The sequence below is a fragment of the Micromys minutus genome, assembly GCF_963924665.1.
Source record: "Micromys minutus genome assembly, chromosome: 10".
Taxonomy (NCBI): Eukaryota; Metazoa; Chordata; class Mammalia; order Rodentia; family Muridae; genus Micromys; species Micromys minutus.
This window is the reverse complement of record NC_137979.1, coordinates 19,404,642-19,527,813: the sequence shown is the minus strand read 5'-3', so window position 1 is coordinate 19,527,813 and position 123,172 is coordinate 19,404,642. Positions and strand designations below refer to the sequence as shown.

At 47.4% G+C, this 123,172-nt stretch overlaps 1 protein-coding gene across 2 annotated transcripts; it reads right to left on the bottom strand.

The window, feature by feature from the left end:
* Positions 1–4,146: 4,146 nt before the first annotated feature.
* On the bottom strand, positions 4,147–99,918 carry GAS7 (growth arrest specific 7). Of its 2 annotated transcripts, XM_080922297.1 has the most exons (14): positions 99,867–99,918; positions 83,260–83,380; positions 55,428–55,508; positions 42,017–42,102; positions 33,203–33,256; positions 24,754–24,843; positions 23,118–23,233; positions 20,001–20,075; positions 16,433–16,511; positions 12,590–12,718; positions 11,222–11,345; positions 7,333–7,412; positions 5,916–6,014; positions 4,147–5,359 (listed from the first exon to the last, which is right to left on the bottom strand). In XM_080922297.1, exons 1-14 carry the CDS (start codon positions 99,867–99,869, stop codon positions 5,246–5,248), a joined length of 1,251 nt encoding a protein of 416 aa, XP_080778423.1. In that variant the 5' UTR covers positions 99,870–99,918; the 3' UTR covers positions 4,147–5,245. The 2 variants fall into 2 exon arrangements, with proteins under 2 accessions (XP_080778423.1, XP_080778424.1); XM_080922298.1 differs by lacking the exon at positions 42,017–42,102.
* Positions 99,919–123,172: the final 23,254 nt, after the last annotated feature.

Genomic DNA, 123,172 nt, shown 5'->3' with positions numbered 1-123,172 from the left:
AAACAGACCAAACGAGCAAGTTTATTTTGTTAGAAAATTCCACTTTCATGGGGTTCGCTGATATGCTCAGGTTGCAAGGGGATGCTTCTGGACATCTCTTTCCCCAGGGAAGGGGAGACATACAGAGTGGGGCCCTCACCCAGGTTGGCTGGTGTCCCTTGGAAAGTTGGTGCCTGGGTCCAAGAACCTTTCTGCTGAAGAAGCTGCAGGAAGGGACAGATAAGCACATAGAAATCCTGACAGGGTGTGACCTTAGGATGCTGGACAGACCGGAAAGTAGGGCAGGGCCAGTTTCAGCTTGTCCTTTCTGCCCTTCACACTCTTCGAGCACTGTCCTATTTATTGGAAACTCCTTAAACACATAGGGCTCACATCCCTAACATCACCCATAAAGAGTCTAAAGGCCATTTGCACTTCCCAACCCAAACCTATATAGTTCAGTCCCCAAGAGCTACGGTCAACACTAGATGAGGGCAGGGGAGCCTCCATCTTGGGCACCTGGTGGAGCCTGCCCCTTGAGAAGCAGGTCCCTCACCTCAGAAATGATTAACCAGCAGTTGAGGGGTTAGAAAAGCCCCTTATACCTCAGGGTCATAGCAGCTTTGCCTCCTATTTTGAGACTAATGGGTTTCGACTCCCCAGATCTAGCTCTCCCCTGAACCTAGGAATAGTCCAGTCTACCTGGAGCTTCACAAGAGCCTTCTAGGCTCCACCTTTTACTCAGCGGTACCTGATCAAGACAGCTCAGAGGAATAGGTCCCAGAGGGTCCCACCCTCAGCCTGGCCTGGCTTCCACTGTCTAATAGGTGTAGGCCCAAGCTAGTCTCAGCATGACTGCTGACAAGCCAAACCACAATGAGCAAGAAGGACTTGACCAGCTGACCCTGTGTTGACAGCTGTCCTCACTCCCAGGACAGACCCAGAAGCTACTGGTACTGACTTACAGTTTCTTCAGGGGTTCTGAGAGGTACTAAGTAATTCTCTCAGCTTGTGACTTGATTTAATTCCATTTGGGTCTACCTAGAAAAGTTCTTATTGTGAGGACTTCTGGCCACAGCTGTGGAGATGACCCAGTTTATATATGACCAGGAGCATAGGGTGCAAATAGGCAGTGTGTAGGGGGGTGGAGGGGGGACAGGAGCTGAAAGCCTCAGAGGCCTTTTAGAACAAGTACCCTCAAATGGCAAATGATAAAACAGACTCAGGGAAGGGGTCAAGCTATACCCAAAGGTCAATGTTCAATAAATTACAAAGCCACCGAGGACTGAGGTGACAGCCCCCTGAGGGATAGGATCTTCTTGTACTGAGAGATATATTGCTGCAACAGTGGAGAGTGACATCCTGTTGCTGCCCCTTTCTGCTTTCTTTATTGACCCAAAACTAGAACTCAACTTGAGGGCACAGCTGGTATCTGGGGAAGGAGTCCCAGGAACATAGGAAGCAGGGGGTTGAAAGCAGTTATACAAACAAACTGGAGATCTGGGGCTATGACTTCCAGGGTATAAGAACCTCATTTTAAAACTGAGGAGACCCTGGGGCCGATTCATTTGATAGAACACTACTCAGCAGGGAAAGGGGACCCTCTACTGACACGCATGACAACATGGCTGATCCAGAAGGTTGTATCGGTGTGACTCCAGTTATATGGTGTTGTAGGAAAGGGCAAAATTATAGACAGAACATTGAACTGGTTGCTAGGTCGGGGGTGGGAAAGGGGGAGCTGACATGGTCATATGCCTATCTTGGTTGTGGTTGAGAAGATCAGTCATGGTAAGGTTCATAGAACTGCCGTCCTTGAAAGGGTGAGTTGTACTGTATTTTAGTCACACCTCAATCACCTTGAAAAGGGAGGTGGAGAGATGCTTTGTGGCATGGGAACAGCTTTAGCAACGAAGGAGTCTCCAGGCTAAACCATCAGGCAGCTGACCTGCTTCCTTGCCTTATATCTGTAAAACACTCTTCTTAGCTTCCTAAGAACAGCAGGTCTTCAGTCTCCTGTTTAAATTCTTCTTGTCAAGTCTACTCACAGATGGGAACAAACCCCCAAACAAGCCAAGGTCTTTTGACACCTTTTGAGTTTTATGGCTTGTAGTTCCACGAAGGGGCGTTGGCTTAGCCAAGATTCTCATGCACCCATCTACTAACCCGATAATTGTCTGGACTTCACAGAGGGAATACATACAAACCCCTGTCACAAAACTGGATACTTTGCTTCAGCGATTAATCAACCATTGCAGAGATCCCCCTGAGTCAGCAGGGTCTTGTGTGGAGGTAGGAAGGTGGTCCCTATAGCAGAGACAGCCCAGGGCTGCCATCCACACCCTTCAAATGGCCCGTGCACTGTGGGACTGTTCAAAAGTACCAGAAAATAATGAAGGGAAACAAGTATCTCTTCCTGGAGGTTGCCATGGTAACTAACCAATTTTTGAACATCATTCATTTTAGAGTTTTTTTTTTTTTTTTAATCAGGGTTTTGCAGACAAAGCTTAAGTGCATTGGCACTCCTTTGTAGAGGCAGGTAGAAAGGGCTGTTGCTGCTTTCAGCCTGGACAATGGATGCCCTCCCACTCTTAATAAACCCTGCCAGATCCTCTCAGAAGCCATGCACTGACGTGTTCATAAAAGCAAGATAACAGGGCTGGGTGTAGCTAAGTGGTAAAGCTCTGGCCCAGACAGTGGACTCTTGGTTGGGTTCCCAGCACTGCACAGAGACCAAGGACCACAACATCAGCTTGAACATTCAACTCAGTATGCACTTTCAGGTTCTCGCACGTCATCATCTTGATTTCATCCACTGGGTGCTGTGAGGGTAGTTGGACACTTGACTCTACCATGATAATAGTTCTGAATATCATATTCTGCCACCCACCTTCTCCATGTTCTTACCATCCCTATTTGTAGTATAAGGAAGCATACTGGAAACCAATTGAAGCCATTTCTGAAACTGAAGCTGGGTATGAACTGAGAGTTTGGTACTAAGGGGATGCGAATCTCACTGCTGTGCTGAGATCTCTTAGTGTAGTTAATCCATCAAGAATCCCAGTAGGTGGGGTGGAAAATGTATTGTTCCTTCTGTCCAGAAGGGTCAAAACAAGCCTGTCTACCTAGGGGTGGATCAAGCTGGAAAGCACCCTCCTAGACACAAGGCTAGTTCCAGCATGAAGCACCCAGTTCCAAGCATTTACTGAGAACATTTATGAGTGTGCAAGCCTGTTAACCAGCAGACAGCCAGGACCACTGAGAACTTAAATGCACATAAACTAGGTGCACATGAACCCACATATAGCCGGTACCACTGAGAACTCAAATGGGCACAGTATCCGAGAGGGAGAGCCAAGTCTATCTCAGGAAGAGATTGTGAATCCGCACAGAACATGCCTTCGGGCTTATTCTATGACAGAGCTGTAGTCTGTCTTCAGATGAGAGATTGCTTGTCTCCAACAAAACTCTTCATGAATGAACAATGGAAGGAAGGGGACAAAAGAAGGGAAAGGTATGCATGGGTAGATTAAAAAGGAAGTGAGATGACAAAGAAAAAAGGATGGCCTCACATCAGTCAACTTCTGTTATGCTGGAGGAAGTGACATATCAGGGGACTCTGAACCTTTTAATGGGGGGAGGAGAGGGAACAAAGTCATGAGCCACACTGTGATACCCAAAAGCCCTGTGTATGACAAGACTTGGAATTTGACCATTACTTACAAATTAGGTTGCTAAGCCACAAAGCGAATTACCACTAGCACCCATTTTTTTTAAAATAAGGAAATCAAGAAATAATGTCCTAATATCAGAGGCTGGTGTCACAGTCCATGCTGAGCACTGGTTGGTGAAATGATCTCATGGTGGCCTTTATGGTTGAGATGTCTCAGTAAGAAAAGTGACAGTGCTTAATTTGCTTTAGTGTATTAAGCATCTTGCTAACAACTATGAGAAATGGCTCTGTGGATGGGCTGCCAGAGGGTCCAAGATTAGTAAGCCATCTGCGATGAGCAAGCAAGATGGAAAGATGTGAGTGGTACTCAGAGGTTCTGCCATTTGAGAAGATAAACAGATCAAATACAAAGTCATCTGTGGGAATGATGAGGAAAAATGCCCCCCCCCCCGTTACAAGTTTCCAGTTAGAATTCACCCCGCCCCTGCTCACTGTGTGACTCCCCAGAGTTCCTTCACTTCCTGGGTGGCAACCACCTACAGCCATGAGGATCTGCACTACTGACCAATGGCAGTCAAGGGCACTGCATTTCCTAACCCGTTGTACACATCTGCAGCTGGAGCCATTCTGGAGAATAACCAAACCTGACTTACCACCGCTGTCTCACACAGCCTACAGTCTTCATGGGAGAGTGTACTGCTCAAGGTTGTCATAGTGTTGAGGGGTGTGGGGGAGCATGTGGCAAACAAGACTGTGAGGCTCCACCTCTAAAGCCTTTGAACACGCACACAGATGTCTGAGGACTTTGGAAAACATCCTCTACTAAGTCTGGAAATGGCTGTCAGGGTGAAGTGGGGAGTTTCCCCCCTGAGAAAGAGGTTGGAGGAAGAATAGATTGGTAGACGTTATAGCCAATGCCTGGTCTGAATTTGAGATTCAGATCTGGAATGTCAGATCTGGAATCTGGGACTGATGGGAGCCATGATCGGGTTGTGCCAACTGAGGTAGTTCCTTTCTGACCTCTCCAGATTTGGGTTGGGAAGAAGCCCCACCTCTCTTGTGGGGGATGAAAGAAAATAGATGTGTACTCCCAGAATGCAAAGGGCCGGGAAGAAGGCAGGCTGAAAAAGTTTGTGGGTATGGGATGTGAACTTCACTTTCCCTCCTGTCCTTGATTCTGATCCTGACATTGTTTGGAGACAGAGATGCTTCCCCTTTCCTCTTTCATAGTCCTAGAGATGACAAGTCAGCTAGAGGACTGGCCTTGGATACCTGGGACACAGGTGTGTGATGGTCACCCCTGTGGAACTCAGCAGGGACCCCAGGGTTCTAGCCTCAGTTGGTTCTCAGAGTGACAAGTACACCATGGGAGTTGGAGGGGTGGCTTCAGTCTTCCAGGTGAAGTCGGGGCTGTGGGTCCATCATTATGGCCTGGGAATATTGGGGAGCCCCTGGCTGGGCCCTCCTTCAGGAATCACTGGCTCTTTTCCTCCTCAGTGGATAGGTTAGCAGGTAAGAGGGCAGATATAGCCCTTCTCCATAGGATCCCCAGCCCCTCTCCTCAGCAGGACCCCCAGGACCATACAGTCACTTCTAGATCTCCATGTCCACTGGGCGAATGTTTCCTGTTTTGTGCTCTCTGACCCATAGCTCTCTGTCTTTGGCTGGGTCCACTTTTCGCAGCAGTTGGTCCACAGGCTCGACTGTCTGCAAGGGGACACAGAGGAAGGGTCACTGTCAGAGGTGGCAGCTGAACTGGGATATCTCCTGTGTCCCATGCTGCTGCAGTTGGAGAGCCACCTCAGGTCATCCTTTCTAGAAGGTCCCAGGGCTCCGTGGAGGTGTTATGAGAGTGTGTATGTGCAGGAGAGGCAGAGCTAGTCTGCAGAAAAGGGCAGGCTGTCCTAAAGATGACCCCTTCCTCCGCCCATCTTCCACTGGGCACCCATCATCACTTTAGAAGTTGTGTATTTGGTTTGTTTTCTAAAGCAGATTCACAGGGGAGACAAATGCACGTTTTTAGTCATCTTAACCATTGCAGGGCAGGATGACAACATAGAACTGTGATCCCAGTACTGGGGAAACTGAGGCAGGAAGATCACACGCTCAGGGCCTAGCCAGATCCAGTCTAAAAATGAACCAAGCCAATGCACCTTCTCCCCCACCCTCGTCCTTGGTTGTAGCCTCCAGGAGATCATATGGACCTCTGGGATAATCATGCCAAGTCTGTTCTGTTGGTCTCCGTGCGAAGGTAGGAACTCACGCTTTGGTTGAACATGTCCGTCTCATGCCGCAGCTGTGTGTACTGGCACAGATGTTGTCGGATCATCTCCACCCTCTCCACCTCCAGCCTCTCTAGCTCCTGCCGCGGAAGAAAAGACCAGAGACCCCTGAGCAGAATCCTAACTTGGGGACCTCCCCAAGCAGGTGTCAGGCTGCTGTGTATATCCTATACGCAAGGCCCTGGCTGTGGGTCTCTAGTTCATCTGACTCCCTGGGCTCTGATGAGGATGAAAATGAAGGTTATGGGTGTGGTCCTGCCAGCTCAGTGTGGATGGAACTCTTCACAAGCAGAGTATTTGATGTATCCCCTCTAGGACTCAGAGAGAGGTTCTACAATTGTCCCCATGGGCCTAAAGTGTCATGGAGCTGTAGGAAGAGCAGCATTTAAACTGGATCTGTGGTGGAGTAATGGGATGTGTGCTGGAGCTGTCCGCCTCTCAAGCACTCTGGCCTTTACACATGCCCAGTGCGGAGGAGCAATGAAGACAGGGCAGGGAGCACAGCAGACCGGGAATGTGGTAGCCACTGTCAAGGGGAGTAGTGGAGAGGGCTTGTCATTGGTTTATAGCTGGTTCCATGCGTGACTTTAGGGGATTAAGCTGTTATTCTGTGGGTAACTAGGTCACCGTCAGGTGATTAACCTGAAAGGGAGGTAAAGAAGGGGGCTTAATTAGAAGATTAACGGACAAGAGGAAAACCAGGGCACTGGCCCTGAAGGAGGCTGCTAATCTTCCTAGGTGGGCTAGCACCTGGAGAAAGTAGCTGGTTGGGGGACGGCAGGGTGGCCTTGGACATTGGGACGATAAGATAAACATTAAGCGTGATGTTGTCCCCTCCCCCCACCTTGTCCACGTACCTACTGTCCCATTCTGGCACATTCTGGCCAACAAGGAGAGATGACAGATCCTTAATAAGGAACATGCAGGAGAACATGCAGGGTCTGCCACCATGGTCTCCATTACAGCCTCTCTGCAGCTCCCTAGAAGTGTCTCATAAGGACCCCTTTATCAATGACCTGAGGTTGTGTGTGTGTGTGTGTGTGTGTGTGTGTGTGTGTGTGTGTGTGTGTTGGGCATAGTTTGCAGCTTTCCACTTTTCTGTTTATCCCAGTAGGGCCATGGTTCTGAGATGAGGAGATCCCTGGTGGACCCCGACCTCTCGGTGCTCAGACAAAGGGGAACAGAGTAAGACCTGTTCCCTTGTTGAGTTCATAGGGCAAGGCAAGCTAGAGCAGGGACCTGAATTTACGGCTGATATAGATCGAGGACTGAACCTCATTGCTGGAAAGCATCTAATGACCTTTACCCCACCCCATCTTTCCATGACCACTGTCCCCTGCCCAAGGCTGCTGCATGTTAGCCTCTTTACCACATGCACACACGTCTCTGATCACATACCAGTGTGGTCGTCACCATCTCTTCGAACCACTTAGACTGGGCCTGGTTGTAGAGGTCCACACAGCGCATGAGGTCATCTCCTGGGGAAAGCCAACAGCCACCGTCATGCCCTGTTACAGGCCACCCTGACTCCACAATGGCCGCCCTTTACTGACTGCACTCGGGGGTGTGGTTGTTCCTCTCACGGTGGTCGTTGCAAAGTCAGGGTGTGAAGGGGGAAGGAGAGAAGGGAGTAGATGAAAGAGGCAAGCCCCAGGAGACAAGCCTCAGTGTGCCTGAACGCCATCGGAAGCCCCCAGGAATGCAGCCAGGGGGTTTCTTATCAAGAGACTACACATGACTCTGGGTTCCATAGTGGGAGTCTGAGGTATTAGGACTGCAAGTTCAAGGCCAGCCTGGGTAACTTAGGGATGTAGCTAAGTGGTATATGCAAGACCCAGGTAGGCTATTCAGTATCTTCTGTCACACACACACACACACACACACACACACACACACACACATTTGCATACCCAAGTGTGACAGGGATAGAAATTAAACAGCATCCTGCATCCCAACACAACAGCCTGGTGGTGACTGCTCAGTGACTGTACAGTGCTGGTACAGAGGCAGAAACTGAATCAGGATGGGAAACTGAGTCAGGATGAAGCAGAGGGAAGTGTTCATGCAGCATTCTGTCTTACAACAGCAATCTGAACACACTGCCACTACAGCTCCACGGCCAGTATACCCTTTCTGTAGTGACATGAACATCTCAAACATTTTTGAAATTAGAACAAAAAAAAAAAAAAAAAAAAAAAAACTATAGGGAGACCAGAGATATTATTAGTAAGGATGCTGGCACCTAGAGCCTGGCCACATAAAACACAGTTGTCACATCGATGGCATCGAGTGACCCTGGGGACCGGTGGCAACTGCAGGATTTCAGGCTGTGCCCTGGAACTGCTGAACCAGAAGCCAGCCAACTGTCCCCAGACCTGTGGTGAGGAATGTCAGAGGAGCAGACATGTAACCCTGCTGCCCTGTGTGAGTGTGGCCCTGGTGAAAATGGGACATCATGGTCTCTGTTCATGTTAGGAGAAGCTTGTGTGTCAACCCCCAGAGTCAAGTGACTCAGCCTAAGACATCCACAGGATATTCTGGGGATTCTCAGAATTGAATTTAGCCATTTGAACAGAGTCATTCCTTAGACATAAGTCTTACTCATGTGCCTTATGGTGTCAAGTTGGGGGACAACAGGGAGACTTGTCTGTGTTACTCAAGACCACCTCAGAATCCTCATGCCCCACCCTCACAGCTCTACCATGACTCCTGAATCCTGGAGAACAGCTGTGTCTCATGTTTTCTTCATTTCATTCCTGTCCAAGGCCAATGACTACCACTCCTCCCTACCCCACCCCACCCCCAGGTCTAGGAGCATTGGCCAGAGAAAAGAGCTTAGGTGCATCTCCATCCCCGTATCTCCACTGTGACCTCATCTGCTCCAGGATGAAGCCAGAATTCTGCCCTGTGAACATACACTGAGTTGCTTGGTACCCTATATGCCCATCCTAAGTTTGAGAACTCATTTCGGGAGTGTCTGCTGCACCTGAAAGTGGTGTGGGGGAAGGGTGTTTCTTTTCCAGGACAGCCTGAGAAGTGGAGACTGGACCGTTTCACAAAGTGTCAGTGAAGAGAGTGGATTCTGGAGCCAGAATGCCAGGGCTGCCAGCCTATATCCACCCTACAAGCTGCATGACTTTAGGCATGGTAACTAATCTGTCCTTGCCTCAGTTTCTCCTTCTGACAGCTTTGAGAGCTGTAGCTTTAAGAGTCATCGTGAAGTCATGTGTGCGAAGTGCTTGGAAGACAGCGAGAGACTCCCCCCCATGGTGGGGCTGGTGACTTGAAGTCAGAGCCCTGGAGGATCCAGATACTCTTCCTCCCAGTAGCAATGTAAGAGATGATGGAGGAGTAGAAAAGGAACAGGGGGAAGAGCCATCAGCACTTCATTTCAGATGGAGGTTTCTCCAAGTCCGTCCTCCCCAAACCCTGATATAGCAGAGAGAACAAGGCTACTGTACTCTCTCTGAGAAACCTCAACAAAAACCAGGTGAGCTAAACACACACACACACACACACACACACACACACACACACTTCTTTTTCGTCACAGAACAAAAGTAAAAAACAAATAATAACCATAGAAAATACTTGCAATTCGGATGACCAGAGGTCAGTCTCCCTAATGCCTACCTGAGCTGTGAATAAGTCACTAAGAAGGAGACACAGCATTCAACAAGAAAATCAGGAAGAGTTCCTCAGCTCATGGGGGAGGTAAGGTAAAAAAAAATCCGTGAGCATATTTTCAGAATTCTCAGTCCTCTAATAGAGAAGTACAAAGTAATAGCAAAAACTACTGTTATTTTTTTTTTTTTTTACCAGCACAGCAGTGATTTCATGTTTGATAATAGGCAATGCTGATAAATTGCATTCAAGGAAGAGGTATTCATAGGTGTACGCCAAGGAGGCTTCTGTGGAAAGCAATTTGGAAATATCTGTCAAAGTGAATTAAACCTTCTGATCCAGCATCTTCCTTCTCTCCACATGAGGATCTGTTCTTACGCATGCAGAGGGTTACAATTCCAATAACAAACTCAGTATCTCTGGTCCCAGGCAAACAGTCACGAGGTCCTAAAAGTCTATCCAAGGAAGGATGAAAGAAGACTGCATACGATCATTGGGGCTGCGGCTACAGCGCAGCAGGAATGAGCTCGTCCCATAGCTGTAAGGTCCTGTGTTCTCTCACCAGCACCACCATAAAATATAGCAATAAAAATAAAAGTGTCTGATCTGCATGAATGGATGTCTAAAGCGGTTTGGAGGGAATGAGATGGGGGGCTATTTTCTAAGACATATTAATCGAAAAAGAAGCTTGAAGGTAAGGAATAATATGATCTAGCTTCTATGAATTCAGAAAATTGCTTGGGTATTATTTCTAGTGAGTAGCATCGCGTGCTCTTGGGCACAGATGAAACCAGTTCCACAGACTGTATAACTGTTTTGTAATTTAGTAAAGTAATTTGAATACACGTCTTCCCTATTAGGGTCCCCTTCCAATTTACAATGAACATGTCAGGAATTTATGAAAATGTTTCTGGGCCCAGGATGTGTTATTATGTATCTAATGTTTGTCAACTTATTTCTATTCCATTTTACAGGTTCTAAGGTGGCGACTTTGTTCTAGGATGATACAGATTGCAGCAGGTTCATCAGAAATTAAAAGGAAGGATATCTAAAGATCTTCCAGCCCTCACTGCACAACACAAGTCTTAGAAACCAGAGGCTGATGTGCTGCTTTTGTGTGATGGAGACCTGGTATCTTTTGAGTTTACATTTTCTGTCTCTAAGGGCCCTTCTCTTTCCCCTTGTGTATCAGTTACATGTGACCACTAGGTGGCAGCAGAAGCCTGATCACTGAAGCAATGTGGGTAAATTCTAAAATAAGGATGCTTTAAAAACCAACTCTGGCCTCTGTACTCCTGGGCAGGAGCTCAATTCCACAGTATAATTAACTCCCTGGGGGAGGTGGAGCATCTTGGATGGTTGGGCTTGGGGTTGTGCTCTTCAAACAGTATGGGTAGGACCCTGAGCTCCTGGTGCCTGGAGCAATCTGTCAATCTCTAGATCCAGAACCAGGGCTTAGGAAAACCGAAGGCCATGACAGCAAGATCTTGAAGTAGCTTGCCTGCTCTTAGGCTCCTGTCTCTTCCCTTGGGGTCCCAGGACATAAAGCAGGAAGAAGACACGAGGAACAAACACTTTAAGTGGGAAGATGGGTGTCACCAGACCATGTCACCAGAAAGTTTCCCGTCCCCCTGCGCTGGTGTAGTCAGGACAATGGGCTCACCGGCCTGAGTGGACTTCCTCCGCGCCTTCTTGATGTCCTCCTCAGTCTTGTTGCTTAACTTGATCTCCAGCTGCTGGGTCTTCATCTCCAGGTCTTTCTGCCGCTCTGTGAGGGCTTTGCGGGCCTGGAGTAGGGAAGAGCCCAGCCCAGAGAAGCCGTTCATAAAGCTGTGGCCAGGCTTCAGGGTCCAGCCTCCTACGTACCTGATCTCATCTTCCCTGCTTGTGTGGATGCTGGGAAGCCAATATGGATAATGGCACCCCACGTGGAGCCGCTAGAGGGCTGGCACCTACCTGAATTTCCCTTGTCTGCCTTCTTCCAGCCACATCTGCATGTGACCTGTCAGTCCCTGCGGCCATGTTGCCTCCAGAGCATGTGCCTACTCTGGGACCCTAACACTACTGTCTCTGAGGCTGGAGAGGTGGCTCAGTGGTTACAGACACTGCCTCTTACAGTTGACACAGGGTTCGATTCCCAGCACCAACGTGGTGGCTCCGAATCCAGTTTGAGAGGCTTCAGTGACCTCTTCTAATCTCAAAGGGCACCAGGAAAGCAGATGGTGCAGACATAGATTTAAGCAAAACACTCATACATGTAAAATAAATATAATAAATAGATCTAAAAAGCTAACCCCCCCCCAAAAAAAAAACTCAACACTGTCTTTTGGGATTGGAAGGGACCATAAGGTCAAATGAGTTTCCTCCTAGCAGGGGACAACGGACTGGGAGTACCAACTTACTTATCTCATAGCCTGAGCCCTTACTGGGCCCACATCACTGTCACCACCACCACCACCACCACCACCACCACCAACAACAACAACAACAACAACAACAACACCAACAGCAACAACAACATTCACTCTTCACCTTTGGTGGAGATGTAGCCATGTTTTGGGTACCTGTTTTGGTTTGCCTCTCCTGTTCTATAGGGCACCGAGTGAGGCCACTCTGTCCCTCCTCCAGGGCTGACTCCCTGCTGCCCTGCCTCTGGTTTGGGCACCCACAAGAAGGTAATTCTTTGGGCATCTGGGAAGGGAGATTAGTTCAGGGAGCACCTGAAAGTGAGGTCCCGGCACAGTAGCCACGTGAGCAGCTGTGGTACATCTGACTTGGTGTTCACAGAAACGGGGTGGGGCTTAGCCTGTTTGCTCATTACAGATCCCTGCGGAGTCTCCTGTTCCCACCTGTCCTTGGTCCCACCTGTCCTTGGGAGAGTCAACCACGTGTCCTGGGACACCAACTCCTGCCTGCCACAGGGATAGATGGGGGTTCTGTGGTCTCTCTCCACCACGCCAGCATACAAAGAGAATGATATCTATCCTGTCCTAGAAGTCCCCAACTGTCCACCAGCTGGCTGGCCCCTCACCTTCTCCACTGACGCATATCGGCTGGCCAGCTGCTTACGGAGGTCGGCGATGTGGTGGTCACACTTTTTCATGTCCTTCTTGAAGTTCTCTCGGAAGTTCATCAGGGGCTTTTCCACCTCACTGTGGAGCTATGAAGGAGGGAGGAGAGGGCGGAGTCAGTGCCAAGGCCCAAGCTAGCATAGGAGTGACCCCTCCCGCCTTCTGGTGAGCTAGACACTGAGGGCTTTATCCCCTGACCTATTTCTCCAGCCCATATATTAAGAACTTCTTAAAACCAATTATTCTTCCTTAAAAACATTGCTTTGGTGGGGTTTATTTGTTTATTTATTTTTAGATGTATTCTTAGCTCTGAAACTTTGGATTTATTTAAGATATCAGTGATCGTTCCTGCAAATGTTTCTGGGGATGAGTGGTCTGTCTGGCTTGTACCAGAAAGCCTGGGCTACAGGAGTTTCTCTTTACATCCTCCGAAGAGAAGAAGAAAAATTCCAAGTTGGAAGTGATTTCCATGACTGTCTGGTCTGGGCACTTCCAAGTGGTAAGAGCAACTTAGTGGGTCAGGACCAGGTCTTTTGAGATAATAGACCCAACTTGGGGAGGAAACTATGAGGGTGCGTTTTAGGCATGAAGCATCTGTTTTGGTGTCATGCATGCGCATCTCTCAGTGATGTGGCGTGAGCATGTACACGTGTTTGGCGACCGTGTACAAATGCCTCTTTCGGTCATGGCTGGACAAGGCTAAAGCCTGGTTGGAGCACTTCATTTCACACAGGAAGAAATGCGACTGTGGGGCTGCCAAGTCACCCAGCCACGCTCACTGCCTGTTAGTGATAGTGCTTGTACTGGCTGGTTTTGTGTCAACTTGACACAGGCTGGAGTTATCACAGAGAAAGGAGCCTCAGTCGAGGAAATGCCTCCATGAGATCCAGATGTAAGGCATTTTCTCAACTAGTGATCAAGCGGGGAGGGCCCAGCCCATTGTGGGCGGTGCCATCCCTGGCCCAGCCCATTGTGGGTGGTGCCATCCCTGGCCCAGCCCATTGTGGGTGGAGCCATCCCTGGGCTGGTAGACCTGGGTTCTATAAGAAAGCAGGCTGAGCAAGCCAGGGGAAGCAAGCCAGTAAGTAACATCCCTCCATGGTCTCTGCATCAGCTCCTGCTTCCTGACCTGCTTGAGTTCCAGTCCTGACTTCCTCTGGTGATGAACAGCAATGTGGAAGTGTAAGCTGAATAAACCCTTTCCTCCCCAACTTGCTTCTTAGTCATGATGTTTGTGCAGGAATAGAGACCCTGACTGAGACAGTGCTGGATGCACACTCGTCCTCTTGCACACAGATCTGCCTGTGCACATAGATCTGCCGTGCACACTTGCCTCTGCTGCCTGCTCAGGCTTCCTTTGGTCAGCAGAGATGGGTCTGTGCTCCTCTCTTTCCCTGGGTTGGGTTCTAACTGCCTTCCAAAAGATGGAGCACCTCTCTTGAGATTGCCGTTGCTATTAGCAGCTGTTCAGCCGGGAGACTGGGAAGGCTGGAGAACCTGCCCGTATGCAATCCTGTTTCTTTAAAGGCTTTCGCCCCTGACACTACTGAACATTCAGTTGGAGAAGAATTTCAATAAACCTTTTTTGGAGCTGACATAAAATAGGTTTTGTGCCTCGGGAATCATATTCTTCAAGGTTGACGAATCAATCCGCAGGGTCCCGTTCTTCTTAAGAAATCACCATGCCACCATTAGGAGGCTACTGGGGGTAGTCTGCAGTCACTAACATGCCCAGGCCAGAAGCTGAAGTGCTGGTGGTATAAAATCTGCCATATTTGTGCGCCCCTTCTCCATGAGTCATCCTTGGTGCTAGGCTCTGTGAGCCTGTGAACCTTGCTTAAAACAGCCCCAGTATTTGGGAAATGAGCCTGCACTCACCATTGGCATTCCCTGCGAGGGCAGAAGCTTCCTAGGCTAGGGTCTTTCCTTAGTGCTGGGGACGAACCCATTAGCCTCTTGCCTCTAGTTGGTGGCCCTGCCTCTACCGCAGGCAGGAAAAACATCCCTGCTGGGAGCTGAGACAGGAGGAGGGAGGCTTTGGAAGGAAGCTACTCATGAACCTTAGCTTAAAAATAACCCGCTGTTTCATCTGCAGCACTGAAAGAGGCAGTTCAGGGAGCTCCCTCCTCACAGGGGCTCCCGTGCCAACGTGCTGGGGAAGGGCTTGGTTGTATGAGGTTGAGCATACTCTTGTGAGTGGGAAATGTCACTCCCCAGGGGTATGGGGGACATGCCAGCTCTGTCCCAGGCACTCATGCCCTTCCAAAGCCAGGAGCAGCCCAGTTCCCTGCAAAGCTCACCCACGGCCTCAGCCTTGGAGTCACTCACTCTGCTGTGTACATCACACCGCCACAGAGCGAGGGCTAGGGAGAGAGTGACATATTCCTGTCCTTCAAGAGTGTGCATGCGAGGGACCCCAATGCGGCGGAATTAAAATGACACGTGGGTAAAGCATCAGGAAGAGAGGGCTAGCTGTCATGGAAGCTTCAGGAAGGAACAGCGTCTTGGAGGGATACTAGCATCAAATGACCAAGTTGGTAAACATGGGGGTAGACACAAGAACACGTAGTACTCTGGGCTGCTGTGGTGGACGGGCTGGTGGCAGGAGTCAGAGGAAAGAGAGGGTCAGGTCAAGATGCTGGGCAACATTCCCAAAGTCTCTCTTCCTTTAAGAGAGGGCATGTTGATGGGCAAACCTACCAGTCACACACGCATTGGTGTGAATTATCTCATTGAGACATTTAATTTGGTTTTCACTTAGAAGGAGGTAAAAGTCTAAAAGGAAATATGGCAATATAAGCTAAGAAGAGAAAAGGTGCATTTGGAAATTCTGAGGCAAAGCAGAGCCCAAAGACTAGGGGCTGGGAGGAGATGGTCACAGTGGGCTCTGTGTTAGTGATTGTCAACCTTCCTAATGCTGTGGTCCCTTCAATATAGATCCTCTTGTCTCGGAGACATCCCCCCAACCGTAACACTATTTTTGTTGCTACTTCATAATTGTAATATTGCTACTGTTATGAGTCAGGAGGTGAACATCTGTTTCCTGATGGTCTTCGGTAACATTGTGAAAAGGTTGTTCAGTCCCCAAAGGGGGTGGGACCCAGGGGTTGAGAACTGCTGCTGGATTTACTTGTTTCTTCTGAAGGATGCTATTAAGCATCCTATAAGGTGTTCAGTGTCCACTGTAGCAAAAAGGACAGAATTAGGCATGGACTCAAAATGGTCTGGCCCTAGTGTCTTTAGATGAAGGTGGGAGCATTCAGAAATTCTGTAGCAGCGAATAAGCTTTAAAACATCCTCCCCTGGCCACATTCCAGTGCTTCCAGACACAGAGCTGACTGCCCTGCTGATCCACAAAACTGACAAAGAAAGGCTGGGAATCACCTCAGTGAACCAGGGGGCGGCCACTCTTACCACACAGATCCCGGGCTGCCTCCCATGGCTCCTAAGAGCTCACCGTGAGTAAGCTGCTTGTTAAAACAGCCATGATTAGAAAGACATTGAACAAACTCACATAAGATTAAGTATAAATCATCAAGACCTAGACGTATATTTTAAAAAAGGCAATCATTTCTCAATACCTACACTGTGTTTTCATCCGACCTCTGGGTCACATGTCTAGTCATTTCTGACACTGGACAATGGAGACACTGTCTCATGGTGAGTGATATGTGGCTATCCCTTCTCAATTCTGCATTCAGGGACTTGGTACCACGGAAAATATCGAGCAATATAAACTAGAGAGAGCTAGTAACCACTTATCGCTGTGCCCTGGCCTACCGCTGTAGGGATGGGGGGGTTACCTTGGCAGAGAACTTGAGATGAACTTCAGCCTCATCTGCCAGGCTCTTCTTTACTTGGGCCCATGCCTCTCCCAGGGACCTGAAACAGGAAGGAGCCATTAGACTTGGGGAGTGAGGGTGGGGGCAGGGAAGAGAGCTCTGGCCCGAAGTTACAGCCCTCCTTAAGATGGGATGGTGGTTCTCAGCTCCTCACTGTCCCCAGAATCTTTCCACTGCACACCCTGGTTAGCTGCTGAGGTGACAGACATATGCTAGTAACCAAAGGAAGAAAAGATTCCTTTTCGAAGGCTCCTCTCTAGTGGCTAGCTCTCGGGTCTCAGCCATTTGGCCTCCAGGAGGGGCACAGATGGTCCACTTGGGTCCGGGGACATCCCAGGTGCAGCTCCACACTGAGAAGGCTCTTCTAGCCATCTGCAGAGGCACGGCTTCTCTCTGGTAGATTCTGGATCGTGTACCCCACTGTGGCTCACAGCATGCACTCCAAACGGTGCCATCTTTCTGCTCCTAAGAGATGCTCCAAACAGAAGGCATCCCCCAGAGTCCTGGAAACTTCCAAAGCCCCCAAACTACAGGATTTATTATCTGCACCCTTAAGCCCCATGACCATTCTAAACCAGACCCCTGGCTCCTTCTCCTGACCTCTCACCCAGACAGTTGACTTCATTTCGTGGGAAAGTTGCTAGGTCCTGGGAATTTATTAAACGTCAGCAGCAAAGGCTGCTTAGAAGACAGCCCGCTGGGGCAGAGTGGCTGAGTTGCCACTTTCATGTTCCAAGCCAGCAGTTAGCAGATCTGTCCCAGTGATCTACTTCTCTGTCTGACTGGTGGCAATGCTAACCTGGCCTCCGTGGTTGCTCATGAGAAAGTAGCAAGTGGGATGCATAGAGTCTGGAAGAAGAAGGAGTGTTGCTGGGGTCCTATTAAAGAAAGACTAGGTGGATCTGGGGTGACAGTGCTGTGGACCTGTCTTTGCCTGAAAGGCCTGGGATCTGGGAAGCCGTGAGGAGAACGCATTGTTCTGCAGACCTAGCATGAGCTAGGTTCCCCTGTCTCGCTCCACAGTGGAAGCTGCTATGGTAGTTTCATGAGCCATGTGATCTGAAGGTGTCCCCTCAAAGAGTGTGCAGCAGCAGACTTCATCCCTGACACAGCAAGGTGGGACTCTTGAGGCCATTACAATGCTTGAGGACTCTACAGTGGCCAAGTCTCTTTGCTGTTGACATGTGGTGGCTTCTGTCACATGCTAGGGCAGTGTGTAGGCATTGTCTAGATTCTGGCCTTTGATCTTGGGCCTCCTAGCCTTCAGAACCATCAGCGATTTCTTTTCTTCATAAATTATCCACTTATAGCAGCACATAAGGGCTTGGACACAGAAGCACACAGATAGGGCAGGCTGGTGGTGCCTATGTATTTCACTGGAGAACACGGCCTGGGGCCTCCCACAAATCAGGTTTGACCACTGAGCTCTGTCTCTAGTCCGTAGGCAGCTATTAGGAGACTGTGTGGAGACACCATCGCCTCATGCTATGCCCACAGGATCTCAAAGCAGATCCTAGCTTCAGAATGACAACCAATAAAGCCACCACACTTACAGGAGCAAGATGGCGCTGCCATGGAAGCTGAGTGGCATATAGGAGGTCCTAGACAGAAGTCTGAAAAGGCTCTATGCCTATGTCCCTCTTTCCTCAGCATTCTAAGGCACTTCAAATACATGGAGCTACATTACCTGGCCCAGTCAGCATGTCCAAATGGGTACGTGTTAATTAAAAGCAAACTTTAACTGTTTGGGGGAAATCCATTAGGAATTTTCATTTAGAGATGGCATTTAATGAGAAAGGGGTATTGGAAAGGGGTGGATGGGGGGGGTCAGTGGGGGACACCCTCATAGAAGTAGGGGAAGGAGGGATGGGATAGGGGGTTTCTGAAGGGGAGACCAGAAAAGGGGATACCATTTAAAATGTAAATAAATAAAAAAGACCTGTCAGGTGCACTCCTATCTCATTGTATAGTCTATGGCACGACAGATTAAAACAGGCTCCGGTCAAAGCCACTAGCCGAGAATTGCCAACATTCCATTGTCGTCCTGCACATGAGAGGGCAGAAGGCAGAACGGAAACCTTGAAGGTTGATGATCCGCTGGCATGCACATCTTGTGACATTTAATCTGGACAGGGCATCTAAATTGCCAGAGAGCTCAAGTGTACCCTGACAGTCTTTTGGTTTCGGAGCTCCTGCATCCTCACGAAGCCTTCACGGTGCACTGGGCCAAACGTCCAGAGCCATGTTGTAGGTGCAGGATCTCTTGATGTTCTGCTTTGTGCCCGCTGGTGAAGGATTGATGGTGTGTGTGTGCATGGAGTTGTGTGTGTGTGTGTGTGTGTGTGTGTGTGTGTGTGTGCATGGAGTGATGATGATGTGCGTGTGTGTGCATGGAGTGATGATGATGTGTGTGTGTGTGTACGTGTGTGCATGGAGTGATGATGTGTGTGTGTGCATGGAGTGATGATGATGATGATGATGTGTGTGTGTGTGTGTGTGTACGTGTGTCCATGGAGTGATGATGATATGTGTGTGTGCATGGAGTGATGATGTGTGTGTGTGCATGTGATGTACCTGAGCTTGTGTGGTTGAGTGTGTCCATGCGTTCGGGTCTGGCATGAGGAGCAGGCTGCTTATCTTAGGAGCATATGCTGTGTGCTGGCGGGACAAAATGTCCCTGGCAGGAGCCCAAGCCAAGGGGGTGGGAGCCGGAAGACTCCAGAGCCTTTCAGTGATGCCAGCGACCCACAGGAAGCTACATTTCCTGGTGGCAGGGCTACTTCCATGTACTTCCTGACTTGTCTCGGGCTCAGAAAGCAGTAGGAGAGGCCAGGAGCCACCTAACCATGTTCAGGCCTGAAGGCCCTGCCATCAGACACAGGCCCTGTTGGGTCACCCCGTGGCTGATGGGGAGGAGGGGGCTTGGATGCAGGCAGTGTATTCGAAGCCCTAATCAAAGCCATATTCGGTTGGCAAAAATCTCTGTCCCAGAATGACTCTGGCCATGAGGCAGATTTAAGCTGATTTGCTATCACAGCTCCCTCACAGCTACAGCCTCAGACAGCAGAGAATCTATCCCTGAAGGAATTCTCCCATTGAAGATCCTTGTGTGGCTGGGAGGGTTGAAAGTGTCCCTAAACCCCATTTGGACTGTCACAGTCGTAGAAGGAGATGAGGCCTGGACTGGAGCTCAGGCTGTCCTGAAAGTCACAATCCCCTATTCCCCAGTCACCACAGTGTTGAGATTAGAGGCCAAAAAAACCTAGTTCTGTGTACCAGTCTTGAACCATGAGTCTGAATCCCGAGCCATGAAAACCCATCTTGAGTGATAGGTGTGCTGTCTGAGCCAGGAGTGCCTACCTCAAGTACCGAGGTCCTACCTTGGACTTGATGACTAACAGGCACAGACACCACAGTGAGCCAGGCCTACAGCAATCTCTCCATCCCAAGTGAATAACTTCGCTTAGTAAGGATTCCCTTCCTCTGTGTCCCCTCATCCTCCACCCCCTCCACTCTGCTCCCAACTCACCCTTCCTCCTGGGCAGCCAAGGAGTTCTGAGAGAGCTTAGCAAGGTTCTTTGCATATTCTTCTTCAATCTTTATCCTGCAAAAAGAAAACCCAGTGCCTCTCAGTGCTCCACTGACAAAGGAGGCGTCAACAGTGAGCGACTGGAGAAAGGGATGGTTTGGACTCTGCTTCCACTTCTCCCAGCTGTGGGGATAGCAGATGTCATCTGCGCGACTCTCCCAGGAACAAGAGGAGCTTGTGACTGACTTCCAGGGATGCCCAGGATGTCCCCAACCCTTCCGTCCCTTGGTTCCAGGTCCACATGCTCCCAAATGGCCCCACCCACAGAAGCAGGAAGAGAATATCTTCCTCCACTTTCCCACCCACAAGTGCCTCCAGTTGCCAAGCATTGTTAAGGGTGCAAGTGTTTCCATGGGAACCAGGTAGTGTCCGGAGCATCAGTCCCCTTGGATTTTTCAGGAGGGGAAAATCCTCCACATACCTCCAAGGCAACTCTCTGGGACACATTCTGTACATGTAGGTAATCGTGTTAAGTGGCATTTGTAACTGTCAACAGCATGTTCACCTTCTACGAGGCTCTTGAAGCCATGGCAGGAGGCAGAGTTGTGCTATGACAACCAGAGGTGGTCTGAAGGCAGAGCCCTAGACAGCCCTCCACCTTCATTTAGTGCACAGAGAAGGTGCTTCCCACATGGGTGCCAAAACCCAAATAATGCAGAGGCCTGCAGAGACTGACTGACTATGCAGATCTGCTGAGTGATCTGCAGGACAGCTCATCATTTACTTCTGGCCGGAGCCTGTCAGCAAGCTCCCGAGTTTCACACTGACCCGTCTTCATCCTTTACCTCTAGCCCCGATTATGTGGATGGCTGGTACCTCACACCTTCACACTGTGGCCAAGATTTCCAGAAAGCAGATCTCATCATGTCGCAAGGCCAAAATGCGTATGCCAGGAGAGGGAGGTGCACACCATCTGCCTCCTGAGCCTCTGCTGTGAACCAGCCTGTCCCATCACCACATCCTGCCCAGCCCTGCAGCCTGGCTCTCCTGCCTCTGACAGCCTTCTCCTAGGCTCTCCTGCCTCTGACAGCCTTCCCCTAGAGCTCCAAAGATGGGCCGAGAAAGGATCCCGGGATCTGAATTCCCTCCACTGGATCCCGGAGATGACAGTGGCCAGTACTGGCAGAGACTCGTTTGCCAACAGGACACTGTTATGAGTGTAAACCATATGCATATTGAAGCTTCGACTCCTATTGCTTTCTCTTTGTCTGTTTTATGCTTCTGTTTTCTCACATCTGAACAAAGCAGCTTTCCAACTTCCTACTAGTTTAATGGGTCATAAAATAAAGATTTGATTATACAAATGGAAAATAGGCCTCCTAAGGAAAAACAGGCTTTAAAAATGCCAAGGCATTATTACCCGATTACTAGTGTTGTAATGAAGAAATGCTTTTAAAAGATCTTTGTTGTTTGGAACGAGTATTTCCAGGAAGTCTTGGAAATTCTTGTTGGAAAGTTGTGCATAAGTTTGTGGGAAAAAATGTGTTTTGTGTGTGTGTATAGTATGTGTGGGTATACAGATGTTTGGGTATGTGACGTGGATATGCATGTATACAAGTGTGTAGATGTGTACACATGTATGCAGGTTGGGAGGCACAGGCATGTGAGCATACAGGCACATGGGTGTGCAAGTATAGGTTCACAAAGGTGTGGTATGCAGAAACATACATGTGCAGGTGTGTGCACATAGAGGTCTGTGAGTGTGCAGGTGCATGGATGGGCATCTGTTTGTGCATAGGGATATACAGATGCTTGGTGTGTAGGTACACAGGGATGTGTGAATGTTCAGGTGTGATGAGAACATGCAGATATCCAGGTATGCAGTCACATGGGGCTACATGAGTGTGTAGACATGCAGGTGTGCAGGTATACAGATGTGGGATGCAGATGTGGGGGTGCAGATGTAAGAGTGTGTGGAAGTACAGGTGCTCAGATACACAGCTGTGTGGGGATTTGATGCATGGCTGTGCAGGTACACAGATGTTTAGGTGTAGATGTGTGTGTGTGTGTGTGTGTGTGTGTGTGTGCAGGTGTGCAGTTATGCTGAGATATAAACTTATCGAGAGAAAGGAGAAAGATGAAATGGGGACTTCTTTGAAGCTCTTTCTATTTTCCATAAGCTGAAATGGTTGGATCTTTATCTACGACCAAGTTCTGCAGGCACAGGGCTATTAGAATCCCTAGAGGCAGGGATGGGGTGGGAGGATGGTTCTGTTTCCATTGGCTTGGGAAACGGTTTTAATTAAAAGAAGATGTGGAAGGCCAGGAATGCTGTACACTTTTAGTCTCAGCACTCAGGAGGCAGAACAAGCTGAACTCTGAGTCTGTGGCCTACCTGGTTTACATGGTGAGTTCCAGGTCGGTTATGGATACACAGTGAGACTTTGTGGAAGGTCACATTTGTCTTCTTGATTATGAGAAGGGACAGAGATTTGCATGAGGGTAAAGGAGGTATCAAGTCAGGAGCAGTGGGAAGCAGTGGAGACCAGGGAAATAGGACACATGTCTGTCCATGAGGCTACTCAACTGTTGTATAGGAGCTATGGAGGCATCAAGAGAGGCCAGGCTTTGTGGATTTAATGCAATGCGCATGCACACACACATACATATGAATTCATATGTATATATTTGTTTTATATATACATATATAAATTTACATGTATATATTTGTTATATATACATTTTATACATTTTCATATAAATACATATATACATGTGTATATACATATACACACACATACATACATACACACATACACATTTGAGGTCTCATGCAGCTCAGACACACCATAAACCTGTTATACAGCTGATAATGACCTTGAACTCCTCACCTCCTGCTTTCAGTCTCCAAATGCTGGGATTACAGGCATGTAGCACTATACTTGGCTACTAATGTTCTTGTACATTCGTTCAAACCTTTAGAAACACTGTCCATCTCTACACCACACATTTTCTGGCCACATCTGTCCCAGGGGTGAGCATGGCAAACCATCCACTTCCATGGGGTTTAGGGCTCAGGGTGGGCTCTGTGGCCAGCTCCAGGGGGCTTGGGCTTACCTTTCCCGGATGAACTCAGACATCTCCTTCTGCATCTGCTTGCCTTTCAGTTGCTTCTGTAGCAGCAGTTCAAAGCCAGCCACCGTGCCATTGCCTTGTGGGTCCTTCTTATCCGCCTAGGAAGAAATGAAAGCCCAGGTCATCAGAGGGTGAGCAGTATCTCTAGGATCCCTTCCAGATCAGACTGGAGAACCGCGGCTGCTTGCAGAAACCCTGCTTACTGTGAAGAGCTTCCTGTATCCTCTTCCCTGTTCTGAGCACAGTAAAACTCTTTCCTCAGCAATGCTGACACATGAGCCTCTGGGCATGCTAACACCTCCCCCAACATGAAGACCACTATCATACACACACCTTACAGTGGCTTCCTTATGGGCACTGAAGATACCTATACTTTATTCTGCTAATGCTACATCTTCATGGAAAAGCAAGAAAATCACCCAAAGAACCAAGCCCAAACATGCCTCTCTCTGGGATAAACAGGCTGAACGACTGACTTATTGGCTCAAAGGCAGACCAGCCAGAGCAGTGTGCTCCAATGACTCTGCTAGGGAAAGGATGCTTCAACTAAGAGGAAAGGGCTTTGATAATCCTGAGAGGGAAGCCACTAGCAAGAAATGGACCAGTTGCTGGAGCTCAGAGTAAGACGAGAACTCTCAAACAGCTGTCATCCCAGCATCTGGAAGCAGATGTGCAAGTTGGCCACACTGTCTCAACACAACACCAAACAAGCAAAAGAAGGACTCAGGTTGTCAAATGTGGTCCCCAGGATGCCACTGAGCAGCAGGCAGGATAACATGCTCTGCCCAGCCATACAAGTTTTTCTGTCTTCTCTCTAGGATACGTCCTGGTCTCTAGAGCCCCAGGGATGACTTCTGCAAACATGGCTGCCTCTACCTCTGCAGCTGTTACCATTCTTCCTGGGCAGTTCACTCATCTCTCGCCCTCCATTCCCATCTGCAATACACACAGTGGTTATACCTAGTTTTCCCTGAACCCTTCTCTCAACACCTCCCAACTACAGAAAGCACAAGATACAACTTCCTTCAGGCCTAAGAAATCTTCCTGTCTCCTTGTGCCTACATGCACGTCTCTCTCCCAGATCACCTCTCATGCCCCCCCAAACTTTCACGTCCTCTGCAGATGTCTATTTTGCAAGCTGTGGCGGCAGGCACCATTTTATCGGGACAAGCAGGGAGCTTCATGTGCTTCCTAATGGGTACATGATTTGGGAGAAAGAAAAAGTGTCTTTGCCTAATATTTAGCAAATCTATAAAGAGGGCTGGTAATCCAGTTCTGTGCCATGGTGGATGGAGGTTCAAGGTCACTCACGGCAATGCTCAGACTAAGAGCTCAGACTTCCTAACAATAAGTGATTCTAGCCTCCTGCCTCCATCTGGCACTGAAGGGAATGGCTGTCCAGTTTCTTTGGATTCCGTGTCACTGTGCATAGAAACCACTCAGATTCCCTGGGACAACTGGACCGAACCAGAAAAGGAAAAGTCCTGTCTGAGCCGCCAAACTCAACACCGTGCCTTGAGGCTTCACCAAGAAAGGCCCTTCCCACCCTTCTGGGTGTATGTTCCAGTTGTGGTCACAGTGAAGGGACCCCAGAGGCAGCACCCCAGGCAGCACCTACCCAGAAGTAATCACAATAGCTCCATTCAGTCGGCTTGAGCAGTTGTTGTTCCGGCATTGTGTCTGGGTGAGGGAATGTCACACAGTTTATCTGCAGGGTATAGAATGGGGAAAAGGATGCAGTCAGTGCAGGATCACAGAGGACGACTCCCCACAGCCATTTTGGTGGACTGTACTCAGCAATTCCTGTGCTCAGACAGCCAGTGACTACTTCAAGTATGAGGCAACAGGCCCTCCTTTGCGTTCATTCCAGGGGCTACAATGAGGGGAAGCTCTTTTGTGGGAGTTTAGTAGGATGTATTGCAGTTGTGAGATGCTTTGACCCAGCAGCTATGCTTCTGAGAGACTAGGTTACAGATCTCTCTGCCCATGTGTGCAGGGAAGTAGGTATCTGGGACACCTATGTAGAGGTTGTATGGAAGGTAGGTACATGTATGTATATATGAATGAAAGAAGACAGCAAACAGTTTAGGGAAACATCGCACCTATCAGGAGGTAGAGGGAGGAGAAAGAGGACTAGAAAGTCCCTGGAAGAAGCAGTGTATCACCCAGCCAAGTTTGTGGTACTTCCTAGCTGTCCTGCTTTGTGGGCATGGCTTTACTGCTGTGGCTTCGACTCTGCATCCCCACCCCAAGACATCCTTCCCCCTCCAACTTCTCCCCACAGACCAGGCATCTGCCAAAGGGCTGAAAAGAAGAGCCAGTGAGGAACCCGCAGGGGCCTGGGGATTGCTCTCAGGGATGACCTAGGAGGAGCATGCAAACAGCCAGTACCCCTGTGACACAGAGCCCACAGCTAGGATGGGAGGGAAACAGCCTGTGCCTTGGCCAGGGTCTGTGGGCTGTGGACACATATCTCACAGGCAGTTTCAGATCCCTCTTTCATGTCACCAGACTCTGAGCTCAGGGTTTGTGTGTCAACCTTCTTGAGTTTTGAGTGATGACAATTAGTTCAGAGTTAAAAACAAAACCAAACACACCTCACCACCACCACCACCAAACCCACCACCACGACCAACCAAGCAAAACCAAAACACTATGTGCAACCAGCAGACTCCCGTGCCAGCCGAATCACACCCAGGGTCTCTGACTAAAGGGCAGAAGAACATCAGGCAGAGAACTGCCCTGCCCGGTGAGATAAGATGGGGCTCCTTTGGGGAGAAGTATGAGAACATGGTGGGAAGAGGGCAAGATTGTCACTGTGCCTTGGAGATCAACACTGAATTTGCCCGTCAGTTCAATGTGGAGTGCCGGCTTCAGCTACTGCTAGGGGCAGGGTTGGGGTAGAGAAGGCAGCAACTCATAGACTGTGTCAGGAAAGGGTCTCTCCAAGCTCTTGATGTAGGCTGAAGCCCCCCTCTGCTGTGGTGTCCTCAACTGCCTCCCACAGAGCTAGTGCTGTCAGGGGCCATCACGAAAACAGGGTATGGAGTTTAAGCCTTAAATATTTCCCCGTTCCGCCATATTGGTGAGGACAATTTCATCTTTATTTAGCTTCCTGAAAGCTTCAATGTAATTTAATGATACAAGAATCCTAACCGTAGGAGTCACAGGACCCGGGCTAAGGAGGTGTCTCAGAAGGTAAGGGTTGAGGTTTAGTCTGCTGCTATGTATTGTAATGCTAAATTCTGTGCCAGAAGGTGAAGGTCAAGGCCTTTCCAAGCTTTTGGTGTGCACTTTGTTCCTTAGTTTAAAACTATTGGTTAAATAGATTTGGCTATAATTCCTGGAGGGATGAGAGGTAGGTGGGTTTTGAGTTACCGAGTTGGGGGTGAAAAAGAAAGGGGAGTGAGGAGAGGTGAGAGAAGGAGGCAGGGGGAGGAGCCCTGGAAGATGAGGAGAGAGAGACACATGGTACCTGAGCACAGGTAACTGGACATCTGGCAGAATGTATGTTAAAATAAATGGCTATGATTTATTTCTTTAATTATGATCTGGTCAGAATAGAGCCTAGCTGTATGGCCAAGGTCTTTGTAAATATAATTTGAGTCTGAGTCTTGTTTCTGAGACCACGGGGCTGGGGGCCAGAACCGGGGCTAACTTCAACAGGTAAGGGTGTTTGCTATGCGTATATGAGGATCTGAGTTCAAATCCCTAGAGTCCCAGTGCAAATTCAGATATGCCTGCGTGAGGCTCTGAGATAGGAGATTTGCTGGGAGCTGGCTGCCAGCCTAGCTCCGGGGTTAGTGAGAAACTGTCTCAAGGATACCAAGCAGGGAGTGATAGGGAAAGACATGTTTTCCTCTGGTCTCCACATGCATTCAGGTGTACACATACAACTGTGAGCACACACAACCTCATGCAAATGAATAACTAACTAACTAACCAACTAATGAAACCCGCAGACTTAAGATGCTATTACCCTTCAGTATCTGGGGGCTGAGGGGTTAGCAATGGTTTCAGGCCTCACATGGATGGCAAAATTTATAGATTCCAAGGCTCCCTTATGTAAAATACTGCAGTATCTGCATCTTACAAATACATACCCTCCGGCCATCTCTGGACTTATGATACTTAATTCAAGCTCAATAGTTGTCTACTGTATTGTTTAGGAAGTGATGGTGAGCCTAGTACAGTTCAGTTCAGACACAGTTTTCAACGTGCAGTTGGTGGGAGCCTCAGCTGGCTGAATTCCTGGGTGTGACCTGCACATAGAGGCCACAGTACTCTAAGGCAGGCATGACTGATTTCTAAGGAACCTCATGCTCAACGCCTGACCCTCTTCCTTAGTCTTCACCCAAACTGCCCTTCGCCTTGGCCATAGGGAAGAAGTTTACCACAAGTGGCTTAGCCAGTGGTAGATCAGAACAAGGGGAAAACAGATCTTGTTCAGCCATATCCAGCATCCTTCCCGAGAGGACCCACATCCAGAAAGAGAATGGTATTGTCTACTGAAGGATGCCCACGAAGAGAAGATAGACCCCATTAGTCTAAAGGGGAGAGAGTAACAGGAATGTCCTTCACCTACAGGGGGTGGGGGTCAGGACTTGATTCTGTCCCATCCAACCCCTCCTTTGTGCTAGAGCCATGATGTAATGTACCTCTGAATCACCTGTGAGGGGTCTTAAGACAGATGGGTGGGTCCTAGCCTAAGTGTGTAATCAGAGGCTCTGGGTGAAGCCTGGGTCCTCAGGTGGTGGGAAGTAGTGTTTCCAAGCCAGGCTGCAGGGAGGAATAATACCCAAGGAAGACTTGCCTCTACCTGTGGAAGACAGAATAGTGAGCATCCCCAGGGTTCTGCTCTTTGTGTCTCATAGCCTTCTAAAGGGATGCCTACAGCAGAAACTAGAAGGTTTGGGGGGTCTAGAAGGTGAAGGCCCCTTTTGTATGGCCCTGGAAGAGCTATGGAAAGATGGGCGCTGGTCAGGAGTAAGGGTGGAAAGTGGGGGGAAGCTGCCAACTCTTGATGCCTCTGAAACTCTCAGGACGCCCTGGTCTGGAGTTCTGGGGGATGGGTCTCTGTCACTTCTGGTTTGGGTTAGCCCAAAGGAACTTCTCAGAGTCTTTGGAGCCCTTCTCCACCTGGTGGTCATGTAGAGAACTGCATGGCACTGAGCAGATGAGATCACAGTGTTTGAATTCAGGTCAGGCTGGCTGGCGGCAGAGCTAAGTGCCCCTCCGAGGCATGAGCTATGCTGGGTTTTCCTACTATGCCATGTCTACCAAGCACCCTTCACGCATATGTCTGTGTTGCTACTTCGGATGGCTTTTTCACACGCTCTTCCTTTCTGACATCCCCTCTGTGAGGGCAGGTGGAAAGGCAGAGACCACCCTTCCCCAGGGTTTTTTCTAGCTTCCGGCACAGTGGGCAAATAGTGGATATTCAACAAATCATCATTGTGGCAACGACTGGGTATACTAGGTACAGCGTCTTCTCTCAAGAGCTTGTTAATTATGGGATGATGATTCTTAGGCTAAACTTCTCATGAGAGTATGCATGGGATGCTGAGGCCACAGGAAGGGCTGGGGATGCTGGGATCACTCTTAGATCACACTTGAGACAGACAAGCTGGGAAGAGGTTAAGGGTGTCTCAGAAAGGAAAGGGGCCTGTGTGTGTGAGCGCCTGCTTGTGTGCGCACGTGTGTGTTTATGTGTGTGCAAATGTGAGTACTCTTGTGTGTTTGTTCACACACATGCATGCTGAGTTTAGCTCAGAAGCAAAAGCGGCTGTTTGAGGCAATTAAGCACAAAGGGCTCTCTGCCTGTGTGCCCAGCCCCACATGGTGGAGGCTGCACTGGATGGAGAGGTGAAAGACTGTGACAGTGGCTCAGGAGGGAAAGCCTCAGGATTGTCCTAAACCCCAGTGTCAACCGTGGTGAGTCTGAGAGTGTAAGGAGCCAGGCCTGACTGAGAAGGTGTCTCCACACTGGGGGATGGGAAGGGGAGATGAATGGATCTGGAGAGAGAGAGAGAGAAGAGAGAGAGAGAGAGAGAGAGAGAGAGAGAGAGAGAGAGAGAGAGAGAGGGAGGGAGGGAGGGAGGGAAAGAGGAAGGGAGGAAGAAGGAAAGAGGGAGAGAAAGAGGAAGGGAGGGAGGGAGGGAGAAGGAAAGAGGGAGGGAGGGAGGGAGGGAGAAGGAAAGAGGGAGGGAAAGAGGGAGGGAGGGAGGGAGGGAGGGAGAAGGAAAGAGGGAGGGAAAGAGGGAGGGAGGGAGAAGGAAAGAGGGAGGGAGGGAGGGAGATAGTCCACAGCAGTGGAGGGCACCTTGAGGACAGGGACATGAACTCATGCCAGGAAGTGACCAGGGCAGAAATGTCCATCTGCCACAGTGGTGCAGACATGCACAGGCAGGAAATCAAGGCACACACAGAGGCCACTGTCACAAGTGGTATAAGAGGGTGCAGGGCTGGTCTTCCAAGACTGTGGTCCTCACGCTGACCCGGCCCCTCTGTGACCTTCAGGGCTCATAGCCCTGTGTCCCTAGACCGTGAGACTCTCTTAGCAGGACCACAATACCCCAGGAGGGAAGACAAGCAGACCATGTCCTTCTCTGTGGATACCTCCATGGGTAGATTCCTTCTTCCTCCTGGTGATTTCCAGGCAGCCTATCAGAATATGCAGCTACACCCCTGGGGAAAGGTGTGTCTCCTCTGAAGGCCTCTTGGGAACAATGAGGGCCTCAGTCCCTCCTGTCCTTACACTGTAGATAGCCCAGGGATCTATTCTTTGCTCAGCACAAGCTAACTCACACGATCCTCTTAACAGCCATGGAAGGCACGGAAGCACAGAGAGGTTAAGTAACTTAACACAGATCACACAGCTCATACGTAATAGTGGACTTACGGCATGAATCCAGACTAGAACTCTGGGTCTAGACTAGGATCTGAAGCCCTGTTCCACGTGACTTGTTCAATACCCTGGGGCAAAGTGTCCCTATGCCCTACCCATGCCTAAGGCAGGTGCTGAGCAGGAAGTAGAACAGGGTGCCCCCTCTCCATGAATGTGTGCATAGGGGGATGGGTGGTAAGTTCACTCCTACCAACTCCTCTGGGGATCTTCAGCCTTACCCACGGTCACATGGAAACCCCCCCACCCCAATAGATGGGATGCTTTCTCTGCAGTGGATACTTAGTTGAGGCATTCTGCATGATCCTGAGGGCTGTTCCCAGACACTCTTCGAAGGTACAAAGTGAGCAACGACAGCTAGTAAGGCAGCTGGCTGGGCCACCAGGCCTGAAGAACACATGGGACCCACCCAAGGTGCTGATGCGGGAAGCTGGAGCACCCAAGGGGCTGCTGCTAAGTACTCCGAGTGCCTCTGGCTTGGTAGCATGAGAAGATGGGAAAGAAAGCCCACAGGCTCTCCTCCAGCCTCTCGCTCCCTCCCAGGATGCCTTGCCTCCAGAGTGGTTATGCTGGGCATCCAAATGGAGGACCGCAAGGTCCCCTCATTTCTCTGTCCTATTCTTGGTGCCCTCCCTGTCATCACGGCTTGCATCCTCTACAACTTGATGTGTCAAGTTTGTGCTGAGGGCAGTGAGCGGCCATTAATTCCTGTCACTCTCAATCAAACAGCTCCCCGCCCTATCCTGCCAGCCCAGCACTGCTGACAGAGACCCAGGCATGGCTGCCAGTCCTGCTTCTGCTGCTTCTGCGGGGGTGGGGGCAGAGGGAGTGGGCATGTGCCTGCTCTAAACTAGCTTCGGGCCACTGAGCTTCAGATGCAGCTCAATCCTTGCTCCTTGAGCGAGGACGTGCACCCTGCGCTGGCAGGACCTGGCAGTGGCTGCCTCCCAGGTCAGATGGGAGGGAAATTGCTCACACACTCCCATACTCCCTGAGATAAGGAAGCTGGTGTCTCAGCCTCCTAGGAACAGGACCATGCCATCCTCTGAAGAAGTGCTGAGTTCTATAGGATTTGAGCATGGAGCTATTGACTGTGATGTCCTGGGTGAGGGGAAAACTGGTTCAGATCTTCATCCTGCAGTGACATGGGGTTAGAGTATCCGAGAGGTATGTGGGTAAACACCCAGGTTGGCAGCTGGGAGACTTGGATCCGAGTCCTGAATTTTCTTTCTCACTTGCTGTGACTTATAGCCAGTTCTCCCTTTGCTGAGTTTCCCCTAGAAGTGGTGACAGAAAGGTACTTTCCTGTCCTTACTCCAGAGAGAGTGACTACAGATGCTTCTCAGGACCCTCGCTTTAAACAGTGTCCCAGAAGCCGTGACTAGCAGCTATGTGCAGCAGAGCACTCCATAGATGAGCTGATGTAGGACAGAGGGAAGGACCAGGCAGGAGGGACGAGGTGAGCCATCCAATAGGAATCTCAGGGCCATACTCAGAAGCTCCGAGGGAAAGGACCCAGTAGGGGCCTGCCTCTGTGGCTGGGGTCCATCAGTAGTCAGCCCACTGCCTGTCACTCCTCCCTCCTGATTTTGTTTTTAGATCATAAAAATGTCTCTCTCTCTCATTTGCTCCTCTTTCCTCCTCCCATTTCTAGCAACTCCGAGGAGCTGTCACCTTGCTTCAGCCTTTGGGGAACAGTGTGAAAGATGGGGTCCATGCCTCCAGAAGCCCGAACCTAGGGCCTGCCTATGCCCTATCAGATTCCTTTAGATTCTCCAGGAAGACAGGTTGTGGCCGCTGCGGGGTTGCAGCAGGCTGAGCTCCCTTGCCCAGTTCCCAGGAGACACAAGGTGGTCACCACGGGGTGATGCCCCGTAGGACCTAAGCCAGCTCAGGAAGGGTACTGCCAGTGAGCAAGAGCTGAGGTTTCAATCTTGATGCTTCCTAGCCAGGTGAGTCTGGGCATGGTGCCTTCTGGCCCTTCTGGCCACTCCATCTAACTTTCTTCCCGTGTAGACTGTGTGATGATCGCACTGAGGCACAAAGCATGTGCCGGACTCTGTTCTAGGCACTTTACACTGTGGACCAGCTCATTCCAGACACCACTTGCCTAAACCCGAGGCCCTCACACCAATGCTCTGCAGACGTGGACACCAGAAACCGCTGGGGGAACTTGCTCAAACTTTGCCTTAACTTTGTCAACGACTTAATGTGACAATCTGGCTTTGGAGTCTGGGTGTAGAATCACAGTGCAGGGCTCCTTCTGTCAACCACAGCTTCCACAGGAGGAGCCAAACAGAACCCCTGGGAGTAGTTCTGGTGTGTACTGAGCAGACACCAAGGTGGCATCGGGCACTACGGTTGCTCTTACTGTTGGTTTGGCTCTCTCTCCCCTGCAAAGGAGGATGGTCCACCCAGGCAACCACAGCAACGCACCCACTCGGTCTTCTCTTTGCAGAGGTAGTCAGAGCAGCTCAGAATGGGGTGACAAGGAGCCTGAGACAGAATGTCCCCATGTGTGCCTTCCTCATGCTCATGCCAAGATAGCAAACCTGAGTAGACTTCACTTTTCTAATCTCTACTGTTGGCTAAGAATCTGAACAGCTCTCTCCTCGGGCAGAAGAGGTGCCCTGACCTCAGCGCATCAGAGGGTGTAAAGGGAGGAGGAGTTGGAGACCCTACTTCAGCCCTACAGGGGTATCTGGCCAGCGCTGGGGGAGAGTCCCTGCGAGTTTAGGCAGGAGCTTCTCATCAGGGACTCCCAGAAACGCTATTTGCGGGGAGCTTTCTCTTGCTTTTAACTTTGACATCTTCCAGAAGTTTCCCTGCACAAAAGCAGCCCTGTGGTGGCTGTAATTTCTATGTCACATCGCTGCACACAGCACACTCCACCCCCTTCAAGTCGCTCCCCCACAAGCACCTTCTCCTGCCCACCATACAGAAACAGCTTCTCCCTGGTTACAGCCTTCTGCCCTCCACCCCTTCGCCAGGGGAGAGCAAGTGAAATGGGAAATTGATGGGGGGGGGGAGAGACTGGAGCAACTTGAGCAGAAAACCATGCTTCGGCTGTCTGGTTGGCAACCCACATTGCCACGGCAACCACCCCAGCTGTGGCCCAAAGCCCCAGCCCTGGAGCCCTCCCCACCAACAGCGAGCCACTTACTGTGATGGTGTTTTCTTTGCTCTGTTTCTTGCCTGGTGATGAGGATCCCAGGTTCTGGGGAGAGAGGTGAGACCCGTCATCAAAGCTATTCTCCATGTTGGACAGTTTTTTCCCCATCCCCGTTCCCCAGGTGGGTGGAGGGAATTGGTTTAGAACCCCGAGCTGGGGAAGTTCAGGGGTGTCAGCCTGTCATTAACTCCTGAGTCACCATATTCTGTGTTGGGGCAGGCAATAGCATCTTAGAGCCCAAGCTGCTCCAAAGCAAAGTGGAGGAAGGCTGAGCGCAGACTCCAGGGAACCACAGCAAACCAGGTCTCCCTTCCTCTCCTTTCCAACTGGGATTTGGAGAGTTAACCCCTCCACTGCCCTCTGCTGGTAACCAGACAACGTTACCAAAGCATTGGTGTAGAATGACAGGGGAGCAGAGAGTTAAGGCAGATTGTAGGCCACCCCCCCCAACCCCAGGCACAGAGGACTCAGCACATGACACGCCCCCCCTCCCCGAGTCCGTAATGTCAAACGGCAAATGCGTGGAATGAACACGGGCGCTGCTCAGCCGCCTTGGCAATGTGCCACGGTGCCAGAGCCTGGGAGCCACAGTGATTTCCTATACGCAGAGCATCCTTCTGGAATGCCTTTTTATATTGTCCCCACTGTCAGCAAGAAGACCAGAGTCCTAACTACCCATGCACCCATAGGTGATGGCCAGAGCCTCATGTTTGCGCTGGTGGAGATGCCAAGAACAGCCAGCTAAAAAGGGCCACATTTAACATGAAAGACTGTTCAGTCCTGAGACTTCAGAAGTTCAACTCCACAGCTCCCTAGACAGAACCCTGAGATGTCACTTGTCCTGGGTCCCATGATGCCCTTGAAAATAGCTCCCTTGAGGCACCATGGATGACTACTGTGGTGTGTGTGTGTGTGTGTGTTCTGGGCTTGGCATGGGTTCAAAAATGTGAAGGGCTTTACCAGTGAGCCTCAGGGAAGCCAGATGATTTCATCCACCCTCAAGCCACAAAGCCCTGGACCCTGGCAAGTTGAACACCTGGGGGTGAGCTGTTCTTACCTCAGGAAGCCATGAGCAAGCCAGGCCAAATGGAGCTCATCCAAGACCCTTCCTGCATACAGACTTACTGCCTTGATTGGACCAATAAAGAGCCTGTTCACAGAAAACTCCCATTTGTGGATCTCTTGATGAAAAGCGGTCTTAAGGAACGCCTATTTCATGGATGACTAACTTTGAGATGAAGGGCGTGGAGCCAACTTCTTGGAACCTTGGGGTGTCCATCTCTTCAAGGGACAGCTCTACACTGGTCTTAGTCAGTCCCAGTCCTGAGCAGCCAGAGACCTCATTGGAGGCACATTGACCTGAGCATCTTTCAGTCACTTCGTCCAGTTACTAGTGTTTGCAGCAACTCCCCTGCCACCCTGACAGGCTATGGATCAATGTCAAGCTTGCGGCCAACAGTATCTTCTATAGTCGTTTTAATCTACCGCTGTATCCAGTTGGTCTGGCCTGTACCCTTCCAAACTACCACTGCCCTTCTGGGACAGTCACTAAAAGTACCCAAATGCAGAAGACAAGCAGAGGCTGAAACACAAGAGCCCTATGTGGCCATTTTCAAGAAGCATCGGGGACAATAGTCTCTCTGTGGTTCATCCACACAGACACACTGGCCAAGCCAATACCTGCCAAGAAAGAAAATGGCCTGCCTCAGGGCTAGATTCTTTTCTTTGCAGGCCTCCCTGTCAGGGACCAACATTACATTGCTACTGTCCTGTGTGTCTACTGTAGACCAGGATTGGTGGTGAGCAGTAAGGGAACCAGTGGCCTTGGTCGCAATCTATGTATGGCTGCTGTTGCTGTAGGTGTAAAGGACCAGGGAGCACGAAAGCCTATAGGAGTCGCCCTCTGCTGGGGTGTTGTTTATTATTCTGCACTGGGAGGAACACAGGTTCCTAGAAACACAGCTAATTTCAAAGACAGAGTGTCAGAGTGCTTTCTGAGCCAGCCAGTGTCCAGAACTCAAATAGCCATGGAAATATAACCAAAGGTCAAAGGAGCTGGTCTAAGATGACCCCCATAGGCCTCACTGGGGGACACCTGAGCTCAACAGGAATAATGACCACAAGGGAACCACTCCATAGAGGACTGAGGAAAAATGTCATACCAGAATACCCATGAAGATCTACATAGAGTTCTCCACTTGGAAAACCCAATGCCAAAGGGATTTAGACTCTGGTCTTCCCTGATACCCAAGGCACAGAGTGATGATAGTCAGGAGTCAGGACAGTCACAGTGTCACACTGGTGTCTCATGGATTCCCCATCCATCAGAAAAAAGAACAAGTGAAATAAATCTAGTAGTTATTGCAAGTGACCCAGGGCCTCCCCAACAGGGTGCAGACTTGTGAGTGTGTCTCCCCAGAGATGCATCAGCCCAGCAGTGGGCTCACCCCATACAGGACACCCGTCAAACCCCAAGCTTAGGTGTAAGCATGAGAAAGCAAACAGACTAAGAATGTGGGTTGGCCTACAAGACAATGAGTGACCTGGAGTCTAGAAGTCTGTGTGAGGGCAGACAAAAGAAAAACCACCGGGACATCAGCCTAGACAAAGAGATGGAAGCACACAAGATGACGAAAGTGCCCATCTCCTGGTATACTAGTCAGCAGTAGGAATCAAAGCTGAGCACACTCAAAGGAGATATCAAAAACATCCTGAGCAAAAGCAGTCAGCCTGAATACAGCCGACTTTCTTGTAGATAAAACACCATTTAAAAAAAAAAAAAAAAAGTGGTCCAGAGTCAGAAAGTAGGCTAGTAGCAGCCCATGGCTTGGGGGAGGCCAGGAGGGATGCAAATTCTCTACAATCCATTGTGATGCAAGATTCGTAGCTGTGTATGCTCCAAAAACAACCAATGATGCTTGGTTGGCACCACCCCTACTTCCCTGTTTCCTCTCTTTCTCCTTCACCGGATTGGGTGCCCATCTCTCCCTCATAACCCACAGAGCTGTAGTCCCAGACTATATTTTAAATGATGGAACTACATAATAATTAGTTGCATCTCAGCAAATGAGATGATGAGGTAGACAGACAGACAGACAAAGGCAGAGAGAGTTAGGTGGACAGACAGACAAACAATGATAGAGAGACAGGCTAAAGAGACAAAGCAATCAACATTTTTCATATCAAAAACTTGAATGGCTCTTGGTCTAGGGGTTGGGGAACGCAGGTATAAAAGGCATTTTGGGGACCACTAAAGACTTAGAATATGGAATGTATATGGTGGTATTATTGGACTTTTGTTTTCTTTGGTGTGGTAATGGTTTCCTGATATATTTCCCAATTGGGAAATAAATAAATACACATATTTAGAGCAGTATTTCTCAACCTCTATGGTCTTTGGAGCTGAGACAATGTTCAGTAGCAAAACTACAGCAATGAAGTAGCAACAGGAAGAAATGTATGTTTGGGGATTCCTAAGACCACTGGAAGTCTGTTTTCCGATGGTTGCAACCCACAGGTTGGGGTACACTTATTAGAGTCATAAGTCAGAAGTTTTGTCTTCCGTGCAGGTGAGACTGTGGAGGCAGGATGAGACCATTCGTGAGCCAACACCGGCCTACTGCCAGGCCTCACTGAAATGGGATGCTAGGTCCATGGGTCTCTGTCACAGAAACTTCTCGACTTTCACAAATCTACAGATTCCTTCAGCAGACACTTTGCATTTTGCCCTTTGCACATATTTCCAGACAAGAATTTTTTTTTCAGGACCCAGAGCTCACTTCATAGCCCAGGCTAGCTGTGAAGTAGACACTCTGCGCTCCTCCTGGTCTGTGTATTGCTTGCCTGGTTCTCCTCCATTTGGGCTGATCCGCCACTCCCACATCCTGGTATCTTGACTGTACCCCAGGAACTCTGCTGTCACCGGAAATACACAGCACTTGCTCAGCTGTGAGCAACTCCATGGCATGCAGTCTTTCTTCTAAGAGTCTTTTTAGCACACCCCTCCCCAAGGATATCCCAGTTCCTATGCCTTTGATAGGGGGTTCCCTGTAGGAACGGGAAGAGCCTTCTTCAGTTCCCAACACTGGCATGAACCTGGGCTCCTTGTGACGGGCCATGCAGACCCCTCCTGCCTCATCTTCTGGGCTCCCACACCTGCCAATTTAGTAAGTCACAGCATGACTCATACTTAGTGTCTGTGGCTTCCTTGAAAGCTTCACCCTCCTTCCTGCCTCTACGCACCTACATGCTGTGCCCTGTGTCTGGAAGACTGTTTGCAAGCCAACCCTTTGGCCTGGCATCTTTTCCTAAGAAGCCCATTTCTGACACTCCCGGCACTACTGGTTTGGCTTCTCATTGTACACACTTCCTTCTCTTCTTACCACTGATAAACTTAGACAACTGTTTACCCAATGACCCCCTACAGCCAGGCCCGAGCCTTTCTGCACCAAAGAGCCTAGCGAAGACCTAAATGCATGATGAGGCATGTGTTACTGAAGCTAGGGGCTGGGGAAGGGACTTCAGAGACACAGCATTTCAGCTTTTTCTCCGATTAAACTGCATTCTTCAACACACCCTGTTGGGGTGCCCATGACCTGAGTGCCCCATCTTTTTCTTTGTGTCTTTTGGGGTAGTCAGGAAGCCAGAATAATGGATAGATGGATTACAAAAAGGTCCAAGTAAAGGTGGGCAGGAAGAGAAGGTGCAATGTAAGATCTCCTTCTGCCAAGGTTATTAACCTTTGACTCCTGGGTTCTCTCCTAACCAGGAAGATGCCCTTTATCTAGGACTTAGGCAGCAGCCCCCTTGACGTCTGCAGTACTGAAGCTGTCCACTGGGAGGCACCAGACCACCACCTGTACCCATTCACCAGACTCTGGGCAATTGGAGAAAGCAGGACCCTCAGGATGTTAGAGGCATTAGGAATGCCTGTCCCTTCCTGCTACCCGAATTCTTTCCCATTCGCCAGCTCAAAGAGAGGGAGACCAATAGGCACTTTGCAAATCTGGGCTTGGTCATCCTGGCCTCAAATCCCGCCTCTGATGGTTTCGTGGTCCTTCACTCACTCATATTGTAATTATTGTTCGTGTGCACACACATGCTAGAGACCAAACCCGGAGCCCTGAACACACTAGGTAAATCTCTACCACTGAGCCACGTCTCAGTTTTGAGATAGAATCATGAGCCATTGTGAGTTTTGATTGGCAGTCTGGGATGGGGAGTAAATCTTCCTGTGTATTGAAGAATGCTGTGTATGCTTAGGCATTGCCGGGGTTCTGCTGTCTTTTAAGGGAGATTCCCTCAACTTATTCATGGTTAGCTGGAAGAGCACTTTTGATAATTAGCCTCAGCAGTTCACACACTGGGTTTAAATAAACAAAACAAAACAGCAGCTTCCTTTTCAAACGTTGTCTTTTCATAGTGTAAAAGAATCCTAAAGGATCTGCTTCGCAGTTCTGGGCTGCAGCGGGTAGATGCAGAATTACCTTTTCCGGGTGCCACACTGTTTATTTTTGTTTCTTTGAGGAAGTCTTACTTCAGGGTAATCATCCAAAAAGGATATTGTGCTAACCTGCCTGTGTGTCTTAGCCACTGTCTACCAAGCCCGGGCTCAGAGCTGGCCTTTCCTGGTAACCCGGTACTCTATGTCCCTTATCAACTGTGTGTGTACGTGTGTGTGTGTGTGTGCGTGTGTGTGTGTGTGTGTGTGTGTGTGTGTGATGTAAGTGTTGTGCATGGTGTGTGTGGTGTGTGTTTGTGTGGTATGTGTGTATATTTGTATGGTGTGTGTGGTATGTGTGTGTGTGTGTGTGTGTGTGTGTGTGTGTGTGTGTGTGGTATGGGGTGGTGGTGGTGTGTGTGTCTGTCTGTACAGGCATATATGTGAGCACACACAAGGTATGGCAGAGGTCACGCCCAATCACCTCCCCTTCATTTCAGAGACAGCGTCTGCCATTGCAGTAGGGTTCACCAACTGTACTAGGCGGCTGGCCAGTGTAGTCCACTGATCCTCCTGTCTCCACTTCCCCAGTCTGGGCCTACAGGGTCACCACCACAGCCTGCGTTTTATCTGAGTGCTGGAAATTAGACTCGGGGCCTCAGGCTCGTGCAATAAGCACCCTGAGCTAACTCTCCAGCAGCCACATCCGTTTTCTTAAGTAAAAACATATATCTGTCCTTTATAAAAGTGAAATGTGTTGATTTTAGAAAACTTGAAGAAAGTATGAACAAAATAAGAATTACTTACGGTCTCTGATCATGCTTTTACAACCTTTCCGTGATTCATATTTTTAAACTAGGTAATTCCTTGGTGTAGGAGCCGTCCTGCCCACTGCACAACAGTGGATGACATCCCTTGCACCTACGATATGCATCAACACCCCCTCTTCGGTGGTAACGATCAAGATCAGAGATACCACCAAATGTCTCCAATGCAGAAACCTAGTCTGAGATGCAGTTACATCACCTTTCCTCTCATAAGTTCAGCTTTCCTTCTTCTAAATAAGACTATATATCCTTTATTTACACACACACACACACACACACACACACACACACACACACACACAAGCACACACATTTGCACACAAACACACATGGATGCTCACACACATAAATTCTTACATTCACACACACAAGTACACATATTTGCACACAAACACACCTGGATGTTCACACACATGAATTCTCACATTCACACACACACACACACACACACACACAAAAGCACACACCCACAAACGCATGAGTACAGGTGTTCATGGAAGTAAGCAGAGGTAGAGTTTCAGGCTGTTGTGACCTGCCTGATGTGGGTGCCTGGAACTGACTCATGTCCTCTGGAAGAATAGCAAACTTTTAACCCTTGAGCCCTCTCTTCAGCCCTCCCATTTGATTTAAGTTAGAAGAGTTTTCTGAGTCATTACATTTTCTTCAGGAGGACGATTTTTAATGGCTGTGTAATCTCGCAGGCTGGCTCAGTGTCCAGCACTGGAAGCCATTTGCTATCCCTTTGTTTTTGAATGGTTAGATTGGTGCAGTGTTCTGGAGGTCTAAATAGTGCTTGTATGAATGACTTTATAATCAGAATCCCTGAGTACACTCCAAGAACAGACACAAGAGGAGAAATCCCTCTGTGCAAGGCCTACAGCATTCTGATAAATCAGCTTCCCGGTTCTAAGCTGCCCCAGCAGAATGGATGTTTTCAGTGGTTGGGTGGGAGCTTCACAGTGTTTCTGAAGACCAGGGTGGTCACATTTTAATGGGGAGAGCTGTTTCCAGTGTCTTTCTCATGGTGTGTGTGTGGGGGGGGGGTGGCAGCATGGTTTTGTTGTGGTTCAACAGCAGCTCATGTCTCCAGAAACATGCTCATCAGATGACAAGCCGTTTTCCCTTCCAACACACTGGCTAGCTGTCAGAGGGACTATGGTGGCTCAACCGGACATGTGAAGTCTGGGCTGATTCAAGACAAGTGGTTGTGAGCAGGGATTTGAGAGTCAGACGCAGCTCTGTGCAGTGCTAACTAAGCCTTGATCCCCACTCTCCAGACATGGTCTCCAGAGCAGCACCACTATCGGCATCTGGGCGCTGGCTGGGAATGAACTCTGCTCACATCAGATCCTGTGTGAGAGGCAGGAGACGTGAAAGACCTGTCTCACACCGAGCCTCAAGTTCTCGGTCACAGTTTAGTGAGCCCGAGCCCAGTCAACGTTTGGTCCCCTGAGAGGAAAACTTACTAAGTTTCCAAACTCAACAGCTTTGGCTGCATTTTGAAGTGTGTGTCACACCTTAGCTGATGGCACTCACAGAGCACAGGGTGACCACACAGAGGCTGCAACAAACACTGTCATTGTTCTTAGCAACATTAACACCATGGCTATCGGTCACCACCACCATCATCATCATCACCACCACCACCACCATCATCATCATCAGGCATCTCCATAGGCTGCCAATGTTGCTTCCAGAGAAAGTATGACAGGGCATAGAGGCTTCATTAAGAAGCTTTTCTTGATACTTTGTGAGGAGACCACCCCAATACACATACATACACGCACACACACACACACACACACACATACACAGAGAGATGTTACTTCTTGCAAATAAGAAAACCATAGCACATTTCACTGGGGCCGCCATGACCCTTGACTCGCTCTCATGAGCTTGCTGTTTGGCCCCATGATCATGAGGGTGCTCTTGTTACCCGTCTCACAATGTCACACTGGTCAGGTGAGATGGCGAAGGAGACAGCAGTGTGTCTTAAAACACAGTACCAGCTGGGAGTGCCGGCAGATGCCTGTGATCCCAGCACTTGGGAGCTGGAGGCAGGAGGATCAAAAAGTAGGGCCAACCTAAGTTACATAAGATCCTGTCACAGAAATAAAGACACCCTCAATTCTTCCTGTCCTGAAGCCATTTTTATGCTGGATTAGAATGAGATGGTCACATCTCTATATTTCATTCCAGGTGACCTAGGATGGGCACAACAAAGGACTTCGCGGACAATGGCTGGCTGGCTCACACTCCTAACCTGACAGGAAACCTTGACACTAGTGTTTACGTGGGTAGCAGAGTGGATCTCTCTCTGCCCTGCGAATTATAATCAGCATCTCTCGATCCAAATTACCCTCCATTTCTAGAGAACCAATGAACTGCAATTCTGCAAGCCATCTATCATCAGGGACTTAGGACAGCCCAGAGGTACTTTCCACTAATAGCAGAAAAGGACCATTGTTCCTGACCCCCACGTACATCTTTCCTGAGCTAGATACTCCACTGCCCCTACCTCCCTTGGCAGCCCCTTACCTGGGGATCACCGGTGGATTTTCGGAGACTCATGTGGGCAGTCTCTGGAGGGTGCGCCGGGGTCCCTGATGCGTGGTATCCATTCACTGTAGGGACAGAGACACAGCTCAGATGCCTCGGGGGCCACAGACAGGCACCTTCGACTTCCGGCCACGGCAGCCCTCTCTCTCCCACTTAATCCCAGGGTTGCAAGAGGTCTCATGTGGCAGGAGCCATCTATTGGAACCCGATCTGCAGCTCAGAGCTAGGATTGGATAGAAAAATGTCCCTAATTTCTGGCAGCCAGTGTACTGAGCTCTCGGGGGACTGGCTTGCTTCTCAAGAGCATGCTCAGCAGAAGCCCAGGCCATCAGAGCCCAGCTGCCGTCACAGGTGCTGATGAGGGTCCTCTCTTTCTCCTGAGTCAGGTGGCTCCTCCACCCGGCCCTACGAGTCCTCTTCCTCTCTCTGGGAGGGGGGGTTCCTCTACCCCCAATCTCTGAATGCTGGCCTGTAAGTAAGGGTGACAATCTGTTTTCAGAAATCTCAGGGATCAAACAATAGTTCAGATCCCGGACTCTTTAGAATTTGAGAATGTTTGCATGTTTGCCTATTCTCATACCAGCCTCACGACCCCCGTCTGAAGAGACAGACACCGAGACAGCCTTCACTCGACTGGATTTGGAGTTAGTAGAACACACACCTCTGGGCGTGACTCGTGAGGGTGCTTCCAGAGAGGTTTGGCTGTAGGAAGTTCAATGTAAGCATGCATAGACTCACTAACTTTTCCAGACTTTCATAGCGGGGTCCTAAAAAGCCTGCTTAGCACCGGCTTTCATCTACTCAACAACTGAGGCAGTTGACCAGTTGTCTCCCACTCCCTCACCTTCCTGTCATGATGGCTGCATCCTTCCAAGTAATGACTCAAAAGAAACCCTTCCTGTGTGTGTACAGGAGTGGTGTGTGTGTGTGTGTGTGTGGTGTGTAGAGAAAAATTGTGTGTGTGTGTGTGTGTGTGTGTAGAGAAAAATTGTGTGTGTGTGTGTGTGTGTGTGTGTGTGTGTGTCTGTCTGTCTGTGGTGTGATATGTGTGTAGAGGAGTGGTATGTTGTATGGTGTGTGTATGTAGAGGAGTGGTGTATGTGTGTGAGATATGTGTATAGGGGAGTGGTGTGCGGGGGGGAGTGGTGTGTATGTGAATGTGTGTGTGGTGTGTGTAAAGGAATAGTGTGTATGTGAGTACTTGTTGGGTGTAGGGCGTGGGGTGTGTGTGTGGTGTGTATGTGTGGTATAATGTGTGTGTGTGTGAGAGAGTAGTGTGTGTGTATGTGGTATAATATGTATGTAGTTTGATATATGGATGTGGTGTGGTGTCAAGGTAGTGTGTGTGTGTGTGTGTGTGTGTGTGTTGTGTATGTGGTGACTGTGTGTATTGTGTAATATATGAATGTGGGGGGTGGTGGTCTCTCTTTCTCTCTATCTCTATCTCTCTTTCTCTCTCTGTGTGTGTAGTGTATATGTGTCTGTGTGTCTATGTTGTTTCCACAGATCAACCTCTGATGTTGCTTCTCAGGGGCATTTTTATTTTGGGAGAGGGTCTCTCATCAGGACCCCAGGCTCACCAGTTAGGCCAAGCTGATGACCACCAAGACCCAGAGGTCCACTTGCCTCTCTGCCTCCCCAGTGCTGGGGTTACAGACACCCATGGTCACACTGGTGTTTTACATGGCTACTGGGAACAGATGTCAATTCCTCATGCTTACACAGCAAGCATCTTCCCAGTCTCTTAAGTTGCTTTGCCATGTGGTTTTGTCACAGAAAGTAACCATTGCATGCTCCCAAGCCCCAAACACGCAGAGATGTCAGTGTTCAAAGTTTTAGATTTAGATTTGGGGGAAGTTCAGCTGGTTAATGGAAAGAGGACGGGATGGATTAGTTATGAAATTTGGCTCTCCTAATTAAAATGATGATCAAGTGCATGAATCCGTGAGCACCAGCTTTCCTAAAACAAATCCAGGGCCTGGTGGCTCACACCTGTCACTGCAGAGCTCGGGAGGTTGAAGCAGAAAACCTACAAGTTCAAGGCTGCACGGGCTCCAGAGTGAGTTCCAGACCAGCCTGGGAAAGTGAGATGACACTTCACTAGGTTTTATCACTAAGATAAAAAATACAAAGGGCCAGACATGGTGGCAGATGCCTTTAATCCCCGAGCCTGGGAGGCAGAGGCAGGTAGATCTCTGTGAGTTCAAGACCAGCCTTCACTACATAGTGAATTCTAATCCAGCAGGAGTTGTAGAGTGAGACCCAGTCTCAATAAAGCAAAGCAAAAATAACAACACAAGAAAGGCCTAGGATGTGGCTTGGTAGTAGAATGTCTCTCGCATATTCAAGGGTCTGAGTTCACTCCTTAGAAGTATACATGCACAATACATACACCACACAAGCACATACCACACACCCATACCACACACACTTCTCACGGCCTCCAACACCACACACACACACCACTCATACACATACCACACACACAAATCACATAGATAAAACACCCATCACACACAGAAACACCCATCATGCATACACTACATCCACATACCACACACAACATACAACTTATATACATACATACCACACACACCAGACATACCATGTACATATACCACACACATGCTACAGGTACCATACACAAGCATACCACAGACACCCCCACATACCACACACCTACTACATACATACTTACACCACACACACACACACACACACACACACAGACCCCACTCACCCTATGAACACACAAGACTTTAAAGTCACACCCCTCTAGAACATGTGTTTCTTGGGGAATACTCATTTATATCCCCACTGTGTGCTGATAAGCCTCTTTTCAAAGGCTAAAGGAAGCCCTATTGCAATGCTTTCCCATTGCTGAGGTTCAACACACTTGTCACAGCTAGCTTCAAGCCTCAGCCTTGCTTCCCACTTTGGACCTCATGGGTTCACACTGGGGCTCACACTCATTCCCAGATCCATGAGCTGGGGAAGCTATTTCTCTTCGGTGAAAAAAATAGTGTGTGTGTGTGTGTGTTTCCAGACAGTCTCTAAATCTGTGAAGTTAGTATACTCCCAAGGAGGTAGTGGGGATAAAAGATCTGCATTTTTCACAGGGCCTTATTGTAAAGGAAAGGGCAAAGGAGAGAGGTGGCTGAGAGGCTAAGGTGCTCCTTCAGAGGACCTGGATTCAGTCCCTGACCCCTACACCTAGACTCATTCCTGGGGTCGAATACCCTCTTCTGGCCTCTGCGGGTATCACCACACATGCACTGCATGTCTGCTCATGCAGGCAGTATACTCAGTTTAAAAGGGTGAGTAGGAAAGGGGAGGGGAGGGGAGGTTGATGTTCTTGCTGGATTTTAGCCCGAGAACCATCAGCTTCCACCATGTCTGGAAACTGGAGAGTTAAGCTGTCCTTATGCCCCAGGCTGGGGGAGACAGCCAATGGATACACGCCCATAGAAAGACTAGTTGAAGGACTATAGGCAGACATTGAAAGTAATTTTCAATCCATGATTCTTCCAGAAATTCTGCAAGCAGGAAGCAGAAGATAACACATCTAAAAGTTGCCAGTGCCTACAAAAGGCAGGGCATTCCATTTGAATGTAAAATGCCCCCACGTGGTTGAATATTGGTCCCTAGCTGTGAACACTGCTCTGGGAGGCCATGAAGCCTTTGGGACAAGGGGCCTAAGGAAAGGAAGGTAGTGAGGTGCAGCTCAGAACCCCAAAGTTTTGGAGTGTTATAGATGACATCACAAACAGACAATTCTATGCCATGAAACAGAGCTTAAAATATTGTGTAAACTTACCTATGGGGTTCTATGTTTACATTTGCATCTCATCCCCCAAATGTCTCCTTACCTGTGTGTAAATATTCCCAAGTCAGAAACACTTCTGGTCCTAATGCATCTTAGCTAAGGGACACTAGGCCTGGGATGGAGAGAGGCTATGGATAAAGAAAACCATGAGCAGTGAGCAGGCGACGACTCTTCTAGGGAGAACCTTTTTGTGCTGGGGGATGTAGCCCTTCTTCTATTGCTTGCAATAACAACTCAGGGTTATTTCCAAGCAGGGCAATGCTCAACAGCCCCTGGGTGGCTGGGCTTCTCTCCGATCTGTAAGATCAGCTTGAGACTCATGAAGAGGGCTCAGCAGGTGTGTACACTCTCAAGCACACACATGCACACACACACACACACACACACACACACACACACATGCCCCAAGACAAGAGAAACAGGCAGATAGCAGGCACCTCTTTCAGTGCTTAGAGAGGAAAGTGGGATGATCCTGCCTAGCCAGCTCCCCTGCCACGGTCCTTATTCAGCTCTCAGACGGTTGGCCAAATAACCTTATCAACCCAATGAGAGAGAGGCAGCCGGAGAGGAAAACGCAGACTCTAGAAGCATCAGAGGCTGAAGGAACCGGCTCAGAGAATCAAGTGGCTCTGTCAGGAAGGCTATTCCACCAGCCACAGTATACCCACTGCCAAAGTGGGACTCTGGAGAATGTTTGCTCATCAAAGAGGACAGTGTCGAAGTGGAGAGAGGACGGATGCTGGAACTGGATGTGGCGGTCCACACCTGAAATCCCAGCATGTTGGTGTGAAGCTGGAGGGCTGCAAGGTGAACAATCCACATAGGGAACACATGGCTCAAAAAGAAAGTCTAAGATGGTGGTGGAAACCTTGGCACACTTGGTGAGCTCTGGGACTGATTCATAGACAGGCATAAAGACAAACACGATCTGCGTAATTTAATTTAAAGGGCTGAGCGAAGGACATGGGTAAAACATCCTTCCCTATAAACAAAGAGGATAACATTTGCCAAGAAGCCATGGGGCATTTGAAATGTTAACCATGCTTAAGCCACAAATAAACTGCCAGTGTATCGCAAAAGGCATAAATAATTCAGGCCACATTCTTTGACCAGAACACAATAAAAGTAGATATTAATAATGAAAAGTAAACACACAAAGCTCCCAACCTTCAAACTTCCAGATAGTTGGAAACTTAAGAGAAGGTCCTCTTAAGCACTGTCGGGCTAAAATAGAACTTACAATCATAATTATACATTATTTAGAAAAAAAAGTAAGTAAGGATACGTTAAAGTAAATGGATAAAGCCTGCATTATAGCTTGAGGAGAATTCATAGCCTTAATTATTCTATTACCAAGCCCAAAGGGGAAAAAAATAAATGGACTAAACACTTTCCTAAAGATCTTGGAGAAAAATAAATTAAATGACCAATAAAACAAACAGACAAACAAAACCAATAGGAGGCAGGGCCAGTGAGGAACATTAATGTTGAGAGACAGGAATGACATTGGCGACCTGAAGTTGGCACTCTATTTCTCCCTCGCTCTCATGTGTGTGCCCTTGTGCGAGTGCATGAGTGTGTTGGGTGTGGTAGGAATTGCAACAACCATAAGAAAAGGAGGTGAAGTGGCTTAAATTGAGAGTGACCACAAGGCTTAGAATGAGGAATTAGAACATTTAAGCACAGCAAACACAGGCAATTTTTTTAAAAAAAATACAAGAGCACATGATTTCTAATCATAGACTAATAAAATCCAAACCTTCCATATGATTCAAATTATCAAAGTGATCTGAAGAACACTTGAAATGGGAGGGGAAGCAGAAGGAGAAGGGGAGGAGGAAGGTAGGGAGGAGATGAGGAGATATGGGGGAGGAGGAGAGGGACAAAGAGAGGGGGAGGGGAGAAGAGGGGAAAGGAAGAGAAGGAGAACCTTTACAAAGTGCACCTCATTAAAAGGCACCAGGCCCAGACGGTTTCATGAGTCAAACTTGTTAAAGCTCTAAAGAAATGTCAAGCCACAGTTATTCCAAGACCTAGAAACATGTGGCGCGTCTCAGTCTGTGTATTCTGACCACAGAGACAAATCATAGCTCAGTCTAGTGATGACGCGAAGCTTGCGTTTCATCACTATCTGACTGTCTGACATCACCGAGTCCCTCGAAGCCCAGGTTGTTTTCCAGCTTTTTGAGGGCAGAGGCTGCCTTTCTGACCCCACACTCCTTCTCTTCCCAGAAACCACTCGGCATGCTATAAGCTGCATCCTGTCCCTTAACCCTGGCTCCCCTGGCTCTCGGCCATGCCAGGAGCCAGCTAATGCCCAGGCATCCTGCCTTTAATCCAGCCCCTTGTTCTATCTTCAGTTCTAGTCTGTCAGCTGTTGGCTAATTACTGCTCATGTCAAAACAATTAATGGGAGAAAAAACTAATTTTCCATTCAACCGTTTCTCCCCACACAGCAGTTCCCTTCTGACCCTGTAGTGGGTCATGCCTCTCTACTCCAGGCAGGCACATTCAGAAAGCTTACCAGTGCAAACAAGAACCATTTAAAGCCCTTGAAACCCCCAGGGCCCTTGCCTATGAGCATCCCCATCCTGTGGGCTCCTAATTCATTAGTTACTGGCCACAGGAAAAATGAAGCCCATGTGGAGATTTTCTGGGCCCCCAGCCTTTGAGGGGGAAGTAAAGTTGGTCAAGGATTACTCAGCCACATGTGCATAGAGTAGGATGGGGCATAAGAGAAAGTCTGAAACTCCCAACTCAGGGGCTTCTGTGACTTAAAAAGGGGAATGGAAAGCTCCAACTGGTTGGTAACTGTAGTAACTTCAAAAACAAATATAAACATGGGTACCCACACACTGGCCTCATGGCTAGTCAGAACAGGATAAAAAGGAGAAGGATGAGCAGAGAGGGGTGACAACAGGGATGGAGGGAACAGAAAAACACAAAGAGACTAAGCAACAAAGCCAGCAGTCTCCGCCACTTGGAATTTACCCTCCCGGGAGCTCTCCCATCTCTTTTCAGCCCCACTTCCTGTTATAGAAAGTTTCTTCCCAAGCCCCAGCCTACAGGTTTCCATTGCCCAAGAAAAGAAAAGAACAGAGGATTAGCCTTGCACACCCTCATACAACATCTCAGGCTCTGGCCTAACTCAATGGAAAGAGTATAGTAATTTATCCTTCTTCTGGTAAGAAAGCAGGGAACTCTGAGCCTCACTGTTCTGGAAATCTGTCCACTGATTCTTCCTGCCTTCTCTCCCTTACATCCATCCATCTGTCTATCTGTTTACAACCTGTTTACATAATGACCCATCTATCTATCCTTCTGCTTACCCATCCATCCATCCATCCATCCATCCATCCATCCATCCATCCATCCACCATCAACCCACTTACCCCTACATTAAACACATTAAACACAGTGAGTCACCATGGTGCTTCACTTGCTGTAATAGATCACTTTTGAGGGAGTTCTTTACGTGTGTATTTATGTATGCTACAGATATCACGGGCAGCACTATCCAGCACATGCAAACACACACACACACACACATACACACACACACACACAGAGAGAGAGAGAGAGAGAGAGAGAGAGAGAGAGAGAGAGAGAGAGAGAGAGAGAGAGAGAGAGCAATCTAGGGCAATGATGTAGACTGTTATGGAGTTCACGTTTGAGAAATACAGCTACAGTTGCAGGAGACATTAGAGTAGGGTTCTGATGCCAGCACCCTGCTTACAAGCAGGCACAGCTCTGCCTCTTTTTTGTTTCAGCATGCCTTACAGGTGCCTCTTCAACCCCACTTCATCAGAGAATTCAGAGAACCCCTTAGGCCATTCAGAAAAATAGTTCTACAAGAATGAGATTTTGTCCCAGAAACTTCTGTCTGGCCAATTGGTCATTACTGTACATCTTGACTGTCTAGAATGTAGACTGTGTTCCTGAAGATGAAGCTCATGGTGCATTTTCTTCTGTGGCTGTGATCGCGTAAAAGCCTAAGACATGGTGGGACTCAGACACTTCAAACACCAGGATCACAGGTTTTAAGTCCTTGCAGCCCCCTTTCAACAGGGACCACCATGCTCTACTCACCTGATAAAAACAGGGAGGGCTGATTTAGGTGGGGAGCAGGCTTTCAGTCTGACTGCTTGCTAATCTGTGATGGAAGAGAGCCCTGCTCCTGTGTGGCAGAATGATCCAGAGCTTTCTGACCTAGGGCTGAGCTTGAGGGCGTGGCTTGAAGCCCTGCAAGGGTCCCTGCTCAAGGAAGACATAGCCGTCTGCTGACTACTCTCCAGCTCACTTGTTCCCAGGCTCCTCCCAAATCCTGGCAGGTCCTAGGTAAGCCTGGGCATCGATCTTCCCTGTACATGGATCCCCCGCGTCTTCCAGATGATTCCTAACTTGACCCACAATCCCTAAGGCTGGCAAAGGTCTGTCCCTAAACCCAGTTTTCCCAAACACTCTCACCTATGCCCTACCAGGGCAGCCTTTGTAAATGTGAGGGAACCCTTTGTAAATGGTAGGTGTTCCTATCTTTAAGAAAAGCATCAGCTCAGTGCACACCTCAGGCCCAGAGGTTCTGGCATGAGCTCCTTTAGAACAGTTGCTCTGTTAGATGCACCAACCACTGGCTGCAGGTGGCTTTTTAACTGAATTTAAATAAAATAGAAATGTGGCAGAGCTTCAGGGAAACATCTTCGACTGGAAAAAGTAAATCCAAGGAAAACTTATGAAATCCAAGTGAGGTCTGACATTCAGTTAAGACTAACACACGAGGCTCGCTTCTGTTCTGACAAATGGACTCTGAATATGGGGAACACTCACAGGGGAAACTGAGTCAAGGCTCTACAGGGCAGCCTGAGATTATAGCTCAGTGGTAGAGGGCTTGGCTTGCCTAGCATATATGAGGCCCTGGGTCACACATCCAATGAGCATCTCCTTCCCCAAAACTGAATTTGAGAAAGGGTATACGGGAACTTGCTCTGCTATTTTTTCCCACTTGTTTGTAAGCATAAATTTGTTCCAAAGGGTTTTTAAAGTTAAGTTAAAGTTAAGTTTTTAGTTTCTCAGACATACTAGTCACACGAGGGGCACAAATGGCCATTGGCCTCAGTACTTAGCGTGAGATACAGACCATGTTCATGGTCCCCACAAGCCCTATAGGAAGGACAGCATCGCTCTCCACTGTCCTTTATCCTACAGGCGACTCAGGCATGATACTCAAAGAACACACTGCCTTTCTCTTCTTTTCTCTCCGGTGCCTGACACTGTTTCTCTCTCTGCAAACCAATCCTTCCACAATGTGTGCTAAACCAGCCCAGAGAGGAACTCTGATGTTACCAGCAGTTACTGAAAGGCTCTCAGGAGTTCTGTTGTGGTTTGAATGGCTTTTCATTTAGAAAGCCTGTCAGCAGGCAACCCTAGTAAAGCCACTGAATCCACAGGGCCTCATAACTCTGGTGACATTAAAGGAGGCAATGTAGGTCAGGTCCCTGGCTCAGTGGTCATGTAAATATCACCCAAGATTTAAAAAGAAGAATGTGTTCTGAGGACTCAGGTTTATATGTAGATCTCTCCTCCCCAGGGGAACATGGCTGTTTTTACTAACAGTGAGAGGAGTGAACCAGCCTTATCCCTTGGAAGGTAGGAAGGTCCCTGGAATTAAAAGCGAGCTTCTGCACCCCTACTCCTCCACACCCCTGCAGCTCGGTGAAGTTAATCTGTGGTTTCTTGACATTGTTCAGTGTTCCATGTTTTAGTTCAAGAGGGACCAGAGGGATCTCTGTGGTTTGTGGTCTGTGGTCAAGAAATGTGACTGGGTTTTCTATACTGCCCTTCACACACACACACACACATACACACACACACACACACACACACACACACACACACACACACACATGCAAACAGACAAGGCATACATAGACACACACAAACATATAGACACAGAGACACATAGACACACAATACACACATAGACATAGCCACACAGATATACATACAGAGACACATACACACACACACACACATAGACATAGACACAGATACACACACACACACACACACACACACACACACACACAGAAACAGACAACCAGAAACACAGACACATGGGCACATACACATACACATAGACACATAGACAGAGATACAGAGATATACACACAGACACACACACAGACACACAGACACACACACAGACACACAGACAGACAGACAGACAGACAGACAGACAGACAGACACACACACACACACACACACACACACACACACACACACACACACACACACATGATGTAGATCCTTACCACTCCTAACAGAGAGCCGAGTGTTATTGCAGCCTGGCAGCTGTCCGCCCCCTCTGCCTCCACAGGCAACATAAAATCCAGTATGTTCCTTTCTCAGCTCACCTGGCTTTGCAGAACCTGTCCCCAACTTCCTCCTGTCCAGAGCACTGACCCCTTCCTCAGCTGGCCCCTTTCTAGTTTCAAGCTCATGCATGAGACTGAGGTTGCTCCTGCCTTAGCACCTTTGACCTGGCTGCTCCTGGCCAGAGTCATTGCCTCTCCCACCCCTCCCCAACCCTACCTTATGCCTGTCCCCAAATCTTGTCCTAAATGTCTCTTCTTGGCTGAGGTCTTCTGATTCCCCAACCACTGTCACAGTGCCCCACTTTCACTCCTTGTCAGTGTGTGCAGGGATTGCCTGGCCTATTTCCTTTGTGCTTGTTCAAGTGCCCCAGGGTGTCTGTTCCCGGGAGTGGGAAACAGTGGCATACTTGGGGATAAAGGTGGTTGACAGAGTTTGGGAGATGTCTCAGCCAGTAAATGTACTGGGCAAGTCTAACCATCTAAGTATGATACCTGGATGTCACAGGGGAAGGACTGGGACCAACTCCTCAAAGCTGTTCTCTGACCTCTGATGTTGTGGTAGGCACATCCACATGTGCACATGCACACACACACACACACACACACACACACACACACACACACACACACACACAGAGAGAGAGAGAGAGAGAGAGAGAGAGAGAGAGAAAGAAAGAGAGAGAAATAATAAATAAAATAAAAAAAAAAAGACCACCTCAGTGACTTTCACAGAAACAAACAAACAGAAAGACCTGGCCCCACTGGGTCTTCATGACAGGAGGCTGCATCCTTAAGAACCTGAGGATTTCGTGCATCTCCAAAGCAACCTCAGATCCTTACTGTGTTTGTTTTTCTTCCTACAACAATGCTAAGTCTCTATAAAACTAAATGAGAAAAAGAGCTGGGGGGCGCTGTGATCCCCTACAAAGAAATAGAGTAGCCACCACTTCATTCGTTATTGATTAGACTTAGATTCGAACAGAGAGAAAGAAGACAGTAGCGTACGCCAGACCCTGGTCTCACTGGATGATACATGAAGATGGAGGGTGGATGGAGGGAATATGGGAGACAGAGGGAGGATGGAGAATGGATGGGGAGGATGGAAGAGGGATGGAGGGTGGCTGAAGGAAGGAAGGGAGGAAAGTAGATAGAGGGAAGATGGTGGGAATATGGAAAGTCAGAGGAGGATGGACAGAGGATAGGGATGGGTATAAAGAATGGGTGAAAGTCAGTGAAGGGAGGATGTTTGGATGGACAATGGAGGAGGGTGGAAAGGGGGAGGATGACAGGGAGCACGGCGAATGAAGGGAAGATGATGGATTGCAGAGTGGGAGAAGGAAAGAGGGAGAATGATGGGGTGGGGTAGAGTGTTATTCTTAGCTAGCTTTAATTGTCAACTTGACACAGCCTAGAGTCATCTGAGAGAGAAGCCTCAGTTGAGGAACTGTGTAGATCAGGTTGGCTTGATTAATAATTGGTGCAGGAAAGCCGAACCCACTGTGGGAGGCACCATCCTAGGTGGGTGGTCCAAGGCTGTGTAAGAAAGCTAGCTAATCACAGGCCAGTGAGGAAGCTGGCAAGCGGTGTTCCTCCAAGTTTCCTGTTTAAGTTCTTGTTTGCATTCCTGCCCTGACTTCCCTCAATAACAGGCTGTGACCTATAAGCTGAGACAACCCTTTCCGTCCCTTAAATTACCTTTGATAGGCGTGTTTTCTCATAGCAACAGAGTGAAATTAGAACAGGGGTGGATGGTAGGGTGGGAGGTGGAGGGTAGATGTACAGACGATGGCAGGAGGGAAGGTGGAGGGCCAATGGACTGCTGAGGTATCTTTAAACCCCACAGTTAACACGATCAACATCATGAAGCCAGGTCAAACCCTCTCATGGTCACCCTGTGGGGGAAGAACCATGGCCAAGACCACAGGAAAGAAGCAATAATCTCCCAAATTACAGAATGCTGCTGATGGTAGACTTTAAATAACGAGAAAAAGGGCCTCACATTCAGTTAGAATCCACTTTTCAGCATATGATATGGCTGATGTAAAAAGAATGCAAGACATTCGTCCCTGACCTTATGGGTCATGCATGTCCCAGAGACCCCTACTGTGGGCAGCGCTGGATGGATGTTTTGTACCTCAGAACAGTTTCTGAACTCTCACTGTAGTCCCATAAGCCCTGGAGTCTTCTCCGTGGTCCTTTCCTGTGCCCTTTGGAACATTTAGCAAGAGCCCCAGAGTCTTTCTAGCAGATACCAGTGAGTGTCCTGTCCTACGATAGTCTTAGACCCTACCCAGTGCCCTGGAAGGCAGAGCCTCTCAGAATTTAGACCAGACAGACTGGCAAGTCCATGACATGCTGTGAAGGAACACAGTAGGAGTCCCTACAAAATGACGGGGTGCATCGGGGTGTCTTCCAGAACAGCGCGTGCCGGCCAATTCTCCAATGAGAGCATGAGCATTAAGCTTCTTGGCCAGGGCGCTGGCTGTGCAAAACTCTACAGTCTTAGACTTAGGAACTGCTGTGCTAAGCTGATGAGGTGTGGGAAGCCACTGCCCAGGCCCCCCGACCCTCTTCCCTACCTCTCCACCCTTCTTGACACCCTAGAGGCCCAGCACACCTGAAGCTGGGCCAAGGAGTGCTCTTGACATGCTTCTAGGGGTTGGAGGGTCTCTGACTCCCAGCCCTCTAAAGAGGTCCAAACCAACTTCACCCAGAGCTCCATTCCCCACAGGTGACAGCACAGGACTCTGGTGAGCCCATGTGTGCTGAGTAGTCTCCGAAGAGGCAACTGATGACTATGAATTCCTACAACAATGAAGCCAGGCTCTGTGTGAAGACATAGAGACCGGAGCACTAGGAGACATCCAGGCCCTGCCCTCAGTACATCGTGGGAGGAGAGCCTCAACAGAGAGAAGAACATGAACTGTACTATGCTGTGATACAGATTGAGAGGTTGAGGGCCCCGAACAGAGTAGTCAGGGAAAGCTGCCTGGAGGGAGGGAATTACATGGGGAAAAATAATAAACTGTTTTCTGTGTTGCCAAACTTTAGGGACATGGTCTAGATCACCTCCAGGTCTGGTTTACAACACACCACAGCAGGTTTCAGGTCCCAGGACCCACACTCTCAGCTTCCCAGTGAAAGTGGGTAGAGAGCCCTCCCACTTCTCCTAAGCTGCTGAGTGGCTCTTACCTGTTGGAGGCAGAGAGCTCCTGTGAGGGCCAGGGCTGGCTGAAATCCCAGAAGAACTGCTGGGACGTTCCCAGGTGGTCTCTGTCAAGGGAAAAACAAGATCAGTTTGAGAATGTTGTGATGGAAGCCAAGTATCACAGGGCAGAGTGAGGTCACCTTCTTCCATAGCAGAAGCCAACGGACACCTTCCTTTATACTTCAGTCCCACAGGAGTATGCTTCTTGCCTATGTCCCTTACGCCCAACCTTATTCCTCTTGGCAGAGCATCCCTTAACCAAGGCCTTTCTCTACATGGTGGACCAGAGGAGCTAGAACCTGCCTCCCAGCTAGAATCGTCTACCCCACCCCCATTACTCCTCTCTACTTCTGTCCCTAGGGCTCCCATCTCTAGTCCCAGAATCCCCAGCTGTAAACTGAGTGTTTCTTCTTAAAGCCTATGGTAACCTCAGACTCTAGTGCTCAGAGCAAAGAACCTTGGTCTGTAGAAAGATAGTCCTTGGCCGATGGGTGAGCCCCAGGTACCTTCAGACTACACCGCTCTGTCCTTAGGTCATTCGTTTTTGTTTTTAGAGTTATGGTCCCATTATTTAGCCAGAGTGACTTGTGATTCTCCTACCTCTGCCTCCCAAGTGCAGATGACATTCATGTATCCCCATGTGCTGCCTGTTCTATGTCTTGGTTGAACAACAGTTTTGAGCTTCTTCCTGGTTACCTCTCCTGAGACTCAGCTACATACACAGGCTGATCAGAAATTAACCAACACTTCCATTCTGTTCCTGTCCCCCAGAACTTACAACATTTTCTGATGTTAAAAATAACTTTCCTTAGGCGTGGTGTCCCACATCTACACCTGTAATCCCTACACTAAGGAAGCTGAAGCAGGAGGATGAAAAGTTTAAAGCCATGGCTTGGAGAGATAGCTTTTGAGGTAAAGATGCTTGCTGTCAATCAAAAAGACTTTGATCCCTGGAACCCACAAGGTAGATGAAAAAGAGAACATGCATGCAAAGAAGCACTCATGCACGCATGCACATAAGCATGCACACAAGCACACAAGCAAAAATGTAAGCACACATGCATGCACTCAGGGTCAGCTTGCTTGGTAGTCAAACTGCTTCCCAGGATGACAGCATCGGCAAGGGTCAGCCCCAAGTTTCTGCTTTCGCCCTGGCCTTCTGGCTTCCCCCAACCGAAGATCCAAAAGCAGAAACTATCTACTTCACTTCCTCTCATCAAACTGGTTGGACTGCTGGCTCCAAATCTGTCTCTTGTCTTGAGTTGTTTACCTGTAAACCCCACCCCCTACCCCACAACCAGATACAAACATGACAGAGAACAACCCCATACTCCCAGCAAGCTGCAGCAGTGTCTTGTACTTGTCTACCGGTCTAGACAACCTTCTCAACAGTCCTGGTTAGCCTGCCCTGTTGATATCTGAACATGCCTCCACTGTTGTCTGGCTGCCATCTTGTGTATTTATGAAGTCTCAAAGTGACCCATCTTTCATGCAGACTTCCAAGATCACTTTCTTTTTCTAGGCCAGATATGGTCTGCTCTCCAAAAAATTGCCAGGAGAGTGGGTGTGGCAACTTAGCACCCCTTCCCTGATGCTGCTCACCAATGAATTCCTCTCAAGATGTTGGCTCAGCTGGGGTGGGCAGGGGATGAGGTATACATGCAAATGTTAGTCAGTGTGGGGAGTCAAAGGTCCAAGTAAAAGTTCAGAGGCATCCCCCACTCCCACTCAGAGCTCTAGTAAGACGGCAGAGGGCTTCCAGCATCACTCTATTGATTGCTTACTGTCTTCCCCAGGGTTTCTTCCCACCAACCTCCTTGATGTCCCTTCTGCACAGGCACCTGCCTCAAATTTGTTTGAGAACCTGAGCTAGGGCTGAGAACACATGCTTCATTCAGCCCTTGGATGGTCACAAGCTTTTATTTTGACACCTGTCCTTTGTTCTTTAGCACAGCAGCCCTGGCTGACTCATTCCTTCACAAACGGTTCCTTGGCAGCCAACAGGGCTGGACATTGTGACAGTGCATGTGCAACCCCCGCTTGGTGTGCCCCTAAGCTCAGGGAAGGTCCTCAGGAAATGGGGTCCCACTTGCTTGTTCTGCTAATTTCGTTCCTTTGGTGGCTGACGCCATTGACCTTATTTTAGAAGGAGGGGCACCTCACACACTCACATTGCCAGCTGATGCACAGATTCTGTTATTTCATTTTCTGGCCACTACAGGTCCTAGTTCCTGCTCCCATCCATCCATCCATCCATCCATCCATCCATCCACCCACCCACTCACCCATCCATCTACCCATCCACCCATCCACCCATCCATCCATCCAACCATCCATCCATCCATTCATTCTTCCACATATCTACCCACCCACCCATCCATCCATCCATCCATCTACCCACCCACTCACACATCCATCTACCCATCCACCCATCCACCCATCCATCCATCCAACCATCCATCCATCCATTCATTCTTCCACACATCTACCCACCCACCCATCCACCCATCCATCCATCCATCCATCCATCCATCCATCCATCCATCCATTCTTCCATCCATCCATCCATCCATCCATTTATCCATCCATCCATCCATCCATCCATCCATCCATCCATCCATCCAACCATCCATCCATATATCCATCCATCCATTTATCCATTCATCCATCCATCCATCAATTCTTCCATCCATCCATCCATCCATCCATCCATCCATCCATCCATCTATCCATCCATCCATCCATCCTTCCATCCATCCATCCATCCTTCCATCCATCCATCCATCCATCCATTTATCCATTCATCCATTTATCCATCCATCCATCCATTCTTCCATCCATCCATCCATCCATCCATCCAACCATTTATCCATCCATCCATTCATTCTTCCATCCATCCATCCATCCATCCATCCATCCATCCATCCATTTATCCATCCATCCATCCATCCATTCTTCCATCCATCCAACCATCCATCCAACCATCCATCCATCCATCTATCCAACCATCCATCCATCCAACCATCCATCCATCCATTCATTCACCCATCCAACCATCCATTCATTCTTTCAGCCATCTACCCACCCATCCACCCATCCATCCCTCCATCCATCCATCCATCCATCCATCCATTCTTCCATCCTTCCATCCATCCATCCATCCACCCACCCATCCATCCATCCATCCATTTTTCTATCCATCCATTCTTCCATTCACCCATCCATCCATTCATCTGTCCGTCTGTCCGTCCATCCTTGTGGTACCTGCTAACCACAAGCTGCTGACAAGCAGGGACAAATGAAGGCACAGCTTGAGAGGCTGTGCTTAGCTTTGCCTCCAAGCAGGAGCAGACAAGGTAGAGCCTGAGCAACCATGAGCCCTGCTGCCCTCTTCAAAGAAGGCTGTGGGGAGGGGTGTTATAACCCCATGGGAGGTTGCATATAGGATATCCTATATAACAGATATTTACATTCTGATTCATAACAGTCGCACAATTACGGTTATGAAGTTACAACAAAATAATTTTATGGATGGGGGTCACTATAACAGAAGGAACTGAACTAGGAGGTTGCAGCATTAGGAAGGTTGAGACCCACCGGGCTAGGGTACCATAGCTCTTATGTCTTGAAACCCACAAAGAAAAGCTGGCCTTCAGGTAGGTACTTGCTCTCCGAGAGATTCTTGGTCAAACCTCTGTCCTTGCACTCTCGCCCCTGGGTAACTCCCAGTCCTCTGTAAGTGCTGTATTTTTCTGTTCCAGCTGGGATTCTATAGGACTAGAATCTCTGCCTGAAGCCACAGCCCAGCCTGTCTCCTGGCCTTGGCTAGATCTGACCCATGTAAGACCCACTGTAAGCCTGGAGCAGAAGAGGAACAGAGCCACACCATCTGGAGAGGCCTGGGCATCTGGAGAGAACACAGGGACCCTGGCAGAAGAATCACACCAACAGCAGGACCATGACAGGTGACACCACCCAGAGGGGGAAAGCCATTTCCAGGCCTTCTGCAAAGAAGACCCTATAATCTGCTTACAGTGACCAGGCTCTCTGGCCTAGTCCAAGAGAGATTGAAGAGATGGTTGAGAGCCCAGAGAGGCCAGATCAAGGCTCTTCTGCATTCTCTAGGCTTCCATTGCTAGGACCCTAAGTTGTTCCAAGGTGGCTGCTTGTCACAAGGGCCCTGGTAACTGTAAGTTGCAGTGAGGTCAGAACGGAAGGAGTGACCCATTCCCCAGGGACCCTTTTTCCACAGAACACACTCTCCTAATGGCGACCACTCCCTTCGAACCTTGTCCACTGAAACCAGGGCAGTCAGACATGCATAACTGGCCTGAGCAGAGGCAGCCTAAGGAGCTTGCTTTCTGTCCCATGCCAACAGCCATGAGTGCTGTTCCCTCACAGTGGCTTCCAGAGCACATCTGAAAGAATGTTAAATTTAGATTCCAAAGAACAATACAATACAATACAACACAGAACAATACAATATTTCTTTATATACAATAATGCATTAAAAAATTTAAATGCATTATTTTATGATAATGCTTTGACATTTCATAACAAACAATTAAGAGAGCGAGCAAGATGGGAGCTATTCGTTAGACATAATGGACTCCAGACTTCTGCATCCTTTGCTAAGACTCAGCCTGCCTGCATTGGAGCACACACCCGGACTGGGGAAGCTACAGGTATTCCTGGACTTCTCCACTGGTCCTGAGTATTTGCTGTGTGTTCATACACAAGCCTTTGTGTCTTCAGGTAGTCTTAACCCTTTCCTCCAATGGCTTAGCTCATCTCCAGGCCCTTGTGGTAGCTTTCTTCTGCCTTCAAAGGCCTTAGGATAAATAGCAGGTGACAGCCAGCAAAGGCAGACTTCAAAGTCCTCTTCTGTCTCCCTCTTTATTCCTTTTTCTTTCTTTAGTGGGTCTCACTACCCCGCAGCAAGGTCCCATGGAGCCAAGGTTGGCCTTTTTTTGTAGCCAAGGATGACCTTGAGTTTTGGACCATCCTGCCTCTACCTCCCAAATGCTGAGATTGATTGATATGTTCCACCATGATCAATTTATGTAGTGCTGGGGGCCCAACCCAGGGCAAGGTATGGGCTAGGCAAGTACTCTACCAATGAAGCTTTCTCCCAACCCCCCTTTGGGTTTCTTGCATTCTCTCTGCCCCTTTCTTAGTGGTGGTCCCAGCAGTATGTGACCAGGGTAAGCATATGGCAGCCCTAGGATCTCCTTTATAGGCCCTGCCCCTCCCTCGTCAGGAGTGGCTTCCTCCAAGTTGCCCAGCTCCTTGCTATTTCCCAGTACCAGGAATGAAAGTCATCCCAGAGTGTTCCAGGAGCCCCAGTGCCCTGACCCAGGACATCTGTCCACTGCATGACAGATGCTAGGTCTGCAGTCACTGTTTCCCTGCAATGTGTGTTTGCAGCACCAGGGTGCAAGCCCAGCTCACTTTCCCTCAGAAACCAGCAGCAACTCCAGTCTCTTCCCCTGCATCTATGTATTATGGGCTCTGAGTTATTCAGTGTCTTCTAGTTTGGAGTCTCTGGCTTTAAAACACCCAACGGCATCTTAAAATGGAATGAGTCTTAAGCTCCAACCCAAGCTTCTAAGCAGGAGAGAACTTTGTCTCCTTGGACGGCTGTTTGTGCCTGGACACATCTGACAGTCTAGTATCAAAGGCCATCATCTCCCAACTCACACACACATGCACACACACACACACCAATATGTGTCATATATTATACGATATGCATTATATTATTATGTAATACACATACATTATATGATAATAATTATATAATATGTAATATATGACATAGCATATTATATAGTTTGCATATTACACATTAAACATTACATATATATTATATACCATATATTATATATAGTTGTGTAAATTTGCATTAGTGAACATTTTCCTACAGGGCTGGTGGTAGGAAGTTGTGCCAAGAGACACATCACATTAGGCTTAGTGTTGGTTCATCATAAACATGACAAAGCAAAGGGACCAGGGAAGTGGGTAAAGCATTCAATTGCAAGCATGAGAACTGGAGTTAAGATCCCTAGGGCCAGGTAAGACGCCAGGTGGGCACGGCATCCTGCCTGCAATATCAGCCTTCAAGTGGAGATGGGATCAGTCACATCAGCCAGGTCTGGGTTTGGTTGAAGGACCTTGCCTCAGTGAATAAGAGAAATGATTCCCAGACTCAATGCTGGGTTTCCACATGCATGCAATATACACATGTACCCTTCCACACACATGTGTCCAAATGTATGGAAACAAGCATAAAACACCTGTGTACACTACATACACATCTGAAGAAAGAAAAAGCAAAAAGGAAACAATGAGGGGGTAGATGATGTAATTAGAAGGACACTATCGAGTTAACAGGTGGCTGTGATGGCTAATCTCGATTGTCAGCATGACTGGGCTAACAAATGCCTATAGTATCTGTGAAGCACACGTCTGAACATGCTTATGAGATTCTTTCCAATGAGGATTAGATCAAAAGGGCTCTGACTTAGCGAATGGCTTAATCCAGTGATGCATTCATGCTATTATTGGGAGGCGGTAGATAGCAGGCAAGATGTGTGTGTGTGTGTGTGTATGTGTGTGTGTGTGTGTGTGTGTGTGTGTGTGAGAGAGAGAGAGAGAGAGAGAGAGAGAGAGAGAGAGAGAGAGAGAGAGAGATACTTGAAGTAGGTCACTGGTATGTATCTTACCTTACCTTACCCCCTCCCTGTGTTTCCTTCACATGCTTCCTGTTTTTAGCCATGCTATAGGCTTCCCTGCCATGAGGAATAAACAATCCTGACACCATAAGCCAAAAAAAAAAAAAAAAAAAAAAAAAAAAACTTTCCTCCCCCATGTTAGTACAACAATCAAGGAAAGCCTCCTGAGAAAGGGATGCTTAAAGAAAGACATGGAAGAGGCTTATTAGGTGTCTATTGTATGCCTCTGATTACTCCAAAACTGACATCTAAAAACATGGTCTGTTTATGGTCTCGCATGCTTTCAGAAGGTCAGAACTTAGAAGTGAGTTTAGCATGGTGGCTCTAGTGCGGGAACTGGTAGGTGAGCCATGGCATCAAAAGACAAAAAAGCATTGCTGTGTATAAAACCGCAGCTAGCTCCTAACTCAAGCGAGCCAAGAGAGAGGATAAGGTCAGATGCAATAGGAATGGGTTAGCTCAGTATGGAAAACGGTTCCTAAAGTATGCCTGAAACACCAGCATTATCAGAAATGTTAGAAATGCAGTTCTCAGGACCTGTCCTAGATCTACTGAGCCTGAATTGGGTGCCAGGTACCTGCACCAAACACCCTCTGGGTGATTCCATTGTCTGTCCCGGATCTTACTAATTATTGCAAGGATCCTGGCTTTTATTCTGAATGGCGTGCTTTGAGCAACGAAGCAACATGATCCGTCGACCACCTCTGATCTGGTCTCTTGGACTGGGCCACCACATGCCCTCTGCTGTCCATCACTATCCAGCCTGCCATTTCTATAGAGACTGGGACAATCCTGGGCTATTCCTAGCAACCTCTGAAGAAATACTAGAAACAGGGTGTCAATGGCAAGAGTGCAGTAGCTACCACCCCTAGACCTGGAATGACAGTCATGGTGGCACCAGCTTTGACATCAAAGTGAGGGTACCACTGAGATTGTGGGTGTCTCTCTCAGCCAAAGTCAGGGAGTCAGGACATTTGGGAGAGGTTCTCCGCATGACTTTGGCTGTGGAACTGGCCTTCTCTGTGAGTGATTCTTATGAGGGTGTAAAGATCATTCCTGAACCGTCTAATGGCAACTCAATAAAGAGACCATTCGTGGGCTGCTTCTCTCTGACTGTACCTGTGCCGGCTCATAGCAACGCAGGTGTCAGGTCCTGTAGTAGGAACAGACCCTTAGCAAACAGAACAGCACAAATGCTTCTTTCTAGTAGCATCCTGCTGGCCCCTTCCTGGAAAGAACTGCAGGACCAGCCCTGCCAAATTATGAGCCACGTCCCAGGCATGTTTGAGAGAAGTGTGTGTGTGTGTGTGTGTGTGTTTACATATGTTGAAGACCTGGTACCCCAAAATGGATCCAAGATGATGCACAGAGCTCTGCAGTTTCTGACCTACAGTGAGCTTCAGGGGACAGGACCCTGTCCAAAATTTGGTCCCCTCCTCTGCTTCCCTGCCCCCCCTCACATGCCAAGTCTCTGTCTCACCGTACCCCACCACTGTTTTCATCTCTTCATGGAACACATCTTCCAGAGAAAGAGGTGAGAAAGTATTCTTTTTACCACACCCGGATGAGCTAGGGCACTTTTTTTTTCTTTTCTTTTTTTTCTTTTTTTTAGCATGACTGAGCTGTTGGGGTATTAATTAGTAAGAAAGAAATGTTTTGGGTGATCCCCATTTCCTACTGCCTTGAAGCTCACAAGGTCTTTGTAACAACTCTGAGATTCTCTGGGGGGGGGGGGGAGAGCTGTTCCCATCTCACAGAAGATAGAGTTGAGGGCAGTAGTTGGGTGACTCAGGGACTCCTTTGCTGGTTTGACACATCCGGCTCTGCACTGTCCGAAGCTGCACAGTGGTCTGGAGATGGGCAGGACCCAAAGACCTACCAAATCCTGAGGGATCCTGAGAGCATTGCTTGGGTGGAGAGGTAGTAATGGTTGATTCTGTGTTGGAAAACCATGCCAGGTGTGTATAGTCAACTGGTAGTTCACAGTTATTAGGCCCTAAGTTGCCTTTGACAAATCTGAAGGCAGATGCCAAGAAGGAAACCTTATCTAATCTCAAGCCTATTGTTCCCAATCCAGAGCCTAAGTGCATTACCCAGGGCTCCCGCCTCATTTTTTTGAGGCCAGTTTTGCATTAGAAGCCCTAGGGCCAATGGTCTGAAATGCTGATTCCAAGGCTCTGAGCCTGAGCCTGAGCATTTAGGTTTAATCAGTGGAAATAGAACCCAGAAACGATTGTTTTTATTTGGCAATTTCAGTAATGAGTCAGCTATGGGGAAAACCCAGGAAGCCCATTGTAAAATTATCATGGAATCCCATCACTGGCAGGACCAGACAAGCCCCATGAAAAGTGTCAGGACTTAGAATCAGGTAAGAAACATGCTAGCAATATAGGGGAATTTAAGGAACTCCTAAATGCTTACTATATCCATTCCAGTCTTCTAAAACTACCAAGTTCATAGTATCTGTCCTCAGAGCCTTTTTCTGAATGAAGCTTGGAATTCTGTCCTAAGACCCAAGAATATTTTACCAGTTGGAGCAGAGTACTGAGAACTTATAGCAAACCCAAGTCCTCAGTCTGTCCCTGGATAAAAACATGAGGAACTGTCAGAGCAGCTGGGGGAATGACTTTCCTCCTACCCAGACTATGCACCTGCTTTCCTATCTCTCCCACCACGGAATTGGTCTGAGAGCTGAGACAGTCAATTGATTCAACCTGTGTCCTACACAGAGTGAGCAGGTTATCAGGAAGTGTTTTATGAATGAATAAAGACTCGGAGCTCAACACAACCATTACAACTCTGTCCAGTAACAACATGGCCAGTGGTTGATTCAAAAATGATAGGCCTTCATGTATGTATGGGTAGAAAGATACGGAGAAAGAACAAGACAGAGCCAAGGAACACACAGAGCACACTATTTTCTTCTCAGCATGTGGCTTACAAAAAGTTACAGCCCTATTCCCAAAGCACCAGGGGCTGGGACATAGCTCAGTGGTACAATGCTTGTCTTCCATTGACTCAATGCCCAGCATGTCAAGTGAATTAACAAATAAATAAAAGGGAAAAGGACATATATGGATACTTTAGTGAAAAATACAACCTATTGAACTGATCAGTAAATAAGAAAAACCTATTAATCTCTCCCTCAAAATTGGAGAAACATAGACCAACAAGCATCATGTTTTTATTTATGGGATTGATATGGTCCTTCTAGGGTGACCACTCTTAAGGCGGTTCTGGAGAAGCGGGGCAGAGAGAGGGCTGACTCCTAGACAGGCTACAGGTGCCTGCCAAACTTTCTTTTAACTGGACAACAGCTTCTAGGTGTGCCATCAGATAATTGAGATTTTTTTTCTTTAGTAATCTTTGCTAGAGTAGAAAAGTCCCGGCAAATAGGCCCAAGCGCCCACCCATCAGTGACTAATTATGTACTGACAGAATGGCATTCCGCAATGGGAGAGAGAGCGAGGAAGGCAGGTGTAGAAAGTGCATTGCTGTGCACGCAAAGTCACTACCTTCATGAGAAGGAGAAGTGTGTGCTGTTTTATGTACAGAAGTTGCTGACAGTACATCCTCAAAACATATCCTGAAAAATAAAACCTAAGTAAAACAATTATTTTCACAGTTCACCCCACTACACACAACAGCACCCTGCTTTTGTATATGCTTTTACTCGCTATGGCTTTACCCAAGGCCACCCATGGCCCAAAAAACGTTAAATAGAAAAACCCAGGAATGAACCACACAGGTTTAAAGCAGCACATGGTGTTAAGGAGCACAATCCAAGCTCACACAATACCATTTAGCTCACTCAGGGCTGACCTGCTCCTTTCTCAAGAGGATCCACATTGTACGTACAACCCACGCACTGGCAATCAAGGGTCACAAGATCATGGTGCACCTGTCTAAATAACTCTCATTGTTCCACAGCTTCCCCAAAGTTCTTGGGTAGTGAGTCTAGAATTTCCGGTATGCTCAGGCGAGGCCGTGAAGCTCTTTCTCCAAGTACGCAGGTGAAATGCTTGGGCGGGGTGGGAATCTTCACCGGGTTGGTACAGGAATAAAGAAGACAGAGAACGGTAAGGACAACAGACCCACGGTGACAGAACATCACCGGGTTCATGGGTGCTTTCCGGGGCAGTGACAAGAGCCAGTTGGCAGATGCTATCTCAATGACAAGCAAAATAGAAAACTGTCATACATCTTCCGAATCTAATTCCCATGCAGATTAAAACTTTTCATTGTGTGTGTGTGTGTGGGGGGGGGGGGGGGAAACAATCCAGAAGTGATGAGAAGCATTTCAGAGGCCAGAAGACCCAGAAGAAATATCACTGTATTTTTGTGGCTAAGAACCTTTTAGAGTATCTCATCAAAGAGGAGGAATCATAAAAGCTGGCTAGCCCATATGTAAAACATATGTTACAATATGGCAATCAGGGCAGCAGAGAGAGCTCAGTGGTTAAGGTATTTGTCATACAAGCAAGAAGACCCTCCAGAACTTACATAAATGCCAGGTGGGCATGGCAGCTTGCCTGTAGTCTCGGGTCAGAAGGTGGAGCCAGGGGATCCCTAGAGCAAGCTCTGGGTTTGGCTGGGAGACCTTGCCTTAAAGTACAAGGTTAAGGAATGGTCAAGAAACCATCCTGACCTCAATCTAGGGTCTCCAGATGCACATGTTGCCCACATCACACTCACCTTTACACACGTGTGTTCAAGCACAAGCAAATGCACATGCCCACTGTACTCATATAAATATCAAATAGAAGAAGAAAATCACCATCAGAATTATACAACATCATGAAAATTAAAACTATTTGCTACATATAATGGAAACCTTTCTTCTGAGAACTCCCATGATGCCTCATGCCTGCATCCCCAGACCTTGGAAGATGATTCGGGTGGGGGGTCTTGAGTATAAATCCATCATGGGCTACACAGCCAGACCCTGTCTCAAATAAATAATAAATAACTAATCTAAGCGAATTCTTATATATCACGGGTGTGGCTGCTGGAATCCACTAAGAGTCCTACAAAGTGGAATCTGGGATAGCTACCTTCTACTGCTGGTCCTTTCAAATGGCTCCTGAGAAATGAGAGGCAAACTCAGAGAGAAATGGAGAACACGGGGCTCCCCAAGATCCTAGGCATGGGACCTGATTTTTCCAGTCTTAAAGCCCCCGTTTATTGCCCTTAAAAGCAGCCATAAGTAGCTTTCTAGTCCTCTAATAAGACCAAAGCAGCCCAAGGGCAGACACAAGCCACAACTCCCTACACAGTCAACCCATCCAGGGGCATTACATTAGATCTGGAATATTCTCCCATGATCCTGACTCAGGGAGGATGTCCGTGACTTCTCCATAGGAAATCATATGTCACAACCTCTCTGAAACCCCTCCTCTCCTAAAGTGGCATCGTCTCCTTACAGGGCACCTTATTGAGTTGTTTGTTTTCTGAGAAACACAGCATTTATTAGCGTTAGCCGCTCTGCCTTGCTAATCCTCATGTAGAAGACTTTCCAGTAAAAGGTGTGACGTTATGTTTATAAATAATGCTCAAAATTGCTGAGAGTGTTGCTCTTCACAGGAAAGAAGAGATTGTCAGAAAGAACTAAAATTAGATTGGGAACTAGAAATAATTAACAGTCTCCCCCAGGCACAGCTGAACAGGTGCTCGCAAACACACTGGGTTCTGAGTAAGGCTGTCCAACCAACATGCAGCAGACCCTGTGCTCCTCTGAGAGTGCAGGACCCTTCTTAACCCTAACCAGTGCTTCCGAAGATACAGAAATTCCCAGCCAAAGAAACCGATTCTCATGCTCTTTTCTAAAGTCAAGAAAAGGTACTGGGAACAGAGAAGACCCAGCATGCTGATGAAATGGGAGACTTCAGAGAATCAGCCAAAACAGATTCAAAACCCTCTCTATGAAGAGGTCAGAAAAGTCTGGCTACCCAGCCAAGTGTTGTGCAGGGGGAGCTTGGATCGGGAGCCCCAGGCAGAGCTTCTCAAAGCTCAGAGCACCCCAGGATTGCCAGGAACTCTTTTTAAGAGGCTGAGCATCAGGCTTGACTCCCAGCTTGTGGTTTTCAGGTCTGTCCTTGAAGTCTGAGAGTCCGGAAGTCTAGATTCCCAGGCCCTTCTGTGCCAGAGGTAGGGAAGACAGCAAGCTGGCCTGGTGCCACACACGGGCCACTCTAAAGTAACGGGGCAGAAGGAAAGCACTGTTCACCCCACTCCCACCTCTTCTCATAGGCGGCACTGCTGATAAATATAGAAACTTCCTTTTCCTTCTGGAATCTTGTCTAGAGCCACTGCAGATGACCCTGTGCTTGCCCCCCGCCAAGGCTTCCCCACTACATGGCCATCACCAAACCAGGCTATCCTGAAATCTTGGAAGCATTGTCTTACCTTTCCACCATAAAGGTTGAGGACCAGCAAAATGGCTCAGCAGATAAAGCAGCTGCTTGCTCTGCTGACCTAAGTTTGATGCCCAAGGGCCCACAGGGTAGGAAGAGAGAACTGACTATTGTTAAGTTGTCCTCTATATGTAAACTGTGGTGTGCCTGCTCACGTGCACACACACATATACACGTGCATGTAGGTATACACTCAACACACAAATGTAAAAAAAAATACTCTAGAGGCAGAAGCAGGCAGATCTTTGTGAGTTTGAGGCCAGCCTGGTCTACAGAGAGAGTTATAGAGCAACCAGGACTACAGAGAAACCATGTCTCCAAAATCCAAACAAACAAAACAACAACCAACTCCCCTTCAAAAAGAATAAGTTGGGAAAGTCTTAAAATGTGTTCAGGCTCATGTGTGAGATTTAGAGGTGTCATGAACACACACACACACACACACACACACACACACACACACACACACGAGGGGCCCTGGGCTGTTCCATGTAAGCTGTGACTGGGTGTTAGAGCAGACATGCTTTCCTATCAAGGAACAGGGCACCAGCGTGAAAGTGCTGGCCTTACAAGGCTAAATAAGAAAATGAAACTTTTGTGATAGAAATTGAAAGGCTAAAAAGACACAGTCAAGCAACCAACCAATCAACAGCAAGCAAAGGACTGCAGAAACTGGCAGGCTGGCCGGAGAGACCCAGGTTAAGAAGTATAAGCCCAAGAGGAAAGATTCTCTGAGGGTATAAAAGAGAGACCAGCCAGGTCCACAAACAGGCAGATGAAAGCCAGCCTGAGGTTTCCATGCCCATCACCAGTACCTCCCCAAGGAACCCCAGTCCATTTACTAAAGAGGTAAAGTTGAGCCAGTTTCAGAATGGCAGGCTCCACTCCCAGCACACTGAGCTTACAGTCTATCCAGTGTTCCTCATGGTTACAGGAGCTCTTTCCTCTGGGGGTCAGTTATCTCTGAGCATGCAGACAGGCAGATGGAAAAGGGGCAGGAGCTTCAGTCAACAGCCACCATGCGCGACTTTGGTCATTATCTAGCCAAGGTTGATGAGGCCCGTGAGGGTCTCGGTGGTCCTCTGCATGGCTCAGCTCACAGCGAGTAGGCACACAATAAACGTGGGCTTCTTGCATGACTAACTTCTCACCCGGTTCTCTGCCTCCCACACCTCTTGGAAGAACATTCTACTTTGGAATCCAACTCAGACTGAAAGAACAAAAAAGCCGTTACCCCACTCCTAGATCTGCTTCCAACAATAAGGATCCCATGGAGGGAAACGGTACCAGCTTTGAGTACAGAGGCACACTCATCAGCAGTTGTGCGTGATAAACACTTTAAGCTTGACATTCTTGCTTTCACAGGATTTTATTTTATTTTGTTTAAGCTTGAAGGGACCTTCCGAAGTATACCCAAGCAGGAAAGGAAATCACAGACAAGTCACCAGAAAAATTCCCTTGAACAACTCGTACGGATTTCAGGAAGCCTTCCTCATAGCCACTTTAATGGAGTTCGCCCACTCCACCCTGGCAAGAAGCCCATCAAATGGCTAATTAGAGCTGGCCACAGAGAAGGCATTGAGCAACACTTGCTGCTTGATAACCAAGTCTTGTGGTCCTTGCCCACTCACGTATCAGCCCAGAACATACAGATAATAGCATTTCACGGATCCCACAGCACCTCACATTCAAAGCATCCACCTTGCTTCAGTCCACTGCTCTCTGCTGTCCTCTCTGTGTCTTCTTACAGCCACAGGCTCCCACCAGCCCTTTGGCCCCACCAATCCCAGAGTATCAATGCTCCATCCACACTAACAAGCAAGATGTATGAGAAAACAGCGGGTGAAAGGCAGAGCACAGATAAGTCAGAAGGTCCCTTTGCAACTCAGGCTCCATTTCTCTCACATAGCTTCCTTCTTCTCTTTCTTGGCCCTTCCTCATCACCTCCTATTTTCAAGGGCATTGATAAGTAGTGTCTAAACTTTATGTAAGTTGTTGGTTCGGGTGCTGTTTTTACTCTGTCTGTTTGTCTTTCTGTGTATGCATGTGATTGAGCATGTGTGGATACATACATGTGCTCAGAATTTGCTTACTTATACATGCATACCACACATGGAGGTCAGAGGGAAGCTTATGGGAGTTGGTCTCTCCTTCCATCACATAGGTCCTAAGAATCAAACTCAGGTCAGCAGGCTTAGCAGCAAATGCTTTTTCTGTTAAGCCATCTTGCTGGCCCATGATGATCTTTAAGACTTCCTATAAAACCACAAGGCTCTGTCTGAACACTAGGCTCAAACCCATAGATTTGATGTGAAGAATACACACATTGAAGCTTACCCAGGCAGAGAAATGTCCTAGGAAATATGCTGAGTCCTATCCATCTCCGTTAGGACAGAGCCACACCTCATGGATTTTTGAGAGAAGAGATCCAGATGTTTATGAATGCTTTGAGCTTTCATAGTCAGAATTGGACACTCTCACACAGCATCTAGCTTAAAGTCCATCCAGGATAGACATCTACTGACTGTCTTAGTGGAGCAAGCCATCTGGATTTCAGAAGTTTTGCCCCTGCCTTACTGTTACCTCCTCTGTCCCTTACTCTACTGTAACAGGGTGATGCCATTTTCTTAGGAACTTAACCAGCACTTGCACAAATTTTGAGCCACAATTATAGTGTATACTTTTGAGGAGCAATCTTGTGAGTGAAATCATGCACGATGTGCTGAATGATTAAGTCGGGATTCTTAGCATTTCCTTCTCTTCAGTGCCTCGTCTCTCTGGCTTAGCAATGCTCTGACTTCTTCCGATTTGCTGTAAAATGTATGATACAATGCCACAAACCATTTTCACTCTAGAACTTATTTCTCCTATGTATCTGCATCTCACCAAATCATCTTCTCTCTGTCCCATCTCCTTCTGCCTTTCTAGACTCGAGACTACTATTATACTCTTTACATCCACAAAACCAAATCTGTAGCACCCACATGAATGAGAACATGTTTATTCATTTTCCTGTGTCTAGCTTATTTCTGCATAATTCAGGGTGCTGTGGTTTCATTCATGCTGCTATGGTCATAGGTCTCTATCTTCTTTATGGCTAAATAGTATTCTATTGCAACTATCTACCATATTATTTTTATCCATTAATCCACCCATGGGCACTCAGTTAGATTCTCTGCCATGGCTGTTGTGAACAATGCTTCAATAAACACAATGTGTTTGATACACCAACTCCATTTCCCATTTTAGTGGGAATGTTAGTTTAACACTTTATATGGTTTAACCCAAGCAAACATCATTTGTTATGGGCACACCCTCATCCTGAACATTCCTTGCCTTTAATGAGTGCATGCCAGTCATATTAATGATTATGAAAAATCCTGCCTCCTTATATTGATAAGCTCTGCTAGGTTCTCAGACTGCTCACTCCTGACCTTGATAAACCACTGAGCTTTGGAGTGTGACCAGTGAGAAAGGATAGTACTATTTACAGGCACATACCTCCTAACCAAACAGAGGCCCTGCTTAAAAACAAAAACAAACAAACAAAACAAAAGGCACACCACCATCACCATCATAACAACAATAACAACAACTTCTAAAGAGACAAAAATGAAAAAAATAAGCTTTGTCTGCTCCTTAAGCCACTAAGGTGTATATATATATATATATATATATATATATATATATATATATGTACACATCAGATTCCAAGTTCCTTGAACTTTATCTTGTCCACCTGCCAGGGTACGGGGCACACATAACAGGGAAAACCCCATGTTCCTACCAGGAAATGCTGAGCTGCAAATGACAGTTGGGGACTCAAGGCCTTGACATGATAGAAGCTCTTAGGACTTCTCTCTTCACTGACAAGAACAAAGACTGGAAGCCTACTTGAGTCAGCTACGCCAGCGACCTCAGGAGCATAAACAACAGGCAGGGAAGGGCCTCTCCTGGCAAGTTCTTACTCATTTTAAATCTTGTCCCCATAAAACAGAATTATTTGTCTTCAAATAGCTCTTTGGGAGTTTCTGCTTTAACTTCAGTGGCTTATAGATATCTGACCTCTAGCCTCAGAATGATGACAATCGCTGCATTTCTTTTTATTGCGTTTCTTGTGTCAGATTTAGCTTCATGCCTCAACTTTATGTCCTGTTCCTTGTTACCGCTCCAGGTTGGATCTGATAAACTCATGCCCCGCCCCCCACACACTACCAAAGAGTCATGTGAGGAGGCCTGGTCCTCAACTCAGGGTGCCATTAGGAGGTAGTGGAACCTTCAGTGGTTAGGTAGGGCTTAATATGGTGGGATTTAAACCCAGCACTCAAGAGGCAGAAGCAAGCGAGCAAGCAGACAGCTCAAGGACACCCTGGTGTATTAGGGCTGGCAGAGCTACATGTGAAACTCTGTCTTAAACAAATGTCTAGTAGAACATCAGGAAGTTAGGTCACAGGGAATATAGTGTTTCCTAACAGGGGGCACTAGGAATCCAACCTCTTTCTAGCTTTCTTCTTGTTTCCTCTCCACCATGAGTTGAGTGTGTCTCCTGTGCCACACACTGCCGCCACAATGTGCTCTGGAACCATGAGTCTAAGTAAACCTTTCTTCTTTATCAGTTGATTATCTCAGGTACTTTAACACAATGACAGAAAACTAACACAAAGATGTCTGTATCAATTTTCTTGTTACTAAGTCTCCTTGAAGTTAGAAAAAAAAAAATAGTAGGTGGAGACTTTTAGGAAGCACGTTAGAATGTGAAGCAGAATGTTTTAGCCTTTCATAATAGCAGACTGTGATTCAGCAGGCGTATGTCAGGCCCTCTCTCTGTCTTGGCGTTTTGAGCAAATGGCACTCTCTGACACTTTAGACATGCACCAAAATTTGGAAGTCATGCCTTAAGAATCCCCAAACAGAACCTCTAAGAAACTGCTTCCAAAGGCAATCAAGAATGTCACAGAGCATCCGGCATCCTCATACATGGGTGCTTAAAAAAAAAAAGTCTTTTTTGCAATGTAATTCACTATATTATAGAATTTAACCTGTGGTGCAGTGGTTTTGGTCTGTTCACGGAATGTGCAACCCTCACCATTACCTAATTATGGCACATTTCTCTCACCTTAACCTCCTGCTCATTAGCAGCTGCTACTCATGCATCCTGTAGCCCCTGACAACCGCTCATCTGCTTTCCGTTTCTATGGATTTGCTTATTTTAAGCATCTCATACAAAATGAATCCCACAGAATGTAACCCTCTGTGTTTGTCTTGACTTGGTGTGATGTTTTCAAGGATCCTCCTTGTTGAAATGGGTGTCATCTCTGCTTCCTTCTTCTCTATAGCTGAGTTCAGTTGTGTGCTCATACCCCATTTTGTCTGCCCACAACTTGATTGTTAGGCACCAGGGCTCTGGCTGTGGAGGTGGTGATGCTGTGTGTGTGAGTGCTCAGGGTTCAGAGTGGGTGTGGGTTTTCAGTTTTCTTGGGCACAAAGCAAGAAGGGGAACCTGGGTTTAGCATCCCCACATTTCTTTTTGGTGCAGTGGTGTCTGGACCATTTTCTGCTGCCTGCTAGCTCCAGCTAACAACCAATGGCATGCAGGATTGCAGTCTTCACAAAATAATTCAAAGTAACTTGACTTCTGAAAATAGAGTGAAGAAACAGTCTTTGTCTTTCGGTGCTAACATGTTGGCTCATTAAATGACTTAGAATTCACTTAGTCTTTACCACAAATAAGAAATTACTTGGCCTTAAAATCTGGTAGAAAATGGGGGGGGGTGCTATGTACTTAAGTATTACCTAAACAATACAAATTAAAATGGACACTTGGGAGGAGAAAGTAAAAGCTACACCGAGGAAGAAGAAAAAAGCATGGCCTTGTGTTTAACAGCTTTCTACTGTGAAACCCTTAGAGACTAGGGGGAGAGGCCAGGGGAGAGGGAAAGTATGGGGACAGGGAAACTGGGAGGGGTGGAGAGAAGGAAACTGGTTGAGATGTATTATATGAAGGAAGGATCTATTTTCAATTAAAAACATAGAGTCAAAATAAGGGCTATCCATGCCCACATGCTCACACAAATAGGAGTCCAATGCACAATTTAATCAGCCAAATATGCCAAACAAAAGAGAAAAGCAGTACTCTAGTTTTACTTTGTGTAATACAGATGGATAGAGAAAAAAAATCCACAGACTGATGGTTTTGGTGCAGATGCTTTTCTGGGCATCTTTTCTTGAGGAAGAGCTGTCAGGGTCATCCTATCTAGATGGCTGGAAAAGTACCCAATAACTTTGAACCAAGTACAGCTCAAAGAATGGTTTGCACAATTACTAGTTCTGTGGAAATCCTACCTAGAAACTCATTAGTTCCTAGTGTAATAAAGTCGAATGGGAACCTATTCACTTAAAGGGAAATTAAAATAAGAAATCAAGAAAACTACTGACTATTTGGCAAATAAACACAGGGGCTCAGTCCCTAGCTTACCCCTATTCCAAGTCTCACTCAGAAACATAATAAAACATTTAGAGATGCCAGTTCTTTGTCAAAAAGAGGATATGGAAGAAATTCCAGCTCTCCTGGGTTTAACTGAATGCTTTGTAGGACAAGCAGACATCCTTTAAAATCATCATTTCCAGTGAACATCCTTATCTAAGAATCTATGGTCTCATTTACCTTTATACCAAGTTTAGTTATTACCACCCCTGCTCCTCCCACTTTTGACTCTGGACCACAATGGCCTGCTGAGTTTGGGCAGAGGCTGTTCATACATGGAGGAACCCATTTCTGAGTATGTGAAATCATAAGACCCCCTTTATGTCAGGGATAATCTTTTCTGCCAAGGCCAGAGAGTGAAGAGTTTTGGCTCTTCTAGTCCTACTAAGAACACAGGGACATGGTTGTGCTCCAAAAAATGTGAAGTGCATTTGGCTTATGGGTCTTACTTTGGTGCTTTCTGTGTTACATGATTTGGGACATTCTCCTTGGGATGGGCATTGAGTAAAGTCGTCAGCCACTGAACCCATTGTATGAAGGCCAAGGATGCACTATGGCACGCCATTAAAGCTGTCTCTACATAGACACATTGATGTTAGAGCCCTAATCATGTTCCTATTAAAGTGACTCCTGTTCAACTAGGAACTCATCTTGGAACTAGAAATATTCATGTGGGAGGAATAGAGTTGGGCTTTTTGATAAGCTGTTTGGAGTCAGGTGGTCTAACCAAAAGGATAGAGAAATATCTCTCCAAGCAGGAGTTAGGGTAGAGGTAGGTGGGGAGGTGAAGTCTGGCCAGTGGGAAATGGGAGATTTCCAAAGTGCAGTAGGCTCCTCCACAACCCTTCTAAAGACGTCAAGAGACCCCCTCAGTGGCTGTTGCCCACCTTGCATGTCCCTGCCAGACACTGAGCTGCATGGTGTGACATCTTCCTTGGCTTTGCCTTCTCTTACTGCTTAGAGCTCATTATCTCCTAATAAGGTCTTAGCACTTAATCCTTTCCTCAGGCCCTGCTTTTCTAGAAGAACAGGGCTAAGATACTACCTCAAATTATTCTTTCTTTAGGGATGGAAGACAGATAAAATAAATGGAATGACTTGGTTTAATGCATACAAAGATTAGTAAATATGCTGTAAAACAGTGACTCATATATTAAACAGAACTCACACATTAAACAGAACTGATCCTGGCTTTCTGTGCTCCTTTCAAATGTCTCTCCATTGTTCAAATGGTAAAATATGTATCACACAATGTCAAAAAGGCCAGCTAAGTGATGGAAGTTCTGACTTAGTTACAGTTTTTATTGCTGTGAAGAGACACCATGACCAAGGAAACTCTTATAAGATAAAACATTTAACTGGGGCTGGCTTACAGGTTCAGAGGTTCAGTGCATTATCATCAAGGCAGGAAGCATGGCAGCATCCAGGAAGACATGGTGCTGGAGAAGGAGCTGAGAGTCCTACATCTTGTTTTGAAGGAAAACAGGAGAAGCCTGGCTCACAGGCAGCTAGGAGGAGGGTCTCAGAGCCCACCCCCACAGTGACACACCTACTCTGGCAAGGTCACACCTCCTAATAGTGCCACTCCCTGGGCCAAGGATATGCAAACCACCACAACTTCTAACAGTATAGGAAGGTAGCACTGTTGTGCCATGACTATTGAAACAGTGAACTGATGAACCAGAGGCCCTACTACTTACAACCAAGTCCCTAGTGTAGTGCTGCTAAGAGGTGGGAACTTGAGAAATGATTAGGTCATGGGAGCTCCCACTCACTCCGGATCCATGTTGTTATAAAAAGCTCATGGAAGCTTGACCATCTTTTCTTCTGTGTGAGTACAGTAAGAGAACCCATCTTTAGCAACCAGAGAGCAGGCTCCCACTGGACACCCAATCTTTAGGCACTTTAATTTGGGATTTCCCACCCTTCAGATTTTTCATTTTTTTCAAGCTACCACCTTTTGCCTTTGGATTAAACTTGTCCAACACAGACCCTTAACACTAACCTAGGCCCCTGAATGGATAGAGTAGGCTATATTGAGAATAGCTCACCAGCCATGAACCACAGTACACAATGCCAAATTTAGCCTTAGGCAACTTTGGAGGAACTCAGAGCCTGTTCAAGAAACGCTACTAGAGTCCCTGTCCGCCTAGGGCGGTACCCAGAGCCATTCTGCATGATGAAATGCCTGGAGAGGCAGCGCTATGGGAAGTGAACGGGGTGAGACTTTGGTTAGTGGCTCAGCCTGACCTGCTGGAGTTATTAGAGTCGCCATAAAACAAGTGGCAGGATCAAAGTGGCTTACCCACTGAAGCTTCCCCTGGGCATCCGGCTCACTCACCAACACCATTCACTACATCATCTGTGTCTCCCCAGGGACTTACATGGTCCTCCTATTATAAACATTGCATTTCTGTTTGTTCCTGGCTTCCCCTCCCGCTATGTTCTTTGTTCCTTGGCTTGTTTCAGCAGCACCTTACATGGACTCATTCCTCCTATCTTGGCCTCTTTAACTCCGTATTCAGAGCTCTCTCCTACAGACTTGCACTGCGTGATATGTCTGTGCCTCTATTCAACAGACATGCAAATTCTAGAACACCCTACTCGGTTGTGCGTGTTGGTCACTGCACAGTGGTGACCAGCAGGGGTGGGGTCCACTCTGTTCTCTGCGTGCTGGATCAAGCACCCACAGGATTCTCTGGACTTCCAGTAGTGGCCTGAATGTCCTTCGAGTCATGGGTGCGTTCACCCATGTGCTGGTCATCTGTCTGAACATACAACCAGGAACCAAGCATGCAGTATGGATTCATCTCTTTTCTTCCAGCTGGCCTCCCAGTACCCCCAGTTCTCTCCTATCTCGTGACTGCCACACAAGGCAGGAAGCCTGGAGACAGGCAAGCTCCCGGCCACCAGCCTGCCACATCCTGTCTGACAGTGTTTCCTCCTCCTCTTTCAGGCCACTGCTGTAAATTGCGCTGACCTCATTATTTCTCTTTTCATTCTGGCTGTCTACTCCGTGCTCACTGCTCCCAGTCCCTACACTGCTGAACGAGAAGTCTTGCTGTAAGGTTGCTATGGGCTTCTGCCACTGTTCGGAAACTTCTACTGCTTTCCCATTGCCCACTGGGTGAAGAGTGACGTCAGTCTCACACACATACACACACACACACACACACACACACACACACACACACACACACACACATACACACACACAGATGCACACGCACACGCATACATGGCTTTTGCTCACTTCCATGTATCTACCACTGCCAAGCCCATCGTCTCGCCTTCTTCTTGTTTTGCTTTCTGCTTGGGCTACAACCTTGGTTAGATTCCTCTGTCATGGATTTGTCCTTAGAATCCTCTTTGTGTCCCCCACATACAGGTGACAGATTCCTCCCTGGAGCTTCCCCCAACTTTGTCGTTGCCTGTTATGCTTGAAGATATCTGCCTGCCTCTGACACCTTTGGAGCTGCAGTCCCTGAGAGCAGGGTCTGCGTCTTTTTTGGTTTTACACACCCACAGCCCAACCCTGGCAAGCAGGGGGGCAGGTCTTCATTCATGAAATCCCAAATGGATGTGAAAACAAGGAGATTATCAGAGGAAGGGGCCACTGATGTAAATGAGGCTTTGCATAAAATAACTGTAATGTCCAAGTACCCTCTGGGGGAAGGCAGATTAGGGATTAGGGGGCAAGAAGAAATCCAGGCAGCTCTTAGGATACTTGGGTTCACACTAGTGGATTCTACTAGCCACAGAATGTTACGATGTTCAGGTGAAGACATCTGCATATAGTCTGAACATGCACAGACTTTTTTTTAAATCTCTTGTCACAATTCCCCTAACAACACAGAATGACAGCTATTTATATAGTGGGTTGTTGTTATATGTAATTAGAAATGACTTAAAATCCACAGCAGGATGACTGTAGGTTCTGTGCAAACACTACCTGGCACCCATAAAGGTTGGGGCATCTGTGGGAATTTTGTAGGGTTTGTTTGTTTGTTTTTTATCAGAGATCCTGAACATCACTTGAGGGTATTTGGAAATTATCCTCAGGGAGGATGAGAAGTGCTCACACAAGGGCTGGAAGCAGTGTGTAGTGGGTCTGACTTGTCCATGAGCTGCCACCTGGACACGTAGAGGGGTTGGCATGAGATATGCATGTTTCGACAGAAAGGGGAGTCTAGCACTGGGTACCAACTCAGTGGCTTCAGGAGTCAGGAGGTGAAGCTGAGGAAAACATGCAAACAAGGATCCCCTCCATAGGTTCTCTGCTCTAGACGGGCAGGCGGCTTCCACACGGGGGACGGAGGCAGCCGACAGACAAAACACACACCAGAGGGGCTTTGGAAGGAGAGAAGCTGCTTGCTTATCTTCTTGACCAGGTAGCGATTGCCCATCTCGCCCCTTCCTGGTCTTTTGTAGATTCAGAGAGCATCACAAATCCCACAGCTCTCTTCAAATACTGCAGAGCTCTTCACCGCCCTTCCCATGGGTGATCAAGCAGGTATTCATTTAAAATCTGCTTCCAAGATGGACGGTATAGCACATAGATATAGTGTTTGCCTAGTACCTAGGGTTCATTCTGCAGCAGCATACACGGACACACACACACACACACACACACACACACACACACACACTCCAGTGCCCTCAAGCATGAACACAAAGTATTAAGACCTGCTTTCCCTAAGAGCAAATAAGCACTTTAGGGGCAAGGCCATTCCTCATGGTACATGTTTAAGGCTCAATAAGTATCTGTTATATTGAGCAGATAAACAGTGAATTCAACCACCACTTAATGAGTGGGTAAAGCTGGCCAGCATCCAGAACGTAAGATCAAGGAGTTAGGATTAGTCAGTAAAAGAGAGAAAGCGGGAGAGGCCAGTCCTACCATACCCATTAGGTAACCTAGCAGTCAGCCCACCCTACTGCCAAAGGCAGCTGAACTTCTGAAGCAAAATCATCTCTTGCAGTTTTGAATGCTCAGAAATAAAAACAGGGAGGTTTCATAACACATAAAAGTTACCTGCCATTCATATTACAGTGTCCAAACATAAGGCCCCTCCCCTTTTGTGATATACAAAGTTTTATTAGAACATAGCTGTACTTGCTGACATACCTACTGCCTACATGACTGCCGCTCGTGCTACAGCGATTAAGCTCTGACAGAGACCCTGACCCTTCAAATCTTACCTAATTAGCACCTGTTAGAGACTCCGCTTGCCACTGCATATCTCATAACCCCGAGGAAGCTCTGACCCTATTGGTACATCAAAAGTCAGAATCCTGGAAGAAAACTGTCAGGTACCACATCTGTGGATATAAAATGTGGCCGTGTTCCCATTCATAAGTAGAATAGTAATTAAATTAACGGCAGCACATTCCTGAATGCACAGTGGTGAAAAGGAATGAATTAGACAGAAACACAGAACAATGTCTACAATAAGTTGTTCTCATGAAATGGATTACATTTATAATTTATGTTTAAAATACCAGCCTATGCTTAGAAGATAGAGAACATAAATGTCTCAAAGGATATAAGTGATAAATGGTGACTGGCTTTTGTTTTTTTTTTTTTTTTTTTTTTTTTTTTTTTTTTTTTTTTTTTTTTAAATCTTATGTGCCTTGTGTTGGGTTTCAGACCCAGAATAAACAGCTGAGCTGCATATTTAACATACCAAAGCAGACCTGGCCTCCACATTTTCCCAGCATTCCTCTGTTCCTACCTGTCATACCCTGCCTTCAACCCTGAACCTCCCAGTCCAGGGGCTGGGCTGTCCTTCCCTCAGAGGCTCTTTGCTATATAATCCAGACATTTTGGGTTTTTCCTCTGCTCTTTCTTCTCTTCCTCTCTCTGCATGTGTTCTTTCTCTCTTTCTCTTCTCCCTCTCCTGTTTCCAAGCCCATGGTGACTTCCCTGACTTCATTTCTCAGGACCAGTGAGCTCGTCAGCCCCAGTGTAGTTTCCCAATACATCTGCTTATATATATATATATATATATATATATATATATATGCTCTAATCTCGCTTAAAATGGTTCATTTCACCTCAGAGAAGTAACTTATCCCATTGGTGTCTTGACTGTACATTTGTCCGTGTGAGGGTGTTGGATTCCCTGGAACTAGAGTCGAGGACAGTTGGGAGCTGCCTAGTGGGTATGAGGAATTGAACTCAGGTTCTCTGAAAGAATACCCAGTGCTCTTAACTGCAGAGCCATCTTTCCAGCCCCCAACGACTGAGAATTTTTATTGTTGATTTTAATCCCATTTTATTCACTCAGGGTTTTTGAGCCCTGAGAATGTACTATTCTTTAGCAGAGAGAAAGACAGAGACAGAGAATGAGAAAGAGAGAGATAGACAGACAGACAGACAGACAGACAGACACACACACACACACACAGACACACACACACACACACACACACACACACACACACACAGAGAGAGAGAGAGAGAGAGAGAGAGAGAGAGAGAGAGAGAGAGGAGAGAACACCTAGAAAGGCAGGCACTTTCTCTATTTTCATTTGCAACAGACTGGCTAATTTGAAACAAGAACAAATCCACCAAAATTCTCGCTCTTGAGCTCATCCAGTCCAAACTCTGCACTGTGCAGATGGAGATCTGTGCTCAGACGCCCACTCCTCTGCAAACGGCACTGAAGCAGTTGCTCCCTGAGAGGAGGTGCATTCAGACAGCCACAGGCACCCCTGAAACATCTAGGCTCCCGAGCATGGTGGAGCTGCTCAAGTGTCTGTTTTGAGGAAGTGTGAGATTAGAACAGCTAAAAACAGCCCTACTTCCTTTTTCTTAGAAACCTTGGTCACCTCTCTTCAAGGAGGACACCCTGCTGAGCAAGCAGGTTAGGGTGCTTGTGGCCAGCCATCCAACGTAGCAGATGTCTGCTTCTCTGTGTCTTGGTGGCTGCCTGTCTTCTCATCAGGACCCCTCTCAGTACAGGCTCAAAATCAGAAATCACACTAACAACATTCATACCCCAGGGTGTAAGATAGAGGTATGAAGTCTTATGGACACAGAAGACAGAGGTGAAGCCAGGACTAGAGCAACAGGAGGAAGTTCACATTTTGCTTGAGCACACGTGTTTAGGATGTCCACCAAATTTAATTTCCCTTCTGTTTCATCTCCTGATTTTCTTTAGGTAAAGTCCTTGGGGACATAGGGAGGTCAGGACATTTCAGCTGCCTTATTCTTCTGCCTTCAACCTGAACAGCATCTTGCTTAACTTGTAATAAGACCAGCCATGTGCACAACATTTAAACATCATTTCTACATTATAGTCATTTGGGAGGTCCAGGAAATTTTAACTATTTAACTATTAGCATGGAGTTCCAGTTCTATTCAACTCAGAGATATGTGGGGAGTGGTTTGGTGGATGGGTGCTTCTAATCCTAGCACCTGGGAAGTTTCCTGTCACTGGAGAACTGTATTCAAGACCAGACTGAGCTGTATGGTGAATTTCAGATCAGCCTGGCCTACCAAATGAAACCCTCTTTTAAATGAATGAGTAAAGAAGAAAGGAAGGAAGGAAAAAGAAAGGAAAGGGTATGAAGAAGATGAGGGGTATAGGGGTGGTGGCCAGGGACCCAGTGTCCCAATGCCCCAGTGCTAAGGGAGAGGATGAATTGCCCATGTATTCCCACCATCCCCAAATGGACAATCCACAAAACAGCAGCCAGTGAGATACTTCAGTTGAGAGAAGGGTGTTAAAAAAGCAAAATTAGGGAGAGTATTTACAGTCTCCGTTCCGGATCCTCAGTACCATTAGAAAATTCAGAGTTTGTAGACAACGTGGATTGCCTTGAGCTGTAGAACTAGCCTCCAGTACAGTCCTGGATCCTAAGGTTGAGTTCAAATGAAGGCAGGTGTGAGGTGCCAGGGATTCTGGGAATCTTGAAAGACAGCTGTCCTTTGGCACTGCTTCCACAATACAGACCCAGTTCCTAACATCTAGCACCAGGAACAAACAGGACTCTGCTGTAACCCTGGTGTTAAACAATTCTAGAGCCAAAGGGTTGAGATGCCAGGTTAAATGGGTCAAATTTAGTAAGAAAAATCCCCCAAACTAGAGGGTGGAGGGAGAGGGAGAGGGAGAAAAGTACTCCTAGGAAGAGGCAGACATCTGGAGATTACAAAAGGCTGCTCCTGGACAGGACTCACCATTGGTAGTCGTGTTGACATAGTAACGGCGGCCCTGAGGTGACAAGTAGCTGTGCCAGCCGGGTGGTAGGATGACCGTCTGGCTCTCCTCTCCTGGCGGAGGGGGGACCATCCCAGGCTTCTGTTGAAGGAAAAGGCAGGGGTCAGTCACTTTTGCCATGAACCATAAAACCACTTTGAAATCGCTCAAGTGAGACAGGATGGCCTGCAGGCCTCCTTGGGGATGGGTGATAGGTAGTATGAGGGAACCCCCCCAGAAGACATGGTTCCCTCAGGGCAGACAGTAGAGCTGCCCTTCTTCCCTATCAGACCCTGCAAAAATTAACCCCAGGGGTTATTTTTTTATGGGCACTTGCCAGGGGGCCCCGTCACTCCACATGCCCCATTGTGGACGGCAGTCTACACCCGCTGTGGACTGTGCAGTCTACACTCCACAGGACCACTGAACACAGCAGCAGACAGACCCCAGGCCTGCTGTGCAAACCTAGCAGAAGTAATTAATGCGAGTTGTGGCAGAAGTGGAAAACGTTCTATAATAATGCTGAGAGTCTGCAAGAGAGCCGGCTTGGGTTTCTCTCTCCAAGTGCCATGTCACTGTGGCAAAGGGAACCGGAATTTGTAAGAAAAACTAGACACCCTAGGCTTGCATCTTGTTAGCCAGGCATAATGATATTCATCTTGAAAGACAGCGGAAGATGTAAGAAGGAGCTTAAGACGTAAGGCAGGTTCATGTAACAGCAACTGAGATTCCCCAGTGGTGGGATTATGGGCCATTTTTATTATCTTTCCTCTACTTATATTTTCCATGTAAATCTCCAATAAACACACAAAAATAAAAAGCTCTCGGCTAAAGCACATTTAAAAATAAAGACAGAGGATCCAAATTAGCCCGCGCAATCGCTGTGCTTGTTGGAGAAGGTAAAGAGACAGAAATCATTATTCCAGCCACAAAAGTCTAAGACTTTCCTAGCCAAACCTGTTTTGTATCACAAGGGCCAGCCACCAGGTCCTCAGTGCCCTTAGTGTCCCCTGCTGTGTACACAGAAGCAGTACCTTCAGTTACTGATGACCAATACATAGGAAAGTCAGGATCAGGGTAGGCACTGGAGCAATGAGGTGTGCACTGGGATGCCCTCCCCCTGCCTGCTCCTCCAGGGCTTTGTCTCAGCATCCTGTGCTGGCATCTGTTCCATAAGAGGAAAGTGCAAATCTCCTGTGCTGCTGGGAGTAAACATGGCTCCCCTTAGCCCTCTGTGTAGCCATGGTGCCTGTCATGGATTCTCACAACTGGTCCTCTACGCTCAGAGGTGTGTCTCCTGTGCAGGCGCCGGCTGAGCACAAGGTTTCCCTTTGATTAAGTATGAGAGACCAGGCTCTAGACAGGTGAAGGTGAGGTACACAGCAGCCGGGTTGAAAATGGTGTGAAGTCCTCCTCGCTGGCCCAGACTATACACCAAGCACAGATATACCTGAGAACAAGTGAGTCCGTCCCTGTGCACTTCTCTAGCTCTCCTGGCCTGGGAGATGGCCGGGTTGCAGGCAATGTAAAGAGTGCAATGGTGAGCAGAGAGGGAGTGAAAAGCTGGGAGGGATGGTGCAGGTCTGTGATTCCAGCACGCAGGGGGAGGATCATGAGTCTGAGGCCAGCCTAGGCTACATAGCAAGCCTCTACCTCAAAACAAAACACACACACACACACACACACACACACACACACACACACACACACAAAATTAAAATGAGAAGAGAGAGAAAAGAAAAAAGCAATGGAGGCATGGATGAGGGAAGAGGAAACACACACACACACACACACACACACACACACACAGAGAGAGAGAGAGAGAGAGAGAGAGAGAGAGAGAGAGAGAGAGAGAGAGAGATCCTGTATTCACAGGGCTTTGGGAATAAGGTGATGGGAGTGGGGTAGGGGTGGGGGCAGGAGGTGCTGAAGAGAAATGCTTTTGCTGAGGAGTCTTCTAGATCCAGAGGGATGAGATGCCTGGTCTTTCCTTGAGCATCAAGGTACAACAAGGAGGCCTGGGAAGCTGTGGGAGGTGGTTAAGCAAGACCAACAGCTCAAAGGTCAGCATTGCACAGAGAGGATCCAGGGACACAGTGTGAACAGCCTCAGGCCCAAAGCATCCCTGGTACCAATGTTACCTCAGCTGAGCAGCCACCACTTGACCTCAAGCAAGTGACCCAGACAGGCTACTTTCTCAACTATGAAACAAAAGATGCTAAAGTCGTCCCGGGTGCGGACCCTGCTGGGGAAATCCAGGGTTGCTCAAGAGATGAGGGAATCTTGACAGAAGGGGTACAAAGATGCTGGCTCTATCCCTTCTCCCAGCTCTATCCTCTGAGAGCTGAAGTCTAGGCAGACATACTAACCTCCCTTCCAATTGCCCCTTAGCATGTCTGAAATGTCTTTCTCAGTGGCTGTTCTCTGAGAGTTTCTGCAGACATTACTCCCTGAGGAATGTTTGAAAGGGAGGCCTGCACCATCCGGAGCTGACTAATGTTAAGAAGGCTGCTCAGGGAAGAGTCTTGTGGGCTAAGAGATCGAGTAAACTGAGCCTTCTGATACCCCAGAGACCCTCTCCAGATCCTATACACTTCTTGGAGTGACTCTGATTAATCGATTAATCTAATTCAATGAGCTCATGGGAAGCCTCAGTTTATACACAGTTTATATATGGGTGACAACCAAGGTACACTGTCTTGAGGTCTCTCCTCTCTAGGGGGTGAAGAGATCTTTGGGGAAGTACTGAGGCATAATGCTGGGCCAGGACGGCCATGCGGCAGAGCTCCCGTTAGCTGGACCTAGCTCCTAAAGTGACTGATGTGCTGTGCTAAGGCTGGTTTCCACGACTGTAAAACACAACCAGCAATGAGCTGGCTCTCCCTGCTGGCCAGCATGCTATCCTGCCTTCCTCACCAGGGCCCATTGCAGCCCCCTTGCCTTTTCTTTCTTAGGAAGAAATCCTTCTTGCTAGCCGACCCCCACAAATCAGGAGCCAGAAGATGCTGAAGACATCTGAGGGGTCCTTTTCCCCCTAGAGGTGGGAACAAGCATCGGAACAAGCTGCACATGGCCATTCAGGACAGAAGTATTCACAAAGGCAAAAACAGTGGAGACAACACAAAGGACCATTCTTAAGAATGTGCATAAAACACAGGGCAGCCATATAATGGAATATTACTCAGAAATGAATAGGGTCCCGGTTCTCACTACACTACTACCTTAAAATCATCATGCTGAGCGAAAGAAGTCAGATCACAAAGGTCACATGTGGTCTCTTTCCATTATGTGACACTATGTGACATGTCCAGAGCAGGCACTGCTGTAGAAGACACTAGTGGCTACAAAGGGACATGGCCTGGAAGATGAATACTGTATGTGTGTGTGTGTGTGTGTGTGTGTGTGTGTCTGTGTGTGTGTGTGTGTGTGTTTGTGTGTGTGTGTGAGAGAGAGAGACAGAGAGACAGAGACAGAGAGGGAGGAGGTGGTGGGGAGAATGATCTAAAATAGGGAGACATCATGGTTACACACTATAATGAGTGATGAATGCTCTACGCATGGTCAAATACACACACACACACACACACACACACACACACACACACACACACATATTTACAATAAAAGCTGTCTTTGAAGAATACAGCAGGGCTAGAGAGATGTTAATAGAAGTTAATAGCCCTTGCTCCTGTCTTGCAGAGAACCTAGGTTTGATTCCCAGAACCCACGGGATGGCTCACAAAACAAGCAAACTGGTCTGTAACTCCAGTTCCAGAGGATTTGATGTCCTCTTTTGGGCTCCATAGGCATTGCATACATGTGATACACAGACATACACATGTGATGCTTAGACACACATAAAGGTAAACACCCATATGTGTAAAATAAAAATAAAACGTCTAAAAGCATGAAAAGGCACAATTTTATAACCTCATCATCTGACAGTTCTCATGTAAGAGCCCCAGAGCATCTGTAATCCTCACGATTGTGGCCTCAAAAAGGCCTTCTGGGAGATCTGCCCACAGCCACCAAAAGAGTAGAGTGTGGATGACCACCTAGTAATTAAGGAATCCCTTGTATTTCTTCCTAATTAGTTCCCTCCCTGGCTACATCCTTCCCTTTTGTGGTTTTATGTCAACTTGACACAAGCTAGGGTTATTTGGAAAAGGGAACCTCAGTTGAGAAAATGCCCCCATTAGACTGGCCTGCAGGAAAACCCGTGATTCATTTTCTTGACTTATAATCGATGTGGGAGGGCCCAACTCACTGTGGGTTATGCCGCCCCTGGGCTGGTGATGCTGGGTTCTATAAGCTGAGCTCGGCAAGAGTAGCAAGTCAGAAAGCTCGCTCTCTACTTCAGTTCCTACTTCCAGGATCCTGCCCTGACTTCCCCTGATGATGGAAACATGGTCTGAGAGTCGTACACTGAACCTCCCCTCCCCCAGCTAATTTTGGTCTTGGTGTTTCATTGCAGCAATAGAAACATGACTAGGACATCTTCCTCCCCCTGACCCTCCTCTTCCCAGCTTACTTGCCTCTTTCATGTGGGAAGAGATAGGAAGAACAGAAGGAAGAACCACAGTAGGGCCACAACTCCTAAAACAGACAAGATCAGAGGAGCTGAATGGGGTGTGTGGTGCCTGCTGGGGGGGGGCATTCTGAGTGCAACACACAGAATGCCTCTGCTGGAATTATAAAACCCTGCCTCTGCCTCTGGAAGGAGCCAGCCCCAGGCCAGAGTGCAAAGTTGGATTTCAGTCCTTCCCACTCTCCCTTCATTTGTTCAAGATACAACATGTTCAATTGTACACATAAGTTCCTATTCTGAGGATATGAGGGAAGGCTTCAGCATTTCGTCCCTCCACCAGATAGGTGTAAAGTCTTCTGTGGTGCCCCTCTAGACAGCACACTATTTTTAAACCTCTGTGTAATGTTACACTGTATGTGTATAACACTTGTTTATCCATTGAGCCTTTGATGGATATTTGCCTTGTTTCCACTTTGGAGCTGTTATAAGTGCTTTAAACACTTGGACCTTACCCTACTTTATATGTGATATCAAGAAGTTTGTAAACCACTTCAAAATCCCAGTGTAAACTAGATGCCTACACAACTGTAATTCTGGCACTCAGGAAGCTGAGGCAGGAGGATAACCTGTTCAAGGCTAGTTTGAGAAACACAGTGAGACTGCCTTCAAACACCAAAGGCTGGGAATGCTTGCTTAGCAGAAGAAACAAGCGGAAACCAAACAAGGCCTGGTCTAGTCGGGTTCTCCACAGAGATCTGACTGTAGGTCTGATTTCTATGTATCTCTAAGGACTCCTATCCCTAAATGTCTTTAGTACACAAGGCCCTGGGTCAAGTGCTTTACATATCTTTATAAGATGTTTGTATTAATGTTGCTTTTATTCCTATTTTTAACTAAGGGCTGTCAGAGCCAGAAGTTTAATATTGTGAACAATATTGTCTAGATAATTAAATGGTTAAAACAAATGACTTTAAAATCTTGCTTTGGGGCCGAAGGTATAGCTCACTGGCAGAGCATAGACTTGGCATGCCCTGGGTTCAGTCCAAGAACACAAAAACATCACTCACCCAGCCAGTCAAACCAACCAACTAAAATTAGCTTGCTTCTAGAAAATTCTGTCCAGTTACTTGACGCCAAGTTACCTTCAACTCATCTCCTGCCAACAGCCAACCCTTGGCTCCATGCCAGCACTTGTCCACCTGAGATATGCCTCCCACAAGGGGAATGACAGCTCAGGTCTGAACATTTTGCTTGTCTTACAATCTCCCAAGGAGCATATGCCTTCCCAGGAGATGCGCAAAAATACCACCACCCTCACCCAGACGTCACGTTCATTCCCCGGCTGCCGGCTGACTTCCCTGTCTCCTTATTTTAAACACAGAAAAAAATTCCTCCTAATGGTGGTACTGACTCCTTTTGGAAAACAGCAAGCAAGTAAGGGATCACCCAGAGTTCAAAAAAATAATGCTCCATCAGGACTTAGTGGTACACACCAATAGTCCCAGCACTCAGGAGGCTGAGACAGGAGGATGGCTTGGTCTACTGTGTGAGTCTGAGGCCAGGGGAGGCTACATAACGAGTCCCCGTCTCAAGTAAACAAAGAACCCAAAGAAAACATCTAAAACCAATCACCAAACAAACACACAAAAAGGCAAAGCAAAACAAAACCCGGCAAAACACACAATACCAAACAAAAAACCAAGTGTGATCCACAGCTCAGCACATGCTAACTAAACCTCTGGTGTGTCAGATCAAGGCATTTGCATCCAGAGTCCTTGATTCACTACGCTCCAGAGCGGCTCCGATACAGCATCAGTGGGAGCAACGGAGAGAAACCATCACCTCTGAAATAGACACCAGGTGGGTATCTGAAACTTTGGTAAATACAATTTGTAAAAAAAAAAAAAAAAAAAAAAAAGGTGGTGTTGAGTGGTACAGCTACTTATGAGAGAGAAGGAGCTTATTCCCTAACCCCGCGCCCTCTATCAGGCTATTTAAAGAAAGACTTGAGGAGGAATCCACAGCCTCCGGTAAGTTCCGACCCCTCTACTAAGCTCCCCAGAGCCTCCTCCACTCTTCACATTCAAGTTCATCCTGGGACACCATCTCCACCTGCGGGATGCTTCTAGGAGCACCTGCCTCTTACCTTCTGAAGCAGTGAACAAGCGAACACTACCTGCAGGTGCGCACGGGTGGCCTCCAGACACTTGATTTAGCAGCAGATCAGAGTTTTAAGGTCCCCAGCTCCTTGTCTTCTCACACCCCAAACCCAGCAGCAATGGGAGCTCTAAAGAAAGGCATATCCACAGGGCTCTGCACCCCCTCTCCCCCCACACCCCCCCCAGATCTATATATAACACCTCTGAAGTTGTCAGCCTAACGAGCCACTTTCTGGCAGACCCGTTGCCATGACAATGACTGCTAATGAGCCCAGTGCTGTGATTGGCACCGCTCTAAGGCTCCTCCACAAAGGACTTGCCAGCACATTCTTCCTTCCCCAACCCTGTAGCCAGCTGGACATCCAGAAGTAGCCAGGACATGGCTGGAAACTGCTTGACAGATTCAGACACTAGCAATTAATTTATTGCTAGCACGCCCCGAGGAATTATAAACATGATCTCAGGAGTGGCCTCTATGGCCATTTCTGTAATCAGCAAGGGGCACAGGAGCAAAGGGACACTAGGAAGACCAAGCCTCAGCTGGGCCAGCTGTGATGGTCATACCTGGGTATAATCTCAGTACCTGGAAGACTGAGGTTCGAGGCCAGCCTGGGCTACATATTGAGACCCTTTCTCAAACGAACAAAACTAGACTAACTGGGTTATTCTTTCTGCTGGACACCTGTTCATGGTAGGAGGACTCCCACACAAAGCTAGCTACCCGTGGTGGCCCTGCCTCCAACCACAATGTCACCAGCTCCAACTTTTGGTTTATGTGAATGCTAGGCATCTTTTCTTTATATCATTGGTGAAGCTACTGTTCCTTCAGCTCTACCTATTCAGAAGTCGCAAGTCACAGGAGAGGGCTGTGGAGGGTCGCTGAGGATGGTACAGTGCATCTGAGAGTGGACTTTTCATAGCACAGACTCTAGTGGGTTTGTCTTCTTCCTGTTCGTCTGAAAGCCAGTGTTTCAGAGACATAGCCAGAAGGGGGCCAGGAAACTAGCATCCCCACAAACAGGGAAACAAACTACAGATGAGATTCAGGAAGGCAGTCACACACTCCTCTTGTTCACAGTGTAATCTCAACCCACCACCTGGGACACTAGATGAGCAAGTGAATGAATGAATGAATGAATGAGTGAATGAATGCTGGAAACTGAGCTTCAAACAGACACGAGATAACCATTTCATCAAGGCAGAAGAATTGTACACTCAAGGCTGCCCTCAGCTACATAGCAGGACCCTGCACCAAACAAATAAAATAACAACTACAAGACCAAACCAGAAACCTGTAATCCCAGTGCTCTGGTATGGGGTTGGGGACAGGAAGATGCCTGAGTTCAAAACCAACCTGGGCTATACAGTGGGACCTCCTTTTCAAAGGAAAACAAAAGAACATATATAAAGAGCATATTATGGGCTGGAATTTTACATGTACCCAAGATTCCTTTTGGAGAAAAAGTGACAGACACATAGTCATCAACAGACAGAGACTCTCAGAATATCACTCCCATCTCTTCCATAGCAAAGGGGAGAGAAATTGTCCCTCAGTATCCACAAGGACCTGAACCCCCAGAAATATCTAAATCCTCAGACGCTCGATCTCCTTGTCTAACTTTACAAAATATTCACACCATAACGTTCCTGTATCCCTTTGCATACATTAATGGACACCTACACCAGGGAAGGTCGCTTATGCCTGGAAATCCAGCATTCAGGAACCAGAGGCAGGAGTAGTCTCACGAGTCTGAGGTCTGGTTTACAAAAGAGGTTGCAGGACATCCAGAACTACAGAGCAACACATCGTCCTAAGCAAAAGCACTCACAGAAAATCGCCACGAGTATTTCCTGAGAATATGCCAATGAAAACAATGTAAACACGGTGGAGTTACATGAGGTGCTCTGGAAACGGTGATGATAAAGTCCATACTTTCAGTGGAAGCACAATTTCCCTCCTAACTATTCCCAACGAGCAGGTGCTGGAAGCTGTGTGCTCAGAAGACATTCTTCAACGTCTGGAAGCTTAGGAGAACTTAATATGAAGAAAGAGGAAGTCATAGTCAAAGGTACCTAGGTTGATCACTGAAAGCAGCTGATGACCCAGTAGGTCAAGTGCTTGCTGTGCAAACATGAAGACCTGAGTTCAGGTCCCTACGGCTCCCGTAAAAATCAAGCATAGCTGTTGCAGATCTGTAATCTCAGCACTTGGAGGAGACAGGTAGGTTTCAGGAGCTGGCTAGCCAGACAGCCTGACCAATGTGTGAGCTATCAGACCCTAAAGACAAGGGGAGAAGCAATGAAATAGGAACACCTGGATACCAGCCTTCACACCTGCACACACGTGCACTTACACACAGGTCAGCACACCTGCACACACGTGCACTTATGTATAAGAATGAGATGAAAGGGCCGGGGAGGTGGTTCAGTTGCTAAATGTGGTAGTCACACAACTTTGACAACCCAAGTTTGATCCCAGGAACCTGATCTCAGCAACCCATATAAAAAGTTGGATATGATGGCACACATTTATAGTCTAAAGCAAGGTGGGAGGCATAGAAAGAAAAATTGCCCCAAAGCTCATGGGTCAGTATGTTGGTCAGTTTTATAGCAGCTTGAGACGATTTGAAGGACTCTAAGGAATCTCAACTGAGAAAATGGTTCCATGAAACTGGACTATAGACACATCTTTTGAGCATTTTCTTGATTAATGATCACTGTGGGTGGTGCCACCCCTGGGCTGGTAATCCTGAGTTGTCTAAGCAAGCCATAGGGAGCAATGCAGTAAGCAGCATCCCTCACAACCTTCAGTATCTGCTGCCAGGTTCCTGTCTTGGGATCCTGCCCTGATTTCCAGTAATGGGCCATGAAGCAGAAATGTAAGATGAAATAAATCCATTCTTCCTCACACTGCTTCTGGTTATGGTGTTTTATTACAGCAAGAGAAACCCTTAGCAAGAAAATCAGCAAGTATGAAGTATGCTAAAACATACCAGTTCAGTGGCTAAAACAAAACAAAACAAAACAAAACTAAAGACCCCTGCCTCAACAAGGTAGAGGGTAAGAACTGACTCAGAAAACATGTCTTACACATACTCACACATATGCATTGCACACACAGACACACACACACACACACACACACACACACACACGCATGCATGCAAGTAAGTACATGCATAATTAAACATTTGGTTACAGAATTAAGTTTGCAAGTGGTCGTTTATATAGAGGGTGAAAACGTGTGACAGTCACTTCAAGTAAGATGTCAAGAGGCAAAAGAGTCAGAAGTAGGCTCTTGCTTTTCCCTTCTTTCTGATCTGGTTTGCCCCTAAAGTTTCATTCTCTATAACCACAGCTACCCCCTCACACAGACATTAATATACACTCTCACACACACATTTACAGACACACTTATAACACGTACACACATACATACATACACATACACACACACACACACACACACACACACACACACACACACACATCCTTCACATGACCTCTCTCATATTATGACTTAGCATAAGACATTATCAGAAGCTGATGGGAGTATGCTGTGTTTCCAGACCTCCAAAACCATGAGTTAGATAAACCTGTTTTCTTTATACAGAACCTGGTTACAACATACAAAATTAACTAAATAGGTTTCCTAGAAAAATAAAAAAAACTTCTTCCATGATATGGTGCTACAAACCTGCAATCCTAACACTTGGGTGGCTGAGGCAGGAGATTACAAATTCAAGGCTAGTTAAGCTAATGGCTAAGCTACTAGTTCGCTCCTCCTATCTCAGACAAACAACCCTCTGTGTTCTCCTGATTCCTCCCACAAAGCTGTCAGACACTGTACGGATGACTCCTCTCTCATCCCTTGATATCTGATTGTCTTGTCCCTGAAGACTGAAGCCTTCTGACTACAGTGTGAACAGTTTCTACAGGGGATTCTCAGCCCAGGAATCCACCGAAGTTGGACAAGCTGGGGCTAAGGGGAAATCCAACAGGAAAGCAGGGCTCTCTGAACACCTCAGTTACAGGTCATATTTGCCTCCTGATTGTGTTGCCACAGCCAAAATCTCAAAGGGCTGTCTCCTGGACTGGGACTGGGTGAGTCTGCATCTTGTGGGAATCTCTAGCTGGTCCCTGTATGGAAAGAGGCCACATGCACAAGGTTCACTTCCAGCTCTTTACCAAGAAGGCACAAAGACTATCAGTCATTAAGGTCATCAAACCTGCAGATGCACCACACATGGACCAGTTCAAATGGGCTCTGGGCTAGTTAATAGGCAACACAAGCCAAGAATGCCAGACCACTTCTCTTGTCTGAGATGGATAGTCCATTCTGCTGCTGGCATTTGCCCAGTGCCACCACAAGGACAACGACAGATGACAGATATCATGTCCTTTGCTTCTTCTAGAAGAACCTCAGCAATGACCAAGTAGCACAACTTCGCTATTGAAATGAGTCCTTCTGCCTCTACCAGAGGTTGGAGCAGATACCCAAAGGCATAGGACCTGAAGGGAGAAAACATTCATCACATGCTCCTGAAAACAGAACTCCTCTAGCAGTAGGATAGAACTCTTTCTCCATCTTGAAGCCTTTGCTGCAGGACCCAGAGGAAACTTGTCTACTTGGTCCTGCTGCTGGTGCTTCAAACCCATTTAAACAGGCAAGGCAGTCTGTTCCTGGAAGCTCGGTCCAGCTTCTGCATCTCAGCTGAGGAGGCCTGTGTGATGATATGCATCATTTTGTATTATATGCATGTAATTGTATTATATGAATGTAATTGTATGCACCATTATGTAACAAAATAACTTGAGGGGGGTATTTAAAGAAGAAAGGTAGTTTAATTGTCCCACAATTTTCGAGGCCAGAGGACTAAGCACTGGGGTCACAACATAGGGGAGAGGCAGAAAGGGAAAGGTAGGCATGCAGAAGGGACTAAACCTATGGGACATCTCAGGTTCAGAGCATTAGTCTTTAGTGAGAATTAACTTGCCAGACCTAACCTGCTCCTGGAGACAAGCATTAACCCCTTCCTGGGACCATGTCCCCATGTCAAAACAACCTTCTGCCTCTTAGGGGTTTCTTTCCTCAGCATGTCCACACACATTATCAGATGAGCCTAATGGCATCTAAACCTCAGCCAACAGTTGGCAGATTCCCCAGTTCCTACCCCTGCAGATGGGCGCATTCTCTTCTATCTTATATCCAGCAGCATCAACAGACTGGACCATTCTCATCATCTTTCTCCAACTGCAGGTAACCAAGGGATTAGCAGGAATCACCGTGGCCCAGGCATAGAGTTCAAAGTACGTGCTTCCTGTGGCCTTGGTTTCTTTATCTATAAAATGAGACGGTCATAATCCCCTAAGACCCAGGAGAAATCTTTCATAATAGAGCCCAAAGCCACCACTGGACACCTTCAAAAGCATTTAAATCTGTAGTTCAGCTTGTAAAAGCAGTTAACCACATAGACAAAAGCAGCAGAGACCTCCTGCCCTGGAACATGGATGTTCACACAACATTACTTTTAATTATTGTTACCTTTAAATTCACTTTGGTCTTCCATGAGAGGTGTGTGTGTGTGTGTGTGTGTGTGTGTGTGTGTGTGTGTGTGCATCTGACCTGTGTCCACTTCCTCAGCCAAATCTGACTTGGGATTGGCCGGAGGGAAAAATGCTCTATGTAGAACGAGAGTATGGCTCTGCAGCAATGCCCCTGCCAAGTACCTTCAAAGGCCCTGGGTTCAAGTTCCCTTGCTGCCCAAAACAAATTAAGAAACTATACTCAAGATACCAATACAGTGAAGTGATGTCATAAGTCCCACCTAAACACCAGACCAACACACCAGGCACAGGAGACTGCATCCACTGCCCTGGGTCTGCACACAGAGACTCCGTGCTTTGGGCTTATTATCTGCTCTGTTAATATTAATGGCCAATCAGTGGTTTAAAAAAAAAATTGTCCCGTTTTGTTGAACAAAGAGTTGGGCTAGCGTTTAGTGCTTTTCTTCTTGAGGTCAGTGGCCTTAAAGCACAACCTAGATTTTTTTTTGTCTCTAGCCCTATAGGGTAACTTTGAAGAACACTTTAGGGACTGTTTGCTTGGAAGGGTAAAATCCATCTTTGTGATCTCTGGCCAGAGAGAGTCTCGCCAACAGGTAGTGTTAGAGGAGGAACAGTTAGACACATACAGGACTACAGGACGACCCTGCCCTGCCAGCCCTTCTTTATCGCTGAATTTACAATGCTCCAAAACAGACATTTTGTTACTCCTGGACTTTCCTCAAGTTGTTACGCCTCTTAAGAAAATCCCATAATTCAATTTAGTAAGCACTGCCTCCCATTACAAAACAGATGCAAGATGGTCAGAAGTATTGCAAAAGCTAAAAATTGAATTTAAAAGTAGAAAATAAGGAGATTCTAGAGCCTGTGAAAAGTCTAGGGAGGAGAGGGGTAGCAAGCAATGTTAAGAAAATTTTAGGGTGCAACTGGGAAGAAATATGCCTTTTAGTGGACCAGAGCACAGTATAACAGCCATGGTTGACAGCAATTAATTGAATATTTCAAAACAGCTGACAGAGAGGCTTTTTAACATTGCCCACACAAAGAAGTGATATGCGGCTGAGTTGATGGATAGGCCAATCACTCTGATATGATCATTAACATTATGCCTCATAAATATGGACAATTATGTGTCAATTATAGAAATGGCTCAGCAGGCAGAGGAGGACACCGATCAAGCCTGACAAGTTGGGTTCCATCCCTGGCATTCTCATAGTGAAAAATCAGAAGAGATTCTTGCAGGTCTTCCACCCATGCCATGATGTGTATGCATGCAAGTGCATGTGTGTGCAACACACACACGCACGTGCACACACACACACACACACACACACACACACACACACACACAAGCTGCACATAAAATAAATGTAACTTTTTCAAAACAGTGAACTCGCTAAATAGGAGGCTAGAGAGATGTCTCCATGGTGAATGGCACATACTGCTCCTGCAGAGTACCCGTATTCAGTTCTGCAGAGTACCCGTATTCAGTTCTGCAGAGTACCCGTATTCAGTTCTGCAGAGTACCATATTCAGTTCTGCAGAGTACCTATATTCAGTTCTGCAGAGTACCTATATTCAGTTCTGCAGAGTACCCGTATTCAGTTCTGCAGAGTACCATATTCAGTTCTGCAGAGTACCCGTATTCAGTTCTGCAGAGTACCCGTATTCAGTTCTGCAGAGTACCATATTCAGTTCTGCAGAGTACCTATATTCAGTTCCCAAGACTCACTTTGGGCAGCTCACAAACTCTCGCTCTTGGAGATCCAACATCCGTCTCTGACCTTTGAAGGCATTTATACTCTTATGTAAGTAACCAACCCCTTCACGTAGACACATAAGTAATAATAATAATAATAATAATAATAATAATAATAATAATAATAATAATAATAACAATCCTTTATGAAAGCATTAACAATAACCATAATCCATGGTGTTCAGAGTTAAGACAAACAGTTGAAGGCTGCTCTCTCTACTGGCCACAAGTTCAACATCACATGCAAAACAGCTGCCCACTGGAAAGGAACTTCAAGGGCAAGGGACTGCACTGTCCCTGCAGATGCTCTGGGGACAAAACAGGGGCTTCTTCAGGGAGCCAGTGCCGTTTTAGCGACAGGCCAACTGTGCCTCATTAGGGCATAGGGATGGGTGTCGCTGCCTGCCAGCTGTGGCTGCCGTCCAGCTGGCCTGACTTTGCGGTCACTTCTTGTGGGCTGCAGCAGCCCACAGGCACCGAAAGAAAGCGGAAGTAGCCAGTCTCACCATGGAGACGCGTTCTAGCTGCTCTGCAGTGCCAACCGCTCGTGCTCACAGCCGTTTTGTTCAAAGATGCCAGGCTCCCCTAATTGGTATTGAAACACTAGCTGACAGGCAGTTTCCAGAGTCAGTAAAGGTGCGATCCTTCCAACCCCACTTGGCAAAGCTTTGGGGGTCACTGATAGAGAGACATAAGAACCAGACAGAGGATAACTGCCAAGAGCTGGCCACAGAAGGCACACCATCACACCATAGCAACATGCAAGAGGCACCCAGAATGCAAGCTGTGCTCCCAGGAGCCGTGTATGAAGCTGTAACAACCTTGTTTTGAGATCTTAAGCAACCCGCCTCATCTCTATTGGGAGGACCTTGATTTCTTCATCACTCAAATGTGGAAGTTGGACCAGATGGTCTGCGAGGGCTGATTTTGAACAGATATCATCTAATGCTCAATGATTCTAAATGCTAGTGTATCTGTTTTGAGGATGTGCCATTTGTATAGAAGGGGGAAAAGGAGGCATAGTCATGTATAGGCATGTGACTCAGAAGCATCTTCCTCTTCTTAAATACTGCCTGTGCCCAGCCTCTTAGGATTGCATCTGTCACTATTCTGAGTTCTGTCCTAATAGGCCTGGGTCTACCCCTTCCCTGTGAAAGCCACCCTCAAGGACCCAGATCGGTCTGCCCTGCAAACTGTTTTCTCTCCTGGCACCCTGGGCTTCTGCCTCTGTTCCTATCCATGTGCCACAAGAAGACAGAGTCACCTGTACACACACTAGGCAGGTTCCAGTAGAGCCTGTCATCCTTTACATTACACCCCAGACACATTGTACATACAACGTAGGCACACCCCAACAGTGGTCCTGCACCCCACATGTCTCATGTTGCTACATGCTGGCCTTGAACCCTACCTAGCTCTCAGCATACTAGTGTGTGTTCTTCTTTGCTTGGTTATAACATGGTGGTCTAGCCTGTGGTTCTACCCACAGTAACTCTCCAAGGGTTTCCCTCTGAACTAGCATCACATGTGTCCTTTGGGAGACAGATCCAGTCGGGCCCCAGCACTGGATCTGTGGGTCAAAGCCCCCTGCCCCCGTACTATTCAGACATCTGTTTATTATTACAAAGCCCCCTTATACATATTCTTGGGGGGTCAAGGATCCCAGTTAGAGGGCGCTCTTGGGTAGCAAGTACTATGATCTTCTCCTGGTCCCAGCTCGAACTTCTAGAAAAGAATGTTTAAATCATCACTTAGTGGCCCAGCAAGGTGGAGGAAGACTCCATGCAGGGAATGACTAGGCTTGTCATATGAACTGGACCTCACAGCCACAGAGATCCTCAGCAGTGGAGAAGGGCTCATACAAAGTCTAGGCTAAGGGACAGAGCATAGGAAAGGCAACCATCCAGGCTCAGAAGTCAGCAGAAGAAGGTTTTCTATCCTCGTATCTCAGGAAAACCTTCCACTGCCAAACTGAAAGGAGGCATATGGCCATCTGGAAACCAAGTTAGATGCCACTGGTGCCCAACTACCGTTCCGCAAGCTGAGACACCCAAAGGCTCCCCTTACCTTCCCATGATGCAGAGGTTTATGGTACTTCCCTAGATCTTGTGTCTCAAAACTTTACCAGTAAATCTGGGGCATGGGGGAGATGCCAGATGGGCAGGAAGAAACCATGCTTTATATTTAGGAAGAAAAAATAATGTACAATATAAATAGAAAGAGAAGAATGGTAAAAAAGTATAAATAAATAAATCCACATCACCTCTCTTCTCCATCACATGCCTTTAACGACCTATCTCAGGTGAGCTTTCCCTCTCCAAATACTCCTCCCATCTATCCACACAACTATTCACCCCACCCCCACCCCTACTATTTACACCTGGCCCATGCCTCCTCTTTCTGCTCTTGTCTTGGGCACATGTGCCCTCCCGGTACAGGGTCCACAGACCTTTCAGACTCACCAGGTACTATCTAATCTCACAGGGTTCGCAGAATATCCTCTCTGCACTAGTAAAGGCATTTTCACAACAGACAGAAAGGATAGGTCAAGCATACTTCCGCAGGAGTGGTTCTTACCATGAGTGGGCAGCTGGTCCTTAGGGGGAGTTGCTATGGAAGAGATGCTAGAGCTGATCTGAAGCCCTAGGCTCAGGACTGGGCTCCGGGCAACTCGTTCTGCATGGCACCCTCTGGGGAAAGTGTGGCTGAAGCAAGCAGCTGCTCCAGGGCCAGTGCACTGAGCACCCTGGGGGATGTTCCTGTGGTTTTTCTCATCGCTGACATCTCTGTTCTTTCACAAAGAACCCACTACATTACACAGTTCCTCCCAAATCTGCTCCCGTGCCTGTTGGGAAATCAACAGCCCATGCAGGCCTTTCCAGATACAATTTCTAGAAGACTTCCCCTCCCACCCCTTTTCTCAGCTTGAAAAAAAAAAAAAGTTGGCTAAGGTCACAGCGTACAATGGCCAAGCCTGTGTCACTGACCAGATGACTCCCACCCTGAGGCCTACGAACAAGGGCATCTTTGTACACTGCATTTTAGGCAGGACTCCCTGGGCCTGCCTTATCCCTGTTGGGAGAAGTTTCAGCCAACTTCTTCCCAAACCTAAGTCAGGACTCTGGCTTGGGCCTGGCTCCAGCTGTGTGAACGCAAGGCCTGATAAAAGTCAGTATTCAAAGAATGGAGAATTTTCAGAAAGAACAATTGTGTGGAAGTAATCTCTGGCCTTGGCCTTCAATATATGTTCACTATCTATCACGAAAGGCAGCAAGTGAGGACAGGGTTGGGCCCAAGAACAATACTGTGTTCACCGGCTATATAGGTTACATAGGGGCCTGGGATCCCCAGTGAATCTGAAATTATTTTAAGAGCTTTCTGGAAGCAGGGGAGTCAGCTCTGTGGGGAGAATGCTTGGTGAGCTGGTATGAGAACCTAAATTTGGATCCCCAGAGCTCAAGCAAGCCAAGTCCCCACAATAGAACAGATATCTATAACCACAGAGATTCTAGGTTAGACAGAAACCAGAAAGGAAAGACGAAAGCGCCTGGAAGCTCGTGGGCCAGGTAGCCTGAGGTACAAAAGGACAATCAAGAGATATCATCTCAAAGGTCAAAGGCAAAGGCTCATGGCTGACTTCGTCCTCTAACTTCTACAGGCATGTCATGACACACATATGTATACATACACACATACACACATACAAATGCACACATAGACACACAGACATATAAACAGAAGCCTTCTGGAGCATTTACCACTTAAATTGTATATTTCTGTGTTTACTTTCTGTTTCACGCTCTGGGATTTTAGCAGCGGGTTGTTTCTGTGTGCTGGGACTCGAACTCAGGGCCTTCTGTATGCTAGACGAGTATTCTACCAAGAAGCTGAAGCCCCTGACTCGTTCTTTATGTAGGATTATACAAATCAAGTTACCACCCAGAGATGGAGTTAGACCAGGGTCTCAGTGGTGGTGCTACACTACTCTAAGAACTCAGACATGGCAGGTAGGCATCAATGGGTTTTTTTTTTTTTTCCAGATGTTAAGTAGAGACACTTGAGTATCTTTCTAAATGGTTTTGGGGATGGCAAGTGGAAATAAGACAGCACTTGACGCAGTGAGGATGCTGCATGTACTCAGTAAGAGCTGCAGCCACACTGTTACGCTCACAGTGGCTGAAAGCAAAAGAGACAGAGGCAGCTGCCCCTCAACACAAGACAATGTCTATATCTGGTAATGAAAAGCAAATAAGCTGAGTGAAAAATCAGCCCGGGTCATTCTCCCAAAGCTGTAAACATGGCCTGTAAGGAGACAGAAAGATGCTTAACATCATGAAAATATCAGGAAAATGCAAATCACAACCTTGGGGAGTTATCACCAGCATTCCTTGGGATTGGCTGCCTTTTTTTTTTTTTTTTTTAAAGAACAAGTGTTGGTGAAGATGTAGAAAAAAATGAAAACCCTTGAGTATTTCTGATGTAAAATTGTAGTGTTCTTATGAAAAACAGCACAGCTATTTCCTTTAAGAGTCATCATAAGATCCAGTCACCCTGCTTCTGGGTACATACCACAAAGGGCTGAAAGCAAGGTTTTGAAGAGATATTTACACACACACACACACACACACACACACACACACACACACACACACATTGTTTAGGGTCTGGGGATATAGTTTAGTGGTCAACGTACCTGTTGTCCAATCACGAGGACCTGAGTTTGCATCCCTAGCACTCACGTGAAAAGCCAGGCATGGACACATATGTCTGTAACCTTAGTACTAAGAGAATGGGGGCATGAGGCAGAGGCCGGCAGAACCCCAAAGGTTGCTGGTTAACCAGTCTAGCTAATCAGAGACCTCTAGGTGTAAGAGACCATATCTCAAAAAATAAGGTAGAGAATAATTGAAATTGAAGTAGACACTTAACACTGGCCTCTGGCCTACGTGTGGGGGGGGGGGGGCGTGTGAGGAGGGGCTGAGAGCAGTGGTTCAGTTCCTAATAAAGGAAGGAGTGAAAAACAGAGATGAGGATGCAGTGAGGCCATTGGAGACAGAAGATCAACAGAGCTAGGTAACACAGACCTGAGCACAATGTACGTGCCTATAATCCCAACACTTGGAGGCTAAGGCAGGAGGATTGTTTTCAGGCCAGCCTGAGATAAATAACAAACATTGTCCTAATGATGATGTGGTGCTGGTGGTGGTGGCGCTGGTGGTGGTGCTGGTGGTGGTAATAGTGCCACCCTGAAGACATGAGTTCAATGACTGAGGTAGAATCTCAAGCAGAAAGAGACAACAGAGTCCATGGGTTATCATTTGACTTCCACAAGTGTCAAAGCATGTACTCATGCCTTTATAAAATAAAAGAAAACACCTAATAGATATAACTTTAGAAATTAAACAAACTCAGTGATAACAAGAAAAATACCTGTGTCTGTCAAGTGGTTGAAACTGGCCGCTAAGAGGAGAGTCTTGTCTGGAAGCAAGAACCCCATTGTCGGCAGTTCATACCATCACCTCTGGGAACTATAGGAGAGAGGGTTGGTGGGGAACTCAAGCCCTTAGCTTTGTGACACAAATGCATGTAGTGGATCACAGTGCTTCCCTATTCTTGGGCAAATTTGCATTTGGACATTGTGGAAACACCTCTTCTAGTTCTTCAAGTATTGTGGAATCACAATGACCCTGGAAGCTTCTTAAGTACCTTCTTGGCCCTGTGTCACACAGAGAAGCAGATACATTCTCCAGCAACAGTACATCAGTGGCCATACAGAGTAATGGCTGACACTGCAAATCCAATATGGCCACCAGCTCATGGACAGATATCTCTCTGGTCCTCTGTAAAACAGGACACATGATCTGACCTGGACACGTTAGTCCAGAAGACTTTATCCTTCAGGATTCTCCTCAGCTAATCTTTCAGAATCTGAAAGACTGGTGTAACATGGTTATCCATAACAAGGTAATGGATTCTGAGTTTCATCTGGGAAGTCACTCAAATTTTATTAATGGTCCTCTTCTTTTAAAGGTTGATGGTAAGAAACAAACTCTCTCCATTTGGCATCTGTAATCATGGAGAGGTCTCCATTCAGGGCCACAGGTATAGAGGAGAGACAGCAGGAAACTCATGATTCCAAAGACTGTTAATCATTTCCATAGAGGCTGATAGTTGAAAATTATCAATTGAAGTAGGCTACTTAGCTCCCGTCCTCTGCAGGATGAATCGTGTTGTGTTACAATGATAATTAATCAGAAGGAACATCTGGCCATGGATGACTCACTTTTCATGAATGCTTCATGAGGGGAGAAATTATTCACCCCTGTACAGTTGCTCCAGGGTATAGGGTCATAGGCACCCCTTCCTTCACATATGGCCCCTGGATTACACATTCAATCACATATAATAGTGACTGGTTATCCTTTCTTGCTGCTACAAAAGATGCAGGCACTATTAGAGTGGTACCTGATATTTAAAATTTGGAAAATAAAGAGAAGTCACAAATTGGGGTGGGGAGCAGGGGAGAGAAACAGCTTTTAGGACAGACTGTAGCCATGCCAAAAGGCTAAGTCCGGAGACAATAAGTGCTTTCAGAATCCAGGGAGGGCGGGATCACTGTGGGCTGGGAGAATAAAGGGAGGCTTCTGAGAAGATAAAGAATTTGCCTCACAGCAGGGATGAAAAGGAAGAGCTTAACCCAAGTGCCAGGGACATGATGTAAGAAGCAGGAAGCAGCAGGGCAGCCAATGAGATGAGGGCAGTGGGAGAAAGCAAAGTTGATTCCAAAGAGTACAGAAAAAAAGTCAACACCATAAACTTAAGGATCCAAGCAATGGTGGGAACCAATTAAAGGTTGAGGCACGGGGTTTGTTGGCTCTAGATCCAAGTTGAAAGCGTGTCATCATAAAGTAAATGCAGTCCACCCATAGTGTTCCATGTGGATGGTGGAGGCCAGTCTGGCCCTTGACAAGCACAGCTGGTGGCATGTGGAAAGAGTGGCCAAATCCTATAGGTGGATTTGGGATTCATAAGGTAAGAATGTGGGAGCTGAACTTGAGACATGGGAGAATAAATCTGTTTTAGACACATGCTCTTTGAATCTTCCTTCCTGCCCCTTCTATTGGTGATTACTGTCCCCTAGCCCTTCTCCAAGAGACAAAAACCAGGTCTCTATCCCATCTTCCTCCCTCCTCATGCAGGCCAAACATTCAGGGGCTCCATCGGGACTTACTGCATTCCAGTCCTGAGAGTATCTCAGAAATCAACAAGGCAGAGATTCCAGCAAGTCATAATTTATCCTTTTTGTCTAGGAAAACACTCCCTGATACTCAGAGGGCGTGGTCCCTGCTTATCTTGGAAAGGGGAGGATGGATGAAAAACTGATTCGAGATCCAGGAGGGTCTGGTAAGTCCTGAGCTCAAAGAGGAGATACCAAGATGAGCTGCCATTAAACAGAAAACAAAACAAAACAAAACAAAAAATGGCCACCACAGAAGTAGCAGGCTCCAGGCCTATGGGTATAAGTGCAGGACAGAGATTAAGGGACAAGGAACCAAGTTCCTGTATGCAATATGTAAAAGTGTCTAGGCATCCACATCCCAAAAGATTTCCAGTACTGAGTGAATGTATCAGAAGTGGTGTTTAGTTTTAAAAGCCCTGGTAAGAGATGGGTCAGTGGATAAAGGAGATTACTACCAAACCCAACTACCTGAATTAGATCTCACCTCCTGACAGTCATATTCTCAAAGGTTTCCCTGCTCAGTGGCTCACAGCTTCATTCATGCTTAGCTTGCTGCTGTATCTTGTCATATCACTGTGCGGAAGCAACACTGATTTATTAAAACAGCAGCAGCAACAGCAGCAGCAACAACAGCAGTGTTGGGCATGGAATCTTAGGTCATGTACTCATTAAGCAAGTCCTCTACCATTGAGCCACACTATCAGCCTACTTAACATTTAAAAATTTATAGCCAATTTAAATTTAGCCTAGGTCCAAGTAATAACATCTAAGAAATCGTGCATACGACTTGTGGTTTTATATTTTCCAATTATACATAAAAATAACTACAACTTAAAAGCTGTCATGGCTATGTGATCTAAAATTACCCCCCGAGGATCCTTTGCTGTAAACTCAGTATGTGTTAGGAAACACCCGGGTTGCACAGAAAGCAGCATCTTGGGTTGTTTTTTTGTAATCCCGGAAAGCCAAGCCTGAATTCCCTAAGTTAGCAACTAGAAGAAATAAGGAAACACGTACTCGGTCTCGGAAGAAGCAAAGACAGTAAGAGAAACCATTCAATAACCACTGGGTCAGCATAGGCGTAGAGAAAGATGTCTTCCAGAACAAGGCTGTGGAAGGGAACAGCTTCTACAATTTCACCCCCATCCCCTCAGTGCCAGTGGGTGTTAGGCCCTTACCAGTCCCAGTTTCTAACGAAAGGGACATGGTTTGCAGTGATTTGATCCCTGAGTTGTCAGCCCCCTGGGCACACAGGTAGTAGCTTCGACCTGCCCTTCCCTCCATAACAACCACTGAAGCCTAGAAGCTCCCAGCAGGAGCAGCGTGCACAGTGAGATTCAAGGTGCTTGAGCAGGTTGCTCACCTGTTCTGAAAGCCAACGTGGAACTGAGAAGTGGACAGAGGGGAGTGCGTGTTATAGAAACCATGGGTCAGCCACGAGAGAGGGACCTTTCAGCAATGGGACAAACGGTGCAGAGGTCACTAGGAGTCCACGTGTTCTGTGCGGAGGTGCATGCCACCTGTCTTGTCCAAGAATGAGAAGAAAGGAGGCTGGGATGGCGGGAGAGGCAACTCCAAATGAGGAAATGCCAAGCTGAAAGCTTAACGGAAGAGCACATCTCAGAAAATAATTCAGAAGTCACGACCTCTGAAAGGGGAACAGAAAGTGTGGAAAAACACAGCTGAGATCAAAGGGGTGGCCTGAAGATGGAACGGGTGTGTTGGGCCCCACAACCGGAATCTGCTCACTCAAGCCCACATCCGTGGAACACTGAAGTACCAATATTAAACTATGAACTAGGCCTATGCTTGGGATCTCGGGAGGTGGAGGCAGGAGGATTAGAAATCCAGAGTCATCTTCAGCTACACCATGAGTTCAGAAGCCCTGTTGTCTCCAAAATAAGACAAGGAACAAACACAAGAGTTAATGGGACGGGGACTGTGGCTCGGTTGCTAGAGCACCTGCCTAGCAGGTGCTGTCCTGAGTTCGTATTCCTGCACACTTGAGCTGTGTATGGTGGTACACACCTATCATCCCAGCACTCAGGAGGCAGATAAATAAGAACCAAAAATTCAAGGTCATCCTTAAATATATTAAAAGTTACCTTATGCTTTTATCAATCTGCAAATGGGAGCTACTTTCCCAAAACTTTGCAATCATAGACATAACCCAGCATGCTGCGCTAACACCTCATGCATGACAGAAACAGGAAGGCTTGTCTTAGGCATGCAAGGGAAAACACCACCCACTTAACCTCCAGGCAATGAGAGATAAATCTACCTCAGGACGGTGATAATGGTGACGTCTCAACTCAGGAGTGAGTCATTTCTTGTTCTGGGTATAGTGAGCTGTGCTGTGTGGCAGATTTTCCACCTCAGGGATAACTCCCATGCCTTGACTCTCTACATCCTCTCTTAACTGATCTGTCTCACAACCAGATCACAGTAGTGGGAGGCCAGACATTAATGATCACCTGATTCCATCTTGCCATTTTGCAGATGAGGAAATTGAGGGCCAGAGACTAGGAATGAACCCCAAGCCTCCCCAATCTCAGGACAGAGCTTCCTCTGACTGTCCTGAACTTTGATGTAAACGTACCAACCCAATGAGGCTACAAAAATGAGCTTGTTGTTGGCAGCGGCAGCCAAGACCCCACTAGGACCTTAGCATTCCTCAGGGAAAGGTGACACTGACGGCCACTTCCCATTTGTTTGTGGTCAGAGAGCCCAGTAGAGGAAGAGGCCCAGGGAGGAAACATCTGTGAGCAAAGAGTGAAGTCATGAGCCCACTTGATTTTCCCTTTTGTGAATCCTCTTCAGTCTATTTCCCCTACCCCTAAAATACAAAACTCTAGCCAAACAAGAAGGACTGGAAGATTCCAAGGGCTTCTGGAAAGAACCTACAGAGAATTCCAGCACAAGATCTTCATGAACTGCACTGGGCTTGGGGCAGAATTACAAACCAAGTACAAGTCCCACAGAACACTCGCCAGCCCTCAGATATCTTCCTGCCCCACACCCAGATCCTGGTCTCTAGCAAGTCACAGAAAAGGCACACACTCAAGTTCCATTCACATCCTACAAGTTGCATAAGCTTAGAAAACCCCATGTGAACTGTCTTTTTTTTTTAATTCCCCAAAATGTAATAATGAGAAAACAAGCCAGCATGGTGGAACATGGTAGACCCAGTACTCAGAAAGCCGAGACCCTGTGATCATGAGTCTGAGGCCATCCTGGACTATGTATTGTAGGTCTTTCTCTCTCTCTCTCCTCGAGAAGTTTCAGATTCAGAGGGCAGAAACTCTGACAGAAACAAATCTGCTCTGCAATACTTTCTACCACCTGTTAGGTCTCTGGATAACCTTTGTGAGCTGCCGTCAGCTGAGGGAGCTGAGGCTCACTTGATGGTGCTAGCCAGGCCACCCCAACAGGCTATGCTCCCCAGAGCAACACTGACTAACCTTCCCAACACTGAATAAGTTGGAAAGAGGAGCAGGAGAAAGGACACAGAAGTGACAAGATTGGAATTCAGAGGCCCATTGCATATGACTGTCATGGGTACACGGGCATCCCAGACAGCTGCTGGCTGAGCCCCACTTGATTTTTCCTTTTGCAAATCCTCATCTGACTATTTCTCTAGCACCAAGACTCCAAGTTCTAGCCAGAAAAGACAGCCTGGAAGACATAGAGATTTCCTGCACAAGGTATGCACAGACTGTTCCAGGACCTCAAATAAGAGCTATAGACTTATGGAAGGTCCTGCCACCCTTTCTGAAATGACCCATACAGAAGACACAGGGACTGAAGTTTTCCATCTCCCATTTCCCACCCTTGAATATCTTCAATCAGTTCTACCGCCTGCACTTTGCCATGAGACCTGATGTTTGTTGCCCGTAGGTGCTGCACTGTCAGAGGCCAGGAAGCTTGACACACACTAGCTTATTTGATTCCTACAGAAACCTTAGGGGAATTGCTTCTTATTTACATCTCACACTGTGCTTTAAACCTGCAGTTCTGTCTCCTCCTCACCCCAGGCTGCCTCTGAGTCCAGGAACTAAACCTCTGCTACCTCCCAAGGTAAACACCCCAGTTTGTAGAGGAAGCCGGGTAGCCAGCTCCTTCATTATCCGTTTGACCCAGGGAAGGCAATGGTGGTTGTTAGTAGGACTCTTGTTAACTGCGGAGAGGAACCAGCAGGGGAAAGTGGATTGTTAAGTGGCTAAGTAACAGAATCACAGTGTATACATTCCCACAACTAAGAACTCCGACCAGCATCCGGGGTTGAACCCGCTGAGTGCCAACAGCTTTGTTTGGGACCCTGACAAGTAGAAGGAGTGCTAGTAGGCAGCCTCTACTCATTCACCAAAGCAAGAGGCAGAGGCAGCTAGAGACTAGGCTCCCACACTTACTCTTTAATCATGGGAGCCTCCTCCCCTCTGGGCTGAATTCTGGAAGCCTAGAAGGGGACTGTCTCCTGGGAGGTGCGCTCCACCTTGCTTGACTTCTTCAGCCATTGTTCCTCTGGCTCAGGGGACCTGGGTTGAACACTTGTTCGATACCTCCCGGCACAAAGAGATTTCTATTCAAACTTGTCTCCAGACACAGATGTGCATAAGAAATGCATGAGTCTGAGATGTTGATGGAAATGCCTGCGTAGGTAGCATGCATGAAGATTGACATTAACTCTCAGAACTGATAAACTGGGCATGGGGATACATAGTGATATACACACAAGTTCCAGCAGGTAGAGGCAGACGGATCAGAGTCCTTAGCCAGAGAGGTGGCTGGAGGTGACCCAGTGATTGGGACCTGTTATTTGTCTTTACAGATTTGAAATCAACCTGTGGTTGACCATTGCCTAGGTGTTATAAAGAGCTGATAGCATGTGGGGCAGAGGTGACAAACACCTTTACTTTTAGCACTTGGGAAGAAAGAGACATGTGGATCTCTGTGAGTTTGAGGCCAGCCTCAAAGAAATCCTGTCTTAAAACCTCCCAGCTCTACAAAAAAAAAAAAAAAAAAAAAAAGGAAAGGATTGGCATCGGATTCATCTAAAGACCTTCCAGCTTCTCTGAATGCTCGGTTACCCTTGAGCAACCCACCTGGTCCTTCAGAATGAGACATGGTTCTACCACTGTGTTACTAGGGCTACACACTGCTGGTCCTGTGGGAAGGCAGCCAAGTAGCTGTCTTTAAGGGTAAGCTGGAGATGCCAATTTTGTTTTTTGTTTTTGTTTTTTAAGTTGAAATACACCCCTAAGAGTTTTCACATTAGAGACTTGATACCCAACACAACAATGCTCAGAGTTTAAGTGCTAATTAGGCCATGAGGGCCCAGTCTTCCTGGATAGATTAATGTTGGTATCGTGAATGGGTTTGTTACTACAAGGTTGGGGTTGTTAACAAAACTGGGCTGGTGTCTTCTTTCTGGTCACTATAAGACTATATTGTCTTTCTGCCTTCTATTATGGGAGGACATCCTAAGAAGTCCCCAAACCAGAAGCTGCTGTCATGGTTTTGGATTTCCCTAACCCTACAACTATGGAACAAGTACATTTCTAGTCTTTGTAACTTCCTTACTCTCCTGTATTGTATTAGAGAGACACAAAACAGACTATGACATCTGTCAGCATTACATCAGTGAACCTAGGTAGAGGTGTGGAATACTCTGTTGTCATCCAAAAGGGGATTAAGGGGCTGTGTGGGTGGCTCAGTGGTTAGAAGCACATATTGCCTCCTGCAGTGGATTTGAATTCCATTCCTAGCACCATATTAGGCAGCTCACTTATCCTTGTAACTCACGTTCCTTGGGATCTCACACCCTCTTCTGGCCTCCAAGGGGAACTGCAGTTAAGTGCATAATCCCATTATGGATAGGCACCATAAATATTTACGGTGGGTACACACACACACACACACACACACACACACACACACACACACACACAAACACACAGGAAATATAATGGCCACATACTGGCCTCAAGAATGGTGATGGACAGAGGTGGTGGGACCTTGAGGCAAACTGGAAAGCACACTGGAGAGTCAGCTGCATGTCAGAACCCCACTGGACAGCAGGCTGGGTGTAAGCACAGTGCCCCATTTTTGTGGGAGAAGCTGGAACTCTGACTTTTCATGTGTGAAAAGGGCTGATTTTAAACTGTTGGTAACCAGTTCAAAAGTCTTTAAATGAAACTGTGTGTGTGTGTCATGGGAAACAAAACAAAACAAAAACAAAAGTACAATGAAGTCACAAATCTCACTTTTCTGCCCTTGATTTTGCCCACTGGCCACCAGCTGTGCCTGATGCTTTTATCTGTTGGCCATCTGCACACGCTGTCCTCTGAAGAGATGCTTTTGGTTTTAAAGAGCCGAGTTACCACTTCCCTAGGCTGTTGACAGCAGATATGACCATGCCTTCCATTTTTCTAGCCAGGACCTCTTATTGCTGATCATAGCGGGTGCAGCTGAATGCTGGCTCCTGGGCTATCAGTCGGGGTACTTTCCAAGATCTACCCATATGTGGCTAGCTTGCTGCTCACCCCTGAACCTAGCTCTCCAGCCTGGTCTAACCTTTCCTCTGTGGGAAGCACAGACACATTTTCTTGGGCAGAAGAGACCCTGGAAGATCTGTTCTACTTGGCTTCTTACCCATGAAGACAATGTTCAGTGAGGTAGGTGTGTGAAGATGTCAAAATAAAGTAAGTATATGAGCCTGGGGAGTGCAGACACATAGAGAGATGACAGTCACCATAAGACCAGAGAGTCACACGAGGGGAAAGAAAAGGCCAGCACCTGGGGGACACAGTCTAGTGGGAGGGAGGGTGGATTGGACTCTCCCAGGAGGAATGAGGGATTCTCTCCTGCAGGCCTCGGGGGCACAGGAATGAATGTCCCAGGGTCTAAAGTGACAGTGGCAGAAATCTTCACCGGCTTGCATCACAAGACGTCTTGCCTGAGGATGTTGTCTGGACCCGTCCTGTGAGCCCGGGCACTGCAGGTGTTGTTATTCTTGCTTTCAGGTCCGAGAGGACAGACAGCTACACTCCAGATCCATCACCTCACAACTGAGCAGCTTGGCCTTGTCCATGCTTCTAACGGGCTTCCCCAAATGTGTTACACACTGAACCCACGCAAGCCTGCCCTTCTCCCTCCTGAGGAGCCAGAGTTCCATTGGAAAGGGAATCCACAGCCATTTTGGAGGGAGGCTGGGCTCATTGGCTTGCTAGTTCACTGGAGGCCAGCAGCTTCCAAACTTTTGTTTCTTTCAAAACTGCTAAGTGACAAAAGAAAAAAATCATTATTTTCCTCCATGAACTATAATAGACACTGATTCTTGCTACACACCAGCACAGAGACGTTTTGTTTTTCATGCTAAGCACTGACTAATGTGCACTGTGTGGTTTGAGACTAAAGGTTCAAGATGCACTGATCCCCAGATACAATCTCACTTCACCGAATCACTTTTCTTTAGAGCTAGGTGGGGTAGTGACCTCATCAGGCCTGTGACCAGCACTTGGGAGACAAAGACCGGAGAATTGTAGATTCCACTCTGACTTATATTTTGAAACACTGTAAGAAAGAAAGGGGGAAGGAGAGAGGAAAGGGGAGGTAGAGAGAGGAGAGAGACATGAGGGGGAGGGAGAGAGAGAGAGAAGGAGGGAGAAATGGGAGTGTGATTGCACAGTGTAGTAGTGTAAACCTGTAGATCTTCCACATATTTAATAGGCCAAGGCAGAAAGATCACTTAAGTCCTAGAGTTCAAGAGCATCCTGGGCAAAACATGGAGACCGAATTTCATACCAAGTGATGGGGAAAATGGCGTCCATGTCTTTTGACCTTTGAGATATTTGCTTATGTCTGATATGGAAGAGGGCACCCAAAGGTGACACTCTAGCAATGTAACCGTCCTGTGTGTTGCACCATACTAAGGAGAACTCTGGCTTCACATGTCTTCCCATGTCTGCTCCTGGAGAACAGGACTGAAGCCTGACAGTGTGCATGCTTGAGGTTTGCAAAGCGTGCTGCCCTCAGACACATCATATATCCCTATTATATCCCAATCCTGTCCTCCACGGGATCGCCCCTACTGTGACCCAGCTCACCGCAGAGCCATGGGAAGATGTTCAACATCGTCTATGCATCCCCAGAGAAATGAAGCCTCAGGAAAATTGTCCACAGCAAAACTGTCCCATGTAAAAAGTACACGGATCCATAGAACTACAAGTTTTCGGCGCCCGAACTTTACGCCTTTTCTCAAAGGCTGTCTTCTGGATCTCATTATATAATCATGTGTTCCTTATGTTTCTCCAACTCGAACACAGGAAGGCATATTCCTCACTGCATTTCCCTTTTGCAGCTCCCCGGACTGATGTGCGCGTTCCGTATGCTACCCTGACCGCACAGCAGAAAGTGTACAGCGTAACTTTGAAGAGTCGGAGAGTCCACACAGAACTCCGATTTTCCTGTCCCACTTGCTGTGTGACCTCTGCCAGAACATGTCACCTCTCTATTCTCCCAAATGGGGGAATAACCCTAGTTGGTCCCCAAAGACCTTTCCAAGCTTCCCCCTGAGAACTCAGTCATACCAGCTAGAGTCTCTCCAGACTGGCCACATGATAGAATGAAGAAAAGAAAATCAAAACCAAATGTGAATGATTCAAATCTCAGAATTGAGATAAGTCCATAGAAACCAGGAACACCTCCACCTCAAGTACCTATCCTATCTGAGTGGCTTTTTGGAAACTTCGTCACCGTGCAACCCAGACTTCCTAAAGTCATAAGGACCAGAGAAAGCAAAGCATCACCTAAGTCCCACAGAGTCCACTCCTAGCTCAAGAGGTTATTCAAGGAAGCCTTCCCTGTCTGCAGGAGTTGGCTGGTCAGCAGTCACACCTGCTCCTACTTGCCTGGGGCATCTGCTTGAAAGACAGCTGAAGAAGCTCTGAGATTCCCACTCACCTTAGTCCTGCAGTCGGTCCTCATACAAATCTGACAGGCTGGTCATTTTCTGCCACGGTCCCCACATCCACGGTTTCCCCGTGGCATCCGCTAATTCAGTGTGCAAAGCAGCATTTATATATAGAAAGTTGCAACCACGCAGGTTAGCATTAAAATAGAGCCTTGACGTTGCCGTGGCAACCAAACAAATGATATTCAAAAATGAAAGAGAAGTATTCTGCAATGGGAAAAGCATGTCCACAGCCTTCCAGGACAGCTGGGCTCCTTCCCTCGAGAGGGGCGGGACAGCCTCCAGAGAAGAACTCTGTTCTTAGGAATCTTCTCCATTAATTCAGCCTTCTCTGGTGTCAGCTGAGGCCTTGCTGGCTGCACAGGTTTCTTCCTAAAGCCAGCTCCCACCTGGGGTGGGCCTGAGGCCAAGCAGCGAGGCTGTGTGAGTATCTTGCCCAGGTATGTCGGACTGCAAATGCTCAACCCGTTAAGCTCCATGGAGAAGAAGCCTGTGTGTCATCACTAAGGATGCTTCTAGAAACAAAGGTGCCCTTCTGCCACTGTCTGTCTTAGGCAGAGTCAAGAGGCCACCTGCCAGCTGCATGACATTTGTCAAGTTACTCCACCCACTGGAACCTCCAGTTGAAAATAGTAAATGTGCGTGCAGTGGAGGGAAGCAATCTAGAGCCTTCTACCCCTGATTCTGGGATGTGCATCTTGGCCTCTTGTTTAATATTCCTCTAGGACAGAAGTGAAGTTCCACAGAAGCACGAGTTCTTGGTTCCTAAATTTAAAATGTGGATCATGAAACAAGCTTCCATTATTTAAGCCACCCAATCACTGAGAATGCACACGCAAACTCCAGATAGAAGGGTCCTAGATGAAGCCGGTGCCTTGACAGGTCTCTGAGCCTTTTCGAGACACATTCTGAAGTCAAGTGTGATCTGAAAAGGCTTGAATGAAGAAGATTGTGGGTTCCAAGGGCGGTGACAATGCAGGTTACAGAGTACTGGGAACCTTCAAGTGTGGCTCAGGACATGCAATGTGATGTGGGCGCTCACCAACAGAGTGATGGTTTCCCATCATGCTAAGCGCACAGTTGCCATCAGACTTGGCAAGCCTGTTCACCCGTGAGAAATAAAAACAAGTGGGTGCGCAAAGTCTGATTTGACAATCTTCAGAGCAGTGACTAGAATTTAAATGTTCTCCAAAGGCACCAGTGTAGGGGCTTGGTCTCCTACCTATCGGGAAGAGACAAGACCATTAAGACATGAACCTAATGGGACTTGTCTTGGTCTCGCCTTTGAAGGAGACAGTGGGACCCCAGCCCCTTTTCTCTTTTTGCATCTCAACCACAGGCCTTAAGTGGAGGAAACACAGGCACCACGTTCTACGAGGCTGGTGTCAAAGGTCACACGGTGTGCTATTCCATTCATGTGACATTCTCAGATAAAGCCATGAGGATGGGGAAGGTACAGGGTTTTTGATGGAGGAAGTATGAATAAAAACATTGGGATAGAATCCATCGCTATGTAGCCTTGGCTGGCCTTGAATTTGAAATGTAGACCAGGCTAGGCTGGAACTCACAACAAGTGATAGAATTTCAGCATCCTGGCTGTTGGGGTGGCTATATGAATCTATATGTGTTGAAATTTTAGGATATATGCCAAAAAGTTTACTTTTATTATATGATAACTGAAAATATTATTTTCACCTTGGGATAAAAAAAAGTAAATCACAGTTGATAACCTAGAGTACTCAGCACTTAAGAAGGGGTCTTCACCCTTAAGCAGGTAACCATGTTTACACATATTTTCTGTATTGTTTTTCATTTGACACACACTATTTTGATTCTGAATTAACAGTCTAAAGCGTGATTGTCATACCACCAGCAGTACCATCACCCCACGTGGGAATCTATTAGAAAATGCAGGTTCTGGGGCCACTCAGATTTCCTAAAGCAGAAAACTCCCAAGTTGTGCCCATATTTGTATGATGTCTGGGGCATATTGTTTGGGTCACTCTGCAAACCTTCATCTGCTTCAGATATGCCAGCTGTTACCCAACAAAGCAAAGAAAAGCCTACAGCTCTCACGTGAAGAAGGGAGGGATACAGGGATGCTTGGTACTAAGCATACCTGGGGCCTAAGCTGAGACCCAAAGGGATCCCTTTTGTATTCAGATCTACTTAAAAGTCTAAAAATCTCCTCCAGTCAGACCCAGCTTGGGATCCTGGACCAGAATCAGAACCAACTTCATTCATTTACCTCCCTCTATGGACTCCTGGAGAGGCCCCTGAAATCAAATGTGAGCCTTGTGGTTACCCCCTGAATCCTGGAAGAGCACAGCTTCCCACCTTCTCCAGAAAAAGAAATATTCAAAGACACTTCGAGTGGTTGTTGGCTCCAAAACCACACCAAGATGATGGCCAAAAGGATTAAATCAGAACCATATGGATTTCATATTCAATGAAATAAACAGAATTACAGCACAGGGTTGGGCCCAAGAAACCAGGGGCTATGTTCCTGGCCCAGAGCCCAGGCTTGGTGGCCTGCAGTGCAGGCTGGGCTCCCAGGACTCTCCTCCCCACCCACGACTCCCACAAACTGTCCCAAGGGCACCCTGCCTGTTCTCTGGCTCTCCTAGCTGAGGTCTTGACTCCAATCCTGCTGTGACTGACATTCTAGTGTTTTATTGAGGTTTTTATACATATTCTCTTTTATAGTACAGCTAAAGACAGTTTGGCTTCTTTTCTAGTTCCATCAAAAGATGTACAAGCCCAGACAGGAATGTCATCCTTGATGACATAGAGTTATAGTTCCAGAGGCACAGGGTTGGGAGTGGGGGTCAACTTTGGTATCCACTCCTTTTCCCACCTTGAAGAGATAGCTGACCTGGGTGGGGACACCCATTTCCCCCCAATCTCCTCACATCATCCTTTCAATTTCTGGAGAAACAATATAGCAACCTGGGTAGTTAGCATTTCTGAATCAGGGTAGTGCTGCCCCCCCCCACCCTGAGGTGCTTGGAGACATTTTTTAGTTGTCATAGTGGTGCTGGTTGGGTTAGCTCCCATGGCTGCTGCAGCAGTCTCCATGAGTCCTGGGATAACATTCTTCTAGCCTCCGACTACTGTGAGGATCCTAGGTCAAGGTCATAGACTGTGCTCCCTCTGGGGGCTATCTTGTCTTTTTCTTCTTCTGAAGGATTGATTCCTTGGCCAGGGCTTTTCTTCGATTTTCAAAGCCATTCATGGCAGATTACACCCTGTTCACACTGTCATCTCTGCTCCACATCTAAGGACCCCAGTGATGATGCTGAGCCCGGCCGAGTGATCTCCCTGCCAGTTCAAGGCCAGTTTGTCTGCAACCGTAATTGCGCCCACAACATGAGTTCTTTTCATGTAACCCACCACAGACAAGTCCCAATCAATGCTATGGTGCCTACCACTGCAGGCTGCTTGGCTTCGATGCTAAAACACCCTACAACATAGCTAGGTACAGTGGTATAAACCTGTGTTCCTTGAGGGACCCAGGCAGGAGGATATTGAGTTGGCAGCTAGTAACAACTCTCAGAAAAAAACACAAACAAACAACACTGCCACCAAATAATCTATCAATGCAGATAGACCCTATCCTCAATATTAACACACTCAGGCTTACAAACACTGGTACAGCCTACCACCAAGGCCAGAGTTAGCAGTCAGTAACCCTGACTCAAATTCATTCACCCTTGAACTTTTAATGACTTCTAGAGCTCTGCTCCAGAGTGAAAGAAACACTGTGTTAAAGTTTCTAAAGTGGATTTTATAATTGAACAGGATAGCACTCCTGGTATATAGAGGCTATAAAGCTTTGTTTTGGGAGAGAGAGGGGAGAGGGAAGAGAAGAGAGAGGAGGATGAGGAGGAGGAGGAGGAGGAGGAGAGAGAGAGAGAGAGAGAGAGAGAGAGAGAGAGAGAGAGAGAGAGAGAGAGAGAGAGAGAAGAGAGAGAGAGAGAGAGAGAAAGAGAGAGAGAGAATAAACCCCAGTCATGCTCCTACTCTTCCCACACTCCAGTGCTGGGGTTGCAGGTAGGTACATGGTCAAGGACCTGCATCTTTACAGGGCTTTTGGGTATTTGAACCCATGTTCCCACACTTTCAGCACAAATACTCTTAGTCACTGAGCCATCTCCTCAGGGTCTCCCTGTGTAGCCCAAGCTCGCTTCTCTCAGCCTCTCAAATGCTGGGATTACAGATGTGCTCTGCAATGCCCAGCATAGAACTTGCAACGCACATGAAAGGCATCTGATGTGCAGAAGCCATGGAGATGGGATGTGAAATCTACGTGCATAAATTCAAGTGACACTGATATTTCTGTTTGGTGGCTAGGCTGGCTGTTTTGGAGTCACTGAATCCCAGACCTAGCCAGTTTGAGCAGCCCCTACCTCAGTTTCTGTCTCCCCTTTTCTCTTCCAGACATGCTAAGCGTTCAGAAGCTGATGCTAATTTCTAGTGAGCTTGGGGATCTCAGTTCCTAGAGTGTCCGCTGGCTCTCGGGATCTTAGTGACTCTGTGGTGAGTCCTGTAGCAGACAGCACAGCCTGGGTAGGGGGAGGACCAGGGTCCTCAGGACACCCTGTGTCCTGTGAAGATATCAGAAGAAACACCCAGAAAGGCTGTATTTTTCATGCCCAATAAAAGCAAACTTTGCTCCAAGCCTTTGTCTATGGCTGTATTTCCCAGAGCTGGTCAACAAGATGTTGGGAGGCATGACTCTGGGAGTTCTAAGTTGGTTTCTGTGTTATTGAGGTAACATGCCGACTAAGAACAACATGGGGAGGAGTGAAGAGTTTATTGGGATTGCAACTTACATCCAGCAAAGCCAAGGCAGGAGTTTGAAGCAGAGACCACAGAGGAAAGCTATTTACTAGCTTGCTCAACTACCTTTATTACACAGTATTGCATACAGTGGGCTTCTGCGGCCTCCAACATCAATAAGAAAATGCCCCCAAAGATACGCCTACAGGCCAATCTGATGGAAGCAATTTCTCAGTTGAGATTCAGTCTTCCCAGGCGACTCTGGGTTGTGTCAAGTTGATAGCTGAAGCTAACTGTGACACAATGTTAGTGTAATGGGGTTTCCCCCGAAAGTAACAACCAGGCAGGGCCTGCTGACACTTCATTATCATTCTGAGGGAAGTCAGAACCTGCTTCCTCCACACCCATCTCATGATAGGCAAAAGGATCAAGATACTTCTGTTGCTGTCTGTCTGCCCCCCCACCTCTCCCTCCCTCCCTCCTTCCCTCCCTTCCTCCCTCCCCCTCCTCCCATGTGTATATGCTCCTAAGGGTTCTCACCTCAGGAGAGTCCCCATAACCCATTCCCCTTTCACTCCCTCCGAAGGGCACAGTGAATCACTTATTTGGCTTCTGTGGGACAAGTGCCTAGCAACATTGCCAACACCACCACCTCTGCTCCAAACCATGGAGACAATAACTCTAGGAAAGTCTGACACATCTGAGATACCCTGAGACAAATGACCATATGCGCCAAGTTGTCTTGCTGCACAGGGCTCTGGGTGTTTGACTGTGTCTGCCAAGCCATGCCGGAAACCCTTCTAGACCCTGATGTCTCGGTGGTCCACAGGGAGCTACAGTTCAGTTCAGGGAGGACAATAAGCTTGTGTCCTAAAAACTTCTGTGCATTATGTCATTTAGTAGCCATGTCCTCACTTGAGGCAGGTCACCGGAAGCATCCGGGTTCTATGGTCATGGGCAGCTTGCTGAGAAAGCAGCTCAGGTTCAATTCAACTGCTTGTGCTAGGATATGAACACACAGACAGCAAAGCCCAGGGACTTTATCAGAGCTGTAATCTTGCCCAGGAGCTAATCCGACGTCACACTGAGGGCAGGGGCTTCTGTATCTGGTTCTAAAACCACTCAATTGGCTTTCCCCTGTCCACCATGGAACCTTCTTGCCCATCATGGGACACGGCTTGACAAGTGATCACTCTCCCTGGCTAGAGGTTTCCTTTAGACTCCAGGCTGAGGGTGCCCAATTGCAAGTGAGAATAAGGGGGGGGGGGAGGGATTGTGCAAGATGAAGGGAAGCAGGGAGCCTTTTCAAATTTCTATTTTTCCCATCTAGCCACAGCAGTTCCTTTGTTGCTCTGGCCCTTCCAGTGAATTCACCCCACTCCCCACCAAAGAACGCCCCATTGTCAGAGAGTGCTGGTCCATACTTCCTTCTCCCATTTCCCAGCACTGGCCTCCCTCCCCACCTCCAGCATTAGTCACATAAGCCCAGCAGAAGTTCAAAGATGCTTTGATAATGGGGCTTTCAAAAGAATGCTCCCCCACCCTCTGCAGGATAGTAGCTGCTGCTATTGCAGGGTTCCCCAACAAATGAAGGGAGATTCCCTTGCTAGCTGAGGCTGAAGTAGTGGGGGCATGGCTTGGGCTCTCCTGAATAGCCAGGGTGTAGAAGCCACTGTGAGATCCCAAGGCATCTTCTCTGGTTTTGCTGCCATGAGGCCAGAAGCAGCCTGTAACAGCCAGATCCGGGCAGCATCTCCCTGCCACTGGCAAGCACATAAAACCCTCCACTAGTGAGAGATCCACAGGTTTCTTTTCCAGTGCTCACGGTTTATGGGACCAATGATTCTAGTTTGGTTAGTTAGCAGATCTTGTACACTGGCCAGAGCAACTTTTTTTTTCTTTTTTCTTTCTTTCTTTCTTTCTTTCTTTTTTTTTTTTTTGCTGTATGACAGTTTTATATTATTAATATAAAACTCTTTTTAATTATTTTTTAAACAACTTTATTTAAAAAAAACAAAGATAAATGTACAAATTTTAAGCATTTTTGCATAAAAGTATACAAATACATTTTTTGTCAGTGCTTGTTTTTTTTTTTTTTTTTTTTAAGGTTTGATAGTGTGGATTAAGATTTTACTAGTTACAATGAGCATAACAGAGCAACAATTTCAATGATGTGCCTATGACCCAAGACAGACCTATGAGAATGAATCTTTAGACCCTGGTTGGAGTTATTAGGGAAGAGCAGTATTATGATGACAAACAAGTTTGAAGGTGGGCTTCTGAACAGCTCACCAAGACAGGATGGAGAAAAAGAGAAGAAGCAAGGGCATACACTTCAGAGTGTGCTAACATTCACTAAGCCACCTGATCAAACCTGGTCTGAAGCCGAACTTCTGGGGAATGTTCACTTACATCAGCCTGGAAAGTCTTTTTTTCCTCAGAAGTCAACTTGAGTAGGATGTCCACTAAGTGTTAGAAGTCTGCTCTTGCTCCTTCAGCTCCTGGTAGCTGTTCCCTGGTCTTACTGCTGTGTCTCTTCAGGCTATGCCTCCCTCAGCATGATCTTCCTTAACCACTCCACCTCAGCCCCCTGGACAAGGACACCTGTGATTACATTGAGGTTTACCCAGATAACCAGGGTAATCGAGTGAGCCTTAATGCAATTACGTCTAACAAACAAACAAAAACAAAACTTTGTGTTTATGGGGATTAAGCAAAGCCAGATCTGGGAAAGCCACCACACCGAGTCACACTGCCATCTGCATGTAGAAGAGATGCACTGAAGAATACCTCCCAAGAATCTCAACTTTGAGCCGAAGCTGAGGATGGTGTGTGTCCGTTTCAGGACATACATGCTCTGAGGACAGACATGGCTTTTGGGAAATGGTGGTGCAGAAACCCTGGACTGATATCTTTCTTCTGTGGTTTGCAGAGGAAACAGACTATGAATTGGGGTTTCCCAATGCATAGAAAACCAGGGAGTTCCCGGAACACTTGCGGCACAGAGATGAACTCTACTTGAAGAGGTGGGTGGCCTAAGAGGTTCACTTTTTAAGTAGTTTTCTATTCATTTCATGGTCTATTTGTGAATAAAGTAGAGGTAAAAGCAGAGCAGACCACTGCCATTGAGTGTGACACGATAGTGACCTTGCTGGTTTACCGAGCCCATGCAGTGTACTGGGAACAACTACTATGAACTTGGGAGCTGGGGTCAAATCCACACTTGGCTTAGGCAAGACACTTGATCTCTCTGGACAATGTCTGGAATAGGCAGTTCCCATGACAACTGAAATAATAGAGATGTTGTTAGTAACAGTCATACACTTGGTAAGATTTAATAGGGCAGATGGCCACGAAGCACCAATGACTGTTCTGCTCTTGTGTGTACTGATGCATGCCACAGCTCCTGCTCTGGGTCCTACCATCATCCTTACTAGAATGTTCTAGTGAGATCTGACAGAATCAAGCATCCATCCCATGTCAACTGGGTCTCCTCTGACTCCTATTATACTCTAGTTCCCTCAGTTTTCCAACCTGTCAAATGGGTCTATTTCTCTAAGTCTCTTCTTGACTGCCTAGAGGGGAATCTGGACAGAGGCCACTTCCACCAGTGATCTCTACAGAAATCTGACCACTGTACCTCTGATCTTTAGCCAAGGGTGTCTGCAAACGTTCCTAGTCCTGTCCTTGTGTCTTGGGGCAGGCCTTTTTGGTGGGGGAGTCAGTATAGCTCATCTTCTCTGCTTTCAAGACCCTAGCTCAAGGTCCTAAACTCTTTCTGGCATTCTGAACCCTGGTAGAAAGCACATTTCTTAAGTGAGTCAGGTTCCCCTGGAGGGAAGCAGATCTCAACATTTTTTAACGCTATCTCAGAGGGGGGATCATGGTTCCAGGCGACTAATGACCAGGGTGTGGTGTCTCTGACACGGCCTTCACCCTGGTCACTAATCAGAGTGTTCTACATCCTTCAGCGCTTTCGTATGAGTCACAGTTGAAGCAAAACCCATGTGTGAAAAACCCCAACAGGGCCTTCTAGAGTGTCCCATGAGAAGCAAAGTGATATCACACCAGTACCCCATGAAGGCAAACCCCACCTTATACACTGTTGAGAGACAGGCCCTTCTCAGAAGCAACACTTGCCTTATGATACCTCTTCCTGCTTAGCTTCAGGAAGGCTTTTTGCTGATGCAAAAAGACTGTTCTCAGTCTGAAGATAGAGGCAGACTATTGCCTGCCCTCTAGACCAGTCCTGGGTTTGATGGTCGGCTAATGGAACTCATACGACTCAGCAAATGTCTCTGCTCCTGGCTAAGGGCTCTTTCAACAACAGGATACAAAACAACTCTGCAGGGCTGTGGAGACAGCAAATCCCCTGAGTAAATGAACTGAGTTCTAGAGTCCTCCCCAGGGAAATCCTTCCCCCCCCCCCCCCCGCAGGAAGAGTCATGTGGGGTATGCTGAATTCCCTCAGCATCCACTCTGACAGAATATGTGATCATTATCACAGTCTAATAGGTAGCTCACAAGTCCCAGGTCCAGCGTTTGCCCCCTGCCTCCCGACCCACCACACAAAGGATGGCGTCAGAAAAGGATCTATGGCTGCCTTATTCACTTGAGACGGGGTCTCTCACTGAGCCTGGAGCTCAGTTGCAGAAAGCAAGTCCCAGAGATCCTCCGGCCTCCTCCGCCTTTTCCAGGGCCGAGATAACAAACACAGGAGTGGCCATGCCTGGCTCTTTTTGTTGCTGAGAATCTGCACTCAGATCCTTCTGCCTGTGTGATGAGTGCTCTTACCCAGGAGCAAATCTTCTCTAACCCAAGGGTCCACGATCAGGATTAGGGACTGGTTACACAGGCACGGTGTGCCTAGCATATAGCCAAGCTGCAGGT

Coding starts and splice junctions, on each gene's coding strand:
- GAS7 (XM_080922297.1), bottom strand. Junction 55,509..83,259: donor TGTCAACACGACTACCAATG/GTGAGTCCTGTC, acceptor TTCCCTTGACAG/AGACCACCTGGGAACGTCCC. Junction 12,719..16,432: donor ATCTCAAGTTCTCTGCCAAG/GTAACCCCCCCA, acceptor CCTCCTTCATAG/CTCCACAGTGAGGTGGAAAA.